General features: G+C 44.5%; 3 protein-coding genes, 1 long non-coding RNA gene and 1 pseudogene across 19 annotated transcripts; 1 reads left to right on the top strand and 4 right to left on the bottom strand.

Moving 5' to 3' along the window:
- Window positions 1-11,421: 11,421 nt before the first annotated feature.
- Window positions 11,422-15,523, bottom strand: LOC147911580 (methyl-CpG-binding domain protein 3-like 2B). Its single transcript, XM_087428175.1, has 2 exons — window positions 15,035-15,523; window positions 11,422-12,468 (listed from the first exon to the last, which is right to left on the bottom strand). The coding sequence occupies exons 1-2, from the start codon at window positions 15,077-15,079 to the stop codon at window positions 11,872-11,874; spliced, it is 642 nt and encodes a 213-aa protein (XP_087284301.1). The 5' UTR covers window positions 15,080-15,523; the 3' UTR covers window positions 11,422-11,871.
- Window positions 15,524-20,851: 5,328 nt separating this feature from the next.
- Window positions 20,852-22,649, bottom strand: LOC147911579 (ral-GDS-related protein-like). The gene is made up of 4 exons (XM_087428041.1): window positions 22,023-22,649; window positions 21,551-21,654; window positions 20,996-21,065; window positions 20,852-20,875 (listed from the first exon to the last, which is right to left on the bottom strand). Exons 1-4 carry the CDS (start codon window positions 22,287-22,289, stop codon window positions 20,852-20,854), a joined length of 465 nt encoding a protein of 154 aa, XP_087284167.1. The 5' UTR covers window positions 22,290-22,649.
- Window positions 22,650-22,699: 50 nt separating this feature from the next.
- On the bottom strand, window positions 22,700-68,568 carry LOC147911578 (ral guanine nucleotide dissociation stimulator-like). 16 transcript variants are annotated; one of them, XM_087428066.1, is made up of 16 exons: window positions 68,404-68,568; window positions 67,575-67,666; window positions 65,384-65,557; window positions 65,045-65,080; window positions 64,453-64,674; window positions 63,397-63,518; window positions 63,229-63,295; window positions 62,807-63,069; window positions 62,390-62,457; window positions 60,514-60,679; window positions 59,091-59,167; window positions 58,844-58,923; window positions 25,538-26,837; window positions 25,080-25,273; window positions 23,524-23,714; window positions 22,700-23,381 (listed from the first exon to the last, which is right to left on the bottom strand). In XM_087428066.1, exons 13-16 carry the CDS (start codon window positions 25,628-25,630, stop codon window positions 22,927-22,929), a joined length of 933 nt encoding a protein of 310 aa, XP_087284192.1. In that variant the 5' UTR covers window positions 25,631-26,837; window positions 58,844-58,923; window positions 59,091-59,167; window positions 60,514-60,679; window positions 62,390-62,457; window positions 62,807-63,069; window positions 63,229-63,295; window positions 63,397-63,518; window positions 64,453-64,674; window positions 65,045-65,080; window positions 65,384-65,557; window positions 67,575-67,666; window positions 68,404-68,568; the 3' UTR covers window positions 22,700-22,926. The 16 variants fall into 16 exon arrangements, with proteins under 16 accessions (XP_087284192.1, XP_087284187.1, XP_087284185.1 ...); XM_087428061.1 differs by lacking the exon at window positions 65,384-65,557 and adding an exon at window positions 65,892-65,961 and having other exon boundaries at window positions 58,844-59,167; XM_087428059.1 differs by having other exon boundaries at window positions 58,844-59,167; window positions 65,315-65,557.
- On the bottom strand, window positions 50,104-82,694 carry LOC147911577 (vomeronasal type-2 receptor 116-like; annotated as a pseudogene).
- Window positions 82,695-86,498: 3,804 nt separating this feature from the next.
- LOC147911576 (uncharacterized) lies at window positions 86,499-97,502 on the top strand. The gene is made up of 4 exons (XR_015551197.1): window positions 86,499-86,559; window positions 88,724-88,786; window positions 93,392-93,454; window positions 97,470-97,502. It is a non-coding gene; the product is annotated as an uncharacterized LOC147911576 (long non-coding RNA).
- The last annotated feature ends 12,605 nt before the right edge of the window (window positions 97,503-110,107 follow it).

Here is a 110,107-nt window from a genome sequence, read left to right as displayed (position 1 = left end):
CCTGAAGGGCCACCGCAGCTCCAAAGCTCCCCATGGAATCAACTGTCGTCTCCATTTTTAACTTATCACAGTTCAATCTCTTATTCTGCCCAATCTCAGTTCTCTTCTTTAGAGATGGGTTGCATCAAGTAAGTGACTAACTTTTTGTGCCAAAGTTTCTTCATCTGTAAAATGGGAGCAATGTGAGTGCCTACTTCATAGACTTGTATTAAGGATTCAATTAGGTAACATATCTAAAGCACTTATGAGACCTCCAGTATATAGGAAACATTATGTATTTCACCTTTATTATGAATTAGTTTAAATTCATTGTAGGATTATACTGAGCGAAATAAGCCACACACACACAAAAAGAGTATCATATGATTCTCTTTGTATGAATTTCAAGAACAGGCAAAAAAAAATCTATGATAGGAAGAGAAATCAGAACACTAGTTGCATCTAAGGTCCAGTTGTGGGAGAGGGGTGAGGCAGGAGCAGGGATGGACTGAGAAGGGATGTGTAGGGACTTTATGGGGTGAGGAGAATGTTCTATATCTTGATGGAGCATAGGTTACATAAGGTGTACGCGTTTGTCAAACATATTGAACTCTACATTTAAGATCTATCTGTACATTGCACTGCATATAACTTATACCTCAATTTAAGACTCATTTTGCTAAGTGAAAGAAAGCAGAGACCAAAGGCTGTTTATTGTATGATTCCATTGTATGGTATTTGGGAAAAGGAAAAGCTGTAGGGAAGGACAATGAATCAATGGGTTCTGGGGCAAGGAGTAAGAGAGGGATGACTACAAAGGAGCAACACAAAGGAATTTGGGAGTAATGGAATTGTCCTATCATGACTGTTCATGTGTGTATCATGTTCAGTCATGACTGTGTTGATGGATACACAACTCTTTGCATTTGCCAAGACCCGTAGAACTGTACACCACAGACTGAATATTACTGTAGGTTAAAAATAAAATAATCCACCTGGTAGCAGAGGGAACATAAAATGGAATACAAGCTATAACAAATGAACTTGACTATTATAAATGAATAACATAACCATAATGAAGGGAGTGAGAAGAGAACCAAATTTACTTTGGAAAACTGTGTTTTGACCAGAGAATGTAAGGCTGGATACAAAAAGAACTGTCCAGAAATCCTGTACTCTTGTTTATATATTTGTATCTCAAAAGGTTATGGGTTAGCAATTCTGAAGTTAGTTCATGTATATTCTAGGGTTGAACAGCAAAGCAAATGTATTGTAGATCATGAGAGACAGTTTCTCCCTGTGAAAAAAGATGTTACAAACAAGGAAAGAGAAGGCTAGAATGAACACTGGGTGCTGGATTAGAATCATAGGCATCAGTATCAGTTCATGCTTTGGATGGATGGATGGAAGGATGGATGGATGGAAGGATGGATGGAGGGACAGATAAAAAAGATAGATAGATAGATAGATAGATAGATAGATAGATAGATAGATAGATAGATAGATAGATAGATAGATATAGATAATGTGTGTATGTAGAGGATAGTATACATTCATGTATTTCCAAGGCCTGTCGGCTCAGAAGGCCTAGAAGCAGTGACACTCCAGTAGCAATGAGAACACTTATTACTAACCCAGATATTGATTTCTAAAGTACTATTATAAAGAAAAAGGAAGGAACAAGGGCTCTCTGGAGAAATGATTGATTCCAGGGCTGTGGTAGGGAAAATATAATCCGATCCTGAGATATCTCTGAAGGATCTTCTAGTGGAAAATAAAGATTCACAAAGAAGACCCCAAAATCTGTCTCAGAATCTCCCTCAGGTCCTTGAATAACACCTAAGTTGTGCGTGTTCAGGGAAAGAATCTAGGAGACTTAGAGGAGAAAAGCCACTGAAAACTGAAGACTGTGCAGAAATTTCAGAGGTCACACATGCCAGGAGTTGGAGGTTGGTTTTTGGACTCATGTGGAGTGAAATTACCTTGATTAAAAAAAAAAAAAAAAACCTGAATTTCAGTTATGACCCCAGATATGTCACAGCCTGAGAGTCAGTATCACACACTAAGAGTAAGAACTACATCTTAGGAGTCAGTGCAAAACTGAAATAAATCCGTCCTTTTAGAAGCTAAAATCTAGCCTTCAGAGGCTCAGCATGATCCATTAGCACTGGAAACCTAATCTTGAGAGGAAGGTAACAGGATTAAGAGCCTCTACAAAGTATTTATCACAAGATCCAGCAAACAATAAAAGATTACTAGACATGCAGAGCAGCAGGAAAATGCTCTCAATTATGAATACATAAATCAGTAGAAGCAGACCCAGAGACAATCCAGATACCGGAGTTAGCAGACAAGGACTTCAAAATAACTGTGAATAAAGGGAAAGAAACATAGACAACTGTAAACAATGAAGGATGAACTGCAAATCTTTAAAGCAACCAAAGAAAAAGGACTTGTTGCTTTCAAAAGTGCAACAATAAGACTGACAACTTTTCACAAGAAACTATGGAAGCAAGAAGACAATGAATGACATCTAAAGGATTGACTGGAAAAAAATAATCTACCAAACTAAAGTTCTATGACCTGAGAAAAATATTCTTCGAAAATGTAGACAAATTAAAGACGTTTTCCAAAGGGGATTTAAAAACAAAAAACCTGAAATAATTAATCAACAGATGATCTACACTTAAAACAGAGTTTTCAGGCTGAAGGAAAATAATTCCATGTGGAGACACAACTTTAGGAATGATCATCAGCAGGAAACAAACTGTAAGTAAATATAATGAATATTGACTGTATAAAACAACCCTGTATAGTTTTACAACTTTTATGTAAATCTAAATGTTTTCAAACTAAAATACTTTTAAAAACACATTGAGCTGATCCCCCCAAACTAGAGATGATAGAAGCCACTGCAAGAGTTCCCCCAGTCCACCTCCCAAGACTAGAGATTATGAACCCCCAGCAAGTGATGCTCACAATCTGCATCCAACAGTAGAGATGACAGAAGCCCTAGCAAGGGACCACCAGTTCCCTCCAAAACTAGAGTCAATAGGACCTCAGATAGCAACTATCACCCCCAAACACAAATGCTGGGGCCTGTCCAAGCAAGACCTCCATCCTCCCAAAACTAGAAATTATAAGACTCCAGCAAGCACCCCCTAGTCACTTCCAATTCTATAAATGACAGCAGCTGCATAAGACACTCCCTCAGCTGCTCCTCAGCACTAGACAATGGAGAGACCCAGCCCAGTGACCCACCCAGTCTATGCCAACAATACAGACAAGGACAGATCCAGAAAGTCATGCTTCTAATCCACCCCCCACCAACTGTAGAAAAAGCAACGAGCTATATAAAGAGACCCCTCCAGTCCCACTGACTAGAGATAAGTGGAATCCTATGCAATTATCCCCTCAAGCCTCTCCCTAAATTAGAGACAATGGGACCTCCATTCAGTGACCCCCTTCCTGTCACCCCAACAATTGAAAAATGGGAACCCCAGGCAGACAGTGGCCCTCCAGTCTCCAAACACCAGAGACAACAGGAACCCCAGCCTCATACCCCCTATTTACTCCCAACATCATGAGGGCCCCATCAGTTGAGGGAAACTTCAGCAAGTGATCCCTCATATCCCTGCAAGATGAGAGATTATGGAAACCCCAAAAAGCAACTTACAATGCCCTACACATTACAGAAGAAAGGATCCCCAGCAAATGCCACACCATTCTCACCCAACATGAACTCCAGCTTGCCTCCCTTGACTCCCAAGATTAGATATGAGTATCCCCAGGAAAGAATAACCCCAGTCTTCCCCCATAGACAAGCAGTGATGAGAGTCTCAACAGGCAACCCACCAGGCTCTCCAACATAAGTGTCAAATAGGTCCTCAGAAAACTCCCTCTCCTCCCATTATCACAAAATAAGAGTTGATAGAAGCATCAGCAAGGAGCACTCAACACAAATGAGGGCGGCCCACAATGAAAATCCCCAAAGTCCCTCCCAACAGGAGATGAGTGCCACTTCAGTAATCCCTCCCTTATCCCAAACACAACGAACATTCTGAGCCCAAGCTGGCAACTCTTCAGCCTCCTTTTGCAATGTAGATGTCTCTGTCCCCAGTTGTAGTGGATAGATAGAGCCCCATCCAACCTAGTGTCCTCTGCCCTGGGAAATGTTGAGGATCCCAGTCTCAGAATAAGGAAGACAAGCTAGAGATGTCCCAGGCTCCCTTTATACAAGAGGTGACAGGAGCCCAGTAAGCAAACCTTTCCCCAACATTTCCCGCCCTAGCAAACCCCTCTTATCTGCTCATTCCCCGCTGACACTCAGAACATCTACTGCTCAAAGGGGCACTAGGGCCCAAAGAAGGCTGGAGCTGGGGGAGAGGATGAGAAGGATAGAGAGGAGACAGGAGTAAGAATGAAGGGAAAAGGAGACCTCCCATGTTGTCCCAAACACAGCCGTGAATTCCAGAGGCCCCAAACAGCTCCAATTAAACCAGGCTCTTGGGGGCAAGCTGGAGCAGAAGAAAAGGAATTCTGGGCTGACAAGGAGAGGTGGCTCGGAGAAAAGGTGGGTGTGTTAGCTAGCTGCCAAGATGGCCACCAACGATTGTTGCCACCTGTACTCATGCCCTGGTAGTCTCCTCCCACATTCAATCAGACATGACCCAAGTGATCAATACAGTGCTGCAGAAATGACAGTGTCTGACATCTGAGGCTACGTCATAAAACACACTGAAGCTTCCTCCTTGATTGCTTAGATTGCTCCCTCTCCAGGGGAAGCCATCCACCATGCGGTGAAGATACTCAGGCAGCCTCATGGAGGGGTCCATGTTTAGAGGAACCAACTTATGAGCACTAATTGTTATCCATTCAGTGAGCCACCTGGAAAGATCTTCCAGCCCTTGTCAAATTTCAAACTCTAATTAACATGTGTGCTAAAATGTTTAGGGGTGAAGTCTACTGCTGTCTGCAACCTACTTCAAAATGCATTAAACAGAGAAGGATTGATGGACGATAGAGGGATAGAAGTGGCAAAGCAAGTACAGTAAAATGTTAGTGATGGAATGTAGGTGGTGGACTCTATTAGTTTATTAGAGCTGCCATAACAAAGTACCACATACGGGGTGGCTTAAACAGCAGAAATTCATTTCTTACCATTCTGGAGGTTAGAAATCCAAGATCAAGATGCCAGCAGAGTTGGTTTCTCCTGAGGCCTCTCTCCTTGGCTTGTAGATGACCATCCTCTTGCTGCCTCTATGTGGTCATCCCTCTGTGCACGTGTGCCCCTGACATCTCTTGGCCTGTATGTCCTAATCTCCTCTTACAAGGACATCGGTCAGATTGGATTAGGGTCTGCCCTATTGGCCTCATTTTACTTTTATTACCTCTTTGAAGGTCCAACCTCCAAATAAATTCACATTATGAGATATTAGGGATTTTGGCTTCAACATATGAATGGGAGTGGGTACAGAATTCAGTCCATAATATGTGTTCACTGTAAAATTCTTTCAATCTCCATGCTTGAAACTATTCCATAATAAAGTGAGTGCAGGTGATGTGCTAAGTCAGTAAAGAAAAATTGGACAGTTAAAAATAATTGTGTTGGAACCACCACTTGGTCTGTGGAATAGGGATTATCACAGATTTAAATGTAAAAATTGAAGCTCTAAAAGTCCTAGAAGAAACAAGAGACAAATGGTTTATACATAATCTCAGAGGACAGGTGGTCCTGTTAAAGTATAATGTACAGCAAGAAACAAATAAAAATTAATACATTTGATTTCATTTAATAGAAATCTGCATGAAAGCAAGGACTAGAAGACAAAAAAAAAAAAAAAAAGGAAAATGCTGGCAACTCATCACAAAAGGCTAACATTTTAATGTTAAAGGACTCCTAAAAACGAAAGAAAAAGACCAGGAATCCATTGCAGAAATGGACAAATGCGAAGAATAGTTCACAGAAAATACAGAATGCTTTCAATATAAGAGATGATTCCCAAATTTACCCATCACAAGGACAATACAAAGTAAAACACCGAGATTCCGTGTTTATTTATCAGATGAGGAACATTTTTTGTTTGTTAATATGTTAATATATTAGCCAGGATCGGAGAGAGTGGCCCTCTGATACCACAGGGGCGGGCGGGTGAACTGGCACAACCTCCGCCCGCGAACACAGGACCCGGCGAGACTGAGAGCCCAGCGGAGTCCGGGGAGTGGCGGGGAGAGGCGGAAAGAGCCGAACTGTGGCAGCGAAATCGAACAAAGCCGAAGCCAGGCGGAGAGAGCCGGATGGAAATCACTGAGCCGAGGAGAGCCAGAGACAGGCGGAAGGAGCCGAGGCTGGGCGGAAAGAGCCGAAAATAGACGGAAAGAACCGAAGATGTGAGGCAACGGCCGAGATCGAGCGGAAGGGCCCGAGGCCTGGCGGGGGGAGCCGAGCCCAGCCGAAAAGCGGCGAGAAGTGGAGGAGAGGGCGGAGCTACGGGCACTTTGGTTAGAACTGAGAGGTTATTGGGCGGCGGCGAAGGGAGAGTCTGGCGGCGCCGCAAAAGGAAGAGGAGGCCAGGATGGCGGAGAATGAAGGCGACCGTGCTGGATGGGGCCGTGGACGCGGAGCCTGGAGCCTCCCACGCGCCCGAGCTGCCCCGAGCGCCCCGCCGGAGGGTCGTCGACCCGGTTCCCGCTGCCCTCCTCCCCGCTCCTCCGGCCCCGCCGCTGCCCACGGTGCGTGGCGCTCTGACCGGACAGCGGCGTGTCCTCCGCCCACGACAAGGACGCGCGTGTCCCCACGGCTGGATCCTCCGGACGTGATGGCTGTGTGGATTCTTGCGCCGATGTCCGCTGCGGGGACTGACCCCGGGGGTGCAGCCTCTGACCCGCGCTGAGCCCGCGGTCCCAGCCCTTGGGGAAGGCCACTGAGGGGCATGACGATGCCGGCTGACCGGGGGTCTGGGAAGAGGCCCCCATCCTAGACCAAGGCTGGAATGCGAACTGTGGGCCCCTCCTGACCGTCTCCCCACTTCCAACACCAGCGCCAGGCTCTCACTCAGGGCTCTTGATTGTGTGAAACAAAAGGATTGATAAGGTGATCGCTCACGGAGCCTCTGGGAGGACTGGGACAGGCTGGAGCCCTGCTGAGGCTGCTTCTATTAGCTGTTGTCCAAATCCATTCTCATCAGAGCGTAGGTCCCACCTCCTGGGTCAGTCTGCGTGGGTGTGTCTGATACACAGAACTGTGCCCTGGCTACAGTGGGGAGGCTGCAAATGGACGTATGGGGCATTTTCTGCTTTTAAATTGGGAAGCTGGTGTTATCTCCCCCCAGGATCAGAAAGTGGGAGAATGGGCCGGCTCCGTGGCTTAGCGGTTAAGTGCGTGCGCTCTGATGCTGCCGGCCCGGGTTCAGATCCCGGGCGCGCCCCAAGGCACCATTTCTCCGTCCAGCGCGAGGCCGAGTCCCACATACAGCAACTAGAAGGATGTGAACCTATGACATACAACTATCTGCTGGGACTTTGGGGGGAAAAAAATGAATAAATAAAATCTTTAAAAAAAAAAAAAAAAGAAAGTGGGAGAAGCCCTCAAACACAGGATAGGGGTTCAGTGGCTGAGAAACCAAGAAGGATGACAGATGTCTGCTAGGAGGCCCTGTACTTTAAATTTTGTAAGAGGAAGCGCTGGAGACGTGCCAGCAGCCTTGGGAATTTCCGCTCTAATTGTTTATGTTAAAGTTGCAGCAGCTAGGAAGCATGTGTTGGACTTGGCAGTCTTCAGCAAGGTGGCCACGACCCATCACCACCTCTGCCTTTTAGGGCCCTTGCTAAGGGCTCCACCACTGTTTACATTGAGGAGACCTGGTGCCTAAGCAGAGCGGAACTGACTGGATGGCAGTGAATAGGAAGGGTGATGGGAGACATTGATGTTGGGCCACTGAAGGTGAAAGTGGGACCCGCAAAATGTGGACCAGAGCAACCCAAATATCCATCATCTGATGAATGTATAAACAAAATGTGATCCATATTTCTGTACATTGTATGTTCTTCAGCCATAAAGATATGAAGGACACGTGCTGCACCATGGATGCACCTTGAAGACCTTCTGCTAAGTGAAAGGAGCTGGTCAAAGAAGACCGCGTATTACACGATTCCGTTTGTATGAAATGTCAGATGTGGGCAAATCGGTACAGACAGGAAGTAAAATAATGGTTGCTTAAGGCTGGAGGGGGGAGAAGGAAGTGCACGGGTAATACTCAATTATTTCTTTTTGGTTCTTTTTACAATTTCTATATCTTTATTGATATTCTCTTTAATTCACACATCATTCTCTATTTTCCCTGGTTCTTTGTCCCCGCTTTCTGTTAGCCCTTTGAGCATACATGAGAGTTGTTTTCAAGTCTTTGTCTCATAAGTCCAATTTCTGGGCTTCCTCAGGAAAAGTTTCTGTCAATTTCCATTTTATTTCATATGAAATGTCTATACTTTCCTGTAGCTTCGTATCATTTATAAGTTTGTATTGATACCTGGACATTTTGCATGTTACAATGTGGTCATTGTGAAAATCAGATTCTCCTCCCTCCCCAGGTTTTGCTGTTGTAGCTTTTTCGGAGCTGCAGTCATCCTTTTGTTTAGTGACTTTTCAAAGTATTTTTGCAAAGACTATTCCGTGATGTGTGTGGTCACTCAGATCTCTCTTCTGTTATCTCAATAGTCAGCCGGTGACCTGACATAGATTTCTTTAAATGCAAGAATCCAAAAGAAAATGTTTAAAAAAACAAAAAATTAAAATCTCCCCAGTCTTTGCAGCTGGTCCCCCTGCAACTCTTCCTTAGACTTCACCACCTCCTTGCATGGAGCCCACAAATCTGCCACAGGGGCAAGCCCAGGTCTTCTCAGGTCTTTTCTGAGCACACGTCCAGTCCTGGGCATGCACATTGAACTCTGGCTTCCCTGGTATAAGCAGTGGCCCTCTTAAGCCTTTATTCCCCAAAAAACTTCATCCTTGATCCCTCCTTTCCAGATTTTTATGTCTCTCTCCTGTCCCGGCCTTCATCCCTTGCGCAGGCATCTACCAGTAGCATAGACCTTTAAATCTTTCATCAGACAATGACACCACCTGGAAAGTCCCTCCAGCCTGAGGGGGAGAAATACCTGTCAACTTCTCTACTAGTCACTCAGGGACCCAACAGACAGGTCACTACCATCCAGTCACACAATCACCCTAATTTTAAGTACCAGGTTAGTATCTGTCCGCTGGCACGAGGGAGCCATACAAGGAATCTGGGCTCCCATCTTCACATCCTCCGCTGTACCAGGGAATGGTAGCAGGTAGACATTAACCAAAAACACCACAGCTGAATGGTTGCTTCAGTGGAGAGACTGATACTGTGAGCACGTTAATTTGCCATTTTTCTTAATGGAACTGGGGAAATTTTTTGATATGTCACTTTGTCCTTTTTCTCCTTCATGTTTATTTTGTTTGGTGGTTGGTTCTCAAAAATTCTTCTTTCACTTTGTGAACTTTCACTTCCATATGAATTTAAGAATCAACATCACAATTGCAAAAAAAATTATGATTTTTAACTTTATTACATCGAATCAAGTACTTTTGAGGAAAACAACTCTTCCAATATTGTTACCATTCAGATCTGCCTGAGCCATAAAGACTGTCTGTATACTTTGGATGGCTGATGCTGACGTAACCGCTTCAGGTCCCACCAGGAACAAGATGGTCAATTCCAAAATGAATTTCTCCCAACCTCAACTTGAGGGTAGAGGATGTAGTCGGTTGAATAATGTCTCCCAAAAATGCGAGTTCACCCGGAACCTTAGAATGTGATCTTATTTGGAAACAGGATCTTTGCAGATGTGATTAAAGATCTGAAGATGAACTCATCCTGGATTTAGGGTGGGCCCTCAATTCAATGACTGGTGTCCTTATAAGAGGACAGAACACAGAGACATGGAGGGAAGAAGATGGTGTGAAAGACGTAGGCAGAGACTGGAGATCTGCTGCCACAAGACAAGGAAGCAGGTACCACCAGGAGCTGGAAGAGGTGAGGGAGGATTCTCTGCTGTTGATAAGCTGTGAATCAATTGTAGGGCTCCCCTTTGTTCTCATTCAAACCATCAAAACCTAATAGTACCTTGTCTTAAAAATTCTGATTATCATGTGGCTTATATGGATGTCCTGAAGATCATGGACCACGCCTGATGCCATCATTTAAATTTCTCAGGTCCGCAATTATCACATGTGAACACCTTCATTTTTCAGTGTAATTCACTGAAATCGTGGTCTACATTTAAGAATTCGTCAGGAATAATTTCAATGTATGGGAGAGAAAACCCAGCTAACTTTAACTTAAAATAATTTAACAATATAAGAAGAAGGAAGAAAAGATTCGATGAGGGAAGAAATCAGCTCTTGGTAACGAGACTTGAGGAGCAGGTTGTGTCCAGGCACAGAGATGCAGCATACAAATGAGGGGGCGGGTCGTGTCCTGACCGTCCCTGACGCCCACCCCTACTCTGCTCTCCTCCCAGGTGGCCTCAACCCCTGTCAGCAGCTCCTACACTGTGACCTCGCTCAGCTCCGCTCCCCAGAACTCCAGGTCTGGCAGGTGAGAACCCCGTGTATACCCGGCTCCTCCTCCTGTTCCATAAAGGGTCCTGTGCCTGGATCCTGCTGGACCAGAGAGGGCCATTTGACACCCCATTGCTAGGACACTGGGGATCTGGAATATGCAGATTAGCTCACACTGAGGAATCAGAACACCCTGGTCCTAGGGAGGAGTCAGCCCCACACCAAAGCCGTGGGCTCTGGGAGGAGCCATCACTGTGTTAAATCCAGAGGCCGTTGTCAGGAGGCACAAGGCACAGCTGTCCACCTCCACTCCCTCTCTGCCCTTCCGTTTCTCAGTCACTCTTTGACCCTCTGAAATAGGCTTCCTTCCCCATGACTGCTAAGACTGCTCTATCAAAGCTCTTCAAGAAAGTCCAGAAAATTCCAGATCCTTCCAAAACCACCTCAGTCCTTTTCCTTCCTGACCCAATGAGAGATCCCCCCATCTCACTTCTGTAACTTGATGCTTTTTTCCACCAAATATTGTTCATCAAATATTTATTGAATAATTACAATGAGCCCTACTCTGTGAGCAGGTGGACAAGTTTCATTGACTCAGGACCTAGTGTCAAGGCGAAGGCAGCAAGCCTGCTGCCAAGATTCTCTCAGTGCTAAATGCTCCCAGACAACATTTTCCTTGTTAAGAATCTAAGGTGAACTCTGTTTTAAAAAATCACCGAGGTAATTTTAGGTAACAGATAAAGCTGTAACAGGTAGTCTAAGGGCTAATTAAATTATATAAAAATGTCTTATATTTGAGATAGCATTTGGGAAAAAGAAGGATAAAACTTATGTTAGAATGAGATACAAAAACAAGCTTAGTAAAGTAAGACTTTATAGAATCAAATTAATTTAAAACGTTAAAAAATAATCTCTTTACAATAAGCATCATCTTTTCCTGAGTGCAAGTATTCCAAAAAAAATATAACTAAAAACACTAAATGATCCCTTAGGCCAAATTACCTTTAATATAAAAGTGAATAAAAATCATGGTAAGCAGAAATTGCAGTAAACCAGGACAAGTAAAGATCTTCTTTCCTGTCACATGAAATGCGACCCTTCACCCACACAACTGTCTACTCTTCACATTTATGTCTCTCAAAAGAGTTTAATAAAGTACAATTGTAATATGACAAAGCATCACAGTCCAGAGCAAGAAGTGAGACTGACATTAAATGAGGCGAGGGAAACTGGGGGCTGTTCGTGGGGAACCACTTCCCCAGGGCCACACTTCTTGGCTTCTTCGCAGGACCTTCTCCTATTTTCCATCAGGTCTCAGAACATCGTTCTTGGCTCCTTGCTCTCTCTGCCTCCCTGTCAAACCTGTCTGCCCTCAGGGCCTCAGCCCCTCTCTCCCTTGCTTTGTTCATTTTCTGACTCTGTCTGCGGATGTCTCCATAAGTTACGGGCTGTCTGTAGAGTGGGTGGGGGAGACCGAGACCCACTCCTGGGATCGTCTCTGCCCAGTCTGAAGACTGTGTGCCCGTTGGCTTGAGGCTGGGGTCTAGAGACCCAGCACCAGCACAGCCCAGGGATTCACCTGGACCACCTGGTGCAATTATATTTAAGGTATTTGTGATATCAAAAGTACTCAAAAGTTCTCCTTCACTGCTGCAGGCCTGGAGACCCTGCAGTCTCCTGTGTGCGCAGACTTGCTGGGGTTTCTGCAAGGTCTCCTCCTGTTGACTGTACCTGACCTCATTGCCAGGGTGAGAAGTCATCCTTGTAACTGGCCTCTTGAAAATGCAGCTGGTGAGTCTTATAGGAAGTGCAGACCTTTCACGATGTCTCTGCTTGGTCTTGGCTAAATGGACCTGTCTTTTCTTCTCTGAAGTCTGGGGCATCATATTTCTTTTGAGCTTTCCCTTTGAAAACAAAATGAAATGTGAAATTCGAATAAAATGTGGAATGCAGACTGCCAGCCATGGAGAATGTTCTCACCTCATTTGGATCTTCCACCCTCCTGTATCCTGGAGAAATATCTCTCAAACTGCCCTGTGCATCACAATCATTTGGAGGGTTTTTAAAACACAGATTGCTGGACCTCCACCCAAGGAGGCCTGGGGAGGGCTAAGAATTTGCACTTCTAAGTGTTCCCGGATGATGCTGACGCTGCTGGCACAGGCACCACACACTGAGAACTAGATCCTGGGACATCAAGCTGCTATGAGTCAAGGGCAGAAAGGACTATGAAGACTAGATGCTTGTGTGCCCAGAGCATAGTAATTTAGTGCCTCATCTCTAATGAAATCACATTCCTCTCAACCCTTAGATACTCACTTCACTTGCACACCCAAGTCCCATCTTCACTCAAATATTCTCCTGTTCATAAATAAATAACTCACACACGCCATATTCCCATCACATGGTTCCATCCACTGTAAATAACCATTTTTCCTCCCCTGACTCTTCCTCTCCTCCTACTCCTCCCTGTTAATCTGGGCTCCACCATCTGACTAAACACAACAATTGATGCTTCTTAGAAGTCAATCCTGCTCTCACATTTGTTCCACATCCACACCCTCTTCTAGGCCATCCCATCCATTTCCCTGGCTTCAAATACCATTAATGAACTAGAAATGCCCATAGAATCAGCACAGATCTGGCTTCAACCCTGAGACCCAAATACCCGTCTGCCCACTCACCACATCAGTGATAACTCGATGACCAGCTCACAGTGAGCAGGTCCCACATTGAACCAACCAGTTCTCCAAATAATCACCCATATTTCAGGGTCCCCTAATCTCACTTGTTGGTACTGATATCCTGTCTACCCCTGAGTGTCATTCTGGACACCCTGCCACCCCACACTTGTACATCAGTGAACCACCCATCCACCCTCCTGAATCCACCTAAAGATTCTCCACTTTTGAATAATTCTTGAGCACCTTTCAGATTCCTACAAAATACCATTTCCACAGTGTGACCTTTCCTGATCCAGCCATCAAAATTAATATCACATTTTCTGTTATTTTTTTAAATTTTAATTGTATGTGTATTATCATCTATTTCTCTCATAGTGTTTTTCTCACTAAATTGGATACTCCATGAAGTGAAGACTAATGTGGACTGTAATGTTTTACACTGCCGTATTCACTCATTGCTTTGCCCTTAGAAGGTACTCAATATATTTATCGAAAGAAATTATTCAAACTCCAAAAAATACTTTCTAAAGTTTTCCAACAAATTCACCAACTACAGTTATACAAGGATATAATCTGTTTTGTGGTGTACTGCAATAAATTATCACTAAGATTGCAGATCCTTTCTCTCTGTAATCCATTATAAGACTCTAGTCACAATAATCTATTTAAAATGTAAACCTAATCAGTGCACCTTTTCTTTACAATCTCTCATTTCTGTTTTCAGATACTTTTTAAAAGTGAAGTCATAAATCTCACTTCATTCCTATTGACCTGCCATAATTATTAATACCATCCCTTTCATTCTCCAACCTGTCTCAGTTTGGTGGGACATTTATTTGAGCCTCCCATTTATAGAGCACCTATTATAAGCGAAGTTATGTACTAAAACCCATGATCCAGAATTTAACTTAAAAACATGACCGCCTCTATTTATTTGATGCTTAGTGAGAGGAAAGCGTTAATAAAGAGACTAATGAATGTCTAATATAGTGTTAGGTATAATTAGATCCTGTGATAAACAGTAAGGCCTACACAGAAATAGAGAGACAGAGGGAGAGATAGAGGAAGAACAGTAAGGAGGAATAAAGGGGGAAAGAAATTACCTACAATTACTTTATTAATTTATTTTTATTTTTTTGTGAGGAAGATCAGCCCTGAGCTAACATCCATGCCAATCCTCCTTTTTTTTTTTTTTTTTGCTGAGGAAGATTGGCCCTGGGCTATCATCTGTGCCCATCTTCCTCAACTTTATATGGGATGCCGCCGCAGCATGGCCTGACAAGTGGTGCCTTGGTGCACACCCGGGTTCCGATCTCGGGCCCGCCAGCAGCGGAGCTTGAGCACTTAACCACTATGCCACAGGGCCGCCCACCTACAATTATTGATGATGAAGAGATTAGGGAAGGACTAACTGATGAGGTGATATTTGAGCACAAAACAGAATATTTTTAAAAAAATATTTTTACCAATCACATTGTTGGTAAAAAATTTTTCAGAGACGAGAACAATGTAAACAGTGCAGGGCTGAATACTACTTCCACTTCCTAGTGATGTTGTTGGTTAAAAACAAAACAAAACAAATGTCTGGCCTGTTATTCCAAGACAGCTCCCTATACAAAAAAGTACAATACCTTGAACATTACTTAACAAACAGCAGCTAGGAAACAACTTTCAATAAGGTATCTTCTTGTTTTAAGAGCTACTGTCTTCTCACTTAAAGAGGTTTCACAGAAGGACAAAGTGTACAAATGGACACTCTTGCCGTCCATATGGATTCCACACTCACTAGAACAGGCTGGCTTGGAAAACAGGCCGATGCAGGTTCCTCCATGGCTGCAGAGTTGTCCTGCTGACCCCACTCCTGATGTGCAGACAGCCGGTGGATTGCTGGAAAATGCAGTGAGTTCTGCCTCTGATTCCCCTTTTATGGAGGAAGGGAGTGGATAATCCAATCAGTGGATAATCCAGGGGAGACATCCTCTCTCTTATCAGTGGGATTTGAGAGATTCCTAAAGCTTTATACCTAAACACAAAAATGTTGGGTTATTGACACTGTCAGATACTGTTGGTATGAAAAAATTTAATACAATTGTGTGGGGAGGTGGTCTTTGCAGTTTCTATCAACATTTTAATCTTTCTTTTTTCTTCCACTATTGAGACCTTCTGTAAAATTGGAATAGAAGTTTATATGTGCAAAAATGTCCATACAACTTATGTTTTAATAGGAAAAAATAGAGACTGTGTAAACGTTTATCAATAAAAGAATGTCCAAAATATTAACAAGTCTCTAGAATATATCACACAGCCATTAAAAAGAAATTAGTACTTTGTGCATTTACATCTCACGTAATTTGTAATTATTTCAACCTTCTTACTCTTTCTTTTCCTTTTGACCTAAATAATTAATGTTCCTTTACTCTCTTTACTTCACTGATGTTGATTTAACTGTTATTATTCCATTATTTCCTCTATAAACTTATTAGTTGAAATCATATAGAAATCGTTGTTTAATTGCACTAATGGCTAAATCCTGAATCCTTAATTCAGTCTAATACAGATAATTACTTTTACGACCTCCCCCAAATGCTAATACCTTAAATAATTTCAGTTCTATTTTCAAACTTCCTGACATTTGTATTACTGTTTTCATGCATTTTATTCTACGTATATTTTAATCTCCATGAGATTTCTGGAATTACTTCATAAAATAAAATTCATTTATATTTATTTATAAATTATCCTTTCCTTTCCTCTTCAGTCCGTCCTGCATTCCTGGTTTTCAACCTGAGATTATATTCCTTTGGATGTGATAACTCACTCCAGTATTTTGTCTAATTCAAGGCTGCTAACAATGAAAAGTTTCACTTGAAGTTTTTCTAGGACATCTTTATTTGGGGCACTGTTGCTGCTGGGTGTAGAATTCTGGTTTGACATGAGATTTCTTTTAGCATTTTAAAAATGCTGCTCTGTTGATGTCTATCTTATTTTCTTTATGGTTAGAAATCACCAATTGGCCTTTTTCATGCTTATTTGGCCTCTATAGTCCCTAAAGTCCTTTACATTAACTTTGGTTTTTAGACCATAGTTTAATTCATTAATATTCCCTGTGTAGTCACTCTGCTTAGGGAATGTTGAATTAATTGAATCTGTAGATTGATGTCTTCCATCAACTTGCAACATGCCTGTGTATTTTCACTTTTGATATGAATTCCTCCCCACATTCTCTCTACTCCCCTTTGAATCACACCCCATGTGTCTTCTAATTCTACCCTGAATTTTCCAATGTCATTGACCCTATGGTTTTCTTGGGGGATTTGCTCTTGAACTGTCTTCCATTTTAGTAAACCAGCCTTTTGCTGGAATCAATTCCTTCTTAATTACTTAAATTCTTAATTTCAGTTCTAACATAAACATAATATATAACTTTTTTAAAAAAGAGATAGAGAAGTTTCACAATAAGGAGAAAATGACTTCCTTTTGATACAATAAAGCTCAAATAGATAGGAGAAAATTATAAATTGGATCATATTAAGATATATGAGGAGCCAGTATTCATTAAAATTCACTAGCAAGGCAGAGGGGTTGGAAAACCTGAGTATCTTGTTCTTTGTACTGATGTGGACTACATTTTGAAATGATAATATTTAGATTTCTTGGGTTAAATAAAAATGTTATAAAATCCAATTTCATCTGTTTGTATTTACTTTCTTTAACATGTGTTCTGGAAAATTTAAATGACATAGGTCACGTTGTGATATCTCTGTTGGTCTTGGTTGGATAGAGCCACGATGTGATGGTTAATTTTAGGTGTCAAGTTGACTAGACTCAGGGGTTCCCAGATAGACTGTGAAGCATTATCTTGCTGTGTCTGTGAGGATGTTTCTGGAAGAGATTAGCATTTGATATCATAGTCTACGTAAACAAACCCAACCTCACTAGTGTGGGTGGGTATCATCTAATCTGTTGAGGGCTCAATAGAGCAAAAAGCAAAGAAAGGCTGAATCCACTGTCTCTTCCTGACCTGGGATGTCCATCATTTCCCGCCCTTGGACAACAGAGGTCCTGTTTCTCAGGCCTTCAGAATTTGACTGAATTATATCACTGGTATTTCTGGTTCTCCAGCTTGCAGATGGCATATTGTGGGACTTCTCAACCTCCATAACCTTGTGAGCCAATTCTTACAATAAATCTCCACTTCTACATGTTTATATATATTCTATGGTTCTATTTCTCTAGAGAATCCTGACTAATATACATGGATAACAAAGTGCATTTTATATGCACATGGAGGAACTTTCCCAAGGCATAGGAGGCTCCCCCAATCCCCAGAAGGAAGCAACTCATCCCACCCAGGCAGCAGGCATGAGCACGTGCAAACACACACACACACACACACACAAGTAATTTGAAAATGTGCTCAAGCTCAAACTCTCACTCTCTGCCTTATTGTTCATCACAGCAGTGATTTCTACATGGCATGTTATACATCCTTTGCCATTTATTATCTCTTTCCTCCCACTAAGATGAAATCAAACAGGGGCAGTCAGTCTGTTTAGTTATTTTGTAGATCACAGGTTTTATACCAGAGCTTTGCATGTAGTAAGTGCTCTAAAAATAGAATGACCAAATAGATTTCCCTCCAAACTGGAACATATCAGGGAATGAAAAGGGTAGTATTAATAATTATGATAAGACAACAGGAGAAATATGTGCTGAAGACAGAAATAGAGGATTTAAAAGTTAAGATGAACTGATCACTTTTGCATTTTAATTTTTTTTATTTATTTATTCCCCCAAAGCCCCAGTAGATAGTTGTACGTCATAGCTGCACCTCCTTCTACTTGCTGTATGTCGGAAGCAGCCTCAGCATGGCCGGAGAAGTGGTGCGTCAGTGCGTGCCTGGGATCGGAACCCGGGCCGCCAGCAGCAGAGAGCACGCACTTAACCCCTAAGCCACGGGGCCGGCCTCACTTTTGCATTTTAAACAGATCATTGTGACTAGAATCTCATGATTGGATTACTTGGAGAAAGGATTTGGAATCTTAAGCTACTCTTGCTAATTTATTGCAGCATACCACTCTAAAGGTGGTATCTTTGCACAAGAGTAGTTAAGTGGAGGGGGTGGCCCCGTGGCTTAGCAGTTAAGTGAGCACGCTCTGCTGCTGGTGGCTGGGGTTCGGATCCTCGGTGCACACCAATGCACCGCTTCTCCTGCCATGCTGAGGCCATGTCCCACATACAGCAACTAGAAAGATGTGCAACTATGACATACAACTATCTGCTGGGGCTTTGGGGAAAAAAAGGAGGAGGACTGGCAATAGATGTCAGCTCAGAGCCGGTCTTCCTCAGCAAAAAGAGGAGGATTAGCATGGATGTTAGCTCAGGGCTGATCTTCCTCGGAAAAAAAAAAAGAGTAGTTAAGTGGATGGATTTAAAATATTTCATGATCCTCTCCAACACATGTTGTTTCCTGTCTTGTTAATTATAGCCATTCTGACAGGCGTGAGGTGATATCTCATTGTAGTTTTGATTTGTATTTCCCTGATAGTTAGTGATTTTGAACATCTTTTCATGTGTCTGTTGGCCATCTGTATATCTTCTTTGGAGAAATGTCTGTTCAGGTCTTTTGCCCATTTTTTAATTGGGTTGGTAGTTTTTTTGTTGTTGAGATGCATGAGTTCTTTATATATTTTGAGAGAAGGGAACTCTCATACACTGCTGGTGGGAGTGCAAACTGGTGCAGCCACTATGGAAAACAGTATGGAGATTCCTCAAAAAATCAAGGATAGAACTACCATATGATCCAGCTATTCCACTGTTGGCTATTTATCCAAAGAACTTGAAAACACCAATTTGTAAAGGTACACGCACCCCTGTGTTCATTGCAGCGTTATTCACAATAGCCAAGACTTGGAAGCAACCTAAGTGCCCATCAAGGGACGAATGGATAAAGAAGATGTGGTATATATACACAATGGAATACTACTCAGCCATAAGAAACGATGAAATCCAGCCATTTGTGACAACATGGATGGACATTGAGGGTATAATGCAAAGTGAAATAAGTCAGAGGGAGAAGGTCAAATACCATATGAGTTCCTTCATTAAGTAGTAGATAATAACAACAATAAACAAACACATAGGGAAAAAAAATATTTCATGAAGCAAAGTTTTAGTGTTTGAATTTTATATGTATATAAATATAAAATATATATTGTACACATAATATATGTGAGCCCTTTTTGTGTGCAAAGCCATATGTGAACACTATTGTGGGAAAATTTGGAAAATCCGTATTAGTCTTGTCTTCATGGAATATCTAATTCAGTGAGAAAGAACTAAATCTTGAAAGAAATAGATAATAATGCACATATAACTAAAATAGAAAAAAAATCAACAAAGAGGAAAAATGGGGTTTTGTAATTTAGGTTACTAGAGCAGGAGAGTTCACTGTGTGGAAATGATATTTTGTATGAGATCTGAAAGGTGATTAGAAATAAATCAGAAGTGGATAACCTGTAGGTAGTTTCAGAAGGGTGGATGGATGGTTCATTGATATGTGAATGTGGGGTGGAGGGTGTCCAGAGTGACACCCAGGGGTAGATAGGTTATTACCACAAATAAGTGACTTTGGGGACGCTGAGAGAGAAGCAAATTATTTGGGGAAGTGATTTGTTCAACTTGGGACCTGGTCATTGTGAGTTGAGTCATCACTGATGTGGTGAGTGGGCAGGTAGATAAATGGGTCTGCAGTTTAGAGTTAGGTCTCTGCTAATTCTTTGGACATGTTTGGCTCATTAGCGGTATTTGAAGCCAGGGAAATGGATGGGGTTGCCCCAGAAGGAGGGTGCAGATGGGGAACAGGTGTCAGAGCAGGGCTGACTTCCGGGAAGCATCAGTCATTGTGGGGTGGTCAAAAAGAGAAGCCAGGAAGTTGCTCAGGAAGTTTAGACAGGCAAGAGAAGGACAGTGTAGGGTGGTGGATCCCAAGGACAAATCGGCTTTTAAAAGGACATTGGAGTCTGCAATGGGTGATGGTGACATTTGCATCCTTTTTTACTTGGAAACTTCTAATGTCCTGTCAGGAAGGTCCATTAAGAATCTGTAGGTTCCCCGACAATTCTCATTGCCATCTGGGGAGAATCCTTGTCAACAAGGCACCGGGCAAGATTCATTGGTTTGTCAGCAGTGACCACTATCGGGCTAGAGTGCACAGTACAAGAGAGCACACAGTTCTGTCCCAGATCCACCATTTGGCCCAAGGCTGGGCAGCCCCTGTGTCCACAAGGCCTGTGTGACCTCACACTGCCCATCCCTGGGGCCGGCAGAATGCCCTCCCCTGCGAGGAGCAGTGAAGACAGAAGGAGCAGCAGGGGCCTGGCTTCCTGAGGACAGGCTGGGCTGCTTTAGGAAGAAAGGAACCCCAACCCACTCCATCCACCCACCAGCCTGGAGGAAGAGGGCAAGCTGATGGGTCCACATGGAAGCCAGAGAGACCTGCTCATTCTACCAGCTCCTCACCTCCTGGAACAGTCCAGGCGACACCACTGTATCCTGTGACCAAGGCCTCCTGCCCCAAACAGTCCCCACCTGCCCCTGCAACTCACACCCCCCGCTTCCTGTCAAGCTGGACAAGACAGACCGTTATTTCTCATGGAACCTTAAGTGAAAAACTTCCCAAAGCACATCCTGCCTGGTCCCTTCCCACCTCACCTCCCCTCCTTCCAGATCTCCAGCCTCCACTCACCTCCTTGAGCAGCTTCTTGCTCTCCCGCTGGCATGTTTGGAAGATCTTTTTAACTGTTTGACAGTTCTTCCTGAGGAGGGAAAAAACGAAAGAAACACTGTGGAGTGGTTTGAGGGTAAATCCCTTTTGTTTGAAAACCCAGAAGACCCAGACAGCCTGAATGAGCGTTTTTACTGTGTCCTCTGAGCCCTGAGGTCTCTGGGACTTGGGAGGGGGCTCTCCTATTGTCACCTGGGGCCTCCATTCTCTTATCTTCTCAGCAGATATGTTTTAAACTGTCTTAATTTCATGTGGACAGAGAGTTTTCTTGCTGAAAACACTTGAAAATCTTCAATTTGGCTCAAGCCAGGATCTGTCACTTAGGGAAACTGGTTCCTGAAGAAGAACCACTGGCCTAAGTTTGCAGAGAGACTCCAAGCCTGCCAACCAGGTCAGACCCTATTGTTAGAGTTTGCTGTCTCCCAGGAGGTCCCAACTGACTGAAGGGCAATGCCAGTCCTGTGGGGGGTGTCTGGTCCACCTAGGTGGTGCTCGCATGGAGAGAGGCCTACCCACCTGGACACCCATCTCCATGTCTCATTTAAACTCTGAATGGAGGGGCCCTGCAGAGCCCAGAGGATCACATGCAGTGAGGAAACGTTCCTCAGGCCTTGGCATTCCTGGGGAAGGGAAGAGAATGAGCTGTGAGGGGGAGCTGGAGCCCTGCTTCCTCTGGCTTCTGTCGCCTCACTGACTTCTCCTGTCCTGGATGTGACAGCGGCACAGGGAAGCCGGGAAAGGCACAGCTGGAACCTGATGAGGAATACTTCCAGGGAGGAGGATTTTAGCTCAAGCCAAGGAAGGATCCCAGGAAGGGGTGAGCTTCCCACCACTGGGACCAGGTGTCAGGTCATCGAGGCACTGGCAGGAGGGGCCTAAGAATTATGCAAAGGCTCAGACCACAGACTTCAAACATGAGAGCTGAGAAAGGAGAAGGGGCAGTTCCCCCGACTCCAAAGAGGGGCTCTCAGGGCCTCCCACATCTTACCTTGGCCACCTGGATCCAGAGCTCCACCACCCTGGCCCTGTCCTGGGCCGTCATGCTCGGGTCCCCAATGCAGGTGGTGACGATACATTCGACCACTCTGTTAAAGTGGGTCATGTTGGCATGGATGGTCGGTGCCAGGTGCTCATTGACCCTGTTGTCACACTGGGACCAGATGGAGTCCAGGAAGTCGTGGGGCATCACTGTCTTGAACAGCTCCTGGGGAGGACAGGGAGTGTCACCCAGCCCTGCCACAGCCCAGCTCAGCATCTGCAGCCCCCAGTCCCAGGCTGGGTCAGTGGTGAGAGCTGGAGCTCAGGAAGCTGAGAATGCGGCCTGAGGCTTGTGGGAGTCCCTGGGTGTTGCCTGTGTCCCCTGAGGGCACCCAGCACAGGATGACCCAGGAACCGATACTGTGGCGCAGGGAAGTGGCATTTGCTCGCCGCCCAGTCTCACTTCCTCCAAGCACCAGAACTCGGCTCCTGCTTGACCATCTCTAGGGGCATCTTCCACCCATTCTGACCATCCTGAGGTCTGACTCCTCTTTCAGATGCACATTCCCCCAAGGCAGCAACAACCACGGGCTTTGTTTGTCTGCCTTGTAGTCAGGTACACATGAGGTGCCTAATTAGTGCTGAGGCTGTTGAGGCCTCCTGGGCAAATGAGTGTTCTACCCAAGGACGAGACAGCGCTTCAGTGTGCTCCCCTCCCCCACCAAAGCGCAGACTCTGCCCAACTTCCTCTCTGCTCCCCCTCATCCACCTGCACAGCCACTCTGCACGGCAGCTGCTCTCAAAGTCCACCCCTACTGTCCACATGAGGACAGCAAAGGCTTGGGAGTTAAGAAGGCTGCTCAGGTCACATGAGGGTAAGCAGGGAAGCTGGACCGAGATCATGGGATTCTGGATCAGGACATGGCAGGTCTGGGGCAGCTGAGGGCACAGGGAAGGCCGGCCCCACCTGCCCTGAGAGCCCCGCTGCTCACCACATCCATCAGTGTCAACTGCTCTGCCACCAGCCGGGGAGGGAACTCCAAGAAGTCAGGCTTCTCCTCCCTCAGCAGGTTCTTGGTGGTCACGTCCCAGGGGCAGGCGGGCTCTGGGGCTGGATCTGGCTCTGCTGTTATCTCTCCAGGTGGAGGGAGGATTCTCCCTGGAGCCAATGGTCCAGCTGGCTCCAGCTCAGGAGCTGGCACTGGGGCTGGAGCTGATGTTGGTGGTGGCTCTGGCCCTGGAGGGACTGATGGAGGTGACACTGGCTCCAGCTCTAGCACAGGTGGTGGAACTAGAGCTGGAGCTGGATCTAGCCGTGGAGCTGGCCCTTGCTCTGGCTCTGGAGCTGGAGGGAGCTCTGGAGATGGTACTGCAGCAGGAGAAAGAAACAGTGTCACTCAAGTAGCTGACTTCCCCTGTCCTGTCAAAGCCAGGAAAGACCCCACTGCCTTGAAGTGAACCAAGCCTCTGAACACTCTGCAACTTGTCTTCCCAGACTGCAGTCGCCTCACCTTCCAGCTCTGCCTCAATGGGCCGTGGATGCTCCAGCTGGACCTGGAGAAGGTAGGCGTGGCCCTGAAGCCCCGAGCCAGGCAAGCTGAGATGCAGAGAGGCCAGCTTCATGCTGAAGCAGGGATAGTGCAGGAGCTCCCAGAAATCCTGCCCTGGGTCCAGGCAGGTTCCCACCAGAGAAGAGATGGCACTGGGGGAGGCAATTGGGCAACAGAGTCAGAGGCCTGGCCTTTCCCTCCACACTTCTCACCCAAGGCACCTGGCTTAGGACTGGGCCCCTATGCCTGCCCCTCTCCATCCAGGGGAGAGCCCCATGGCAGCCCTGACCCCTGTGAGGCTGTCCTGGCAGTGGCAGGCCTGCTTACACAGCAGGTTGAACACAGATTCTGTCGTGACTCTCTTCCCGCTGACACTCTTCTCCCAAAGGGCCGGGACACAGCCCACCCCAGCCCTCCATGCACTTGTGCAACTGGATTGAGCACTGAGACAGATTTGTGACCAGGTTGCTCACACACCTCCTGTTCTGGGCCTGGAGGTGGAGGTCAGAAGAGGTAGATGTGGAGAAGGGGAGGCAGATTAAAATGGGTCTGTGGTGGGAATGGGTTTCTAGGGGAGAACTCAGCCAAGCCACCCCTCTGCTTCCCAGGGGTCCTGACACCCATCCAAGCTCTTTGAGTCCTGTCTTCTTGGATTGGAAGCCAGCAGACCTCGGCCTTCCCATGGAAATCAAAAGATGCGTGAGATGTGGGTTCTGACAGGCTCACCTCAGCCACAGCCCCCATCTCTCCCTCCACACCTTGTTCTGTAGAGACAGGAAGCCCTTCTTCGGGACCCAAAGATCACTCACTTTTTCAGATGGTCCTGTGATCTGCCCTCCTGGCTGGAACAAGGAAAGATGCCTCCAGATGTAAAGCAGGCTATCAGGGCATCACTTGGGATGTACGATGGAGGACAGGACCTGCGAATGATGTACAATGTGACTGTCTGACTCTCAGACGACAATTGAGGTACAGCGATTGTGTCTCTTTCATTCACTGAGTTTTACTGTCTCCAAAAGTCCTGCATGTAGTAGGTGCTTAATATACTTGGTTGCATGAGTGAAGTCCAACCAGAACCATCCCAGACACCTGAGTGGGCCTGGGGCCCCTCTGCTGCCACAGAGATCCCTGATTGGCTACCACAAGGAAAACGACCAGGACCCGCTGGACAGAATCTCCAACTCCTTGACAGGGTGGTTTCCATGTGCTTTTCCAAACTCAGAAAGGCCATATCCCAGAAAAGGATGAGGCAGACTACTTTTCGTGACAAAGAGAGAAATAATAACCAGGAACAACCACAGCATGTCCACAGCCCTCTCTGCAGATCCAGGCACCAGGTAAGCAACTGCCATGGCTAATCCCATTAGTCCCTACAAGATCACCATGAAATTTATCCTCCGCCCCTCCACTTTTCAGAAGAGCAAACTGAGGCTCAGAGAGATGCGGGGATTTGCCCAAGGTACACAGCTGGCAGTGGGCAGAGTGACCACTGTGCTGAGGAGGGAGTGGCTAATCACCTAGTAAACAGCTGGTCCAGGACCTGGTGGGATGTGTCTGAGGCCGAGTAGTTGACCATGAAGCTGGTCAAGCTGGAGATGTTCCTACTCAGGAAAGCTGGTGCCATGGACTCTGTCAGCTTCTCCATCACGCCTGCCTGGAGGGCACGCATCCTGCATGCCTCATTTAAATTCACAGTGGACTCATCCTCACACTGGGGGAGAGGAGGAGGAATATACAGTCAGTGACATCATGGTGAACCACCAGGAGGACTGAGGTGACACTCTACCCTCCTGTGTAGCTTGTGGGGAGGAGTGGAAGTCCAGATTTCTTTGGGAGTGGGACTGTGGGGCACTGTAGTGAGAAAATTCTGGGGGCACCGGGTCCCAGGGGAATCTCATATTTGAGTCTGGATTCTAGTACTGCCTTGATCATCTCAGGGTCCTGGGTGTGAAGACCCCTCGGCACCCACACTCACCTCAGAGCAGCCCTGGTCATTGATGGACTGGTGCACCTGTGTCCACTCCAGGCAGATGGCAAACTGGAAACCATCCAACAGCTCCCCGACCATCTCCTGGGTGCAGCTCTGCAGTGACAGTGCGCAGCAGTCAGGCCAGGAGGGATCAGGGGCCTGCCTGGACTTTGCCACAGTGGGAAACCCCACCACAGATCAGGCACAGAGGGACATCTGCATAGACTCCACCAGGGAAGGAATGCGAGGACACCTTGAGGGCCCGGCATTCACATGCGGATAGAGGAGCTTGGTCCCCAGCACTCACCTTCCTCTCCTGCAGCCAAGATCTTGAGTATGAACATGACACACTGCCCAACTCCCACCATCTAGCTTCCTGCACTTGCCCAGGCTGGGTCCTCGTCATCCCCACCTTCCCTAATTCCACCTCCCACCCACACACACACGATGAGGGTCAAGGGGTGTGGGGTTGTCCTCTTGGGATCACAGTTCTGGCCTGACCTAGAGTGGCCTGCCCTGGCCTACACTCTTACCTGATGGTTCCTCCTGCCAAAAGGCTACAGACATTCGAGGTGAGGGCTGAGCCAATGTCTAAAGCGACTTAACACGCTCTTATTCTTGGCTTTCCGGGGGCCAGAGCCTCGGAAAGTCACGGGACAACATGAGAACATCCTGCTGTGTCGAGTGTCTCCACTCAAATGAACTGGACAGGAGGCTGTGGTTACAGTGTGGGTGCCTGGTAACCAGAGTTCTAAGTTCTGTTGGGGGCTGTCACCAAGGAAGTGAGGTCACTTCTTCAAGGTTCTATTACCTGGGGCCCTTCCTTCAATCAGACCCACCCAAAGCCCCCGCTAGGCTGTTGGCTGCTCTCCCTCCTTGCCCACGTCATCTCCATCACTGTACACAAATACCCATCACCACCCTCCCCACAGCTCCTTGGGAGTGGAACCAGGGGCCCAGCTTTGAGGAGACAGAGCTGAGGTCAGACCTCTTTTTTCCTACCAGTTCCGTGTCCTGGAAAAGCCACTGTGCCTCTCAAGATCTCCCCAGTCTCCCAACCTGCACAATGAGGATTGGGCTAAACACAGCTTCCTAGGGGCCTCGTCAGGTGTACATGTGATAATACGTACAACACCTGTGGACGGGTGTCACATGTGTCTAATGCACACACTTAGAGATGGAGGAAGTACAAGGAGTAGGACATCACATAGAATACCAGTCAGAACTTCTCTAGGTCCCAGATGTGTGATCTTTGGTAAGCCACTGCCGCTCTGAGCCTCACTTTCAGGTCTGCATCCCGAAGGGGCTGAAATTAGAGGAAATTCAGACATTGTGATCCACTGGCATTAAACCTTCCATGGTCCCCTGTTTTACTCAGAATCAGTCCCAAGAGCCTCATGTTGGCCTATGTGGTGGGAGCCTCCACAATGTTCCCAATGCTCCCTGCCTCTTGGAGTGCACATCCTTGTGTCACCACTAAGTGGTCAGTATCTGGCTTCTGAACAACAGAACACAGCCAAGGTGATGGGATGTCACTTCCAAGTTTTAATTACAAAACGTCTGTCACTTCCCGATTACTGGCTTACTTAGGTTCCCTACTTACCTCCCTCCTTCTGTTTCCATCTCTCTCTCTCTCTCTCTCTCTCTCTCTCACTCTCGCTCTCTATCAAATCGCCAGAACTGGAAGAGCAAGTGCTGATGTTTTCAGTTGCCCTATGTAGAGGCTCCATAGGAGAGAACTGAGGGAGTGTCCAGCCAACAGACAGACAGGAGCTCAGAATCTCAGTCCAAATGGATCCTGACAAAACCCATGTGAGTGATCTTGGATGGGAATCCTCCCCCATTTGAGCCCTGTTGAGACCACAACCCCTTTTACACAGAGACTTTGAGGCAGAGGCACCCGGCTAAGCCATGCCTGATGCTTGGCTAACAGAAATCGTGAGATGTTATATATTTGTACTTTATAGGTGGCAGGTTTTGGAGTAATGTTGTCACAGAGGAACAGAAAGTAACAGTCTACCATGTCCCAGGATCCAGCCTGATCACCCTCTTCTCTTCACTCCTTTCTCTTCTCAGGCTCCCTCAAGCCACAGTGGCCACTTTTCTGACCTTCCCTAGTCAAACTCGCTTCTTCCTTTGAGTCTCTGCACCAGGGCCCTTCTCCTTGACACACTAACTGTTCCCAGACCTAGGCAGCGGTGCTAACACTTGTCATTCTGGTCACAGCAAAAGTCTGAAATGCCTCAGGGCAACCTTTCAGAACCTCCTAGCACAGTCTCTACCATCACCGATCTCACATTCAGAAGAGCGTTACATGATTTCCACATCCTTCCTCCCATTTAGATAAAATGAGAGCATGAGGAAGGGCTGTCTGCTTTGGCTGAAGCAGAGGCAACTCCTTCTGGTAACACCAGGCACACGACTGTCTCTTCCAGGCCAAATTTTTCCCACCACGAGTCCATTGTTTAAGGAATCCGTCACTCCCTCTCTTTCATGGGTCTGGTTTCCCCAAGATCGCAGTGAACCGTCCCCTCTCCCTGTGCTGCATCACCATAATCCCACAGCCAGAAGACATGCACAAGGTTAAAACACCACCATATCCTGAATTCAGTCACTGCTGAGACCTTCCCATCAATGTTGTCATTCAATGGTGACTCCTGAGGACACGTTTCCCCTGAGACCCCCTCCCAGCCTGTCCTCAGCTTCTTACAGTAACACCGAAATTTCCTCAGAGTTCTCCCAACCTGGGCAAGAAACATTCTGAAATGTTCTCTGTATTAATTTTCAGAGACTGGGGACATTGGTAGATGTAATTTGAGTGTGTATGTGCAGTAGTTTCTACACAGGTATCCTGTTTTTCAGACACATATAAAATAGTGTGGCTACTCAATGCACCAAGAAAATGGATAACTGATCATATTTTTTCATGATGTGAAGTCTTTAGAGAGTAAATGTCATGGTTAAGAGCACAGAGTATGGAGCTAACTCCTCATGTCCAAATTCCAGCTCAATCCCTTCCTAGATATTTGTATTGGCAGAGTTATTTACCTGATTGGTGCCTCAGTTTCTTCATCTCTCAGTTGGCAATAATGATCAGCATACCTACTTTGTAGGTTTATGGAGAGTATTAAAGGAGTTAATGTTTGAAAAGTGCTTGGAACACCTAGTATAGGTACAGCAGTGCTGTACCTATATAATAGAAATAAAATTTAGAAATTCTTCTGACACTGCCTGTGAGCCCCAGAGCGTGAGACTGTTGCCTGGATGTATGTAGAAAGCACTCCATGACATACGATGAATAAATGAGTGAACAATATTGGCGAATAATACATTATTAATGTCACCTATGTCACCCTACAGGCATTCCCAAGCCGAACCACACGCAGACATTCCTGCTCTGTCCTGCATCACATTCCCTGGAGGAATCACTGGGGCTTCTTGGACCCTGGTAACTGTGCCCACTAAAGGTTCTTTTCTGTCAGCAAACCCCAATCGTTGTCTAACTGCTGCAGCTCACAGGGTCTGCACTCTGATCCTTGTCTTCACTCGAGGGAGAAGTGCCATCCCCAGAGCTGGGCACACACAGAGCCTGAGCCTTGGAGAAAATGATTCCCTGGCCCTGGGGCAGGTAGAAGAGTGCAGGGACAGAGTGGGATTTGGGGAAATTCCTCCAGGTGTTGTCAGAAGGGGTCGAGGCAGGGGATGTGTCAGCAAGGGCTGGTCGGCCTTGGTGGTTAAATAGTAGGGGGGCTGGGAAGTTTCGTAGGTTCTAGCATAATACAATCAATATGACGGTCATGAAATCAGAATCAGCCTAATTAAAGCCAAATTAACCCAATGTCAGCTGACTCTCTAATTCAGTAGTAACTTATTCTAAGGGTGTTCATGTTCTGTCATCTCCTTTTCACAGATTGCCTAGAGTAATTATTCTTTACATAGCCTGTGTATTTTTACATAGTAAAGAAAAAGTGAGTTTTAAAACAACCCTCCTTGGAAAAGTCTCCCTAACATATTGAATTAATAACAGAAGCCATGACAGGAAATTCACCACATATCTAGAGCTTTAGTCTGTGGTTTTAGAGCTTCCTAACTGGTAAATTACCTTGACTTCTAACTTCTTTCTTGAGATTAGTTCACTCAGGACTAAGTAAGAGTGCAACCTCATAACATTTGAGAAGTGGTGGGACTCTAGGAAGAGGTTTGTTTCATTCTGTCAGTGTGTGTGTGTGTGTGTGTGTGTGTCTGTGTGTGTGTGTGTGTATGAGACTTTTTGCTGCATCTTGCAGTGTGGGCCAGTGTAGACTCCTTTTCTAGGGAAAAAATTTCCCTAATCACTTTCTCTGGACTTTCTTTTCACTGATGGCTTCACCAGCACTGTCCAATTGTAACATTAAGCACTCTATATTATGGAATACAAATTTTTTTTTAGTAGCCACATTTTAAAAAATGAAAACAAACAGGTGAAACTAATTTTAATAGTATATTTTAATCCACTATATCCAAGATATTATCAATGTGGGTGCAGTTTATACAAAACTTAATAATGAGAGAGTTTACATTTTTTCCCTGGGTTTCATAAGTCCAGTGTGTACTTCCCACTTACAGTACAATCTCCATTTGTTAAGTTGAGTTTTTTCAGACATACATTCTCTGTACTGAGATTTAATGTTCACAGTTGTCAAATAAGAGTCACTAGGAGTGGGGTGGATGATCATTTCACTACTGATTTAAGCTCTAATGGAGCTATGAACACCAACTGGTCAATGGGTTAATCAAATGAATAGTCATATAGTATAGAAGAATGGTATGATTTGGGATTCAGAAAAAGACTGGGGACTGTGTTTCCTGACAGGGAGCACCAAGGATTTTGTTGTTGAGAGTGACAAGGACAAAAAGAGAATAAAGTCATACTCATAAGCGTCTAACAACATGGGGGAGAAGAAATGACCTGCCGTAGTCCTGAGTTTTGACGTCGTGGTTTCTTTTCTTGACCCAAATCTCTTTGATGATGTCCCAGGACACAGGTCAGATAAATCCCCACAGGGAGAGAGGCAGGGTAGAAGTACAAGACATCTGACATAATTGTTTTGGGAAGGCATGCTTCATTTATCACTTTGAACCACTTAAACAATTTATTTTTATAGTGTAAGAGGAAAAGAAGTATGACGGTCAAATCATCACAGAGGAAACGACATGATTGTGGAAACCAATCTAAACCAAAGCCTGGTTTGAGCATCTCCATCCCTTTGAGGATGTCCAGTTACATATTCAAGAGGCCAGTTACTAGAATCACATCCTATCCTGGCAATGAGGTCAGAGGCCATCAATGGGAGGAAACCTTGGAGCAGCCCCAACAACTCTGCTGGCAGAAGAGACTGCAAGGTCTCCAGGCCTGCAGAGTGCAGGAGAACTGTTAAGTCCTTTGGATCTTGCGAAAGCCCTGCTGAATCTTGCACCTAGTTGCACAGGTGCATCCCTTCCAGGTGTGCTCACAGGTGGTCTGAACTCCAGTCCCATGTCCACCCCTGCCTGGTCTTCAGATTCGGCAGAGACGATCAGGAGCTGGTCTGTACATCACACAGCTCCTTTGCAAACAACTTCTGGTGACTGAAGAGGATATCAAGAAACAGGAATAGAACGTGAAGATGGCTAGAGAGAGACTGGCGGTAGCACTGATGCAGAGAGACTCACTAGCGAGGCAGGGAGAGTGAGGGGCCAAGAAGGACGTCTCGACAAACACGATGAAGAAAAGAAGATGGTGCAGTTGACATGGAGTTCACACTACATTAATGCCTCTTCAGGGGTCCTGATGCCTTCTTGCTTTGAGCTCTTGAAACTCTAATATATACCAATACTTTTCTTTTCTTTGATTCCTTTGCATGACAGAGAAGATACAGACAGTGATCCTTCGGAGTTGAGAGATTGTATTTTAGGTGGGGAGAGAAAGGAGATCGTCCCTTCTCATTTTGTTCTCTCATCTTCCTTTCCTGAGTGTCACATATTTGTATATTAAGATCAACAGAGAGTTATCACAGTCAGGGGATTCTTTAGAGTTTTGCCCTCACAGTCACAGAGAAAACATACCTAGTCCAAATGGATTGTCCTTTTTGTGTAATATTGCAATAGATTCCAACATAATATTTCACGAAAGAGCTGTTATATCTGTCTTCTCAAAAAAGACACCTACTTCTGGGTCTCTATTTTTCTGGAATTTGTTGCATGTTGAATCATTGTTACATATAATGAAATACTGGATTTTCCCTTTTTTTAGATTTATATGTGTTGGAAATTTGATTCATGAAAATTGATATGCCATTGCGGTATCATGCTGTCAGGAGAACGACTGTTTTCAGCATCACAAGTCTCACAATAAGCCAGTGTGTTGGGATTTGTCTATTTGCCTGATCAAGTATGTTGCACTATTCAAATCCTCTTTATCATTACTTACATTTGTCCCACAGATTTATCAGTTTCTGAGAGCAATGTGTTAAACAATAATAGAGTATCTTAGTATTTATATCTTCCCTAAAAAATGAGTTATTTTTTAGCTAAATCTTCTCTCCTCTATTCTTCCATGTGCTAATCATCTGGAATTTTGGTTCAAATGTGTTTTTAATGTCTTGTTTAAAAACTAATACTAAATTAGACAGACTGTTTTTTCCTTTCCTCGTGACTCCTGTTATGTTTTCCTGGGTTCACATTTCTTCTTCCTGATGTACATTCTTTACCGGTTCTTTCACTGCAGGCCTGTGGGAGGTCAACTTTGAGTTTGTTTGTAGGTCAGATAACGTCTTTCTTTCTTTGACACATAGTTTGAATAAGTGTTTCATTTAGCTTTGTAGCAATTTTTTACCTTCTTTGTCAAGTTATTTAATATTTCTGAGCCTCCATATCTTTAGCTTAAAATGGGAATAAAACCCTAAAAATGGTGACCGTAACTGAGATAAAACACGCGGAGCTTGCCAGTCACCTTGCTTAGCAGAAAATTAGTCAATAATGATAACTATTATTAATCATTATAATGATATTATAATAATGTAATATATAATAGTATATTAATGTATAATAATAATTATACATTAATTTATAATTATAATGTACAGTATATAATGTATAATGTATGCAATGTATAATAATAATATATTAATATTATTAATAATTATAATCTTCAGAGTCTGCATTCTCGGAGAAGCACTGCTTAAGATTGAGAATGTGAAGCTCACACACAAAAAGTCTTGAGAGATTGGCATGACCATGACTTTAATTCTCAGCCCTTGGGTATCTTCAGCTGTGGTCGTCTACACAGTGTGTACACATAATGTAATCTGTTCCCACAGACCCACTGCAGAACAGCACAGCCTGCCTCATGCCTGGGATGCTCTGGGCTACTCGTTGGAGAGTCTCTGCTGTGAGGCTAGTTGGATTCTGTACAGAGAAAGATGAAAAAAGACTCTTTCTTTTCCCTCAGATTTCTCTCCCCGAGTTTCATTCACTTTTACATCCAGAGCAGATACTCTCTTCCCAGAGCCTTGGTGTTACTCTGAGAGTCAGGCTTCCCAGACACCTAGTCATTTCAGCTCCCAAGGCCCAAGGTGACTGCAGAGTCATGTCTCACCCACTCCTCCCATCTTGGCCTGTTTCCCATCATGGACGACCCATGAGTGGGGAGAGGAGCCATGGAGGGAGATTGATCTGGAAGTCCTGGTGAGTCTGAGCTTCAGAGAATGAAGCAGAAAAGGGGAACCTGAGACTGCCAGGTCTTCAGTGGGGGAGGATTATGGAGGAACCGAGAGGGGTGTGATGGCTGCACAGAGCGAAGGGGAGGGATGTTCCAAAGTTTCCTAAGAAGGGAAAACTTGCACTGAAGTGGGGATTCGATTTTACATGATGGCAATGTCTGTGCTGGTTTTACCAATTCTGGAGTCCTTGAGGGATGAACTGGTGTGACACCACAGGACAGAAGTTGCAGTCACTTTCAGGACTTAAGGAAGGTGAAACCTTTCAGCTTAGTCCTCTGTGAGCCAGTCCGGGTCCAAGTCTAGAAAGGCTCGGAGCCTGTGTCTGTCCAATGTGGTTTGGTTCTGTACCAGCGAAACTCCTCTGGACCCCAGCTGGGAAAAGGGTACTTCAGATCTAGTCAGATCTAGTCATTGCAGCTTCCATAGGTCGCCATGAGGCAGGTAATAGCCCAGGCATCGTCACTGGACCTCATAGTCACCCTCCTTCTTCCACCAGCAGACAGTGAACTGTGAGGTGAGGAGAGTGCATTAGAATGGTCCAGTCAGCTGCCCTGTATGGGAGACTCCAGGGGAAGGAGATGTCAAAGCCACAGAGACCCGATGCCTCCTGTGTCTCCCTCTTCCATTTTTCCACTTAATTTTCACCCTCAGTCCTTCTTTACCTTCCCTTTTCCCTCTTGCGGCTCTCCCTCTCGTTCCCTTACATGTTGAGGTATTAACGACATACATTAACCAGCATACATTTAAAGTGAACAATTTGATACATTTTGATTATAACTTATTGAACCATCACCACAATCAAGAAAAGGAACCCACATCCTCTCTAAATTTCCTCATGCTCATTTTAATTCCTCCTTCCCTGCCGTTTGCAAACACATTCTCATTCCCAAGCAACCAGTGATCTGGTATATGTCCCTATAGATTTTCCTGTATTTTCCAAGAATTTTTATAAATGGGATCATATACTATGTACTCATTTTTTACTGGCTTCTTTCACTCAGCATAATTATTTTGAGATTTATGCTCGTCATTGCATGTACTATGAAATCATTCCTATCCCCAACCCTTCCCTGGCAGCACTGTGAACACGCCTGAGCACTTGCCAGGTTGGCATGAGAGCCAATAACACTGCTGCATCCCCAAAAGTAGGAATGTGCCTTGGTGCAACTCTGGGAGGGGTTGGCGGCAGCCCTGGACACGCACATGAATGCTTTCCTGGATGGTTGGAAAGCCCACCGTGCCACTGCAGTCCCAATGATTGGCCAATGCTCAGAACCCATGAAGAAGCACCACTCACCAAGCACAGAGGTTGGCATGAGCATAAGAAAAGGGAGCAGCAGATATACGCGCACATGCAAATGCTTTCCCAGATGGCACAAAGACCCATAGTAGTGCTGCGGTCTCACAACTGGGCCCATGCCTCCATGTGGCGGCAGCTCTGAGCCCAGTGTGAATGCTTTCCCAGCGGGTGGGAACACCCACTGTACCCACAGAACTTTCAGCATATGGGGTGGGATCAGAAACACAGCTCATGCTTCCCCCACAGTGGTAGCAGGTGGAATCTGCGACCTGATACTACCACAAATACGCAGGCAAAAGATTAGTTCATCAAACACCATAAGAAACTACAGTAAGAATTCAGAACAGAAGGAAATGACAAATCTCCAGAAACGAACCTTGAAGTCACAGAAATTTAAATCTAAATGACAGAGAATTCAAAATAACTGTAATAAAGAAACTCACCAAGTTACAAGAATATTCGGACAGTTCGATGAACTCAGGAATAAAATTAATGAGGAAAAGGAATACTTCATCAAAGAGACTGACACTATTAAAAAAACAAGCAGATATTCTGGATATGAACATAATTAATGAGATAAAAATGAATCTAGAATCCTTAAAAAATAGAGCTGATATTATGGATGAAAGAATTAGTGATTTAGGGGATAGAAATACAGAAATGCTTCCAGTGGACGAGGAGATAGAACTCAGATTTTTAAAAAATGAAGGAATTCTTGGAGAAATATATGACTCAATTATAAAAGCAACATAAGAATTATACGTATTCCAGAGGGAGAAAAGGGGGAGAAAGGAGCAGAGAGCTTGTTGAAAGAAATAATAGCTGAGAACTTCCCAAACCTGAGGAAGAACCGGACTTACAAACACACGAAGCCAACAGAACGCCTAATTACATCAATGCTATAAGACCTTCTCCAAGGCATATAATAGTAAAATTGGCAAAAGCCAATGACAAAGAAAAAATATTAAGGGAAGCAAGAGGGAAGAAAATAACCTACAAAGGAACCCCTATCAGGCTTTCAGCATATTTCTTGGCAGAAACTTTACAGACAAGGAAAGAATGGAATGATATATTAAAAATACTGAAAGACAAAAACTTTCAGCCAAGAATACTCTAGCCAGTGAAATGATCCTTATGATACAATGGAGAAATAAAAGTTTTCCCAGATAAACAAAGGCTGAGGGAGTTCATCACCACTAGATCTCCAATGCAAACAATGATCAAGAATGCCCTCATACCTGAAACAAAAAGAAGGCAAATGCCTACAAAGCCTTGAGCAAAGAGATAAATAGACAGAAAAAATCAGAAAGCTACATCTCTGTTTCACAACAAGGTAGCAAATGTTTAATTATAACAAACGAAGAAGGGAAGGAAAGCATCAAAAGTAACTATAAACACTTCAACTTAGTCACAAACTCACAACACAAAAATGAATGACTTGTGACAACAATAACTCAGAAGCAGAAGAGGAAATTGATGGAACCTGCTTAGGCTAATGGAGATATGAGGCTATCAGAAGATGGACTATCTCATCTATGAGATCTTCATACAAACCTCACAGTAACCAGCAAACAAAAAATCAGAGCAGAGCCATAGATAAAAAAAAAAGAGAAAACCTCCACAGAAAACCCCCAAAATGAAATGGTAGTCAGAAACACAAAGGAAGAGAAACAATGGAAATATAGATTAGGTGGGATTAAGCCCTCATGTATCAATAATCACTCTAAATGTAAATCGATTGAATTCTCCAATCAACAGACACAGAGTGGTGGGGTGGATTAGAAAACAAGACCCAACAATATGCTGCCTCCAGGAAACACATCTCAGCTCTAAAAACAAACAGGCTCAGAATGAAGGGATGGGAGACAATACTCCAAGCAAATGGCAAATAAAAGAAAATAGGTGTTGCCATACTTATATCAGACAAAGCAGACTTCAAGATAAAAAAGACTATGAGAGACAAAGAGGGGCAGTATATAATGATAAAGGGGACTTTCCACCAAGAGGACATAACACTTATAAAGATATATGCACCTAACACAGCAGCACAAAAGAATATAAAGCAACTATTAATAGACCCAAAGGGAGAAATTAACAGCAACACAATAATAGCAGGGGACCTGAACACCCCACTTACATCCAGGGATAGATTATGTGGAGAAAGGCAACAAGTAAATAGTGGAATTAAATGATACATATGATCAGATGAACTTAATTGATATATATAGAGCATACCCTCCCAAAAAAGCAGAATACACATTCTTCTTAAGTGCACATGGAACATTCGCAAAGATAGACCATATGTTGTGAAACAAGGCAAGCCTGAATAAATTTAAGATTGAAATCATATCAAGCTTCTTTTCTGACCACAATGCTATGACACTAGAAATCAACTACAAGAAAAAAGATGGGGAAGTCACAAACATGTGGAGACTAAAGAACACACGACTGAAGAACCATTGGATCAATGAACAAATCAAAGGAGAAATCAAAAAATACCTGAAGACAAATGACAATGAAAAGACAACAAAACAACTCTTATGGGATGCAGCAAAAGCAGTTCTAAGAAGGAAATTCATAGCAATACAAGCGCACCTCAACAAACAAGAAAAATACCAAATAAGTAACCTTAAACTACACCTAATAGAACCACAAAATGAAGAACAAATGAAGCCCAAAGTCAACAGAATGAGGGAAATAATAAAAATTAGAGCAGAAATAAATGAAATAGAGACTAAAAAAAACAGTAGAAAGGATCAATGAAACAAAGAGCTGGTTCGTTGAAAAGATTGAAACAGAACTGACAGACGCTTAGCCAGACTCACTAAGAAAAAAAGAGAGAAGGCTCAAAGACATAAAATTAGAAATGAAAGTGGAGAAATTACAACAGATACCACAGAAATCCAAAGGACAATAAGAGAATACACTGAACAACTTACATGCCACCAAATTGCATAACCTAAAAGAAAGAGATAAATTCTTAGATTCATACAACCTCCCAAAACTGTATCAAGAAATAGAGAAAATCAACAGACCACTCACAAGTAAAGAGATCGAAAGGGTCATCAAAAACCTCCCAAAAACAAAAGTCCAGGACCAGATGGCTTCTCTTGAGAATTCTACCAAGTATTCAAACAAGATTTAATACCAATGCTTCTGAAACTATTCCAAAGAGTTGAAGAAGATGGAACACTTCCTAATTCATTCTATGAGGCCAACATCACCCTGACAGCAAAAGCAAGCAAGGATAGCACAAAGAAGGAATATTACAGGCCAATACCGCTGATGAACTCAGATGCAAAAATCCTCAACTAAATATCAGCAAATCGAACACAGCAATATATTAAAAGGATCATATACCATGATCAAGTGGAATTTATACCAGGGTGCAGGGAGTGTTCAACATCCGCAAATCAATCAATGTGATACACCACATTGACAAAATGTGGAATAATAATCACATGATCCTCTCCACAGATGCACAGAATGGATTTGACAAGATCCAACATACATTTATGATAAAAACTCTCAATAAAATGGGTATAGAAGGAACGTAGCTCAACACAATAAAGGCCATATATCACAAACCCACAGCCAACATCACACTTAATGGTGAAAAACTTAAAGCCTTTCTTCTCAGAACAGGAAGAAGACAAAGGTGCTCACTCTCGCCACTCCCATTCAACATAGTACTTGAGGATTTGGCCAGAGCAATTGGGTGGAAAAAGAAATAAAAGGAATCCAAATTGGAGAGGAAGAAATGAAACTCTTGCTGTTTGCAGATGACATGATTGTAAATATAGAAAACCTTAAAGAATCCATCAGAAAACTATTAGAAACAATCAACAACTACAGCAAAGTTGCAGCATACAAAATCAACTTACCACTATCAGTTGCATTTCTATACTCTAATAATGAACTAACAGAAAGAGAACTGAAGAATACAATCCCATTTACAATTGCAACAAAAAGAAAAAAGTGTCTAGGGATAAATTTAACCGAAGAGGTTAAAGACCTATACAATGAAAACTATAAGACATTATTGAAAGAAATCAATGATGACCTGAAGGAATGGGAAGATATTCCATGCACATGGATTGGAAGAATAAACACAGTTAAAATGTCCATATTACCTAAAGTAATCTACAGATTCAATGCAATCCCAATCAGAATCCCAATGACCTTCTTCATAGAAACAGAACACAGAATCCTAAAATATATATGGAATAACAAAAGACCTCCAACAGCCAAAGCAATCCTGAGAAGAAAGAACAAAGCTGGAGGCATCACAATCCTAACTTGAAAATATATTACATAGCTATAGTAATCAAAATGGCATGGTACTGGCACAAAAGCAGACTCATAGATCAATGGAGCAGAACTGAAAGCCCAGAAAGAAAACCACACATCTGTGGTCAGTTAATCTCTGACAAAGGAGCCAAGATCATACAATGGAGAAAGGAATGTCTCTTCAATAAATGCTGTTGGGAAAACTGGACAGCCACATGCAAATGAATGAAAGTAGATCATTATCTTCCACCGTACACAAAAATTAACTTGAAATGGATAAAAGACTTGAATCTAACACTTGAAACCATAAAACTCCTAGAAGAAAATATACGCAGTACAGTCTTTGACATCGGTCTTAGCTGCACCCTTCCCAATACCATGTCTACTCAGGCAAGGGAAAGAAAAGAAAAAATATACAAATGGGACTACATGAGACTAAAAGGCTTTTTCAAGGCAAAGGAAACGATGAACAAAACGAAAAGACAGGGCCAGCCCCGTGGCTTAGTGGTTAAGTGCGCGAGCTCCGCTACTGGCGGCCCAGGTTCGGATCCCAGACGCGCACAAATGCACCGCTTTTCCGGCCAAGTTGAGGCAGCGTCCCACATACAGCAACTAGAAGGATGTGCAAGTATGACGTACAACTATCAACTGGACTTTGGGGAAAAAAAAAAAAAGGAGGAGGATTAGCAATAGATGTTAGCTCAGAGCCGGTCTTCCTCAGAAAAAAAGAGGAGGATTAGTACGGATGTTAGCTCAGGGCTGATCTTCCTCAAAAAAAAAAAGAAAAGGCAACCCACTAACTGGGAGAAAATATTTGCAAATCATATATCTGACAAGGGGTTAATCTCCAAAATATATAAACAACTCACACACCCAACAACAATAAAAAAGATAATGCAACCTAAAAATGGGCAGAGGATATGCACAGACATTTTTCCAAAGAAGATATACAGAGGCCCAACAGTCACATGAAAAGATGTATAACATCACTAATTATTTGGGATATTCAAATCAAAACTACAATGAGAGATCACCTTACACCTGTCAGAATGGCTATAACTCCCAAGACAAAAAATAACAAATGTTGGAGAGGATAAGGAGAAAAGCGCACCCTCACACACTGCTGGTGGGAATGCAAATTGGTGCAGGCACCAGGGAAAACAGTATGGAGATTTCTCAAAAAATTAAAAGTAGAAATACCATACCTTCCAGCTATCCCACTACTGGGTATTTATTCAAAGAAATTGAAATCAACAATTCAAAGAGATTTACTCACCCCTGTGTTCACTGCGGCATTATTCACAATAGCCAATACATGGAAGTACTCCAAGTGCCGTGCTACAGATGAACTGATACAGAAGATGTGGTATGTATTATATACAATGGAATACTTCTCAGCCAGAAAAAAAAAAGACAAGATCATCCTGTTTGCAACAACTTGGATGGACCTTGAGGGTATGATGTTAAATGAAATAAGCCAGACAAAGACAAATATGCATGATTTCACTCTTATGTAGAAGATAAGCGTACACAGGGACAAAGAGAACAGATTAGTGGCTAGCAGAGGGGAAGGGGGCTGGGGGTTGAGTGAAAGAGTTAAAGGGGCACATATGCATGGTGATGGATAAAAGTTAGACTACTGGTGGTAAGCATGATGCAGTCTATACAGAAATTCAAAAATAATAATGAATACCCGAAATTACACAATGTTAAAATCCTTTATAATTTCAATAAAATAATTAAAAAAGAAAAAAATTCTTTCCTTTTTATGGTTGAATAGTATTCCACTGTGGGGATATACCACACTTTGTGTATCCGTTCACCAGTAAATGGACATTTGGGTTGTTTTCCGTTTCTGTCTACTATAAATAGGTTATCAATATGTGTGTACATGTCTGTGTATAGACATATGTGTTTATTTCCCTTGGATGGATTCCTAGGAGAGGAATGGCTGGGTAGACGTATGGAATTATTAAAGACGCATCTAAGCTATTTTTCACCAGCACTCGATGAGAGTTTCAGTGACTTGACATCTTCAACAACACTTGCTATAGTAAGTCTTTTTAATTTTTAATTTTAGCCATTCTCAAGTGTGGTGGAATCTCATGATGACTGTCACTTACGTTTCCCCAATGACACATGTTGTGAAGGAGAAGGCAAGCCATGCACAGACCGGGAGAAAATATCTGCAAAACATATCCCTAGAAAAGGACGTGTATTTATAAGACATAAAGAGCTCTTACAACCCAATAGTAAGAAGACAAGCAACCTGTCATGGCTTACCAGGACACAGCCTATCAGGCCTGTGATGAGCACCAGGAGGCCCGCCAAGCAGATGAGGATGAGGGCCCAGAAGGGGAGGTCTGGGGAGACAAATGGTGGGGTGAACCACCTCCTGTCATCGCCCCAGGGCTCCTGGTGAACCCACTGTGCTTCAACCGTCCTTGACAATGGTTGGCCAACTTTCCTCATCATCCAAGACCCTGTGCGCATAGTTATCTTTGATGAGGCACAGCATCAAGATACTCGTCCCCTAGCATGGGCTGGGGCTTCCTGCAGGCTTACCAGGCTTCTCAGTCAAGGTGTCATCTCTGTTGGGAGAATATTTCGGAAGTGAATGAAATGGAGAATGCATGTGAGTGTGTTTCACTTTTATAAAACTTTTTAGACACACAGAAAAGTAAAGGGAACAGTCTCATAAACATCCATCATATAGATTTAACAATGTATATTCCATCCAATTAAAACAATATTTCATCAATGTATAAATTATTAACACTCGCTACCCTTGATTCATCCCATGTTTTCAATGAAATATTAAAGTCAAGTAGACATCATCATGTTTCACACCATTTTAGTTTCCATCTCTAAAAGTGAGCACCCTTTGCTACGAAATCCAAGGCCATTATCACAGAACAAAAGTTTAATAAATTAAACCAAATTCATACCTCTGGGCACAGAGGACTGAATTTGGGCTGGACTTTCTTATGACCCTCGGGGGGAGAATGGGTCATCACAGTTGGCAAGCCTATGGGATCTCTCTAAATTTGTAAATTCCCACTCAAATGTGTTCTTCCCTGCCTAGAAACACATTCATCCCCTTCTCCTTTATTTATTTGCTTAATATTCATTTTCTAGGATTAACATACAATGTAATTTCCTGCAGGAAGTCTTCTCTGATTTCCGCCTGCAAGTATGAGTTTGTTCACATGAAATAATTGATAATTTTCAATTCTCTATTCTTGTTTTTTTTTTTTAAGATTTTATTTATTTATTTTTTTCCCTCCAAAGCCCCAGTAGATTGTTGTACGTCATAGTTGCACATCCTTCTAGTTGCTGTATGTGGGACGCGGCCTCAGCATGGCCGGAGAAGCAGTGTGTCGGTGCGCGCCCGGGATCCGAACCCAGGCCGCCAGCAGCGGAGCGCGCGCACTTAACCGCTAAGCCATGGGGCCGGCCCTCTATTCTTGTTATTGCCAGCTACAACATAAACTCCAGGAGGGTAGGACACACAGCACCCAGTGGGCATGGGGGGAGGGGTGCATGTCCCCCTACTTGTACCTCTATCCAGACAAACTCTTAGAGGTGTGCTGTCTGATATGGAACAGCAAAAATTCTCTTTTTGAATTAAAATTAATTTTAGTTAAATAAAATAAAAATTCTAGTACCTCAGTAACATTAAAAGTCAGTAACAATAAAGACCAGTCACAGTACCATCCTTCGAGGACACAACAGCCACAGGCAGCTATGTACTGGACAGCACAGATAGAACATTCCACCACTGCAGAAAGTTCTAGCGCATTGGTCCTCATCTAGAGCAGGACTTGGCAAACGATAGCCTGTGGATCAGGAAGCACATCCACCCCAAACCTGTAAGTCTGCTTCACACACAGCTGGAGGCCCTCACTGACCATCCGGCCCAGTGGCTTTCAGTGCAGAGATAAGGAAACAAAAGTCCAGAGAGGGGAGGTGACTAGCTTGAGGTCACAGAGCTGTCTAGGAGAAGGTGACGGCCTCCTATATTACACTGGTGTCCTATTCTCTCTCTCAATGGTGGGTAAAGACTCGGGGACTATGCAATCTCCTGCCAGCCTGAGAAAGTTCAATGCTCTCTCAGCCCGAGGCCTCCAGAGTCCCTAGAAAGGCCTCACTTTCTTCCCCAAAGACCAGGGAGCCTTACCATCCCCAAGGACATTCTTTCCGTCCATGGTAAAGTTCTGCAGCTGGGTACCATTCTGGTCAGCCGCAGGAATTCCTCATAGATGGCAACTCTGTCCAGTCTCTGTACCAAGGTGGCAAGGTACACAGGGAGTCCACTCCAGTGTTGTTACTGTGGGGGACAGACCTGGAAGGGCACAAGGGATGAATAAGAGTGTCTGGAATTCCACCCTGATTCTAGATTCCCTACTTCTGGGTCCTGTCCAAGAGAACTTTCTGCAATAATGTAAACATTTGTCTGCACTACCAAATACACTCATTATTAACCCCATGTTGTTATCAAGCACTTAAAATGTGGCTAGTGTGTGTGAGTGAGAAACTGAATTTCTCATGTAATTTTATTTAAAGTAATTAATCTATAAATAAATAACCACAGGGAGAACAGTTTTGAATCTTTGGAGTAAGGACTTCTGCAAATGCATAAAAACAATGAGAACATTGGTAAAAATGGTCAAAATCAATTTTCAGAAGTCTAAAAATTAATCAACGGCTTGTAAGAATCTGAGGAGGGTTTAGTGAAGAAACATGGTGGAATCTTGATAAAAGGAGCAAACTTTGTGGCATTATAACTTGCACTATTCCGATCCTGCTCTCACAATATCCTCCATAACTTTGAAAACCATCAGTCTCAGAACCATGGTAGCTGAGACAACCAGCAGCCCAGCAGCCATAATGGGTTTGGAGCTCTCAAAAGACCCATCCCCACCGAACTGTCACTAGCTGACCTGCCTGGCAACTCCCCAAAAAATCCCCATGATCAGGGTTTGTCGTTACTTGACTCAGAGCTTGCCCAGGGAGGAAAGTCTGTCCCCAGGGCACTTGCTAAAAACAATCTGGGCTAATTGTTTTCTATTGTAGTTGCCTGAGGGAGTGATACCAGCTGAGGCAGGCAAGAGGTGAGCCAAAAACTTAGAAGAAAAATTGGGAGAATGAGATGTCCACAGGGGCCTTTGAACAGCTCCAGTGTATTTGCAATCATCTAGAGTGTCACAAGGGCTCAGGGTTGTGGCACACCCAGAAAGACTTGACAACATCTTAATCTCTCACCTCTACTTGAAGGGTTGACTTAATAGTTCAAAACCTGATTATGTAATACACCATATTAATAGAATAAGGGCCAATACCACGCAATCTTGACCACATACACAGAAAAGAATTTCACAAAATACAACGCCCTTCATGTCTAAAAAAGAAAGCACTCAACAAATTAGGAATAGAAAAAAACTTTCTCAACCTATAAACAGCATCGATGAAAAACCCACAGCTAACACCATATTAAATGGTGAAAGACTGAAAATTTCCCCCTAAGACCAGGGACAAGACAATGATGTCTTCCCTTATCTCGTATGTTAATCACCAGTACTAGAGGTTCTAATGGGGCAATTAGGCAAGAAAAAGGAATAAAAGAAACCCAGATTGGAAGGGAAGAGGTAAAACTATTTGTTTTGCAGAGGAGAAGATATTGTATATACAAAAACCTAAAAAATACACTCCTCCCCACACACAATATGTGAACCGTATCTCAATAGGTGTATAAAAAATGTAAATTGCCCCATGTGGTTAGTGGCTCCACTATTGGAGAGCACAGTTAGACTGCTGATATTTGTTGAAAGTCTCCAGAAGAGGAGGAGGAGGAGGATGCTGGATGTTGGTGGCTCCAAATGTTAATGCTTTTCTCATCCCCTGAAAACCTATGGAAGGAGATTGTAGGATTAGCTGACAGGGATGTGGGGCAGAATGGGCAACATGTCAGTGCCTTCCAGATCAAGGATGTGTCACTGGAGCTCAGAGTCATCAGCCGCCAGCTCAGCCAATGCTTCCAATCTCCTCAACCTACATCAAGTCGGTGACCAGGCAGGAGTGGAATATGTCTCACAACTGGCTGCCTCTGTAGAGCTTGGTGACCTAGAACAAACAAGAGGGAGAGTGGGTGAGATGGAGGTCTCCTGGGGATGCAGGGGGCCACAGGAGCCAGTGAAAGATCACAGACCTTGGGGCAAGGGAGACCTGACTTCAAATCCTGGCTCTGCCCCTAACTCACTGTGTGACCTTAGGCAAAATATTCCCCTTTCTGAGCTTCAGTTTACCCATGTGAGAAATGGGGAAGGCAGCTAGGACATCACCTCTGGATACTGAGAGAACCCAGACATGCAGGGAAAGTGAAGGGGTGATACAATCACGTAGCAGATGTAAGTCAGACGGAGGAATGACGGTGCCTTCAGGGTAAGGAGAGACGGGAGAGGGGATACCCCACCTGGTCCTGGTTATCTCTCAGCAGGGCGGTGTACTCTGATGACATGGGCTCCGGCTTGCTGAGGTTCCAGCTGATGATGCGGAAATGTAGCTGGTGCTCTCTCTGGATGGATAAACTCTGGGCTGCGGAGCCTGGAGCCACCGAGAGGAAGAGCAGACAGGTGGAGACTCTCAGCTCCCAGCACAGAGGCATGGTGGCCCACGGGGTCAGTGTGGTGGGTGCAGACAGCGTCCACACTGGTGGCTGCCCCACCCTCCTCAGGCCTGGGGAGAGAGGGATGTGGGGACTCTAGAGAGAGGTCCTGAAACCTCTGGGTGTGGGAGCCAGAACTGGAAGGAGGAAATGGGAGGACAGTGGGGAGACAAAGAGGGGTGGTCACAAAAGTGGTCATTAGGAGAAAATGCTCTGCAGAGGGTCTTACCTGAGGGAGACCAGTTTGCAACTCAAGGGGAAGAGGCCCAGGCTGCTCATCTTGAACAAGGATCCAGCAGGGGAGGAAGGAGGAGGAGGAGGAGCAGGAGGGATAGGGGTTGAGGGAGGGGCTGGGTGGGATTTAACCCACCAGGAGCTGCTGGGACCAGGGTCTTACCAGGCTCTGCAGGACCCTCTCAGTGGAGTTGAACGTGGCTGAGCCGTTGCTCCTGTGTGATGAATACCAGAGGATGGAGATGGTGACGTTGACTGTGAGGGTCTTCAGGTTGTGCACCAAAGCTGCAAGACGAGAGGGAGAGTGATGGCCATCACTGAGAGCTGGCGTGAGACCACACCAGAGTTCTGCACTCATTATCATCTGCCGTCTTCTGTCCCAGTTGCACCACCACCCACTCGCTTGGTCACCCAAGTCAGAACCAGCATATCTGCTCAGCTCCTCCTTCCTCCCAGTAACACCAATTCCAATTGAACACTGGTCCTCACATACACTCCATCCCTGTCCCAGCTCAGGTCTTAACTTCCTTCACCTGGACCAACAACCCATCAGGCTCACTGGATGCTCTGTCTAAAGGATGTTCTACATGGACTACTAGAAGAATCTTTCTGAAACGAATACCCCACTAGGGCCACCACTGCTCTAGTACCACCCATGGCTCTCTATGGCCTTCAGTGTTTAGTTCAACCTTCTTGACCTGGCACTCAAGGTTCTATTCAATCTGGCTCCTGCTGACCTTTCTGTCTCATTTTATCCATCTACTGTGGGTTAAACTTCATGCTTCATGCAACCCAAATTCATTTCAATTCTCCCCATACGGCATGTTGTTTCTGGCTGGAGCCTTTGCTCATGGAATCCCCTCTGCCAGGAAAACTCTTCATCCTCTATTTGCCAGGGTCCCTCCTACTCATTCTTAAAGACTCCATTTAGGTGAAATTTTCTCTAACAAGCTCTTCCCCTCCAAATTATGCCAGGTGGCTCTCCCAGAAACCTCCCACATTGTGTTATAATGGTGTGTTAATTTCACAAGACTAGGGGCTCTCTGAGGGCTGGCCTTAGACTGAATCGTTGGTATAATCTTTGTGATCAGCATGATTGCCCTAAAACCAGAATTTCACACCCTGGCTTCCCAGCTCCTGGATCACAACTGACTGGTGGAGGAGTGGGGCCGGAGGGCTTCTCTTGGGAAGGAAAAGGCGCACCCAGATACCTTTGGTGGCTTCTGGTGACACAGGTGATGATCAAGTATGCAGGAACGTGGTGGCCGGCTCTGGTGCTGTGGCGAGGGCTGTCATCAGGGAGGGTCAGAGTGGGAGGAGCCCCCAGGCAAACCCGGCCTCCAGCAGTGGCTTTCCCAGGACCACCATTCACAGGTGAAGCATACATGAGAGTGAGGGGAGGGGTGACTATATGAGTATAGGGATGAGCAAGCCTGTGGATGAGAGGAGACCAACAGAGTGAGATTGGTGTATAAGAGAGACTGAACACAGAGGAGAGAGAGATGGACAGACAGAAAACTAGAAGACGGATGGGAAACCTGGAAAAGGAGGACCAAGGGCGGGTCTTTAGGAGAATTAAATTGATAACCACGTGGGGTCAGAATGTGGTCGAGAACATGTCTCTGTCTAAGGCTTTCTCACCCTGGGCTGGGACTCTCCACCAGAACCCAGGAGAGAGAGAAGGGATGAGTTAGGACCCTTACAGGTGCTTCCCTCACCAAGGACAGAGGTTAAGGAGAACAAGTGATCCCCAACACCAAATGCGGACGGGACCCAGGACACCAGGGCCAGGAATACTCACTGGGTGGTAGTTGGGGCTGCGGGTCCATAGGTGTAACCTGTGGAGAGAAGGAGAGAGGAGCTGAGCGAGGGTTGGGGTGAACATAAAGGATTAAGGGTGAGGGAAGATGTAGGGACCTTTGTGGGAAAAGCTGAGGGAAAAGCAGAGGGGAAGAGGGGAGGGGTGTTCAAGGGGGAGGCAAGGAGGTGGAAGGTGGCTGGACCCAGCAATCACACCGTGCTGAGAAGACTGAACCCGACCAGAAGGAGAGAGAGATGCATCTCAGCTCACTTTAGAGCAACGGAGGCAACACAGAACTCTGACTGGCAGAGAGAGCATGGCTGTAGCCCAGCCCCTCACCACTGATGTAGAGGCTATCCCCCTCCAGGGTGAGGGAGCCCAGGTGGGTGACACCCTGGCTCTCATGGCTCAGCTTCCAGTAGAGTCACTCTCTGTCCAGTTCGGGACCTGCGGGGCTCAGAGTGGAAGCTGCAGATTATGTCCACCACGCTGGCTGCCACACCCTTCTCAAGCCTGAGGGAGCAAGATCATGGCGACGTGCAATACTGAGCAGGTGTCCTTCGGGGTGTGGAAAGCGAGAGAGTGGAAGGGAGGAGGCTGAAGGAGAGGCTGATGGGCCTGCTCTGATGTCTGGAGGGGCTCTCCTCGGTGTCTCCCGTCTGAGACAACCCCCTCACAAGTAAGGCCTGACTTACTTTAGGATGTGGAGGGGGGCCTGTGAGTGGCCAAGTGGGGTGAACACACAGACCTGGGTGAGGGCTGCCTGCAGGTCTACACAGACAGCAGCGAGGAGCACAGTCAGTGCCCTGTGCCATCTGAGACATCCAGGCAAGAAAGTACCTTTACATTCTCTCGGTTCTACACTCCAAGGTCTTTTCTTTCTATTTCTTTCCTACTCCACAGCCATCACCCAGACCTAGGGAACTATCACCTCACTTGTAATCTTCTTCCCAACACCTCCTATCTGCCTCTTAAATATTCATTCTTAACCTTCAAGTCCATTTTAACCCATGTGCTTAGACCAAATGCCAATTACATCACACATCTGCTTGCATCTCTCCAGAGTCTTCCCTCTGGTCTTAGAACAGACTCCCAAGTCACGCCTGATCTGGTCCAGCCTGTCCCCCTTGCTGGTCTGGCTCACACCTCTCCCCCTGTGTTGACTCCGCTCAGCCATCCCTCTTCTCAGTTCATGGACACACCAGGCTCTCTGCTTCAGGGGTGTCCTCATGCGGGTCCCTTTGTCTGAAATGCTCTCTTGAACACGCTCCCACACCCTCACTCCAGTCTAACCTTCCGACCAGCTAAATCCACTCCCAACTCCAGCTCTCAAGCTAAATATCAGTCCTTCACAAGAGGGCTTCTCTGCCCCTTCAGGTTGATTCCCCTTGTGCCAAACTCCCTCATCACTCTCATCATTAATTGTCTAAAATCCAAATTCCCAAATACAATATAAATTCCATGGAGGTGGGACAAGGTCTCTCTGCTTCTCCAGGTCCCCATGCATGTGGCCCAGGGCCTGGCTCATGAGATGAGGAACCATCTCGTTTTGTCTAGGACTGCCGTGGTTTGAACACTAAACGTCCTGAGTGCTGGAAAACCCCTCTGTCCTGAATAAACGAGGATGGTTGGTCACCATAAATTATACACTCAAAGACTATCTATTGTATGACAAGCACTCATTCCCCTCAAGAACATCACAGGAAAGCTAGAATGAAAAAGACCCACACAATTAGTAGAGGCCAACAACTAAATACAAAATTACTTAACAGGATTCTCTGCAACGTGAATCACCAAACCGTTATTTCAGAAAAGTTTCAAGAAACAAACTTAATTCTCTTTAGAAGGTAAGGGGTGAGGAATGTCTTTTTGGAGACTAGTGCTCTTCCCTTCAATCTACAGTGTTGCTTAGTATTCCTCCAAATGATTGGAAATGTCATAAAGAAAAAGATGCTCCAAATATATCTGGCAACTGACAAATTCAATTTTAAATTTGTTATTAATACAAAGAAGTGCAAATCATCTTTTTCCCTGAATGCTCCTCTATTTCAAATTTTTGTGGAGGATTTATAGGACTTTAGAAGTCAAATTGAATGGTTCTAAGGAATGTTGCTGAGTATCCTGCTAATATTTAATGGGATGTCTTCTAATACTACATACACACGCAAAAACTTTTCTGTATTTATATTATATATAAATTCTGACTTTTGAGTATTATGCAATGCAAGAAAATCTATATTTCTACTATAATACACATTTACAGTTATTTACGTTTGTTTCACGTGTTTTTATTTGCATATAACTGTACTTACTGAAATATTTACCACACAGAACCACACACATCTTACCATCTTTCCTTTGAATACGATCCATCAAACGTCAATAATTTTTCTCAAGATACCCTCACACTCAGTGACTCCATATGGTGACAACCCGAGCCCAGGAAACCCCACTAGCAGGTCTTCTGCACAGAGGAGGTTGCCAGAACCTCTTGGTACCAGGTCCACAGGGTACTCACCTGGTCACACAGAAATCCATGGATCATCAGGGACAGGTGGACTCTGAGCCTGGTTTCACCTCAAACTTGAGCTCCACGGATGCTTTTCGTGTCTGAGAGGGGGAAAAAGTGCAAACAAGCTTTTGAGGCCTTTTATAGGGCGTTGGATGGAAAGTTCACCCCATTCACTCTTCTTTTTTTGTATTTACTGATTTAACTGTAACTGTTGGCTGAGACTGGATTTTCCTGATTCCTATCCAGCCACCTGCTCCCCAAGATGGGAGGAAGCAGCTTCGTGCTGTGTGCACTTGAGTCGCTCAACTCACTTGGCTGGACAGAGACTTTTTGGTGACTCTGGACCCTTTAAACAAGCTTGTCATTTAGGGACCCTGTAAGTGACTTGGCTAACTTGTCAACAATTTCCACACTTCATTCAGGGATCGGGAGATTTTCAGGCCATGGAGCAGGTTTCCCAACCTCCGCACCACTGACATCTGGGGCCAGGCAATTCTGTGTCCGGCCGTCCTGGGCACTGAAGGACGCTGAGCAGCATCCCTGCCTCCCCCGCTAGATGGCAGGAGCGCCACCATTAATAACAACCCAAACATCTCCTCCAGACGCGAGTAAGCCCTTTGGGGACAAAATCACACGGAGGACGGTGACGGGGATTCTGAGGAGGGGACGGTGGCGCCCGGAGCCGGCAGGAAACAGCAGCATCGGGCGCACTTAGCAAGAAGCCCCGGGGAACCGTGGCTCCGGGGGGACGGAAGGACGCCAGGCCGTGACGGGGCTGCCCGCGGCCCAGGCCCCTCCCTGGACCGCGACCGGAGCCGGGACCGCCCGCCGCTCACCGCGCCTCGCCCCTTCGGCCGAAGGTCCACGGGAATGCGGTCCGCGCCGAGAAGACTGGACACACCGCGCAGACCGCCCGCTCCATCCACGGCGCCGCCCGCGCTTCCGCTTCCGGTCTCGGGCGGGCGTTCGGGGAGGACGGAAGTTAGGGGAGGACAGACGTTTGGGGGCTCCGGGTTGAGGCGGCGGGAGGGGCGGGGAGGGGCGGCTGGCTTCACCAGCTCAAGTGTCTCCGCCACATCACAGCAATATAACCAGAGTGTATGATTCACTCCACCTGCTGGTTTTTAAATGATGTGGTTCCTCTTGAAAAGGTAAAATTTAGGGAGATTCACGTGGTTTCTAAATGTGTGCCTGCATTGTGACTTTATATCATGCAATTTCAAATTTACACCAGTAAAACTTGCATACAATGCAACCTTCTTCAGGAGGACAATTTGGCATTGACTATCCAAATTTAATATTTTAGTACATAATTCTTTCATTTAAAAATTCCACTGGTAAGAATTTAGCCTAAAGGTATTGTGATAAGGGCATTTATAAATACAGGGTGATATGATATATAAATTCAGAGTGAGGTGATATATTCTATCTCCCTGAATTATTTGCTGTGGTGTGTTGGATGGAGGAAAAAGGAGCACCTTGTATGTAAACATGTTACCTTAAACCTGTAAATACATTTACAAGTCCACTAGGCTCTCACACCCAAAGATAAGCCAAGCTTGCCTGGCTTATCCTGCCAGCCACCAAACACTGGAAAACAAAGGCATTGGTTTCACTGAGTCTCTCTGGAGTATACTGGACCACTTCATGTATTCCCCCAGGTCACTATGAGCCCCTTGCACTGCTTAACCCATGACCAAAGGTTTGCCTTGATGCATCAGTACGGAGCAAACAGTGGCTAAAGGCCAAGAAAGACTAATCAAATCCTGTGAATAAGGCAGGACAGGGCTTTCATTAGCTCATTGTTGCTTATTTGATCAATTCACTAATTGTTTACTAACTTATTGAATGAGAATAAATGTGTGTATGCCAATAAACAAGTGACTCACAATTTTACTGGTTGTCTCTTATTTGAACTGGCCCTTTGCTGCAACCCAAGGGAAAAATCTAAATTAAAGAGCACTCTCACGTACAATAATTGTCATTTGGTTTAAATAGAACAGATGCAGCAGATATATGTGCACATGCAAATGCTTTTCCCAGATGGCACAAACACCCATAGTAGTGCTGTGGTCACACAACTGGGTATGTGCCTCGGTGTGGCAGCAGCTCTGAGCCCAGTGTGAATGCTTTTCCAGCTGGTTGGAACACCCACTGTACCCACACAACTTCCAGCATATGGGGTGGGATCAGAAACACAGCTCTTGCTTCCCCCACAGCAGTAGCAGGTGGAATCTGCGACCTGATACTACCACAAATACGCAGGCAAAAGATTAGTTCATCAAACACCATAAGAAACTACAGTAACAATTCAGAGCAGAAGGAAATGACAAATCTCCAGAAACCAACCAAGAAGTCACAGAAATTTACAATCTAAATGACAGAGAATTCAAAATAACTGTCATAAAGAAACTCACCAAGTTACAAGAATGTTCAGACAGTTCAATGAACTCAGGAATAAAATTAATGAGGAAAAGGAATACTTCATCAAAGAGACTGAAACTATTAAAAAAAAACAAGCAGAAATTCTGGATATGAAGAACATAATTGAGATAAAAAAGAATCTAGAATCTTTAAAAAATAGAGCTGATATTATGGATGAAAGAATTATTAGTGATTTAGAGGATAGAAATATAGAAATGCTTCCAGTGGACGAGGAGCAAGAACTCAGATTTTTAAAAAATGAAGGAATTCTTGGAGAAATATATGACTCAATTATAAAAGCAACCTAAGAATTATAGGTGTTCCAGAGGGAGAAAAGAGGGAGAAAGGAGCAGAGAGCTTGTTCAAAGAAATAAGATCTGAGAACTTCTCAAACCTGGGCAAGAACCGGAGTTATAAATACATGAAGCCAACAGAACGCCTAATTACATCAATGCTAAAAGACCTTCTCCAAGGCATATAATAGTAAAAATGGCAAAAGCCAATGACAAAGAAAAAATATTAAGGGCAGCAAGACAGAAGAAAATAACCTAGAAAGGAACCCCTATCAGGCTTTCAGCATATTTCTTGACAGAAACTTTACAGGCAAGGAAAGAATGGAACGATATATTAAAAATACTGAAAGACAAAAACTTTCAGCCAAGAATACTCTATCCAGTGAAATGATCCTTATGATACAATGGAGAAATAAAAGTTTTCCCAGATAAAAAAAGGCTGAGGGAGTTCATCGCCACTAGAACTCCCATACAAGCAATGATCAAGAACGCCCTCATACCTGAAACAAAAAGAAGGCAAATGTCTACAAATCTTTGAGCAAAGAGATAAATAGACAGACAAAATCAAAAAGCTACAGCTCTGTTTCACAACAGGGTAGCAAATACTTAATTATAACTTAAAAGAAGAAGGGAAGGAAAGCATCAAAAGTAACTATAAACACTTCAAGTTAGTCACAAACGCACAACACAAAAATGAATAACTTGTGACAACAATAACTCAGAAGGAGAAGAGGAAAGGGATGGAACCTGCTTAGGCTAATGGAGATAAGAGGCTATCAGAAGAGGGACTGTCTCATCTATGAGATCTTCATACAAACCTCACAGTAACCAGCAAACAAAAAAATCACAGCAGAGACATATATCATAAAAAAAGAGAAACGTCCACAGAAAAACCCCAAAATGAAATGGTAGTCAGAAACACAAAGGAAGAGGAATAATGGAAATATAGATTAGGTGGGATTAAGCACTCATGTATCAATAATCACTCTAAATGTAAATCGATTGAATTCTCCAAGGAACAGACACAGAGTGGTGGGGTGGATTAGAAAACAAGACCCAACAATATGCTGCCTCCAGGAAACACATCTCAGCTCTAAAAACAAACAGGCTCAGAATGAAGGGATGAGAGACAATACTCCAAGCAAATGGCAAATAAAAGAAAGTAGGTGTTGCCATACTTATATCAGACAAAGCAGACTTCAAGATAAAAAAGACTATGAGAGACAAAGAGTGGCAGTATATCATGATAAAGGGGACTTTCCACCAAAAGGACATAATACTTATAAAGATATATGCACCTAACACAGTAGCACAAAGGAATATAAAGCAACTATTAATAGACCTAAAGGGAAAAATTAACAGCAACACAATAATAGCAGGGGACCTGACCACCCCACTTACATCCATGGATAGATCATGCAGAGAAAGGCAACAAGTAAATAGTGGAATTAAATGCAACATATGATCAGATGAACTTAATAGATATATGTAGAGCATACCCTCCCAAAACAGCACAATACACATTCTTCTTAAGTGCACATGAAACATTCTCAAAGATAGACCATATGTTGTGAAACAAGGCAAGCCTGAATAAATTTAAGATGGAAATCATATCAAGCTTCTTTTCTGACCACAATGCTATGACACTAGAAATCAACTACAAGAAAAGGGATGGGGAAGTCACAAACATGTGGAGACTAAAGAACACACGACTGAGGAACCATTGGATCAATGAACAAATCAAAGGAGAAATCAAAAAATACCTGAAGAGGGCCGGCCCCGTGGCTTAGCGGTTAAGTGTGCGCGCTCCGCTACTGGCGGCCCGGGTTCGGATCCCGGGCACGCACCGACGCACCACTTCTCCAGCCACGCTGAGGCTGCGTCCCACGTACAGCAACTAGAAGAATGTGCATCTATGACATAGAACTATCTACTGGGGCTTTACGGGGAAAAAATAAATAAAGTTAAAAAAAAAAAAATACCTGAAGACAAATGACAATGAAAAGACAACAAAACAACTCTTATGGGATGCAGTTCTAAGAAGGAAATTCATAGCAATACAAGCACACCTCAACAAACAAGAAAAATACCAAATAAGTAACCTTAAACTACACCTAATAGAACCAGAAAATGAAGAACAAATGAAGCCCAAAGTCAGCAGAATGAGGGAAATAATAAAAATTAGAGCAGAAATAAATGAAATAGAGACTAAAAAAACAGTAGAAAGGATCAATGAAACAAAGAGCTGGTTCTTTGAGAAGACTGAAACAAAATTGACAGACCCTTAGCCAGACTCACTAAGAAAAAAAGAGAGAAGGCTCAAAGACATAAAATTAGAAATGAAAGAGGAGAAATTACAACAGATATCACAGAAATCAAAAGGACAATCAGAGAATACACTGAACAACTTACATGCCACCAAATAGGATAACCTAAAAGAAATAGATAAATTCTTAGATTCCTACAACCTCCCAAAGCTGAATCAAGAAGAAATAGAGTAAATGAACAGACCAATCACAAGTAAAGAGATCAAAATGCTCATCAAAACCCTCCCAAAAAACAAAAGTCCAGGACCAGATGGCTTCTCTGGAGAATTCTACCAAATATTCAAACAAGATTTAATACCTATGCTTCTCAAACTATTCTAAACAGTTGAAGAAGATGGAACACTTCCTAATTCATTCTATGAGGCCAACATCACCCTGACAGCAAAAGCAGATAAGGATAGCACAAAGAAGGAATATTACAGGCCAATATCACTGATGAACACAGATGCAAAAATCCTCAACTAAATATCAGCAAATCGAACACAGCAATATATTAAAAGGATCATATACCATGATCAAGTGGAATTTATACCAGGGATGCCGGGATGGTTAAACATCCGCAAATCAATCAATGTGATGCACCACATTTACAAAATGAGGAATAAAAGTCACATGATCCTCTCCACAGATGCAGAGAAAGGATTTGACAAGATCCAACATCCATTTATGATAATAACTCTCAATAAAATGGGTATAGAAGGAAAGTACCTCAACACAATAAAGGCCATATATCACAAACCCACAGCCAACATCATACTTAATGGTGAAAAACTTAAAGCCACTCCTCTGAGAACAGGAAGAAGACAAATGTGCCCATTATCGCCACTCCCATTCAACATAGTACTGGATGTTTTGGCCAGAGCAATTAGGCCGGAAAAAGAAATAAAAGGAATCCAAATTGGAAAGGAAGAAATGAAACTCTTGCTGTTTGCAGATGACATGATTGTAAATATAGAAAACCCTAAAGAATCCATCAGAAAACTTAGAAATAATCAACAACTACAGCAAAGTTGCAGCGTACAAAATCAACTTACCAAATCAGTTGCAATTCTATACTCTAATAATGAGCTAACAGAAAGAGAACTCAAGAATACAATCCCATTTACAATTGCAACAAAAAGAAAAAAGTGTCTAGGGATAAATTTAACCAAAGAGGTTAAAGACCTATACAATGAAAACTATAAGACATTATTGAAAGAAATCAATGATGACCTGAAGTAATGGGAAGATATTCCATGCACATGGATTGGAAGAATAAACACAGTTAAAATGTCCATATTACCTAAAGTAATCTACAGATTCAATGCAATCCCAATCAGAATCCCAAAGACCTTCTTCATAGAAACAGAACACAGAATCCTAAAATATATATGGAATAACAAAAGACCTCGAACAGCCAAAGCAATCCTGAGAAGAAAGAACAAAGCTGGAGGCATCACAATCCTAACTTGAAAATATATTACATAGCTATAGTAATCAAAATGGCATGGTACTGGCACAAAAGCAGACTCATAGATCAATGGAGCAGAACTGAAAGCCCAGAAAGAAAACCACACATCTGTGGTCAGTTAATCTCTGACGAAGGAGCCAAGATCATACAATGAAAAAAGGAAAGTCTCTTCAATAAATGCTGTTGGGAAAACTGGACAGCCACATGCAAAAGAATGAAAGTAGATCATTATCTTCCACCATACACAAAAATTAACTTGAAATGGATAAAAGACTTGAATCTAACACTTGAAACCATAAAACTCCTAGAAGAAAATATACGCAGTACAGTCTTTGACATCAGTCTTAGCAGCACCCTTCCCAATACCATGTCTACTCAGGCAAGGGAAAGAAAAGAAAAAATATACAAATGGGACTACATGAGACTAAAAGGCTTCTTGCAAGGCAAAGGAAACGATGAACAAAACAAAAAGACAGGGCCATCCCCATGGCTTAGTGGTTAAGTGTGCACGCTCCGCTACTGGCAGCCCAGGTTCGGATCCCGGACGCGCATAGATGCACTGCTTGTCCGGCCATGCTGAGGCTGCGTCCCACATACAGCAACTAGAAGGATCTGCAATTATGACATACACCCATCAACTAGGACTTTGGGGGAAAAAAAGGAGGAGGACTGGCAATAGATGTTAGCTCAGAGCCGGTCTTCCTCAGAAAAAAAGAGGAGGATTAGCACGGATGTTAGCTCAGGGCTGATCTTCCTCACAAAAAAAAAAAAAAAAGGAAAAGAAAACCCACCAACTGGGAGAAAATATTTGCAAATCACATATCTGACAAGGGATTAATCTCCAAAATATATAAACAACTCATACAACCCAACAACAAACAAACAGACAATCCAATCTAAAAATGGGCAGAGGATATGAACAGACATTTTTCCAAAGAAGATATACAGAAGGCCAACAGACACATGAAAAGATGTATAACATCAGTAATTATTAGGGATATTCAAATCAAAACTACAATGAGAGATCACCTTACACCTATCAGAATGGCTATAATTCCCAAGACAAAAAATAACAAATGTTGGAGAGGATAAGGAGAAAAGGGCACCCTCACACACTGCTGGTGGGAATGCAAACTGGTGCAGCTGCCAGGGAAAACAGTATGGAGATTTCTCAAAAAATTAAAAATAGAAATACCATACTTTTCAGCTATCCCACTACTGGGTATTTATCCAAAGAAATGGAAATCAACAATTCAAAGAGATTTATGCACCCCTGTGTTCACTGAGGCATTATTCACAATAGCCAAGACATGGAAGCAACCCAAGTGCCCTGCTACAGATGAATGGATAAAGAAGATGTGGTATGTGTTATATACAATGGAATACTACTCAGCCAGAAACAAAAGACAAGATCGTCCTGTTTGCAACAACCTGGATGGACCTGGAGGGTAAGACGTTAAATGAAATAAGCCACACAAAGACAAATATGCATTATTTCACTCATATGTACAAGATAAACATACACAGGGATAAAGAGAACAGATTAGTGGTTACCAGAGGGGATGGGGGCTGGGTGTTGAGTGAAAGAGTTAAAGGGGCACATATGCATGGTGATGGATAAAAGTTAGACTACTGTTGGTGAGCACGATGCAGTCTATACAGAAATTCACAAATAATAATGAACATCCGAAATTACACAATGTTAAAACCCTTTATAATTTCAATAAAATAATTAAAAAAGAAAAAAATAATAATTCATTCTTTTTTATGGTTATATAGTATTCCACTGTGGGGAAATACCACACTTTGTGTATCCGTTCACCAGTAGATGGACATTTGGGTTGCTTTCCGTTTTTGTATACTATAAATAGGTTGTTATCAACATGTGTGTACAAGTCTGTGTATAGACCTACAGGTTTATTTCCCTTGGATGGATTCCTAGGGGAGGAATTGCTGGGTAGACGTATGTAATTATTAAATACGCATTCAAGCTATTTTTCACCAGCACTCGATGAGAGTTTCAGTGACTTGACATCTTCAACAACACTTGCTATAATCAGTCTTTTTAATTTTAGCCATTCTCAAGTGTGGTGGAATCTCATGATGACTGTCACTTTCATTTACCCAATGACTCATGTTGTGAAGGAGAAGGCGAGCCACACACAGACTGGGAGAAAACAACTGCACAACATATCCCTAGAAAAGGACGTGTATTTATAATATATAAAGAGCTCTTACAACCCAATAGTAAGAAGACAAGCAACACGTCATGGCTTACCAGGACACAGCAGATCAGGCCTGTGATGAGCACCAGGAGTCCCGCCAAGCAGATGAGGATGAGGGCCCAGAAGGGGAGGTCTGGGGAGACAAGTGCTGGGGTGAGCCACCTCCTGTCATCGCCCCAGGGCTCCTGCTGACCCCACTGTGCCTCAACCGTCCTTGACAAGGGTTGGACAACTTTCCTCTTCATCCAAGACCCTGTGCACATGGTTCTCTTCGATGAGGCACAGCATCAAGATTCTCGCCACCTTCCGTGGGCTGGGGCTTCCTGCAGGTTTACCAGGCTTCTCAGTCAAGGTGTCATCTCTGTTGGGAGAATATTCTGGAAGTGAATCAAATGGAGAATGCATGTGAGTGTGGTTCACTCTTTTTAATAGAACTTTTTAGACAGAAAAATAAAGGGAACAGTCTCATAAACATCTATCATCTAATTTAACCATGTATATTCCATCCAATTAAAACAACATTTTATCAATGTATAAATTATTAACACTTGCCAACCTTGATTCATCCCATGTTTTCAATGAAATATTAAAGTCAAGTAGACATCACGTTTCACCCCATTTTAGTTTCCATCTCTAAAACGTGAGCACACATTCCTACAAAATCCAAGGCCATTATCACAGAACAAAAGTTTAATAAATTAAACCAAATTCATACCTCTGGGCACAGAGGACTGAATTTGAGCTGGACTTTCTTATGACGGCTGGGGGGAGAATGGGTCATCACAGTTGGCAAGCCTATAGGATCTCTCTAAATTTGTAAATTCCCACTCAAAAGTGTTCTTCCCTGCCTAGAAACACATTCATCCCCTTCTCCTTTATCTATTTGCTTAATATTCATTTTCTAGGATTAACCTACAATGTAATATCTTGCGGGAAGTCTTCTCTGATTTCCGCCTGCAAGTATGAGTTTGTTCACATCAATTAATTGATAAGTTTCAATTCTCTATTCTTGTTATTGCCAGCTACAACATACACTCCAGGAGGGTAGGACACACAGCACCCAGTGGGCTTGGTGGGAGGGTGCATGAACCCCTTCTTGTACCTCTATCCAGACAACCTCTTACAGGTGTGCTGTCTGATATGGAGCAGCAACAAGTCTCTTTTTGAATTAAAATTAATTTTAGTTAAATAAAATAAAAATTCTGGTACCTCAGTAACATTAAAACTCAGTAACAATAAAGACCAGTCCCAATACCATCCTTCGAGCACTCAACAGCCACATGCGGCTATGCACTGGACAGCACAGATATAGAACATTCCACCACTGCAGAAAGTTCTAGCGCATTGGTGCTCATCTAGAGCGGGACTTGGCAAACTATAGCCTGTGGATCAGAAACCACATGACGCCCAAACCTGTAAGTCTGCTTCACACACAGCTGGAGGCCCTCACTGACCATCTGGCCCAGTGGGTTTCAGTGCAGAGATGAGGAAACAAAAGTCCAGAGAGGGGAGGTGACTAGTATGAGGTCACAGAGCTGTCTAGGAGAAGGTGAGGGCCTCCTACATTACACTGGTGTCCTTTTCTCTCTCTCACTGGTGGGTAAAGACTGGGGGACTATGCCACCTCCTGCCAGCCTGAGAAAGTTCAATGCTCTCTCAGGCCCAGGCATCCAGAGTCCCCAGAAAGGCCTCACTTCCTTTCCCAATGACCAGGGAGCCTTACCATCCCCAAGGACACTCTTCCTGTCCAGGGTCAAGTTATGCAGCTGGTTACCATTCTGGGTCAGCCGCAGGAATTCCTCATAGATGGCAACTCTGTCCAGTCTCTGTGCCAAGGCGGCTGGGTACACAGGGAGTCCACTCCAGTGTGGTTACTGTGGGGGACAGACCTGGAAGGGCACAAATATGAACAAGGGTGTCTAGAATTCTACCCTGATTCTAGATTCCCTGCTTCTGGGTCCTGTTCAAGAGAACTTTCTGCAATAATGTAAACATTTGTCTGCACTACCAAATACACTCATTATTAGCCCCATGTTGTTATCGAGCACTTAAAATGTGGCTAGTGCGTGTGAGTGAGGAACTGAATTTTTCATGTAATTTCATTTCAAGTAATTAATTTATAAATAAATAACTATAGGGAGAACATTTTTGAAACTTTGGAGTAAGGACTTCTGCAAATGCATAAAAACAATGAGAACACTGGTAAAAATGGTCGAAATCAACTTTTCAGAAGTCTAGAAATTAATCAAAGGCTTGTAAGAATCTGAGGAGGGTTTAGTGAAGACACAAGGTGGAATCTTGGTAAAGGGAGCAAACTTCGTGGCACTATAACTTTCACTATTCCCATCTTGCGCTCACAATATCCTCCATAACTTTGAAAACCATCAGTCTCAGAACCATGGTAGCTGAGACAACCAGCAGCCCAGCAGCCATAATGGGTTTGGAGCTCTGAAAAGACCCATCCCCATCGAACTGTCACTAGCTGACCTACCTGGCAGCTCCCCGAAAAAGCCCCATTCATGGCTTTTCGTTACTTGACTCAGAGCTTGCCCAAGGTGGAAAGTCTGTCCCCAAGGCACTTGCTAAAAACAATCAGCGCTAATTGTTTTCTATTGTAGTTGCCGGAGGGAGTGATACCAGCCAAGGCAGGCAAGAGGTGAGCCAACAACTTAGAAGAAAAATTGGGGGAATGAGATCTCCACAGGGGGCTTTGAAAAGCTCCAGGGTATTTGTGGGCATCTGGAAGGCCACAAGGGCTCAGGGATGTGGCACGCCCAGGAAAGACTTGAGAACGTCTGAATCTCTCACCTCTAGTTGGAGCGGTGGCTTAATATCTGAAAACTGATTATGTAATACAGCATATTAATAAAATAACGGCCAATACCACATAATCTCGACCATATACATAGAAAAGAATTTCACAAAATACAACGCCCTTCATGTCTAAAAAAGAAAACACTCAACAAATTAGGAATAGAAACAACTTTCCCAACCTATAAATAGCTTCGATGAAAAACCCACAGCTACCACCATATTCAATGCTGAAAGACTGAAAATTTCCCCCTAAGACCAGGGACAAGGCCATGATGTCTTCCCTCATCTGATATGTTAATCACAGGTACTAGAGTTTCTAATGAGGGCAATTAGGCAAGAAAAAGGAATAAAAGAAACCCAGATTGGAACAGAAGAGGTAAAACTATTTGTTTTGCAGAGGAGAAGATATTGTATATAGAAAAACCTAAAAAATACAGCCCCCACACACACACAATATGTGAATCGTATCCCACCCGGTGTATAAAAAAGTTAAATTGCCCCATGTGGTTAGTGGCTCCACTATTGGAGAGCACAGTTAGACTGCTGATATTTGTTCAAAGTCTCCAGAAGAGGAGGAGGAGGAGGATGCTGGAGGTTGGTGGCCCCAAATGTTAATGCTTTTCTCAACCCCCGAAAAACCTATGGAAGGAGATGGTAGGATAAGCTGACAGGGATGTGGGGGAGAATGGGCACCATGTCAGTGACTTCCAGATCAAGGATGTGTCACGGGAGCTCAGAGCCATCAGCCACCAGCTCAGCCAATGCTTCCAATGTCCTCAACCTACATCAAGTCGGTGACCAGGCAGGAGTGGAATATGTCTCACAGCTGGCTGCCTCTGTAGAGCTTGGTGACCTAGAACAAACGCGAGGGAGAGTGGGAGAGATGGAAGTCTCCTGGGGATGCGGGGCCCCACTGGAGCCGGTGAAAGATCACAGACTTTGGGGCAAGGGAGCCCTGACTTCAAATCCTGGCTCTGCCCCTAACTCACTGTGTGACCTTAGGCACAATACTCCCCTTTCTGAGCTTCAGTTTACCCATGTGAGAAATAGGGAAGGCAGCTAGGACATCACCTCTGGAAACTGAGAGAACCCAGACACGCAGGGAATGTGAAGGATTGAAACAACCTTGTAACAGATATAAGTCAGGCGGAGGAATGAGGGTGCCTTCAGCGCAAAGAGAGACGGGACAGGGGAGACCCCACCTGGTCCTGGGTGTCCCTCAGCAGGGCGGTGTACTCCGAGGATGTGGGCTCTGGGTTGCTGTGGTTCCAGCTGATGCTGCGGAAATGCAGCTGGTGCTCTCTCTGCATGCATAAACTCCAGGGTGCAGAGCCTGGAGCCACCGAGAGGAAGAGCAGACACGTGGAGACTCTCAGCTCCCAGCACAGAGGCATGGTGGCCCACGGGGTCACGGTGGTGGGTGCAGACAGCGTCCACACAGGTGGCTCCCCCATCCTTCTCAGGCCTGGGGAGAGAGGGACGTGGGGATTCTAGAGAGAGGTCCTGAAACCTCTGGGGTTGGGGCCAGAACAGGAAGGAGGAAATGGGAGGACAGTGGGGAGACTGAGAGAGGGGTGGTGACAAAAGTGGTCATTAGGGGCAAATACTCAGGGGAGGGTCTTACCTGAGGGAGACCAGTCTGCAACTCAAGGAGAAGAGGCCCAGGCTGCTCTTCTTGAACAAGGATCCAGCTGCGGAGGAAGGAGGAGGAGAAGGAGCAGGAAGGACAGGGGTTGGGGGAGGGGCTGGGTGGGATTTAACCCACCAGGACCTGCTGGGACCAGGGTCTCACCAGGCTCTGCAGGACCCTCTCAGTGGAGTTGAACATGGCTGAGCCGTTGCTCCTGTCTGATGAATACCGGAGGGTGGAGATGGGGAAGGTGACTGTGAGGGTCTTCAGGTTGTGCCCCAAAGCTGCAAGACGAGAAGGAGAGCGATGGCCATCACTGAGAGCTGGCCTGAGACCAGACCACAGTCCTGCACTCATTATCAACTGTCATCTTCTCTCCCAGTGGCACCACCACCCACCCGTGTGGTCACCCAAGTCAGAACCAGCACATCTGCTCAGCTCCTCCTCCCTCCCAGTAACACCAATTCCAGGTGCACACTGGTCCTCACATACACTCCCTCTCTCCATCCCTGTCCCAGCTCAAGTCTTAACTTCCTTCACCCGAATCAACACCCCAGCAGGCTCACTGGATGCTCTGTCTAAAGGATGTTCTACATGGACCACTAGAAGAATCTTTCTGAAATGAATACCTCACTAGGGCCACCACTGCTCTAGTACCACCCATGGCTCCCTATGGCCTTCAGTGTTTAGTTGAACCATCTTGACCTGGCACTCAAGGCTCTACTCAATCTGGCTCCTGCTGACCTTTCAGTCTCATTTTATCCATCTACTGCGGGTTAAACATTATGCTTCACGCAACCCAAATTCATTTCAATTCTCCCCATACGGCATGTTGTTTCTGGCCGGAGCCTTTGATCATGGAATCCTCTCTGCCAGGAAAACCCTTCATCCTCTAGTTGCCAGGGTCCCTCCTACTTATTCTTAAAGACTCCATTCTGGTGAAACTTTCTCTAGCAAGCTCTTCCCCTTCAAATTATGCCAGGCGCCTCTCCCCAAAACATCCCACATTGTACTATAATGGTGTGTTAATTTCACAAGACTAGGGGCTCTCTGAGGGCTGGCCTTAGACTGAACCGTCGGTATAATCTTTGTGATCAGCATGATTGCCCTAAAACCAGAATTTCACACCCTGGCTTCCCAGCTCCTGGATCACAACTGGCTGGTGGAGGAGTGCAGCCGGAGAGCTTCTCTTGGGAAGGAAAAGGGGCCCACAGATACCTGTGGTGGCTTCTGGTGGCACAGGTGATGATGAAGTATGCAGGGACGTGGTGTCTGGCTCAGGAGCTGTGGTGAGGGCTGTCATCAGGGAGGGCCAGAGTGGGAGGAGCCCCCAGGCTCACCCGGGCTCCAGCAGTGGCTGTCCCAGGACCACCATTCACAGGTGAAGCATAAATGAGAGTGAGGGGACGGGTGACTGTGTGAGTAGAGGGATGAGCAAGCCTGTGGATGAGAGGAGCCCAAGAGAGAGAGATATGTGAACAAGAGAGACTGAACTCGGAGGAGAGACAGATGGACGGGCAGAAAACTGGACAGACGGATGGGATACCTGGAAAAGGAGGACCAAGGGCGGGTCTTCAGGAGAATTAAAGTGAAAACCACGTGGGGTCAGAATGGGGTGGAGAACATGTCTGTGTCTAAGGCTTTCTCACCCTGGGCTGGGACTCTCCACCAGAACCCGGGAGGGAGAGAAGGGATGAATTAGGGCCCTTCCAGGTGCTTCCCTCACCAAGGACAGCGGGTGAAGGAGAACAAGTGCTCCCCAACCCCAAATGCGGACGGGACCCAGGATGTCAGGGCCAGGAATACTCACCGGTGGTAGTCGGGGCTGCAGCTCCATAGGTGTAATCTGTGGAGAGAAGGCGAGAGGACCTGAGCAAGAGTTGGGGTGAACATAAAGGATTAAGGGAGAGGGAGGATGTAGGGAGCTTTGTGGGGAAAGCAGAGGGGAAAGCAGAGGGGAAGAGGGGAGTGGTGTTCAGGGGGGAGGCAACGAGATGGAAGGTGGCTGGACCCAGTGATCACACAGTGATGAGAAGACTGATCCCAGACCAGGAGCACAGAGAGATGGATCATAGCTCACTTTAGAGCAACGGAGGCAACACAGAACTCTGACTGGGAGAGAGAGTGTGGCTGTAGCCCAGCCCCTCACCACTGACGTAGAGGCTGTCCCCGTCCAGGGTGAGGGAGCCCAGGTGGGTGACACGCTGGGTCTCATGGCGTGGCTCCCAGTAGAGTCACTCCCTGTCCAGCCCAGGACCAGCGGGGGTCAGAGTGGAAGGTGCAGATGATGTCCACCCCAGTGGCTGCCCCACCCTTCTCAAGCCTGGGGGAGGGAGAACCTGGGGACATGGAATACTGAGCAGGGGACCTTCTCGGTGTGGAAAGCGAGAGAGGGGAAGAGAAGAGGCTGAGGGAGAGGCTGAAGGCGCTGCTCTGATGTCTGGAGTGGCTCTCCTCGGTGTCTCCCATGTGAGACAACCCCCTCACAAGTAAGGCCTGACTTCCTTTAGGATGAGGAGGCGGGCCTGTGAGTGACAAAGAGGGGTGAACACACAGACCTGGGTGAGGGGGCGCCTGCAGGTCTGCACGGACAGCAGCGAGGAGAACAGTCACTGCCCTGTGCCATCTGACACATGCAGGCAAGAAAGTACCGTTACCTTCTCTCAGTTCTGCACTCCAGGGTCTTTTCTTTCTACTTCTTTCCTGCTCCACAGCCATCACCCAGGCCTATGGAACAATCACCTTATTCCTCATCTTATTCCCAGCACCTCCCATCTCGCCTCTTAAGTCTACATTCTTAACCATGAAGTCCATCTGACCCCACGTGCTTAGACCAAACGCTAATCACATCCTCCTTCTACTCGCATCTCTCCAAAGTCTTCCCACTGGTCTTAGAACAGAGTCCCAAGTCACCCCTGATCTGGCCCTGCCTGTCCCCGCTCGCCGGTGTGGCTCACACCCCTCCCCCTGTGTTGACTCAGCTCAGCCATCCCTCTTCTCAGTTCATGGACACACCAGGCTCTCTGCTTCAGGGGTGTCCTCATGCGGGTCCCTCTGTCTGAAACGCTCTCTTGAACACACTCCCACACCCTCACTCCAGTCTAACCCTCCAACTAGCTAAATCCAGTCCCATCTCTAGCTCTCAAGCTAAATATCAGTCCTTCTCAGGAGGGCTTCCCTGTCCCCTCAGGTTGAGTCACCTTGTGCCAAACTCCCACATCACTCTCATCATGAACTGTCTAAAATCCAAATTCCCAAATACAATATAAATTCCACGGAGGTGGGACAAGGTCTCTCTGGTTCTCCAGGTCCCCATGCATGTGGCCCAGGGCCTGGCTCATCAGATGAGGAACCATCCCGGTTTGTCTAGGACTGCCCTGGTTTGAACACTAAACGTCCTGTGTCCTGGAAAACCCCTCTGCCCTGAATAAACAAGGATGGTGGGTCACCATAAATTATAAACTCAAAGACTATCTATTACATGACAAGCACACATTCCCCTCAAGAACATCACAGGAAAGCTAGAATGAAAAAGGCGCACACACATACACACACAATTAGTAGCGGCCAACAACTAAATACAAAATTACTTAACAAGATTCTCTGCAACGTGAATCACCAGACCGTTATTTCAGAAAAGTTTCAAGAAACAAAGTTAATTCCCTTTAGAAGGCAAGGTGGTGAGGACAGTCTTTTTAGAGACTAGTGCCCTGCCCTGCAATCTACAGTGTTGCTTAGTACTCCTCCAAATGATTTGAAATGTCATAAAGAAAAAAATGCTCAAAATAAATCTGGCTACTGGCAAATTCAATGTTAAATTTGTTATTAATACAAAGAAGTTCCAATCATCTTTTCCCTGAATGCTCCTATATTTCAAATTTTTGTGGAGAATTTATAGGACTTTAGAAGTCAAGTTGAATGGGTCTAAGGAATGTTGCTGAGTATCCCTGCTAATATTTAATGGGATGTCTTCTAATACTACATACACACGCAAAACATTTCTGTATTTATATTATATATAAATCCTGACTTTTGAGTATTATGCAATGCAAGTAAATCTATATTTTCTACTATAATACTCATTTGCAGTTATTTACGTTTGTTTTATGTGTTCTTATTTGCATATAACTGTACTTACTGAAATATTTACCACACAGAAACACACAGCTTACCATCTTTCCCTTGAATATAATCCATCAAACATCAATAATTTTTCTCAAGATACCTTCACTCTCAGTGGCCATGTGGTGACAACCTGAGCCCAGGAAAGCCCACTAGCAGGTCTTCTGCACAGCGGAGGCTGCCGGAACCTGTTGGTACCAGGTCCACAGGGTACTCACCTGGTCACACAGAAATCCATGGATCAGCGAGGACAGGTGGACTCTGAGCCTGCTTTCACCTCAAACTTGAGCTCCACGGATGCTTTTCGTGTCTGAGGGGGGAAAAAAAAGCGCAAACAAGCTTTTGAGGCCTTTTATAGGGTGTTGGATGGAAAGGCCACCCCATTCACTTTTCTTTTTTGTATTTGCTGATTTAACTGTAACTGTTGGCTGAAACTGGATTTTCCCGATTCCTATCCAGTCACCTGCTCCCCAAGATGGGAGGAAGCAGCTTGGTGCTGTGTGCACTTGTGTCGCTCAACTCTCTTGGCTGGACAGAGACTTTTTGGTGACCCCGGGCCCTTTAAACAAGCTTGTCATTTAGGGACCCTGTAAGTGACTCGCTGACTTGTAAACATTTCCCACACTTCATTCAGGGCTCGGGAGATTTTCAGGCCCTGGAGCAGGTCTCCCAACCTCGGCACCACTGACATTTGGGGCCGGATGATTCTCTGTCGGGCCGTCCTGGGCCCTGGAGGACGCTGAGCAGCATCCCTGCCTCCCCCTCTAGATGCCAGGAGCGCCCCCATTAGTAACAACCCAAACACCGCCTCCAGACGCGGATAAGCCCCCTGGGGACAAAATCACACGGAGGACGGTGACGGGGACTCTGAGGAGGGGCCGGCGGCGCCCGGAGCCGGGAGGAACAGCAGCCTCGGGCGCCCTGAGCGAACAGCCCGGGGGAAACGGGGCTCCGGGGGGACGGAGGGACGCCGGGCCGTGACGGGGCTGCCCGCGGCCCAGGCCCCTCCCTGGACCGCGACCGGAGCCGGGACCGCCCGCCGCTCACCGCGCCTCGCCCCTTCGGCCGAAGGTCCACGGGAATGCGGTCCGCGCCGAGAAGACTGGACACACCGCGCAGACCGCCCGCTCCATCCACGGCGCCGCCCGCGCTTCCGCTTCCGGTCTCGGGCGGGCGTTCGGGGAGGACGGACGTTTGGGGGCTCCGGGTTGAGGCGGCGTGGGGGGCGGGGCAGGGGGCGGGGCGGGGCCGCGCCCCCCAGCCTCGGGGGAGGTGTCTGGTTTCCAGAGTGAGTGCGAGGCCAGGCGGCGGGCTGGGTCAGCACCAGGGACAGGGACCAGGTCTAGGGGCGGGGCTGTGGGTGGAAACCAGTTCTAGAGGCGGGGCTGTGGGCGGGGACAAGGGTGCGGGCGGGGCAAGGGGCGGGGACCAGGCTGTGGGCGGAGCCAGGCCCGAGCGTTGTGCGGAGACCAGTTCCAGGGGCGGGAAGAGGCGGGGGTGGGGCTGGAATAAGTCAGGCCGACTTCACAGTGGGAGGAAATCAGCTCCAGGGGCGGGGCTGGAGGCGGGGCTGGACCCCTAGACTGTACAGGTAGCTGGATGTTGAACAGCTTTTCTTCATTCCTTTCCTCACGTTTATACAGCCTCATAGAATGATGTGCCCATATTGAGAATTATAAATTTTTTGTGCGTGTTTGCTGTTCTTAATTTCATTAAAACATTGGATCATATATTCACATTTCTCTACAACTTACTGTCCCAAGCCAGTAGATAAGGATATAACGCTATTTTAATTTTAATTTAAAAATCTGGGGGGAGGGAGGCCACTACGTCGTAGATGCACGTATAGGAAAACTTCAAAGAGTGGTGCAAAGTCAGTAAAATATTCTCACTCTACCACTGTCTCCCAGTCCTTTTGCACAGAGATAAACATCCTTTTCTCCTCTATCCTTCCAGACATACTGTGTATATGTGGGCCTGTGTATATGTTCAAGCCCAAGAGGGAGGTCCCCAAGCAAAACCTGAAGCCCATGAATTGTCTCATGCGTCAGAAGTTACTGAAAAGAGATTTAAATTTCTGGTGGAAGGAGATGAACTAGTGATGAATCCATAGGAAGACAAGAAAGAAATAAGGGAATTTTACCATTTAAAAGGTCAAAGGAAAAAGTGAGAAAGAAAATGTGTTCATAATATCTGATGTAGCACATCTCTGGATAAGATTCGTATGCTATAAAATGGTAAACACTTATGTCATAAAACAGTAGACATTGAATTTTGATTTATCCTAATTCATTAAATAGTTATATTGGGCAAGGGGAATTATGTTTTTAATGTATGTAAGAACTCTTCATGCTGATTTTTTCAGAGAAGAAAGAAACTATAAATAGTCAAAAGATGAAAAATGAAAAAGTGTATGAGTAGCTAATATAGAAATACAGATTTTCAACCAGAAAATTAAAAAAGTTGTTTTTGGAACCAGAGTCAAGAGTGGGGAAGGTAGATTTCATTATAAGGCTTGAAGTATTATTTGAGAGATGTGCGTATAGACACACACACACGCACAAACGGGAGCCTGAATTTGCATTCCAAAGGGATCATCGAACTCTACAAATAATTTGTAAAAAGGATTCACTTTACAACAGTAGAACATATTTTGAAAACTACAGACTTCAAGCATAAAAAAAGCTCTCATCATCCCGGTAGAAAAATGAATGGGGCATCACTTTCCAACCGACATGGTGATAAGCATTTTACATACATTACTCTTGAGTATTTTCACAGCAACCCATAGGAAGATGGTATTATCTATCTCCATTTTGCAGATGAGGAAATTGATGACAGCATATTGCTAAAATTTTCATATAATTTCTCAATAGATGTTGTTTTATGTTAAAATTGTTTATTGAATTTTCTTTTCATTAATAAAACAATATATGCCATTCTTACAAATAAGCAAAGAGTGTGTAAAAACAATTTAGCAAAACGACAGTTTTCTTTTGATATAATTAAATATAACAATCACTTTATTATTTTTCTGTTCTCTGCCTCACATCTAGGAATATACTTCCTATCCTAAAGGCTTACTAGAAAACTCGACTAAAAATCAAGTATCAGGGAATACCCATATTATGCAAGGTTCCTGAATACATGCAAAAAAAGCCATTATAACAAGTTTTTGTACAAAAATCTTCGATCATTCATGAACTGATAACAACACAAATCATGATTAGGCAAGGTATTTCTGTAGAATGACAAATATTTAAACTTTAGACATTTAGAAAGTAGTTCATTACAGTAACTAATGTGTAGAAGGAGAATTTTTTCAAACTCACTAAGTGCCAGGAAAACGTTTGACAAAATGCACTGCAATATTATTCACAATAGCCAAGAGATGGAAACTACCTAATTGTACATCTGTGGGTGAAAGGATGAAGAAAATCTGGGGCATCTGTACAATGGAATATTATTCAGCCTTAAAAAGGAAAGAAATCCTGTATTCAGAATTGCTTGCCCGGATCATTTCAGTAATCATGTGCTTTCTTGCTTAGTCCCCTCTGGTCCATTCGCCAACCAGAAACCAGGGTGATCCTTTTACAATGTAAGTGCCACAACCTCTAATGGATCCCTAAAAGAGACTTTGGAGGTAGGCTGCCTGGGTACCAGCTGTGTGACCTTGGACGTTTATATAACCTCTAATGTTCCTCATCCATACAATAGGGGTTAATAGTATTGTCTCCATAGCATTGTTGTGAGGATTAAATGAGTGAATACATGTCAGATGCCTAGAATGTGCCTGGCACATGGTAAGGCAACATGAAAAATTTCACTGTAATTATAACCAAATTAAATATTGTGATGGCCTATTAAGTTGAACCATATGAAATTTCTAATATTCACCCATTTTGACCCATTATTATGGTTGAATAAATGATAAACCTCAGTCTAGGCAGGTTGTGTAGAGTCAAAAAGGATTGGATAAATGAAAATATTATTAGAAAAAATAAGCTGAAATAGATTGCTTTGCAATTTACAAAGCAGTTTCTCATACTTTGTTTCATTTAATCTCTATAGAATGCTTTTCAGGGTATTATTACCACTGACTCTGAAGGAGTAACTGACTTGCTCCAAATCACACCACATTAAATAACACAATTAGAGTGGAAACATCATTTCGAGTATAAATCCCACATGATATTTTGTTTTCCCTTCATGATATCATCCGTCCTCTCAAGAAAGTGATGAAATAATGCTGATTCATAGGAACTTAGTCTTAAAGAGACATACTCTCAGATGATAAACAGTATGTCTTTGAAACAGGGGTGTTGCGAGAAGAAACATGGGACCCATGCTTTCTGGGTTTTCAAGTCCATGCTTAGAGTTCTGGGAAAGAGTAAAAGAAGGGAAAGGGTGAAAAATAGTCCAGAATGAAAAATGTTTGATGTATATGTAACTTTATTGATCACCTCAAGATTCTCTTTTTGTTTATGGTCTGTGTCACCCTACTAGAATATAAATGTTCTTAGGGTAGATCACTGCTATCTTGCAGCAAGTGGTAGGCGCTGAGTAAATATTTATTAAAGGAATGAAAGTGGCCTTGAATACATCTGCTCTTGACTCACCAGAGAACAGCCCCATACTAGGCAAATGGCATCATTAGTAAAATTTTAAAAATCATATCCTTATTAACTCGTAACCATGGATTCAAGGCTCCCATTTATTTCATACTTTCTAAATACAGAAGAATTCTGGTGTATTAGGGAATGTTTCCACAGCCTCACTGTAAAATAAAGCAAGATTTTTTGGCCCATTGATTGCTGGTTCCAGCAGGGCCCATCTCTATACTTACCTCTAAACAATTAACTATAGATTTGTTATCCCAATGAACAGTGATTTGGTATGGAACCTGTTTTATCAGTGTCATGCAAACGTAGACATTTGATATGTCTTTAATTGGTGATATGGATAATAATGTTGATGCAGAAGAAGACAACTAAAAATTCTCTCTGGTCTTGGTCAAGTACATGTGGGTGAAGGGTATCTTGGAGTTACTGGATTTCAGAACTCAAAAAGACTCATCCAACTCTTCATGTTACAGGTGAAGAAAATGAGGTCTAAAGAGGTTGAGAGATTTGACCAAGACTAATTCCTGGGACTAGAGAGAGATCCTCTGATTCTCAGCTGGCCACATTGTCATAACATCTCCAGCTCCAAACAGCCAAAAGAAGCAAGTCTGTTGATGTCCAGCTAGAAATGATTCCCCTTCACGTTTTTACTTTCTCTCTCTTAGATGCCTGCTCTGCCCTGACAAGGAATTTATCTGATGTTTACGCTACACTTAAGAAGAGGAAAATACTCATGGCAAACACTATTGTGATTCAGTGTGGCACTGGAGAGCACAGTCATGAAAAAATGAGAATCAAAAGAATAAGAGGTACATAATATTAGAGAAGAAGAGAAAAATCTCTTATTTTAGTGGGACATAACTTATAAAGTTTAGAACTGGTATATAAGTGGAGCAATGTGAAAGGAAGCTAGATTCCTATATGAAACATCAAAAATACTGTGACATGAGCAAGAATTAGTTTAAACATGTTAATAATTATTCCATTCATAAGAGCAATGAATTATTTAAGATAAGTAGTTAAAATAATTGGAACTACACATTATTTATATGAAGAAGATTATAAAGAGATACAAAGCATGTAAAAGCTCAGATTAAATGGAGAGATATACTATACTTGTGACTGAAAACAGTGTTTCAAAGATATCAGTTTTCCAAACATTATTCAGATTCCATATACTTCAATCAACTTTTAAAATGAGGCAGTGTTTGTTTTATAGACTAAAGGATATCCGTTTGTAAAATAAAACACTAGACCATCAACTAACATTATTCACAATTAAATCATCCCAAATGAATTATGGGGAAAAATTAAAATAAAAATCCCCTGCGTATCACAGTGGTGGATGACAATATAGAAGAATATCCATAATCTTAAAATTAGTGAAGATATTCTTAATATATATGCTTAAAGATGTCTGGTTGAAAAGAGGAAGGAGAAAAAGTAAAACGGAACGTGATATGGTCTCTGATTTCCTTTCAAAGACGTAATCTAGAGAAGAATATTCCAGTCTACCATATTGGATAAAGAAATAGAAATCTGTGATAATTACATAAATAATGAAAGGACATATATAAATGGTAGCATAATGTATCAATTAGCTTCTGCTGTGTAACAAACCATCCTAAAATTTGGTGGCTTCAAATAAGAATAGTTTATTTTTTCTCGAGATTCTGTGGGTTAACTGGACAGTTATTTTGATCTGGACCTATTGGTGACTCAGCTGGGATTGGATGGTCTAGGACGGCCTTACTCACATAGCTGACTGTTGACTTGAAGTCACCTGGAGTAATGGAGATGTGCAGTCTATCTAGACTCATTCACATATTGATGGCCTCAGGCTTCCCAAGGGCAGCCAGAAAAGGACAATTACCAACAATGAGCAAGTGTTTTTCAAGCCTTTGCTTGTGTCATTTGGTAATATCCCATTGGCCAAAGCAAGTTACAAGGCCAAGCCCACACAGAGTCAAAATGGGATGGTACTACAACAATACACAGATGGAGGGAGAGGACTAATGTTGGGCCATTTTTGTAATTTAACACACATAATTTTAGAGGAAAATTAATCTGAGATAATATTCATATTTGTTTATTTGTGCATTTGAGTGCCCGAGGATCATTGTACAAAGCCAAAAGAAATGTAAAGCAATAAGTTCACCTGAGATGTAAGGGAAATTTAATTGGTACTTAAAGTCTGCCTGCAAATATATGGTAGGTTAGGGGCCAGCCCGGTGGCAGTGGTTAAGTTCGCATGATCCACTTCAGTGGCCAGGGGTTCACAGGTTCAGATCACGGGCGTGGACCTATGCCACACTTTTCAAGCCATGCTGTGGCAGGCATCCCACATATAAAGTAGAGGAAGATGGGCACGGATGTTAGCCAGGGCCGGTCTCCCTCAGCAAAAACAGGAGGGTTGGCAACAGATGTTAGCTCAGGGCTAATCTGCCCCCCCCCCACACACAAATGGTAGTTTATTTTTCAGGTGTGTGCAAATTCTTGGGAGACCCATGAAAAAAAGTATGTTTTGATTATTTTCTCCCTGAATGTGTTTTATTTCTTAACACTTTTGATGGGTTTCTCTCTGGCCTTAGGAAGATAATGTAGCATTTCGGGGCAAAGATGCAGCCTAATAGCCCCACACTGGAGGCCAAGATGGAGAGGCTCTCCACAGCCACCATCACCTTGCCCTTGGTGCTGTGGTAGATGGGGACGAATGTGACCCAGACACTGCAGAACACCAGCACGCTGAACGTCAGGAACTTGGCCTCACTGAAGGTGTCAGGCAGGTTCCGGGCCAGGAAAGCCACAGTGAAGCTGCCCAGGGCCAAGGAGCTCAGGTTTCCCAGGACACAGTAGAAGGCAGTGACCGAGCCCTTGTTGCACACGAGGATGATGTGGCCGTGTTCAGAGTGTGCATCTGTGTCAATGCAGGGAGGAGAGGTTCCGAGCCAGATCCCACAGAGACTCAGCTGGATAAAGGAGCAGATGGGAATGATGAAGTTAGGTGCCCCTGACACCAAGCACTGCCTCATCCTTCTCCCTGGTACAGTGACCTGGAAGGCCACAGCCACAGTCATAATTTTGGCCAAGACAGTGGAAACAGCCACAGTAAATACAACTCCAAATGTGATTTGTTTAAGAATGCAGTTGTCTGTGTTGGCAAGACCAATGAAGAGTAAGGAGCAGAGGAAGCAGAGGGTGAGGGAGATGAGCAGGATGTAGCTGAGAGTCCGATTATTGGCCTTGACTATGGGAGTGTCTCGGTGCTTCACAAAGACCCCCAGGACCACAGCTGTGAGGACAGAGAAGCACAGAGCTGTGCAGCCAGGGCCATCCCCAAGGGGTCCTCATAGGCCAGAAAGGTCACAGCTTTTTGGAGGCAGCGATCTTGGTCTCTGTTGGCGTACTGATGATCTGGACACGTCACACAATGATCCATGTCTGGGGAGAGATGCAAAGTGTCATCAGCCCAGGTTCAGTCATTCTCTATTATTCACATGCCCCCAAAGAAGGACATTGGACAAGTTAGCCAAATTATCCTCCTTTGTTGCTTTGGACGCAAAATGAAAGAATGCTTTGTGGAGAATGATTTCCATTTAATACTTCCTATCTTCTATATGGTTAAGTAAATAAAACTATTATTCTTCTCAGTATTTATGTTCATTTTCCTAAGAACACTTTTTCTCAGAAGAGAGCCAAAATGCCTCTGTATCTCACTGAGTTATACCCGTGTAAGGTATGGCCTGGAGGTATTCATTCCACAACCCAGCACGCATTGGAAAAACACCATGAGCCAGATAATTTCCTAAGATCCAGGGAATTAGAGATGACCAAGTCATAGACTTCACTCCTGGGGAGTTTCAATATGACACACTTTATGCAATCCAAAATGACTATAATAGATTTCATCTTGATTTTACTTCTACTACTGTTGTTTAGATTCTAGTCACTTCTCTCCTATGTTATCACAAGAACTTTCTAATCTGGCTCCCTGCCCCATTCCAGCATCATGAGTGATATTTCTACATGAAAATGGGATCATGTTTATCCTCGATTAAATTACCCATAAACTCTTAGAAAGACCAAGAAGACACTACATAACCGTATTCTTGCCTATCTCTGCTCCCTCTTCTCTGATTTTTAAGTATCCTAAATCTTTATGTGGTTCTCAAACTGATCCATGCCCACTCATCCCTGTAGGTATCAATGCATTTTTTTTCCTTCTGCTTGAGGAATCCCTCCTTCCTCTGTATGTTCTTTCAAATCTTACTTTTCACATTTAGAACGACAATCTGCGTGATAATAATTTTTGTGGATGGTCTGAGTTAGGGTTAGAGAGTCGCTGTTTTCTCCATGCTCAGACAGCCTATTTACCCAACACGGTTCATTGAAAAGTCTTTCATTTCTCCACTACTCCTCAGTGTTTCCTTGTTGTAAATAAGGTGTCCATATATAAGCCCCTATATGACCAATATGTATCTGGACTTGCCATTTGCTTCCATTGATTTCCTTGTCTATCCTCATGGTGAAACTACTCTATTGTGATGCTATAATACTTGATGACAGGTATAGTAATTCCTCCCACTCTATTCTTAGTCTTCAAGATCATCTTAGCTATGCTTTTCCTTTTTACTTCCCATATGAATCTTATCAATTGTAATTTCCAGAACAAAATAGGTAAGAATTTTCATGACAATTGTATGGAATCAGTAGATCAATTTGGACAGCATTGACATCTGTAAAATATTGGGTCTGTTCAGCCATAAAGATTGTTTATCCCTCCACTTCCTTCAGTCTTCTTTTATTTTTCTAAATGCAGTTCTCTAAACTTATGGACAGAAGTCTTTCAAAAATTTCCTTAGATTTATTTCTAGGTATTTCAAACTTCTAAGGTGTTGCAAATGTCATCTTTTAAAATTTAAATTTTGAATGCCTTATGGCTGGTAGACTGAAATAAAAATTTGTCTGAATATTAACCTTGTATTCAGCCACCACTAAACTCAGTTAATTCATTACTTTATCTGGATTTTATACTTATAAAATAATATCATCTGAAGATAATGTCAGTTTTATTTCATCCTTTCCAATAAATCATTCCTTTTGTATGATTTCCTGCCAATATTGCGTTAAGCAGGACCTCCAGTGTGTGTTTCATAGAAGCAATGATAATGAACGTTCTTCTCTTATCCTTGATTTCAACACTGCACCATAAAATTTGACTCTGTAAATACTCTTTATGAGATTGACAGAGTTCCCTTCTATTCCTGATTTTGTAAGAGTTGTTTTTGTTGTTGCTGTTTATTTTTTAATCCACGAATGGTGTTGAATTTAATTAAATGTCCTTTTCTGCAGTTGTCGAGGTTATTATTTCTTCCTTTTCAGGGACTAGAGTACTGAATTACATGGCATGACCCAAGCTTAGTCATGATATGGTCTTATAAAATATAGCTGGATTTGGAATGCTGATTTGATTTTCATTTAGGATACATGAACTTAATTCAAGAAGGACAGTGGCCTGTTATAATAGTCAATTACTAAATTGACTAAGGAAGCATTTCAACTCTGCAGTTCTCATCCAGAATATTTCCTCGGATGAAGAAGGGACGTAACAGAGAGGTAGAGAAAGTCTCTGTAAGGCATATACTCACCTGTCCCATTGGAAATCTCATTCTCTGGGCAGGGAGTGCAGTCAAAACAACAGAAAGCCTCTCTCTCCTGAGGGCTCTTCCTAAATCCAGGACTACAATTCTCCCTGCATATGGAGCATGGAGTCTGGAGATAATCAGATTCCTGTTGGTAACAGCTGTGACTTTTAACTAATTTTCTAATAACTAGAATGTTTTAGATTATTGGGTATTTAACAAATATATATATATTTTTTTCATTTTCTGAGGAAGATTCACCCTGAGCTAAGATCTGTTGCCAATCTTCCTCTATTTTGTTTGTGGATTGCTTCACTCCTTTCCATGGCTGCATAATATTCCATTATATAGCTATGTCACATTTTGTTTGTTCATTCATCCATTGATAGACATCTAGGCTCTGTTTACCTTTTGGCTATTGGGAATAGTGCTTCTGTGAATGGGTTTTACATTTTTAAATGGTGGAAGAAAGTCGAAAGAAGAATAATATTCCATGACACATGAGAAGTATATGAAATTCAAATTTTGGTGTCCACAGATAAAGTTTTATTGGCACACTGCCACATCCATTCACAACATCTATGGCTGCTTTCACATTATAACACTGGAGTTGCAACAGTGACCCTATGGCTTGCAAAGTTGAAAATATTTACTACCTGGCCCTTTACAGAAACAGTTGCTGAACCTTCGGCGAAGGAATCAGAAGGTTCATTATTAGTCACCTCCTTTGCAAGCTCTGCTTGGATGAAATAATAAAGCTCTCTTGTTTCCTCTTATTATGTTCTCCCACATTTGGGGGCTGCAGACAAATTAAGAGAGAGCCTCATTGTAGTATCCTGTAAAAATAATATATGTACATGTTCGTATGCAGTGTACAGTAATAGTGATAGTAGCTGATATATATTTACTGTGTACTTACTACTCTGCCAAATGCTTTCCGTGTATTGTTTCATTTAGTCCTCAAGATAACTATGTGAAGTAGACATATATTTTTTAGTAGATGAGAAAACTGAGGGTCAAAGAGGCTGTCACTTGTTAAGGTCACATATTACATGGTTGGTTCTGGAATGCGGATGTTATGGCTGAATTGCGTCTCCCCAAATTGGTATGTTGTCGCCCTAACCCCCGGGACCTTAGAATTTGACTATATTTGGAGACAAGGCATTTAAAGAGGTGATTAAGGTAAAATGAGGTCATTAGGTTGGGTCCTAATCCAATATGAGTGGTGTCCTCATAAGAAGAGGAGATTAGGACACAGACATGCACAGAAGGGAGACCATATGAGGACACAGGGAGGTGACCATCTATAAGCCAAGAAGAGAGGCCTCAGGAGAAACCAACCCCGCTGACACCTTGATCTCAGACTTCCAGACTCCAGCACCGTGAGACGATAAATGTCTGTTGTTTAAACCACGTAGACTGTCATATTGTGTTACAGCAGCCCTAGCAAACTAATACTGTGAAACTCATGCTATCTGCCAGAAAAGCCAGTCCTCTAAGCTCACAGAATTTATTGTCCCTGATTTGGGCTGTACCCTTCAGACGTCCCTATCCTTCTAGAACCTCTTCCTTCTCAGAGGCTTAGGCATGGAGGCTCATTTTTTTTCTTCTCTAGATTCTTGCAGATCTACTTCCCTGAAATTATGGCCCCTGAGCCCTGTGCTTGGGGAGCAAATGTGATGATGTATTACTTTCCTCTCCAAGCTTCTGCACTTTCACATCTTCCTCTGGTTCTACTTCTGGGAGTGTCTGAAGGTCTAGGGTGACAGTTCCTCTAGCTGTTCCTTCTGCCTTTGAGATGGAATGATAAGTAAGAGCATTCGTGGAACTGAGTTTCTGCAGTAATCTGCAGAGGGAGCGTGTGTGTCCAGCAGGGCCTGCAAACACCAGGAATCCGCTCCAAGGGGATGGGAAAGCAAATTGTGACACATTCACATAACAGCACACAATGTAGACTGAAAAGAGTGTGGCCGAGCTCTAACTATTGCTGAGGAAGGGGTTAGCAAGAAATATTTCTTATCAGTCAGTGTGCAGTTAGGAAATAGAAACTGTACACGTTTTTGTTGTTTTATCTTAATTTCTAAGGAAGTATAGCTAGAGGTTGTTTCTTAGCTTTCTAAGGTCAAATGTATTTATCTTTGTGAAATGAGATCAAGCCCCATATGAAAACAAATTTAAGAGACCGCACTTCTCTGGAGAAACTCAAAACTCATGTCTTTGGTCCCTTCATATAACATAAAATAATTTTGTCCCTTTATATAGAAGGGCAATAAAATACCTTGGCAGAATGGTGGGGACTCTTTATTTTGGAGCCAATCTTATCAACTTTTCGAGGGATGATTCACGTACAACACATGGCTTCCTTTCACAGTGTAAAATTTGCTGTGTTTTGACAACCTCTGTCACAATCAAGATAAAGAACATTTCCATCATCCCACTCACTATCCTCGAGGCTTTTTCTGATCCATCCCTCCCTCTGCTTCACCCTAGGCCACCATTGATTTGTTCCTCCTCCCCCCCCAAAATATGGTTTGCATCCTCTAGAATTTCCTATTGTTGGACTATGTGATGGCTAACTTTATGTGTCAGTTTGGCTAGACTGTGGGGAATAGTTGTTTGGTCAAACACCAGTCTAGGTGTTGCTGTGAAGGTATCTTTCAGATGTGATTAACATTTAAATCAGTAGATTTTGAGAAAACCAGATGGCCCTCCATAATGTGGGTGGTCCTCATCCAATCAGTTGAAGGCCTTAAGAGCAAAGATTAAGGTTTGCCAGAGTGGAAGGAATTCTGCTTCCAGACAGTAATATAGAAATATAGAAATTCTGCCTGAGTGTCCGGCCTTCAGACTCAAGACTAGAGCATCAACTCTCACCTGAGTCTCCAGCCTGCTGGCTTGTCCTACAGATTTTGGACTTGCCAACCCCCACAATTGCATGAGCCAATTCCTTAAGATCTCTCTCTCTCTCTTCTATTGGTTTTGTTTCTCTGGAGAACCCTGACTAGTACAGAAATATTCCAGCATTTACTCTTTTGTGTCTTTTATGTCAGAATTCTTTTCCTCAGCATAATGTCTTAGAGATTCATCCACATCATTGAGCAAGTCAGCGCTTCATAGTGTAGATATGTCACCTGTCAATGGACGTTTGGGTTCTTTCCAGTGTTCAGTAATTGTGAATAAAGCTGCTGTGGACATTCGTGTGTGAGTCACTCTGTGGAGGTATGTTTTTCTTTCTCTTGGATAAATACCATATGATCCAGTAATCCAACTTCTGGGTACATATGCAAAGGAAATGAAAACAGGATATTGAAAAGATATCTGCACCCCCATGTTTATTGCATCTTTATTCACAATAGCCAAGATGTGGGGACAACCTGTCTGTCAATAGATAAAAAGATAGGGAAGATGTGACATATATATGATGGAATATTATTCAGTCATGAGAAAGAAGGAAATCCTGCCATTTGTCACAACATGGATGGACCTTGAGGGCATTATGCTAAGTGAGATAAGTCAGACAGAGAAAGACAAGTACTGTATGACCCCACTTATAGGTGGACTCTAAGAAAAGCTGAACTTGTAGAAACAGAGAGTAGAATGGTGGTTGCCAGGTGCTGGGGTGTTGGTGCAATGGGGAGATGTTGTCCAAAGGGTACAAACTTGCAGTTATAAGATGAATAAGCTCTTGGGATCTCAAGCACAGCATAGTGATTATAGTCAACAATACCGTATTGTTTACTTGAATGTTGCAAAGAGACTAGATTTTAAATGTTCTCACCACAAAAAAGGATTGATAATCATGTGACACGATGGAGATGTTAACTGATGCTACAGTGGTAATCATATTACAATATATAAATGTATCAAATCAACCCGTTGTACATCTTAAACTTAAAAAAATGTATGGATATATTTCCATTCTAGATGGTAAATCACGACTTCAGTCCAGCTGCATATCTAGCCTCTACCATAAGATATCCCACAATCCAGCTACTAATGAGTTAGTGGCTGGCACCAGGGGTGGCCCCTAGGATCTTGTCTGAGGCTCATAGCCAGTGTCCATTCTGTATGGTCAGTGCCCTGCCGAGACCAGGAATCCTATACCCTGAATATCACCTGTGCAGAAAAATGTTAACATAATTGGCCGTTGGTTGGGGTCTGGGAACTTGGACCCTGCCATGAGGATTCTTGTGCACTGGGTTTATTGAGGGAGAGCATTTAGCAGAGGAGGAGTGAGGGGAGCAGGGTAGGACAGAGGGAGGAGCTGAGCAAGGAGGTGGTCTCAGCTGGAATCTAGCCTCAGCCTAATCCCATGGAGAGCCCTGTAGCCTGAACAACACCACCGAATTGATCTCACCTTGGGGCGAGGGCTGGCTTTTTGTACCTCTGTGACCACCAGTTATTGGCTGTGGGCTGGGTCAGAGGGCTTGTGCAGCTGTTGGACTGGAAAGCAGTCCTCTGGGGAAGGGGAAGCTGTGAGCTGTGAGCAGGCAACACCCAAGGAAGCTGGGGGATGGGTGCACCAGCTGCTCAAGGGTGGCTGGACAGGGAGGCATCAACAGTGTCTGCTACAGGGGGCTTCAATTAGTTTAGGATGACTGGGGTTTTGGGGGAGTGGGGAGGCTACGGGGGAGACCAGTGTAAGATGAGGCAGGGTCTCGAGTACCATATTAATGAGCCTGGACTTCATCCTGAAGGTAATAGGGAGCCATGGGAGGGTTTAGAACACAGAAGGAGCATGGTCAAGGTGGGCAGGGCTTCCCTGGAGCCCCCCACACACACTGTGAGGGTGAGTGACATCTCTGGGGCTCCTCCAGGGTGACCTCTTCCGTCTTGAGTGTCCTTAGATTTCCCCTTTGCTGGGAAAGTCACAAGGGGTTAGGTTTCTGCAATCGCTTGACTAGAATGGTTCATTTCCTCCACCCCATCCTTCCCCTTTTTCTCCTCTTACGCCTTCCCTCATCCCTGCAGGACCTCTGCGGTCCAGATTTTATAGCCTTGGTCACTTCTTTTGGGTTTGAATGGTGAATGGCATCTTGTGTGCTCAGTCACTCACCAAGACCCCAGACCCCATCTGTGGTAGGTAGAATAATGTGGCTCCCCACCCCAAGTTGCCCACATCCTAATCCCTAGAATCTGTGAATATATGACCTTACACAGAAAAAGGGACTTTGCAGATGTGATTAAGTGAAGGATCTTGAGATGGGGAGATTTTTCTGGATTATCCAGGCGGGTCCAATGTAATCACAAGGGTCCTTTTAAGAGGGAGGCACAAGGGTCAGAGAGAGAGAATAAGAGAAGGAGATGGAGGTGGAGAGAGAGAGAGAGAGAGAGAGAGAGAGAGAGATTGGGATCTATGTGTCTGTGTACCTATATATGTATCTATGTTTCTATGTATTTACGTATCTATATATGTATGCATGTATGTACACATGTATGTATGTACGTATGTATGTATGTATGTATGTATGTATGTGTGTATCTATCTATCTATCTATCTATCTATCTATCTATCTATCTATCTATAGAGAGGGTGAGAGAGAGAAAGAGGAAAAGGTAGAAGAAGAAGAGAGAGAGAGAGATTTGAAGCGAGAGATTTGAGGAGGCTACGCTGCTGGCTTTGAAGCTGGAAGAAGGGGTCTTGAGCTAAAGAATGCAGGTGGCCTCCAGAAGCTGGAAAAGGCAAGGAGCGGATTCTCCTCTGGAGCTTCCAGATGGAACACAGACCAGCTGCCATCTTGATTTCGGCCTCATAAGACTCATGTGGGACTCTGACTTCCAGCCCTGTGACATAATAAATTTGTGTTGTGTCAAGCTTCTAAGTTTGTGGTGATTCATTATGGCAGCAGCAGAAGACTCATTCATCACCTCATCCCATTCCCATCCCCAGGAGGAATCTGGGCTTGATCAGAAAACCTTCCAATTCCTTAATGCAACCTCCAAAAGTCAACTCTTCCTTCTGTCTCAGACTCCCCACCCACATCCTGATGTTACCCCAATTCTCTTCCTACTTCCCAAATTCCTCTCCATCTCCACAGCCCCTGTCCTAGACCAGACCACCACCACTCTTTTCTCTCTCTTGGATGAGCCTCACTTTCTCCCTGTCACCCCGCCCATGACCACATCCTGTGCAACACCCACTCTACACAGCACAAGTGTTGTAAAACACCAACCTGCCCATACTCCCTTCCTGAACCTCCTTAAATTGTCCTGAGGATAAAGCCTCAACCCTTTCACCCACTTCAGAAGATACTGGATGAAATGACCTTTGGCGACCTCTTCAATTCAATTGTGGCTGGTACCATGCCTCCTATGAGTAGCTGTAGCCATTTGGCATAGTGGGATAATCATATTGACAACAGTAACTAATACTCTTGAGCATTTAATCTGTCACGCAGGATTTTTTGATTTTATCACATGAAACCTCAAACCTTATGAAGTTATTATCGTCATTTTACTGATGGGGAAACATTGCTTCTCAGTGTGTTAGTTACTTCTGGCTGTGTAACAAATTACTCCAAAACTTAACAGCTTTAAACAACATATTTTTATTTTCTTATACTGTATCGGGGTCAGGCATCTGGAGGTGGCCTAGCTCGGTGGTTCTAGATTGAGGTCTCTAATGAGGTGGCAGTCGAGCAGAGGGCTGGAGATCTGAGTTCCTCCTCACAGGGGCTTCGCCACTGCACTGCTTGAGTGTCATAACAGCGTGGTGACGGGCTTCCCCTCAGTGAGTGATCCTGGAAAGAGAGAGCACGGAGGAAGCCACAATGACTCTTACAACCTCAGGTGTCTCAGATGTCACACAATGTCACATCCTCCTTTTCCTGTTCATTAGAAGCAAGTCACTAAATCCAGCTCACACTCAAGGAGAGAGGAATTAGGCTCCCCCTCTTGAACGCAGGAGTATCAAAGAATTTGTGGACATCTGTTAAAGCTACCCCATTGGTCTTTCTGCCTCTAGGGTCCACACTCCTGGACGCATTGCACAAGGATTATAGAAGAAAGTGCAAGTCCCAGCATGCCCTCCCAGGTAGCAATGTTACCAGACATTACTGCATCCCTTCCACAGTGATCCTTTGGGACAGGACCTATTGTTATTCCTATTCTCCAGATGAAGAAACTGAGGCCCAGAGAGGCAAGTCACCTCCCAAGGTCACTTTGGGAATATCTTGCAGAGTCAGCATTTGATCCCAGGTCTGTCTGACCTCAGACCCTATCACTGTGATAGCCAACGCTTGGAGATTTCCTGTGTGCCAGGCTCTGTTCCAGGCACGTCACATATGACCACTCCTCGGATGTTCATGTCAGCCACACGAAGTGGATCCTCCCATTGCTGGGCCCATCTTATAGATGGGAATGTTGGGGCATAGAGAGATTGAGAAGTTGCCCAGGACAACACATGACTGGCAAGCGGTGGAAATGGGATTTGAACCCCCCAGCAAGCTGGTTCCAGAGTCTGCTTTTACCCTCCAGTGCTTCTCAAACACAACACAGCTCTGTTTATCCTCCTTCTTGGTGGAATTTGCTGCATTTTCATGCTGGCTCTTAACTGCAGCCTCACTGGGGCAGGGTCCCTTGATGAATCTGCTTCAGTGATCATAACTCCAAGATGGGTATCTTGCCTTGCACAGATCAAAAGGGAGAATGCAAAGACAAGTGGGGCTTTTCTTCCCAAGAACTTGGGGCTGGTCTTTCCATCTCACTTTTTAGCTTGTAGCAGATACTCTTGGTGCCTGCCCACCCCCGTGACCCTCAACCCCTCAAGGCACACTAGACTGACATCTGCCAGCCACTGCATTTTGTTATCAAGAGGGTTACACTCTGGAGCCTCAATCTGTGAGTGACGGGAGCTGGTGGATAAACACCCCAGTTCCTTCGCCCCTCAGTTGGGATAACTCTGAAGAGTGCTGTCTATGCTGCCTTCCAAAGGTGCCAGGGAGATTACGATCCAGTTTCTCGCTATGTAACCTGCTTGATAACACACCCACTGTGGGCTCTTTCCCTTCCCTATCTCACTTCCCCCCTTAGCTAGCTGGAGTTTTTGGGTACCTCCTTGATGAACTACTCTTACCAGAATTCTTGTCTCAGCATCTGCTTCTGGGGGACCCCAACTAAGGCATTACTGGACCTCCATATGTATGAGATTGTGCATGTGTGTGTGTTGGGTTGGGTTGGAGAGCTGGGAATGGGGTGGGAGTATTGTTGTGCATTGTGGTGATGATGGATATGATCAGATATAGTGGAGAGCTGAAGGCAGATGAAATGATTATACTCTAGACCTTGGATTCAGAGGGTCCTGGATTCAAATTTCAGGTCCAAGTAATCGTGGACAAGTCACATCTCTTCTCCAAGCCTCAGTTTCCTTTTGTATTTTTTGGTAAAATAGGTGGGGGTGGGAATCCCTACTTTACGATGTTGACATGATGATGAAATTAAATTTTGTTGGCAATGTGTCTACACAGTGCCTGGTACATGATGGCTATGGTGCTTATTTTTATGGAGCAGGCTGGGAAGAGACCCTTGAGTTTGGGCTTGCCTCATCGGGGTCAAGTGGTGGAAGCCCATTTATCATTGGGTGCAATGGAAGAAGGTGATGACAGATGGGAGGTAAATGTTGGTGGGGAAAGAAAAAAGAGAGCAGGAGGGAAGGAGAGAGAGATGGAGAGAGAGAACATAGTGACACAGCAGCCAGACCAATTTTTCTTCACAGTAATGAGAGGAGAAAAAAAGGGGTTTGCCACCCTGTCCTCATTTAGTGGGAGCAACTCAGCAAAAAGAGTCATGATATTCTCACAGTGTTGAGAAATTCCAGCTCCACCCCTGCCCTCTTCCCACACTTTCTGTAATTGAAAACCCAGAGAACAGAGAAAAGGTTCCCCTCTTTGAATGACAGAAACACAGCACGATGTGGACCTTCATCTTGCTCCTCTTCTGGGGTGAGTGTGAGGCTGAATGGGGCACTCGGGAAAGCCTGGGCTGGAAACAGGCTGTAGGAAAAAGGGAGGGCCATGGACCGTCCAGCCAAGAGATCATAAATGTAGGTTGGACACTGCAAACACCTTTATTGGGGGACCTTTGACAAAAATCACTCTAGCTCAGGGAATTCCATCTGTCAGGGCAGAATTCCTTTATAGCCATTCGTTTGACATGTATTTCCTGAGTACCTACTATGTATCAGGAGCTGTTCTAGGCAGTGAGGATAGAGAAGTGAATAAACAGACGAGGTTCCTACTCTCATGGGGCTAAAATCCTATTGGGAGGGGTTGGGCAGAAAAGAAGCCACTAACAGTAGCAGCAACCACCCACTTACCATCGTTCTAAGTTCCTCAAATATAGAATGCACTCAACCTTCACAGAATTTCTCTGATATTGGGTCATCAATAGCTCCATTTTACAAAGGAGAAAACTGAGGCAAAAGAGATTAAATATCTTGCCCAAGACCACATAGCTGGCAAGGGGTGGAGCCAGGATTTAAAACCAGGCAGTCGGGTCCAGAATCTGCATGCTTTATCGCGACACTATGCTACCCAAAACAATAAACAAAAGCATTTCACTTAATAATAAGTTCTATGAAAGAAGTTGTTATAGAGTATGACTGGGGGTTGTATTGAAGGCAGAAGTCAGGAAAGACATTTCTGAGGGGATGATATTTGTGCTGAGATCAGAACAATGAGATGGAGACTTTCTGTCTGTCCTCTTATTGCTTCTTCTTTAGGTGTCAGTTTGTCTTGGTATTGTTTATCTTCTATGTTGTGGTTTCCTTGACATGTCTTGTGAGATTTGGGTCCAAATCTAAGAATGAGGGATCTTTTCTAAGTGACAAGTGTGGGTTTCCTCTGCTGTTGTAGAGTTTCTCCTGTTTTATGAAGGAGGAAACTTAGGTGTGATGAGATTAAATAACATTCTTGAGGCCACATGGGCAGTAATTGGTGAAGCCAGATTTTTAAACCTGCATATTTTGATGCCGGATTTGGTATGCTTAAATATGATACTCTGTTGCCTCTAAGATGATTCATGAGCAAGACAATTTCAGTTAGTGATGGTGAGTTGGAGTGTTGGGAGTTTGAGTCTATGGGACTGGTTGACTGGAAGGCTTCATCAGAAGGAGCTGGTAAGTCATGGACTCCAAATGCAGGAATGCAGAGTTGTTGCTTTGGGGTGTCAGCACTGGTATTAGCCATTAGCACCCCTCGTTATACCCTGAAGTCAACCAGCAAAGAGTAGTGATGATGACTTTGATGATGTTGATGGTGAGGGTGATGATAATGGTGGTGGTGGTGGTGACGATGGTGATCGTGATGATGATGGTGGTGATGAAGATGATGATGGTGGTCATGATGATGGTGGTGATGATGATGATGGTGGTGGTGATGATGGTGATGATGATGGTAGTGGTGGTGGTGATGATGAAGAGGATGATGATGGCAGTGGTGGTGGTGGCAGTCGTGATGATGAAGATGATAATGATGGTAGTGATGATGAAGGTGATAACGATGGTGGTAATGATGATGAGGATTGTGGTGGTGATGCTAGTCATGATGATGGTGGTGACAATAATAATGATGATGATGATGATGATGATGATGATGATGATGATGATGTTGGGGAAGAGCTAAATGCTGGAGGACTACACTGCCTTTTAGATATTTTAAAAAACTAATTGCCCCACCCTTTCATGAAATTTTAATGCCACAGATAGACTGTACATCTATTTGTGTATTATATGTATATCTATATGTGTCTTATACATGAAAGAGTAAAATTTTTTTCATCTTTCCCAAAAGAACGAAGTTTTGCCCTTTTGGGGGAGATATCATTCCTTTTGAGAATGCGTGTTTTATTGTACGTTTTTGAAAACCGGCTGGAGCTATTTTTGTAATTGAAAAGAAAATGAATACAACCAAAATGAAAAACCAAAATAAAGTGCAGAAAAGCAGGAATGGTGGCTGTGAAGATTATGTGAAATCATGTATGTTTCTCACTCAATTGGGTCTCTCCTGTAAGCTCATCAAACCTGAGGCCATGCCAGGAGTAATTTTTAAGGTTGAGCCCAAAGAGCTTCTTGCTGGTTCACGGTATTTTTCTTTTCTTTCTACACAGTGTGTCGTGGTATATGTAGCTACGAAATATTCACATCAACCCCACCGGAATCAACGACACAGCGTAAGTTGGTCCAAAAGAATCCATATGTCCAACGTGGTGGGAGGATGTTTTCTGGAGATGAGATTCTTTTGTTCAGAGGCTGACAGCTGGTCACTTGCTAAGAGTTAGTTAGTGGCAGAACAAGGCATAACTTCCAGGTCTCCTGGTTCCCACTCCAGGCTCTTTCCTTTATACCTTAGACTTGCTGTGTGACCTCAGGCAAGTCACATAACCTCTCTGATCTTCAGTTTCCTCAGCTATGTAATACAGATAACAAGGTTTCTATCCCACAGGGATGTTGTGAATCATAACAGCATCGTGACTGGCTTCCCCTCAGTGAGTGATCCTGGAAAGAGAGAGCACGGAGGAAGCCACAATGACTCTTACAACCTCAGGTGTCTCAGATGTCACACAATGTCACATCCTCCTTTTCCTGTTCATTAGAAGCAAGTCACTAAATCCAGCTCACACTCAAGGAGAGAGGAATTAGGCTCCCCCTCTTGAACGCAGGAGTATCAAAGAATCTGTGGACATTTGTTAAAGCTACCCCGTTGGTCTTTCTGCCTCTAAGGTCCACACTCCTGGATGCATTGAACAAGGATTATAGAAGAAAGTGCTAGTCCCAGCATCCCCTCCCAGGTAGCAATGTTACCAGACATTACTGCTTCCTTCCACAATGATCCTTTGGGACAGGACCTATTGTTATTCCTATTCTCCAGATGAAGAAACTGAGGCCCAGAGAGGCAAGTCACCTCCCAAGGTCACTTTGGGAATATCTTGCAGAGTCAGCATTTGATCCCAGGTCTGTCTGACCTCAGACCCTATCACTGTGATAGCCAACGCTTGGAGATTTCCTGTGTGCCAGGCTCTGTTCCAGGCACGTCACATATGACCACTCCTCGGATGTTCATGTCAGCCACACGAAGTAGATCCTCCCATTACTGGGCCCATCTTATAGATGGGAATGTTGGGGCATAGAGAGATTGAGAAGTTGCCCGGGACAACACATGACTGGCAAGCGGTGGAAATGGGATTTGAACCCCCAGCAAGCTGGTTCCAGAGTCTGCTTTTACCCTCCAGTGCTTCTCAAACACAACACAGCTCTGTTTATCCTCCTTCTTGGTGGAATTTGCTGCATTTTCATGCTGGCTCTTAACTGCAGCCTCACTGGGGCAGGGTCCCTTGATGAATCTGCTTCAGTGATCATAACTCCAGGATGGGTATCTTGCCTTGCACAGATCAAAAGGGAGAATGCAAAGACAAGTGGGGCTTTTCTTCCCAAGAACTTGGGGCTGGTCTTTCCATCTCACTTTTTAGCTTGTAGCAGATACTCTTGGTGCCTGCCCACCCCCGTGACCCTCAACCCCTCAAGGCACACTAGACTGACATCTGCCAGCCACTGCATTTTGTTATCAAGAGGGTTACACTCTGGAGCCTCAATCTGTGAGTGACGGGAGCTGGTGGATAAACACCCCAGTTCCTTCGCCCCTCAGTTGGGATAACTCTGAAGAGTGCTGTCTATGCTGCCTTCCAAAGGTGCCAGGGAGATTACGATCCAGTTTCTCGCTATGTAACCTGCTTGATAACACACCCACTGTGGGCTCTTTCCCTTCCCTATCTCACTTCCCCCCTTAGCTAGCTGGAGTTTTTGGGTACCTCCTTGATGAACTACTCTTACCAGAATTCTTGTCTCAGCATCTGCTTCTGGGGGACCCCAACTAAGGCATTATTGGACCTCCATATGTATGAGATTGTGCATGTGTGTGTGTTGGGTTGGGTTGGAGAGCTGGGAATGGGGTGGGAGTATTGTTGTGCATTGTGGTGATGATGGATATGATCAGATATAGTGGAGAGCTGAAGGCAGATGAAATGATTATACTCTAGACCTTGGATTCAGAGGGTCCTGGATTCAAATTTCAGGTCCAAGTAATCGTGGACAAGTCACATCTCTTCTCCAAGCCTCAGTTTCCTTTTGTATTTTTTGGTAAAATAGGTGGGGGTGGGAATCCCTACTTTACGATGTTGACATGATGATGAAATTAAATTTTGTTGGCAATGTGTCTACACAGTGCCTGGTACATGATGGCTATGGTGCTTATTTTTATGGAGCAGGCTGGGAAGAGACCCTTGAGTTTGGGCTTGCCTCATCGGGGTCAAGTGGTGGAAGCCCATTTATCATTGGGTGCAATGGAAGAAGGTGATGACAGATGGGAGGTAAATGTTGGTGGGGAAAGAAAAAAGAGAGCAGGAGGGAAGGAGAGAGAGATGGAGAGAGAGAACATAGTGACACAGCAGCCAGACCAATTTTTCTTCACAGTAATGAGAGGAGAAAAAAAGGGGTTTGCCACCCTGTCCTCATTTAGTGGGAGCAACTCAGCAAAAAGAGTCATGATATTCTCACAGTGTTGAGAAATTCCAGCTCCACCCCTGCCCTCTTCCCACACTTTCTGTAATTGAAAACCCAGAGAACAGAGAAAAGGTTCCCCTCTTTGAATGACAGAAACACAGCACGATGTGGACCTTCATCTTGCCCCTCTTCTGGGGTGAGTGTGAGGCTGAATGGGGCACTCGGGGAAGCCTGGGCTGGAAACAGGCTGTAGGAAAAAGGGAGGGCCATGGACCGTCCAGCCAAGAGATCATAAATGTAGGTTGGACACTGCAAACACCTTTATTGGGGGACCTTTGACAAAAATCACTCTAGCTCAGGGAATTCCATCTGTCAGGGCAGAATTCCTTTATAGCCATTCGTTTGACATGTATTTCCTGAGTACCTACTATATATCAGGAGCTGTTCTAGGCAGTGAGGATAGAGAAGTGAATAAACAGACGAGGTTCCTACTCTCATGGGGCTAAAATCCTATTGGGAGGGGTTGGGCAGAAAAGAAGCCACTAACAGTAGCAGCAACCACCCACTTACCATCGTTCTAAGTTCCTCAAATATAGAATGCACTCAACCTTCACAGAATTTCTCTGATATTGGGTCATCAATAGCTCCATTTTACAAAGGAGAAAACTGAGGCAAAAGAGATTAAATATCTTGCCCAAGACCACATAGCTGGCAAGGGGTGGAGCCAGGATTTAAAACCAGGCAGTCGGGTCCAGAATCTGCATGCTTTATCGCGACACTATGCTACCCCAAATAATAAACAAAAGCATTTCACTTAATAATAAGTGCTATGAAAGAAGTTGTTATAGAGTATGACTGGGGGTTGTATTGAAGGCAGAAGTCAGGAAAGACATTTCTGAGGGGATGATATTTGTGCTGAGATCAGAACAATGAGATGGAGACTTTCTTTCTGTCCTCTTATTGCTTCTTCTTTAGGTGTCAGTTTGTCTTGGTATTGTTTATCTTCTGTGTTGTGGTTTCCTTGACATGTCTTGTGAGATTTGGGTCCAAATCTAAGAATGAGGGATCTTTTCTAAGTGACAAGTGTGGGTTTCCTCTGCTGTTGTAGAGTTTCTCCTATTTTATGAAGGAGGAAACTTAGGTGTGATGAGAATAAATAACATTCTTGAGGCCACACGGTCAGTAATTGGTGAAGCCAGATTTTTAAACCTGCATATTTTGATGCCAGATTTGGTATGCTTAAATATGATTCTCTGTTGCCTCTAAGACGATTCATGAGCAAGAGAATTTCAGTTAGTGATGGTGAGTTGGAGTGTTGGGAGTTTGAGTCTATGGGACTGGTTGACTGGAAGGCTTCATCAGAAGAAGCTGGTAAGTCATGGACTCCAAATGCAGGAATGCAGAGTTGTTGCTTTGGGGTGTCAGCACTGGTATTAGCCATTAGCACCCCTCGTTATGCCCTGAAGTCAACCAGCAAAGAGTAGTGATGATGACTTTGATGATGTTGATGGTGAGGGTGATGATAATGGTGGTGGTGGTGGTGATGGTGGTGATGGTGATGATGATGGTGGTGATGATGATGATGGTGGTGGTGGTGGTGATGATGAAGAGGATGATGATGGCAGTGGTGGTGGTGGCAGTCGTGATGATGAAGATGATAATGATGGTGGTGATGATGAAGGTGATAACGATGGTGGTGATGATGAGGATTGTGGTGGTGATGTTAGTGATGATGATGGTGGTGACAATAATAATGATGATGATGATGATGATGATGATGTTGGGGAAGAGCTAAATGCTGGAGGACTACACTGCCTTTTAGATATTTATAAAAACTAATTGCCCCACCCTCTCATGAAATTTTAATACCACAGATAGACTGTACATCTATTTGTGTATTATATGTATATCTATATGTGTCTTATACATGAAAGAGTAAAATTTTTTTCATCTTTCCCAAAAGAACGAAGTTTTGCCCTTTTGGGGGAGATGTCATTCCTTTTGAGAATGCGTGTTTTATTGTACATCTTTGAAAACCGGCTGGAGCTATTTTTGTAATTGAAAAGAAAATGAATACAACCAAAATGAAAAACCAAAATAAAGTGCAGAAAAGCAGGAATGGTGGCTGTGAAGATTATGTGAAATCATGTATGTTTCTCACTCAATTGGGTCTCTCCTGTAAGCTCATCAAACCTGAGGCCATGCCAGGAGTAATTTTTAAGGTTGAGCCCAAAGAGCTTCTTGCTGGTTCACGGTATTTTTCTTTTCTTTCTACACAGTGTGTCGTGGTATATGTAGCTACGAAATAGTCACATCAACCCCACCGGAATCAACGACACAGCGTAAGTTGGTCCAAAAGAATCCATATGTCCAACGTGGTGGGAGGATGTTTCCTGGAGACGAGATTCTTTTGTTCAGAGGCTGACAGCTGGTCACTTGCTAAGAGTTAGTTAGTGGCAGAACAAGGCACAACTTCCAGGTCTCCTGGTTCCCACTCCAGGCTCTTTCCTTTGTACCTTAGACTTGCTGTGTGACCTCAGGCAAGTCACATAACCTCTCTGATCTTCAGTTTCCTCAGCTATGAAATACAGATAACAAGGTTCCTATCCCACAGGGATGTTGTGAAGCTTGAATCAAAAGAGGTAACTTTGTAAACCACCTGGTATGTGTAATAAGAACTTCATAAATGGTAGTGTGGTGGGCATTGGGATGAAATTTAATCAAACTACAACTCAATGTGAAAAAAATACCTTTTTTTTAATGTTTAATTAAGAATTCTCATTTTCCATATAAGCTCTTGCTGGATAGAGGAGGAAAACGTTGTCAGCTCTTAGTGTTCTCAGTGTCTCAGTTTCTCGGTTTAGTCTTATTTGGGAAACCCAGTTTATATTGTGTGAAGACTTAATCTTTCAAAATTTCTTACCCTGCTCTTGTTCCTCCCAAGATGGCATCTGGGTGTTTGTGTAAGGGAAGCTTATGGGATCTTGCAGCTGTGAAGTGTGGACTCTGGGTGGGGTGCTTTGTCTACTGATGGAGCATGGTTCTACCTTGGTTCTTGCTTGTCCATCAATCCTCTCAGAAGCTCGGCATCTCCCAGGGGTCCATGCAGTAGCTCCTGGTTTCCATGTCCAGGCTACAGAAACCAAAAGAGTTTTCTTGGGTCACCTACTAGCTCTCCCTGTCTGCTTGTTCTAATCCTTGGCCCCCACACCATGTTGGATGTGGCAACAGCAGAAAGAAAGCTTTTGTTGGGAGAAGTCACCCCTTAGCCTTGATGCCCCTAAATTCACCCACTCCTATCTGGAAGTCTCTGAGGTGACCCATCTCCACTTACATTTAGCCTTGAGGTGAGATGGCAGAGAAGCAGGAATCCTGGTGAGTCTTCTTCATCTTATCTCTCTTTTAGCTTCCCACAGTTTTCTTTCTGCCTGTATAAAGGTATATCCCTTACACCATATCCTGAGTCCTTTCTACACCACAGCTTAATGAAGCCTCTATCTTCAAGTCCTCCAAGACTGGCTATTGAAAAAAAATTTATTGAGATATGTTATAACATTGTGCAAGTGTAAGGCATACAATGTGTTGATTTGATACAGTTACATATTGCACAATGATTACCACCATAGCATTAGCTAAGACCTTCATCACCTCACTTAATTACCATTTTTTTTTGTGGTGAGAACATTTAAGATCTAGTCTTAGCAACTTTTAAGTATATAACATAGTATTGTAAACTATAGTTACCATTCTGTACTTTAGACTCCCTAAACTTATGCATCTTATAAGGCTTTGCTGTCAAGATTATTGTCTTGCTGAGAACTCCAAAACCCAATTTGGTAATGAAAATCTGAACACTATCGTTTGGCTGTCATTGTGTGTCTGCAGCTAAGACATCTTAAATTTTCCTGAATGAGATGAAATTCTTTGGCAGAATGGGTTTGAGGAGGGGGGGTCACATCCCTATAAGTGGAAAAGAGAAAATTACATCAATATATTCCCAAAAAGGTCATCCTTGATTTTAAAAAACTATTATTTTTTTAATAATAAAAGTCTTTAATAAAATTTTTAATAAACTTGTGCCCAGAAAGCCTTTGGTTGGTGAGAAAGAGATTGTACTAATCTCCACAGTTCTGGGATGCCGCCCAAGCCTGGCACAGCATGGGGAAGTTAGGTGGATAAATAAAGAATATGTGCCCCACAGAGAGAGTGTGAGAAAAGTACAGGAGAGGGATGTACATGGAATTTATAAACGGGAATTCAAAAAGCTTAACATTGGAGAAAATTTGGTACTATCGGGATTAAAAATGCATAAGCATGGGTGTGTCAACTTTGTGAGAGTTCATTGAACTGTACACTTATATTTGCACTTTTATATATATATATATTACACTTAGTAAAATATTATCAAAATGCACATATGCTTGACACAGCAATTCTTTGTCCAGGAATTTACTCCAAAGAAATAATCATATAACATAGAGAGATATCTCACTATACACTCAAGGGTGTGCATGTTAGTACTATCCTGGTAACAACCTGGTATAAACTAAATGTTTGTTTACACTCAGGGACTGGTTGGGTAAATTGTTATGTTGCTTAAGGTAACTCTAGCTACTGTAACAAATAAACCCAAAACTGTCAGTGGCTTAATAAAAATAAATTTAATTCTTGTTTATTTAAGAGTCCAATGCAGATATTTCTGGCTAGTGAGTGGGTTCCTCCATGCGATGATTCAGGGACCCAGATCCTTCTGTATTGTGGCTCAGCCAAGCTAGGGTCTCGGAGTCTTCTGCAGACAGTGGCAGAAGGGGAAAGAAACAGTGGAGAAGGCGCACCCAATTTATAAAAGCCTAGGCCTGGCCGTGACACATGTCATGTCTGCTCACAGTCACATGACCATACCTGGATGCAAGGTGAGCTGGGAAATGTAGTCCATGGTTGGGCAGCTGCCTCCTAGTGACAATTCCACACCGTGGAAAGGGGAGTGTTGAGTTTTTGTTTGATCTTTGTCTACCTAGCTATCTCTGGCGCAGCTATAGATCATGGATACAATGGAATACTATGCAGCTGTTAAAAAGCATTGAGTTAGGTGTATACGGACTGACTAGGAAAGTTGCTCAAGATGTATTGTTTTCTTAAATTTCTATTATAGAAATATTTAAACACTCAGAGGCAGGGAAAATAGTATAAAAAATGGCCATATGCCCATTGTCCAGCTTCAACGCTTGACAAATTTTGCTTCTCTTGGTTTGCAAGACATACTGTTGAGTGAAAAAGCAAGTAGAAATAGAACAGAGCTGTCCAACAGAACTTTCCATGGTGATGGACATGTTATCAATCCACAGCAGCCACTAGTCACATGTGGTTATCGAGCAGTTGAAAAATGCCTGATATGACTGAGGAATGGCATGTTTCATTTTATTTAATTTTAATAGATTTAAGTGTAAATACTAGCTATTGTATTAGAGAGAACAGCAAATTGTAGATTGCATGATCCCATTTGTGTTAAGAAAATTATGTGAATTTATAAATTTTTTTCTATTTGATACTATATTTGCATGGCTGAGTTTGTGATTAGGACCCAGCCTTGAAGGATTCACTCCAAGCTTTTGACAATGGTTACCTCTGAGTATAAGGATGAGGGACAGGGAGATCTTCACTTTTAATTTTATACACTTCTGCATTGCTTGAATTTTTTTTTACAAAAAGCAATTATTCCCTTATTAAAAAAAAGATAAAAACAAAAGAAACAAAAAGATAGCTTACCATCTGCTTTCGGTTAATTTCCATGGAAGCAGAGCCTGAGATGAGGATTCTGGTGTGAGTAATATACGAAGAGAGGGCTCTCAGGAGACACTTGCAGACACTTGTAGGAGTGAGGGGAGCAGGATAGGGCTGGGGGAGAAACTAGCCACTCAGAAGTCATTTCAGGAAAGGTTTAGCCACAGCCCATCCCGCCAGGAGCTCTAGAGTGTGATTTGCACCAGAGACGTTCACCTGCTCAGAGGCAAGGGGATGGCTGTGCTGTTACACTCCTGCATCTGTCTGTCATCACTTCTGAACCAGTGAAACAGCTGTCAGACGAGTGTGCCAACCTGGTACAGTGGATGGGGTGTGGTGCCAAGAGTGGCTACTGTCCCACCTGTCTCACCTGGCAAGGTGTGAAGAACTCATGAGCTGATGTAGGTAAATCTCCAGGAAGAGACTGGGTTTTCTTCATCACATACCAACGCCTGCTTCCATAACTTGCCACCGTGACCTTGGCACCCAGGGAAATATGGAGCCTGGCTGGGTGAGAGGGTGGCTCATGGCCAGATCTCCAAGGCAGCTAACAACTTCTCTGATTTCTGTTTGCAGATGGGTTGCTGAATCTGACAGTGTCGGCTTTTGGTAAGAAACTCCCCCAGATTGAAGGCAATAAGGCCTTGGGCAAGCACTTCCATCTCCCAGTTTCATCATCTGATTAGTGGATATTGGGACAAACCCTACCTAATGGGATAGTTGTGAGGACTCCCCTCCATGTGGAGTTGCTAAGAGGTGGGCTCTGGAGTCACTCTTCCTGGGTTCAAATCTTGGTTCTGGTGCTCATTGCCTTGGGGACCTGAGGCATTTCAATAAATTCCCCAAGACTTCAGTTTCCTTGAAAATGAGGGCAAGAGGATTTAATTCCACAGGGTTTTGATGAGGATTAAATGAGGTGTGTACAGGCAGTGCTTAGAGTGGTACGTGGAACATGGTAAGTGCTCCATTATGTTAACACTCCCCCTCCTCCTCCCTCCCCTCCTCCCTCCCCCTCCTTGTCTCTCCCGTCCTCCTCCCTTCCCATCCTCCTCCCTCTCCTCCCTCCCCTCCTCCCTCTCCTCCTCCTCCCTCCCCGTCCTCGTCCCTCCCTTCCTCCCCCTCCTCCTCCATCCCCTCCTCTCTCCCTTCCTCCTCCCTCCTCCCTCCCCTTCCTCCCTCCCCTCCTCCTCCCTCCCCTTCCTCGTCCCTCCCTTCCTACCCCTCCTCCTCCCTCCCCTCTTCCCTCCTCCCTCTCCTCCTTCCTCTCCTTCCACTCCTCTTGCCTCTCTTCCTCCTCTTCCTCCTCTACCCCCTCCTCCTCTTCTCCCTCCTCCCCTCCTTCTCCCTTTTCCTCCCCTCCTCCTCCCCTCCTCCTCCCTCCTCCCTCCTTCCCCTCCTTCTCCTCCTGCTCCTCTGCCTCCTCCTTCTCCTCCGCTCCTCCCCCACCCCCTCAGCCTCCCCCTCCTCTTCTTCCCCTCCTCCCCCTCCTCGTCTCCTCCTTCTGTTCCTCCTCCTCCTCCTTGGAGAAACGCATATTATCTGGTTGTTAGTGGCGGGGCTTCGGCTGGGCTGAAGCTGGGAGCCAGTGAGGGGCAGAGCCAGGACCAGGGCGGGTCCCCTGGACTCCCTCCCTGCACTCATCCCCTCCACTTTGCTCTCCTCTTGCGTTCTGACTTGTGGTGTGGCCTGGGGCAGGCTACGTGAACTCTCTTGGGCATCCGTTTCCACATTTGTAAAATGGAGTCATAACATTTACCTTGAAGCAGGGTGACTGACCGTCCTGACTTGCCCCAGACTGGGATCCTGGGATCGGGGGTGGGGTGGGGGCGGATCCCAGGACTTTGGACTTTGAGGGCTAACAACAGGAAAGTCCTGGGCAAGCCAGGATGTCTTGGTCAACTACCTTGACTCATTACAGTGGGGACTGCAGAAAATGCATGGACGCGGCTTGGTGCATGGAAGTCACTTATGAAATGAAAGCTGTGGTTGTATTTTAAAAAGTCCCTTTGTCTCTCTGAGTCTCATTTTCTGCTTAGGTCAGTTAAATGACCATCCATTAAATTGTTTTGAAGATCATGTGTGTGTCTCAGTTGGGGTGTTGAAGTGGCCTGTGCCCTGGTATCCCCACTCCTTGCCCTTCCAAGAGCAGTCAGAGGGCACCTGTGAGCACCAAATTCAGTTCTTGCTCCTCCCCCACCCACAGCCCTTCAGGGCTCCCACCTCCCTCGGGGTAAAAGCTCAAGTCCTGCCCTTGGCTCACAAGGCCCTGCAGGACCTGTCCCCTCCCCTCCCTGCCCTCCCCTCCTCCCTCTTTCCCCCTCGCTCCCTCTGCTCCAGCCACACAGGCCTCCTCGCTGTTCCTCCAACATGCCAGGCAGTGTCCTGCCTCAGGGCCTTTGCACGTACAGTTCATTCTAACTAGAAAACTTTTGCCCTACATATACATGTGGCTGCCTCCACATGTGTTTCAGCTTATGTGTCATCTTCTTAGTGATTTCTCTATTTTTGACATTGTACTCCTCATCCCCATCTCTGCAGATTATCAGCTCTGTGAAGCTGGAGAATTTTGTATGTCTTGTTCCACTGCTGAATCCACAGTGCCTAGAATAGTGCTTGGCATATAGTAGGTGTTTTTATTTGTCACGGTTAACCAGAGAAACAGAACCAATAGGACGGATATATGTATATATATGTATATATATGTATCTGTGTGTGTGTGTATATACATATACACATATATGTAAAGATTCATTATAGGGAATTGGTTCACACAGTTATGGAGGCTGGCAAGTCTCAAGATCTGCAGGGTGAGGTGCAAAGATCCTGACAGTGAGAGGAATTTGGAGAACTGAGCGAAAGTGAGCATGGCTGATGGGACAGGATAGGAGACGAGCAGGAGAGGTTGGCAGGTGCCCACTCACACAGGGCTCGGTTGCTATTCTGGTTTGGGTGGATTTGAGTTCTGAGAAATTGAGTTGTGAGTAATGGGAAGCTCAGAGTTGAGAGACCACAAGTGGTAACGTGCCGGAAGTCTGCAAAGAGAAATGTTGCCTTCGTAGCTGAAAGAGGAAGCTGGAAATGAGAAGCAAGATGTTACCTGAGGCATCATGCAGGGAAGGGATATAAACAAATCATGCCGTAGGGAGCAAAGCGCCTGGGTCTCAAGACCCTAATAATGACAATCCATCCGTTACTTTTTTTTAAGACCAATTATTTTATTTAACTTTTTTAAATAATTTTGTTTATTTATTTTCCCCCCAAAGCCCCAGTAGATAGTTGTGTGTCATAGCTGCACATCCTTCCAGTTGCTGTATGTGGGACGCGGCCTCAGCATGGCCGGAGAAGCGGCGGGTCGGTGTGCGCCTGGGATCCGAACCCGGGTCGCCAGCAGCGGAGCGCGCTCACTTAACCACCAAGCCACGGGGCCAGCCCTCCCTTATGTTTTTATGGCATTTTATAAAGAGCTTTCCCATGATGTGCTATCCTACCAATTGATGCTGGCATTCTCGCTGACCTCTCTCTTTATTTCACATCACACATCCAATCCAGCAAATCCTGTTAACATTACCTTCAAAATGAATCCAGAATCCTAGCTTTCCATAGCTCCCACCTGGGTTGTATCCACCATCATCACTCGCCTCGACAAGTGTGGTCACCTCCTCCCTGGTCATCTGGCCTCTACAGTGCATCTTCCAACCAATGGCCAGAAGGATCATGTTAAAGTCATGCTCTGTGCTTCCTCTGCTCAAAACTCCCCCCTGCTCCCATCTCACTCTGATAAAATGCTGAAGTCTTACAGTGGTCTAGCAGATTCTGCATGATCTGGCCATGTCACCTCCTCCTACTGTTCTCTTTATCCACTGTGCTCCAACCACACCGGCCTCCTTGTAATTCTGTGAAATCACCAGGTGTGACCCTGCCAACGGGCCTTTGCACTTGCTGTTTCCTTTGCTTTAATTAGCTTCTTAGCTCACTCACCTCCTTCAGATCTTTGCTCAAATGTTACCTTCTCAGTGAGGTCTTGATTATTGAGCACAGACCATGCACCAGGCACTATTCTATGCACTCAGGATGCAGTAGTAAGTAAGATGGTCACACATCTCTTCCGGGAGCTCACAGTCCGTCAGGGCGACAGACTTGAAACAACCAATTACAAAAGTTTTTATGTAGAAGTATCTTAGAAATTGCCTGAAAATTTATTCCATTTCCAGCCAGACCTACCTCTTCTCATGCAGGAGTAGTGAAAATAATGCACTTTGGGCTTTGACAGGCTTGGCGCTGCCTCTTGCAAGCTGTGTGCACTTGGGCAAGTTCCTCAACCTCTCTGAGCCTCAGTTTTCCACATCCGTATAATGCAAGTTGTATTAGTTTCCTATTGCTTCTGTAACAAGTCACCAAAATCTTGGTGGCTTGAAAGAACAGAAGCGTATTCTTACAGTTCTGGAGGTCAGAAGTTTGAAACGGGTCCCACTGGGCTGAAATCCAGGTGTCAGCAGGGCTGCATTCCTTGCTGGAGGTTCTAGGGGAGAATCTGTTTTCTTGCCTTTTCTGGCTTCTAGAAGCCAACTGTGTCCCTTTACTCGTGTCCCGCTTCCTCCATCTCCAGAACCAACAGTGGCTGGTCAAGTTTTTCTCACATTGCTTCACTCTGACTCTGCCTCTCCTGGTTTCACCTTTCTCTTATGAAGATGCTTGTGATTATGTTGGTCCCACCTGGATAATCCAGGTTAATCTCTCCATCTCAGGGTCAGCTGATTAACAGTCTTAATTCCATCTGCAACCTTAATTCCCCTTTGCCATGTAGCATAGCATAATTGTGTGTTCCAGGGATTCGGACGTGGTCATCTTTGGGGGGCCATTATTCTGCCAACCACAGGAATGATAGTGTCAAGTGAGTCCCTTCCCTAGCACCTGGAAGCCTGCCCCCACCTGTGGCTTTGTCCTCCTGGAGCTGACAGTGTGGTAGAGGAGATGATCACTAAAAAGCTAACCACTCAAATAATCCAGCAATTATAATTTTGATAAGTGCCATAAACAGGGAGCACAGGGAGCTATGGTGGAGTAAAGGAAGTGACGTTTAAGCAAGAACTGGAGAATGAATAGGAGCTGGCCAGGCAAAGCAGAGGAAAAGACAACAGCATGTGCAAAGGCCCTGAGATGAGGAGGCTAGAAACAGAGAGTGAAGACAGATGTGGTTGGCTCTGGTTACTGGGGGCTTTGTGGGTCATGTTAAGTAACTTGGATTTTAATTCTGAGTGCAACAGGGAGTGTTGTAGGCAGGGGTGGGGGTGGGTGATCAGATTTGCATTCAGAGATGATTGCAGGGAACAGTGGGGGATGTAGGGGATGTAGGGAATGCAGCATCCAGAGGAAGATCTGTACCAAGCATAGCCATGGAGATGGAGAGATGTGGGTAGATGTTGAATATTTAGGAGGAAGAATCAACGGGGCTTGGGAACTCATTGGACGTGTGTTGAGGGCCAAAGAAGTAAACCGAGGTACAGAGACGTGAACTCCACTTGTCCCAGGGCTGGGGTGGCTAGGATGTAGTTTTGACTGTTTCCATAGAAACCAAATGACAACAACTTAAAATGTTTCTCTCTTAGAAGTTTATTCTTCACCCTCTCATAAATCTCCACTTTGCGGATGGAACCAGGTGACAGGGCTACCTCGTCTGAGATCTTCTCAGCTCCCAGGTGCCTTCCATCTTGTTGTTTCTCCGTCCCTCAGTGCGGAGGTTTTCCAAAGCATCATCCCCACGGTTATGGACAGATCACCTCATTCTGTCCATGTTCCAGCCCAGGTGAAAGGGAAAGGAGAAGTGAAGACCACGCTCCTTCTTTTTAAGGGCTTGGCCAAAAGGTGCACATATCACTTCTGCTCATTTCCGTTGGCTGGAACTCAGCCACATGGCCACACGTAGCTGCAAGAGAAGCTGAGATTGAAGCCTAAATGGGTGGGCATTTTATTAAAAGGAAGAGGGGGAGATGGGTGTGGGGGAGTAGCCACCATTCCCTGCTTTGATGTTTCCTGTGGGAGCTTTAACCCAGGTGGTCCTTGCTGCAAATGCTGCAGCCTTGACTCGCATACTCTTCTGTCTGGAGCTCTGATGCTCACAGAGTGGTCCATGGACCGGCATCATCAGCATCAGTCACAGGCTTGTTAGAAATGCAGAGACTCACGTCCCCCAGACCAGCTGTATCAGCATCTGATTTTCCAAGGTCTCCTGGGGATCCCAGGTGAGGCAGATGCTGCTGGTCTGTGGACCACACTTGGAGAAGCAGGAGTCCAGATCAGTACTTCTCACACTTCCTGTGCACACACATCACCTGAGGATCTTGCTAAAATGCAGATTCTCATTCAGTAGATCTGGGGCAGGGCCTGGGAGTTTCTGTTTCCATCAAAATGCCAGGCGATGCTGATGCTGCCCACCCACAGACCACACTTTGAGTGGCAAAGTCTAGGGTCTGTAAGGTCCTTGACTGAGCAGTTTCCTAGGGCTGCTGTAACAAGTTATCACAAACCACGTGGCTTAAGACAACAGAAATTCGTTCTCTCACAGTTCTGGAGGCCCGAGGTCTGGAATCAAGGTGTCAGCAGGGCTGTGCTTTCTCTGAAGGCTCTAGGAGAGAATCTGCTCTGTGTCTCTCTCAGCTTCTGGTGTTGCTGGCAATCCTCGGTGTCTCTTGACTTGTAGATGCATCACTCCCATCTCTGCCTCTGGTATCACATGGTGTTCTCCCCAAGCCTGTCTCTGTGCCTCTTGTCCTCTTCTCATAAGGACACTAATTATATCAGATTAAGGGACCATCCTTCTCCAGCATGATCCCACATTAACTTACATCTTAATTGCATCTACAAGGACACTATTTCCAAATAAGTTCACATTCTCAGGGACCAGGTTTAGGGCCTCAACATATCTTTTTGGAGGACACAATTCAACCCACAACGGTCGCCTTTACTCTCGAACGCTGGCTTCCCTTGCAGCCCTGCTCTGGTGCGCTAACCCGAACTCTTCCTTCTGTGCTGCCCAGAAACGAATGAGTGTGTGGATACCACCGTCTGCCCAGCTCATGCAAGCTGCACCGACACTCCAAAAAGTTACTACTGCACTTGCAAACAAGGCTTCCTGTCCAGCACCAGAGAGACACAGTTCAGGGGCTCAGGTGTGGAATGCAAAGGTGAGTTCACATCCCCTCAAAGGTGGTAGGAAAATCAAATAGAAGCTAGCTGGGTAGTAGATGTGGGTACTTTTTGTTTTTTCCCCAAATATGATTTCCTCCATCCCTCCCTGCCTCTCTCTCTTCCTTCCTTCCTTCCTTTCTTCCTTCCTTCCTTTCTTCCTTCCTTCCTGCCTTCCTTCCTTCCTCCCTCCCTCCCCCTCCCTCTCTCCCCCCCTCTCTCTCTCTCTCTCTCTCTTTCTCTCTTTCTTTTCATTCTTCATTTCTCTCTCTCTCTCTCTTTTCTTTCTTTCTTTCATCATGAGAATTATTCCTGGTCACAAAAGTTTCCAATGGTTAGAGGCTAGCACTAGGATGAAAATGAAAATAAAAATCCTACTATCTGTCAACATCCAGAAATAACCACTGATTTCATTTTTGGGGTGTGCCTTCAGTCACCTCTCCTGTAGATAATAAGAATTTTTAACATTTATTGAGTGCCAGCCTCATGTGAGAAAGGCTTTATGTGCATCGTCACATAAAATTGACTGTAAGCATTGTGATGATCTCCATTGTCCAGATGAGAAATCTGAGGCTTGGAGAGCTGAAGTGATTTGTTTAGGGTCATGCAGTTGAACTAGGATTCAAACCCAGGTCTTTCTGACTTTACTGAGAGTCTCTCAAACACGTGGCTTAGTTGCCACACTCTAGTTATGGGTGTTGGGGAAGCATGTTTAATCACTCTAAACCTCAATGCTTCCATCTGTAAAATGGGTGTATAAAAGTATGTATCTCAAAGGATAGTTGGGAAGATTAAATGCAACAATGTATGCAGTGTGCTAGGCACATGTGCAGTATCAAGGGCTATATTAACGTAAATAATATAAACTGACATAATTCCCAGAAAGAGCTAAGTTCTTTGTCTGCATTCCTTATATTTAGACCCTTATTCTCTTGATAGTAAAGATCTGATTATGCCTCTGAATAAGACCAGACGTTGGCAAAATTTTCTGTAAGGGAACAGAAAGTAAATATTCTGGAGACTGCAAGGCTTATGATCTCTGTCCTGACTACTCAGTGCTCCAGCTGTGGTGCACAAGCAGCCATAGATGATACAGAAATGAATGGATGTGGCTGTGTGCCAATAAAGCTTTATTTACACGAACAAGTGATGGGCCGGATTTGACCTATGGGATGTAGTTTGCTGAGCTCTGAAGAAGAGAATGCATTTCTATCACTGTGGTTTCCAGGGAGCCCCAAATATCCTTCTTTATCTTTGAGCTACAGTTCATGGGTTATTCAGTCAGCTCAGTAGTGCTGGTGGGCCCTGGTGTTTAAATTTGGTGTGAAATCAATGTTCCCCATCTAGAAAGTGATGGATACTATAGCAACGATTTTGTCCACTGTATGTCTTTGACACCCAGCATGGTACCTGATACATTGTGAGTTAAATAGATATTTGTTGAATGAAGGAACATGAGCTTTAATCTTTAGTCAACTCCAATCATCCTTCTATTGACAGGCACTTAGGTTTTTCTAATGTTTTACAACTTGAAACAAAGCTGAATGAACGTCCCTGTGATCTTATGTTGATGTCCAGTGGCAGCTCCAGATATCTCTCTAGGAGAGGTGCAATGATGGGGAGGGAGCTATAGGAGACCTGTCTTGAAGGTGTGCTTGCATGACAAGTACATAGCAAGTGTTTATTTGGGGTGACTTGGCAGAGCAGGGCTGAAGGAAATTAGGAGGGCCCCCCCACCATGGTACCATGACTGCACAATTCCGTGAGTGCTTCAGGAAGTAAATTCCTAGAATTGGCTTTGCAAGGTGTTCAACCTATGGATTGTTGGGTAACAGACCACCGGCAAACTTAGTTGCAAACAACAATCATTTATTTTGCTCATGAATGAATCTGCTATTAGGGCTGAGTTTGGAGAGGATGGCTTGTCTCTCTTCCATACAGTGTCAGTTGAGCCTCAACTGGAGGCTAGAGGATCCACTTTGAAGAGGGTCTACTCACAAGGCTGGCGAGGTGGTGCTGGCTGTTGACTGGCTGCTCCCCCAGGGCTGTGGGCTGGATGTCTTAGTTCTGCCCCATGTGAGCTGCATTTTCATGACTGGTTGGCTTCCTCAAAGTATGGCAGCTCATTTCCAAGAATGAGCCACTCAAGAGAACAACGAAGTACATTATCTTTTTATGACCCAGCGTGACATTCCTCTGACCCAGCATGGTATTTTTATGACCTGGTGTCACTTCCACCATAGTCGCAAGCATGCTCAGATTCAAGGGGAGGGAATATAGACCCCACTGCTTATGGATGGAGTACCAAGGTCTCACTGAAAGAAGGGCTTATGGGAGGGAAACATTGTTTCAACCATCTTTGGAAAATACAATCCGCAGCACAAGATGAAGCAACTTTGTAACTCTGACTCTTTCTCTATCCAGATATAGATGAGTGTTCTCAAAATCCCCTACAATGTGGTCACAACTCAATCTGCAAAAACCTGCCAGGGAGGTACAAGTGCAGCTGTTTGCCTGGTTTTTCTTCTCCTACTGGAAACAACTGGAACCCTGGAAAGCCAGGTCGTTTCGCCTGTACAGGTAATGCTCTCAGGATCTCAGGCATGGTCTTTGGTGGAATGCTATCACTGAGTTGGGTACACGTGTTTCTCACTGTAGACACCCAATCTTTTGTCTGCTCACTCTCCTCTACTGCTCCTCAGACATCAATGAATGCCTCTCCAGCGGAATCTGCCCAGAACATTCTGAGTGTTCCAACTCCTTGGGAAGCTACAGGTGCAGCTGTCGTGCTGGGCTCTTCTCTAACAACTCCGCCTGTGAAGGCACAGAGGGCCTGCCCTTCTTTATTTACCTACTTAATTAAGAATCACCTCATTTGATGGTCCTTTGAGGCAGGGATCATGATCCTCACTTTAGGAATGAGAAAATTGAGGCTCAGAGAGGTGAAGTGACTTGCCCAAGGATGCACAGCTGTTAAGTGGAAGAACCAGGGTTTGAACTCCTGTTGAGGCACTACTGTGACTTAAGCAGTGGGTCAGGCAGTACTTGAGAGTAATAGGGGGCTCTGTCCCTACAGCGATTTTATCCTCAGGGGACATTGGCAATATCTAGAGACATTTTTGATTGTTGCAGCTGCTGGTGGTGTTGGGGTTGTGTGTGCTATTGTCATCTAGTGGGTAGAAGCCAGAGATGCTGTTAAATACTCTACAATGCACAGAACAGCCTCCCCGCAAATAAAAATGATCCAGTCCCAAATTTCAGTAGTGCTGAGGTAGAGAAACTCTGTCCTAGGGAGAGCTCAGATCCAAACCTCAGCACTTTTTCCTAAAAGATATTTGAATTAAGACCTGAGAGTTACCCTCACCCCCCTTCCCCTTCCATATTAAATCAGTCATCATGTCTTGGGGTATCTACCTGCTAAATATGTCTTGAATCTCTCCACTCTTCTCCATCCTTGGATCAGGCTTCATCCGTATTGCAGCAGCATCCCCTCTGGTCTCTCCCTTTCTGCAGTCTTGTCGCCTCTATCTATCCTCCACACTGCAGCCAGAATGTTCTCACCAAGACACCAAGGCTCCATCTTCCGGAGTCTAGTGTGGTTCTATTGTTCTCCACATTCATTTATAGGAAGGGTGACTCCATCCAGCAGGGCATGGAGTGATCCAGCCCTCATCACATCCCCTTGACTTGGAGTCACAGATATTTGAAGTCATCTCTGATTTGTCTGGTCCATTTTTAGCAGTTAGCTATTGCTGAGTAACAAATCACCTGGAATGACAATGGCTGAAAAAACCTAACATTTATTTAGCTCTTGATTCCATGCATTGGTGGTTTAGGTTGGGCTCTGCTGGTCAGTTCTTTGGGTCTCAAACATTCTTCGTGTGTCTGTGGTCAGCTGTGGTTGGGCTGGGCTGTCGCACATGACTGGGGCTCATCTGGGATGATCCATGTCTTCCATCCTTCATTAGGCTAGTTTAGGGCTTGTTCATGTGGCAGAATCAGGAGGCCCAAAGCATGAACAGAAGCAAAGAAGCCTCTAGAGGTCAAAGTTAGGAACTGGTGCCACATCACTTTTGCTGCATTCAATTGGCCAATGGAAGTCATAGGGCCAGCTGGATTCAGCGGTGGGAAACAAACTCCACATTTAAAGAGAGGAGTGTCAAAGTTACGTCATACTGCATAACCTGCATCCTGAGGTGTGGATACAGGGGTATATATGGGGCCATTGAAGTATCACACTCGTGGCAGATATCTTTTGGATGGATGAATAGATGGAAAGCTGGATGCATAGATAGATGGATAGCTGCTTGGACAGATGGATGGATGGGTGGGTGGGTGGGGGGGTGGATGGATGGATGGATGGATGGATAGATGGATGAACAGACGGATGAATAGATGGATAGAAAGATGGATGAAAAGCTGGATGCATAGATAGGTGGATAGCTGCTTGGATAGATGGATGGATGGATGGATGGATGGCTGGCTGGCTGGCTGGCTGGCTGGCTGGCTGGCTGGATGGATGGAAGGATGGATGGATGGATGGATGGATGGATGGATGGATGGATGGATGGATGGATGGAAGGATGGATGGAAGGATGGATGGATGGATGGATGGATGGGTGGATGCATGGACGGATGTATGACACAAACAAATGAACAACAACAAAGAAATAAACAGTGTACTTTTTTTTGTCTGTGCTAAAAAAGAAAGACTACAGCCTTTCTGCAAGCTATGATCATTATATTTGACATTATTGTCATCCTTTTGCTTACATACCACTGGCCAGAATTTATTTTAACCACGACACCTACCTGCAAGGGAGGTTAGGAAGAAGGGGAGAATGTGGGTATTGGGGAGCCTCAGCACTGCGTGCCACGAGCTAAGAACATGTAGAGCGAATCTCCACTTGCAGTCTCCTGTCTTCATTTCCTCCTCTGCCTTGATCTGGGTTTTCTCTTCCACTCTCTAGATGTGGATGAATGTGTGGATCCCAGAGCCTGCCCAGAGCATGCGACTTGCCACAACAGCCCTGGAAGCTACTATTGTGTCTGCAACCCAGGATTTGTTTTTAGAAGTGGAAACACGAGATTCCTCAGTCCTGGAGGGACATGTGAAGGTAGGTGGAGGGATCTGTTGGGGAATCAGGTCCAATTCTGTTTGCAAAGACAGCAGTGGTGGGAGAGGAGTCGGGGAGGTCTTTGCTGAGTGCAAGGACCTCATCTGCAGAGTTGAAGCTAATAATCATTCATTCATACATTCATTCATTTATTTCTGCACACTTTGACCAATACTTCTTGAGCATCTACAATACACCAGGTTCTATTCTAGGGATGGCGGACACAGCAGTGACTAACACAGGCAATAATATTTGTTCTCCTGGAACTTATCATCTAGTGTGGAGGGAGATAGATAACAAAAATAGATGCGTGAACATCTTGTGTGTTAGGAATAGTTAAAGGAGATGAAGACAAATAAGGCAGGAAAGGCAGATAAAGGGTTCTAGGGATGGGATCCTACCACTTTTAACCAGAGTGGTAAGGAAAGGCCATGCTGAGAAGATGGTATTTGAGATAAGATCTGAAGGAAGTGAGGGAGGGAGAGATTGGGTGTTTGGGGAAGGATGTGCCGGGAGGAGGGGACAGCAGGAACAAAGGCCTGGAGGCAGGATCCCAAGCTAAGGCGTTAAGCTCTCTCATACATGGGCTCATTCAGTCCTCCTAGAAACCTGATGGTATTGGTTGTACTCTACACCAATTTCACAGATGAGGAAACTGAGCCTCCATTGTGGTGGAATCACGATCACAAGGCCAAATAGATAGGAGGTAGGAGAGTCAGGATCCGAGTGTGCCCAGGAGTGACTTCACACCCCATGCTCCCAACCACCATGCCATTCTGCCATTCCTCATTCCAAATGAGGCTGCAACCTCTGGCAGTTCAAGGAGGGGTTGTGTAGGACACATATCAATGTAATCACCAAATTCCCAGACTCTGAGACTTAAGACAGCCTGAGAAGCTGCCATCCAAACATTCC

Source organism: Ceratotherium simum, unplaced genomic scaffold (assembly GCF_057802395.1).
Source record: "Ceratotherium simum simum isolate JZ-2026a unplaced genomic scaffold, ASM5780239v1 HiC_scaffold_43, whole genome shotgun sequence".
NCBI classification, from domain to species: domain Eukaryota; kingdom Metazoa; phylum Chordata; class Mammalia; order Perissodactyla; family Rhinocerotidae; genus Ceratotherium; species Ceratotherium simum.
The sequence above is the reverse complement of the archived record's forward strand: the minus strand, read 5'-3'. Positions and strand labels throughout refer to the sequence as shown.

What these genes read in the sequence shown, in the direction of transcription:
- LOC147911580 (XM_087428175.1), bottom strand. Translation starts at nt 15,079, where the DNA reads ATGGAGGAACCTGCATCGGCCTGTTTTCCAAGCCAGCCTGTTCTA. An exon ending in TTCCAAGCCAGCCTGTTCTA is followed by an intron (nt 12,469 to 15,034) that starts GTGAGTGTGGAA and finishes TTGTTTTCAAAG; the next exon opens with GGAAAGCTCAAAAGAAATAT.
- LOC147911578 (XM_087428061.1), bottom strand. Translation starts at nt 25,630, where the DNA reads ATGGTCGGGGAGCTGTTGGATGGTTTCCAGTTTGCCATCTGCCTGGAG. An exon ending in ATGACCAGGGCTGCTCTGAG is followed by an intron (nt 25,274 to 25,537) that starts GTGAGTGTGGGT and finishes CCTCTCCCCCAG; the next exon opens with TGTGAGGATGAGTCCACTGT. An exon ending in CATTGAGGCAGAGCTGGAAG is followed by an intron (nt 23,382 to 23,523) that starts GTGAGGCGACTG and finishes CTCCTGCTGCAG; the next exon opens with TACCATCTCCAGAGCTCCCT.
- LOC147911579 (XM_087428041.1), bottom strand. Translation starts at nt 22,289, where the DNA reads ATGCTGAGCTGGGCTGTGGCAGGGCTGGGTGACACTCCCTGTCCTCCC. An exon ending in ACATGGAGATGGGTGTCCAG is followed by an intron (nt 21,066 to 21,550) that starts GTGGGTAGGCCT and finishes TTCCCTCCTCAG; the next exon opens with GAAGAACTGTCAAACAGTTA. An exon ending in GCAAGAAGCTGCTCAAGGAG is followed by an intron (nt 20,876 to 20,995) that starts GTGAGTGGAGGC and finishes TGTCTTGTCCAG; the next exon opens with CTTGACAGGAAGCGGGGGGT.